General features: G+C 30.0%; 3 protein-coding genes across 9 annotated transcripts; all 3 read right to left on the bottom strand.

Annotated features, from left to right (window-relative positions):
* Positions 1 to 10027: 10027 nt before the first annotated feature.
* On the bottom strand, positions 10028 to 37784 carry Mdr50 (Multi drug resistance 50). 2 transcript variants are annotated; one of them, XM_015978323.2, is made up of 19 exons: positions 37711 to 37784; positions 31894 to 31979; positions 31778 to 31841; positions 31403 to 31702; positions 31250 to 31350; positions 31020 to 31191; positions 27445 to 27765; positions 27171 to 27395; positions 25036 to 25161; positions 24354 to 24986; positions 20403 to 20573; positions 20241 to 20345; positions 20023 to 20184; positions 19774 to 19977; positions 19481 to 19722; positions 19269 to 19428; positions 13552 to 13950; positions 13354 to 13500; positions 10028 to 10313 (listed from the first exon to the last, which is right to left on the bottom strand). In XM_015978323.2, the coding sequence occupies exons 2-19, from the start codon at positions 31956 to 31958 to the stop codon at positions 10119 to 10121; spliced, it is 3792 nt and encodes a 1263-aa protein (XP_015833809.1). In that variant the 5' UTR covers positions 31959 to 31979; positions 37711 to 37784; the 3' UTR covers positions 10028 to 10118. The 2 variants fall into 2 exon arrangements, with proteins under 2 accessions (XP_015833809.1, XP_008191266.1); XM_008193044.3 differs by lacking the exon at positions 37711 to 37784 and adding an exon at positions 32103 to 32236.
* Positions 37785 to 40225: 2441 nt separating this feature from the next.
* On the bottom strand, positions 40226 to 103792 carry Nhe2 (Na[+]/H[+] hydrogen exchanger 2). Of its 6 annotated transcripts, none has more exons than XM_064359896.1 (16): positions 103285 to 103792; positions 86081 to 86347; positions 81481 to 81934; positions 76086 to 76303; positions 72693 to 72985; positions 72504 to 72574; positions 62345 to 62581; positions 59276 to 59414; positions 59078 to 59221; positions 58959 to 59028; positions 58791 to 58886; positions 58355 to 58483; positions 53739 to 53798; positions 53225 to 53389; positions 46560 to 46827; positions 40226 to 41455 (listed from the first exon to the last, which is right to left on the bottom strand). In XM_064359896.1, exons 1-16 carry the CDS (start codon positions 103631 to 103633, stop codon positions 41221 to 41223), a joined length of 3195 nt encoding a protein of 1064 aa, XP_064215966.1. In that variant the 5' UTR covers positions 103634 to 103792; the 3' UTR covers positions 40226 to 41220. The 6 variants fall into 6 exon arrangements, with proteins under 6 accessions (XP_064215966.1, XP_064215970.1, XP_015833793.1 ...); XM_064359900.1 differs by having other exon boundaries at positions 59276 to 59402; XM_015978307.2 differs by having other exon boundaries at positions 62369 to 62581.
* Positions 103793 to 111541: 7749 nt separating this feature from the next.
* Positions 111542 to 125277, bottom strand: LOC659711 (excitatory amino acid transporter 3). Its single transcript, XM_008193043.3, has 6 exons — positions 124427 to 125277; positions 119338 to 119380; positions 119240 to 119285; positions 118766 to 119180; positions 114468 to 114797; positions 111542 to 111671 (listed from the first exon to the last, which is right to left on the bottom strand). The coding sequence occupies exons 1-6, from the start codon at positions 124939 to 124941 to the stop codon at positions 111578 to 111580; spliced, it is 1443 nt and encodes a 480-aa protein (XP_008191265.1). The 5' UTR covers positions 124942 to 125277; the 3' UTR covers positions 111542 to 111577.
* Between the last annotated feature and the right edge of the window lie 3385 nt (positions 125278 to 128662).

The raw sequence follows: 128662 nt of genomic DNA, 5'->3' as shown, positions 1-128662 counted from the left end.
CAGAAACACTTCGTGAGGAGAATAACACTGATTTTGTTCCACAATTTTGTCTTTTTGAAAGGAGATGACAATGACTTTAACTCTCAAAAAAGCAAAAATATTCCAATTTTCGGTGGGTTTTAGACAAAACATCCCGAAATACTTTTGCTCTTGTATGAAAAATGGGCCAATAAAAAGCAGGAACGATAAGTTAGAAAACGTGGTGAAACTTGTCAAAAGGGAAATTGAGTCCTTTTTTAGTTTGCTGGACAAATTCCTTTTTGAGCTGAAATAAAGCTCAAAGAAGGCAAAGTAATGTAGATTTCGACCCAGTTTTTAACTTTTTGGTCTGATTTAATATAATTTCGGTTTCTCTGAGGTCTAAAATAATACCACTTTTGATCCATTTCGGCAATTTTTTGGTCTGTTTTTGAGGAATTTTTGTAAAATAATTCCGTTTTTGGATAAAATTCTTACGAATAAAAGGCAAAATCTTGCATCTTGGCAAAATTAAAACACTCGACCTAATATTTTTAAAAGCTTTTATTTAACTTGCTTTGTTGTCTGTCTGTCTGTTTCATATTTTTGGAGCCAAATTTGAAAGGGTTCCCGTTGTCCCAATGAATTGAAATTTTTCATACTTACGAAATCTGCGTAATAATGCAATCTTATGTGATTAAATACCCCCTAAAGGAGTTTTAAGGAGTTTTGAAGTTTTAGGTTATGTTTACAAATGGGTTTTCGATGTGTAGATACATACCGTAACTTATACCAACATTAACGGTATGTTGGTCATTGGGAAATATATTAATACCTAATCATTGTCATTACGTTTCGTTACAAAGAAATGTCGCTATTTTTTTTAAATTCATTTATCTTGGACGATAGAGTGTAGACACAGAACAGAAGGTTAGGATGTGCTTTCAATGCTGTTTTTTATCACATACCACTAAACAAGTTTGCACAAATCAGCAAAATAATTGTGTGAGAATAATACGGCGAAACTAAATCGCAGAGAAAAAGACGTTTAGAATAAGTAAAGATTAAAAAGCAATAAATAGAGAAACTGAAAAAAATGTTTTTTTAGAAAAAAGCTTTTATTTAAAAGATGCACTAAAAAGTAAAAAATAATGTTTTTCTATCAGAGGATAATATTTTTGCTTACAAATTATGATTTTAAAAATTATAAAAACTTTGGGAACGGTCATAAGCTCATAAATCTTATATAACATACGGCATTACAGAATTACTTTTTAAAATTGAGCACCGTTTCGACAGCTTTTATAAATTTTAAAATCCTAATTTATGAGCAAAAATATTCTCTGATAGAAAATAGTATGTTATTATACGAATTTTATAAGATGTGCTATTGTGCCACGAATGGAATGAGTGCCACAATTAAGTCTTATAAAACGAGTGTAATATAGTATTTTTTCTACTTTTTATTTTTGTTGTTTGTTTTTGTTTAGTTTAATTTATGAAAATCTGTTCAAACTATTTTCTCTTAATTTTGTTAATTATTTGGGCTTTATCAATAAACAACTTGACGCTGTTGACAGATCGGAGATCACACACTAGATTACAGTGGTGACTGGTGACACCTAGCCCAGCACTGCCAATACAACTCCTAAAAATTTACAAGAAGGAGTTGCACAAAAGTTCTTTGTGAAACTACTTTCGGTTTGTGAAATTAAAGTAGAAAAACATTATTTTTACTTTTTAGTGCATCTTTTCAACCAAACGAAATTTCGGTAATAATAATTGTGCTACTCTCTGAACATTATGCTGAAACTTTGAAAAGTAAAAATAATGGAACTCGACCCCATTTAGACATTTTCTGGATCCGTTCTTAAAAAAATTAGTTTATTTGATTAAAAAAACATATGGGAAAACTATATTTTAATATTTTTTGGTGTTTGTTTCTTTAATGTTTTGAAATTTTCAAGTTTGGGTGTTGAAAAGTGGGTCAAATTATTGTTTACTATTTTTTTAAAAACCCAGTTTATTTTAATCTTGATGTAAATACAAAATTTACAAATGATGTTTCGTGTATTACTGTTGAAGCGTTTAAATAAGAAGCAAAAAAATGTTTATATAAACAAACGCAACTATCAGTCGCCCTACTTTTTTAAATAAATACTGATAGAACTCATGACAACTAGAAACAGTCTCTTGCAAAATTTCTAAATTTAGTTGTATTTACATAGATATGAAAGTAGAACCCACGAGTGCATTTTAAATATATTTTACAAAAATTATAGTTATGTAAATGGAATAATACAAATACTAGACAAGGTTAACACAAGCAATAAGATTATTATAATATCATTTATTTAATAGAATGTTCCAGAAATAGACGCAGACAAAGTAACAAAAATCTGTTATTTGTTAATTATAATAGTCATAAATTACGCTATCTCAACCCTATCCTTGGGTTTCTTGGAAAGAATTGATATTATGGATAATTATCGGCTTTATGTAACCGCGGTTATAGGCGAAATAATTTTTAAATAAAGAATATTGTAAACAATGATTTTTCCACTTTGTCTTCATAATTACATTAACGATTTTTTTAATTTGTTTTTTATGATTAAATTTCGTCAAAAAGTTCTAAGGCACATGAAGTAAAAAATTACTGAATTTAGATAATGGTTAGCACAAGCCATACCTACAAAAATTGATTTTTCATTTGTAAGAGACAAAGGTAATATAAACATTTTATTGAAAATATGAATATGTAAAAAACAAACTGTTAACAATTTGCCTATTTTCAAAACGGTGGGAATATTGCATGAATAAAAAAAAGTACCTATAAGGCAAAAGCCTCCGAGAGTATATTTCTGTTGTTAATTGTTTAGATTTAGAGAAACATCTAGAAACCATCGCTTCTGCGGCTTTGAACGTCTTTGAAGCTCTAAAGTATTAAAGATAGAAATTGGGTCCCCGGGACTTGTTTATAGAAAATTTAATCTTCTACAGATTTTTTCTTATTTTTCTTCCAAGATTGTCGTAAAAAATGTAATCAACAGTTTTTCTGAACTTATTAAGCATTTAATGCTGAACGTTTCTAACTCTTTTCTAAGTAATATATGAGTGAAATAGTTAAATTTGAACAAATTTAAAACCGTTTGGAACTAAAGCAGTATAATGTGCTTTCATTTTTGTCCTAAATTTTTAGATACAAACAATATTGAGTTAATTTGTTTCTCACTTTGCATTCTAATATTTGGTTCTTTATTATAACCAGATTTCATAAAGACCGCCCATTAATTTTTAGAATTTCGTCTAAATTTTAATTTTGACCTAACTTTGGTTGCAATTTTTTTTAGTATTTTAATGGAAAATAAATCAAATTTTAGAAGTACAAATACTAATTGAAAAATATTTGAAAAATTAATCATAACTTAATCAAAATATGTCTTGGTGTTTTTTACATTTTTTTAAAAGCTTTTTTATTATTTTTATTTTTTGAACTTGCTTTGTTGTCTGTTTGTCTGTTTCATATTTTTGGAGCCAAATTTGAAAGGGTTCCCGTTGTCCCAATGAGTTGAAATTTTGCATACTTACTTAATCTGCGTGAGAATGCAATCCTATGTAGTTAGATACCCCCTAAAGGGGTTAAATGGGGTTTTGGTTAAATGGGGTTTTGAAGTTTTAGGTTATGTTTTCAAATGGATTTTCGATGTGTACATACCGTAACTTATTGGGAAATATAATATTAATACATGATTATTTTCATTACGTTTTGTTACCAACAAATGTCGCTTTTTTTTCATTCATTTATCTTGGACCATAGAGTATAGACACAGAACTGAGGTTAGGATGTTGCTTTCAGTGCTAACAGCTGTTTTTTATCACATACCACTAAACAAGTTTGCACAAATCAGCAAAACAATGGGGTTACAATAATATGGCGAAACTAAATCTCAGAAAAAAAGATGTAAAATAAGTAAAGACTAAAATGCAATACATAAAAAATTAAAAAAAGTTTTTTAAGAAAAAACTTTTATTTAAAAGATGCCCTAAAAAGTAAAAAATAATATTTTTCTATCAGAGTAAAATATTTTTGCTTACAAATTAGGATTTTAAAATTTATAAAAGCTTTGGAAACGGTCATAAGTCATAACAATATGGCATTACAAAATTACTTTCTTAAATTAAGCACTGTTCCATTATTTTTATTTTATCCATTATTATTTATTTTTTACTTTTTAGTGCATCTTTTAAATAAAAAGTTTTTTCCAAAAAACACATTTTTAATTTTTTTTTATATGGTGAAACATGTTTTTTGCAAAAATTTGCAACAGATTGCTTTACCTGATAACATGAAACAAATATCACAATCAATAGCAAAAAATGAACCTTTATCATTTTTGCAACCACATGTTGTCTGGATATTATAGATATTAGTCATCTTTTTGGAATTTTGCTCAGTTTTCAGCTTTTTTATCTTAAGGTATTTTAACTTTGATCTAATAAGTCACATGAGTCAATTTTTTGCAATATAGTTCAAAGTCAAGGCTTGTTGCCTAGAGTAACAAAAATTCTAGAAGGTTTCATGTCTCACTTATTAGTTTTTTTTTTTCAATTATCACACATTTTATTAATTCTAGACTGCTTATGCGAGATTACTTGCAGAATATTATATTTATTTTCCCGACTTTGACAAAATTTTACCAAAAATAATAACAATTTGCTTGTCATAAAAACACAATACGACTTTAATTGGTTTAATTACACTTTGTTTGCAAAATAGCAGTAACAAGGGTAAGATATGTACTATAAACAATATTTTGACGAAGTATAATCAGCATTGTTTAAATAAACTTTAACACAATTAAAAATATAAGCTCGAGGAGCAAGGACCCTCAAACACCAAAAATTCTAACACGCAATTATCCTGTGATTTTTTCAAATTCAACTTAAGCAATCTGTGTTACTTTATTTATTTAGTGTTTGGTTTGGTTATTTTATACCTTACAATGTAGATGCGTTATAGTAAACATAACTTACAAATAAACAACTTCGTCACATTTGCATACCAGCCTCAGATATAACGCTGTAAACTTTGATAAAACCTGAAAGTAAAAATAATAACATACAACTAATTGATTTTTTGTAAAAAACTACAACTAGCTTCGAAAATAGTCTTAGAAAAAATCAGTGTTTACTACAATAAATTTGATAAAAGTAGCGGAAACAAAAACACTTTTAAATCAGTCGCAGAAAATTTGGAGTAATTCTTAAGAAACGTGGAAAATATTCGTCTGATACAATCAACAATAAATAGATGGGTCATTAAACTGTTAAAAATGTAAATAAAAATCGTTAGACACGTCCGTATTTTCGTTTGATGTTTGGCTGAATTGAGTCGAATTTTGGGCAATTTTGCAACATTTTATTTTTCTATTAAACTATTCGGTTACGTTTCAAAGGTCAGTTCTATCGAAAAATGTGAATCTCATTACATTTAAAATTGTTAGCCGATAATTACAACAATAATAAATCACATTTGGGGAGATAAGGATTATACAAATGTGTCTATAGCATACTTCCGTGAATAACAAAATTCAAGTCACACTCCCAGTCTTACTTCATCTGCAGGCGTGATCAAAAATACTTATCAGTTATTAGTAATAATTATTATTGGACTTGGAACTTGATTTTGTCCTATATAATTATGATTTGTTTTAAGCGTGGGCAGTTGAGCAAAATTAAACAAAGTGGTTCTACCTACGCCGGGAAGCGGTGGCTTCAGTGTTTGTGAATTACTTCCGACTGTTCTCAGACATGGCTTTCCTATTCAAGGTAGGACGGGCAATTAACCCGGATTGTGTCATTTTTTTCAATCACTTTTATAACTTTTGTGACCAATGAACTCCCGCATTCTTTTCACATTTATCTAATCGTGAAAAATTTTTTTGCCACATGCCTGTTTCTATGTAATTTTCTTCGCAAAATTAGAGGAATTTAGGCATAAACATTGCCAATCCGATGATCGTTGCGTGATTTCGATTAAAGATTTTTTTCAAATTAATTAATGAAAACTCGAATAATTTACTTGTTTGGTGCTAATTAAATATGTTATTCTTGAGCGATAAGGGCAATTTATGGTTTCAGTTTAATTTAAGCGATATACCGTGTTTACTGCTTGCAAAAACTTTTTTCTCGCTAGTGACCAACTATTTTTGGATGCGAAATTCACGAAAAAACTTTGCGCAAAAATTGTATTTTTAGAAGTGTTTTTTATCAGAGCATCCTGTAGCAAAAGAATACTGTGATTATCGTCTGGTTTATCTTTTTGAAAACATTGTCTATCTGTCTTTAAATATTACTTACAAATTTATGGAGCGTCCCAGAACTGTGACCTTTTGTTTTGTTAAAAGTTATCTTGTTGTGTTGTGGTGGGTGGAAAAGCATTAGTCGGAAGTCAAAACTGAACAATTATCTAAATTAAAAATATTGGTTTTCGTTTGCAAAATAGTAATACTTTAGAGGACATTTATATTGTGAACAGTTTAAGGATACTCACTGCTTAAGAGCGAGAAATTAATTAGTTTGAGGTCGAATAGCGTTTTTTAGCGAATATTTCTGTTTTATCTTTAACTTTTCCTTGTTGTTCTAAATATACAAAGTGAGTCAGCTAAAAGCATTTTTTGCTGTATCTCAAAAATTGATAATTGATTTTTTTTTCGTTATTTATCTAAATATTTTCAGAATTTTTCAACAGTTTGTTATGTTAAATATTAGTTAATTAAATGATATTAATATTAATAAAATGACAAATATGAAAACATTATTATTTGAATTTTTATGGTTTCTTTTGGTCATTCCAACACAAGCGATGCCTACATACATTGAGCAAAAAATTTTCAAAATAGCTCAAAAAAAATTTTTTGGACACAATTTTTTATAGTCACGTGGTATATTAATAAAATTAAAAATATTAAAATATTAATAAGAACAATTATTTAATTGCAGAAAAATTTAAGAAATATTTTTGGCACAAACTTCTATAGTCACCCGGTATTAACATTATCAATAAATTAAAAATATTAAAATATTAACAATCCAAACCTTATGATTTTCAAAACAAACTATATCTGAGTGATGTGTTGAGCAAAAAAATTTTGAGCAAAAAATTATCTATGTTTTTTTGAATTTTCAAATTTTTATATTTGTATTTATATTTTTAGGAGTAGCATCTTTTGGTATGACATAATAAAGTTTTTAGCAGCGACATAATGGGTAGTATGATTAAAATGTAGCAAAAACTTTTACTATAGTTTTATATCTTTCTCTCTTATAAAATACCGGGTGCTAAAAAACCGACGCACGAACGATCGTATTTATATTACGAACAAAATTGAAAGTCCCGTTTTAAAGTTCCATGTCATTGTAAGGAATTGGTTTATTTTTTAGACAAAAAGTATTCTATGACGCTTTTGTTACTTGTTACGTTCTAGGAAAGAATAAACATAAACAAACAAAAATAAGTAAATAAGTAGAATATTTCTCATATTATCATATTATGTATACCAATGTAATTAACTAATTATACAGGGTCGTGAAAAAGTATAGATGCAGTTAAATATTTTTAGAACGGTTTAACTGAGGACCTTGAAATTTGGGAAACAGTTAAGAATGTTTAAATTCTATCATCTGACAGCTTTTTTTAATTGTCTGTCTTCATTTATTTTAAAACTACATGGCTAATTTTTTTTTAATGGCACGGAAGGTCAAATTTTATCATTTTTAAAAGAGCATTTTTTTCTGAATTCAGTGATGTAACATAAAACCCAATTTTATTTTTATTAAAAGGTAAAAAAAATGAAAATTCAAAAATTTATTTCTGGATTTCCGGAAAAGTAAAACTAAGAAAATACTGTTATTTGCGATCTGTCACTTGTATATTAGCCAAAAATGAAACTTTGGTGCAATAATTAATGTAACAATAAGTAAAAATGAGCGAAAAAATTTTTTATATTGGGTGGCCATGGCGACAGAAAGCCAAGAAGTTAGTTGAAATCATTTTTAACATGTATTTCGTGTTTAATTTTTTTTTTAATTAAAACGTGTTTTTTCAATTTAAAGTGTTATTTTGACAATTATTTTTAACCTTTACTTATTTATTGGTCAATGTTTAAACAGTATAGAGCTAACGATAGACAATGACAACATTTCCAAGGCTAACAAAATTTTATATTTTTCAAAATTTTATTAGTTCGGTTGTTTTAAATTTTGCTTAAATTTAGATATGCTTGCTTTACATCATAGAACTCAACTACTCAAAAACAAAAATGTTTTTTTAAAAAGATTAAATTTAATTAAAATATTAAATCAGCTTTGTATCCTAAGAACAAATGGAGATAGAAATTTGATAAACATCTGAAACAATAGAATTTATATAATCTTAAGCATATACAAAATTTCAATAAGTTTTGATGAATAGTTTTTATAATATTTAACTGTATCCATACTTTTTAGCGACCCTGTATATCTTTCTTAATAAAATACATTAATACTTTATTTCTTGTATTTATTGCAAACTTTGAAACTTATTTAACTTGATAATTACTTTATAAGGCGACGTTCGGTTAGAACGAACGATCGGTTATAAGCTATAAGTTATAACGAACAAATTTTGTAGTTTTTTGGGTGTTCTTTATAATCGAGTTTCACTGTAATAATTTTAGATAGTCTGGTAAAAATATTTTTTAATAAAATAGTATAAACTATTGATTACATAGAAATAAAAAATGTTGTAAGGCCAAAAAAATTATTAAGTAAAAATAAAAAATTTTAATAAATTTGGTGCTAACAAAAATTTTTATAAAAATTTTTTGCTCCAAAATATCATTGTTTTAGTATAACTCTAAAAATCACTAAATTTTGGTGAAATAATGTTTTCACATTTTTTATTTTTTTGTTTTCGTGTATATTGGATTATTTATTTCACCTCGTGGATGATAAACCACGCGTTTTCACTCGTGGTTTGATTATCCACTCGTGAAATAAAACGGCCGTTTTACGCTAAAACTCATTAAATAACAATAGTTAATTAATAAATTGTAAGGAAAGGTAGAAATTTTCTGAAAAAAAAATACTTTCTAGAGAAAAACATCACATATTTAACAGCAAACGATGATGTTGGCGCGACTATTAGTACTTAGTTTTTGAAATATAGTGTAACATATTTTTCGCAGACTCACCCTGTAGTCGTAAATACAGTGGAAGTCGGTTATAACGAACCCGACTTCTAACAAATGCTCGGCTATTACAAATATACTTTTAGCAGATTCATCGAGTCGGAACTTGTCTTTAAAAAAAAGAAAACCTTGAAATATACGGACTTGATTTCTATATATTACACTGAATTTTTTTCCAGGCTTCCTGCTTACACACCACCATCTTTTTCATTTTATTGTCAGTGACTTTTGCCAGACCCGGAAATTTCGGAGAATTTGGAGGAGTTCCACATGAAGATAAATGTAAATTGGGTGATGTAAGTATATTTTACACAACGTAATGCAAAAGACAATTTTTGTTATTCTAGTCAACTGTGGTCGAAATCTGTCAAAGATGCGCCAAACAGACGAAATCACCCATTGTGTATCCCATGTGCTGTGTAAACGAAGACGACGCTTACAACTGGTGTGACCAGTACATTAACTATGGAAAAAAATCAAAATAAATATCGTGTAATATATTTTATTCTTGCTTTCAACGGGTACCAGTGTTGAGGTTAAAGACTCATTTAGTTTTTATATGCCGCATGTACGAGTATAAGTTCACCAAACTAAATTAATTATTCTTTTATATTAAAACATTATTACAGACTGATCAGTCTATTAGGTTTTTATCCTGTTTTGCGATTTGCAAAACAGTGATAAAAATTATTCATCCGACGAGCAAGATAAATATGGCTGTGTTATAACAATGTACTTGTATGTTATGTAGTCATGTTTTTTATATATTTGTGTAATATTTATTTATTCTTTTGTAAATACATTTTTTAATATATGGTGTCGTTTTTTTGCAAAACACATTTTTAAAAAAATAGCTTTATTACAATTGCCTACAACACATAAATAAATAAGTATATTTGTACATAATTGTCATCGTAATTAAAAATTGTACTATTTGTTCTGGAGCGAATGCAATTTGTAGTAGAGTCCCTTCTGGCTCAAAAGTTCGGAATGTGTTCCAATTTCTGCCACCACACCCTTGTCTATCACACAAATAACATCAGCATCTTGAATGGTTGTCAGTCTGTGGGCTATTGTGATACAAGTTCTTCCCTTCTTTGCATTATCTAAAGCTTCTTGCACAACCTGCAAAATAAATAAGAATCATACTTGGTCTAATATACTCAATCGCATAAAAATTGCAACACCAAGAAGGAATTAATTTTTATTGACAAAACTTGCCACAAATGGTCGACTATTAGCGAGTAATAAATGATTAAAATTTGAAGAATTTTAATCAAGTGGTAAGGGAGTTTTAACCATTTAAGTTTTTTTACCAGCAAGTGTTATTCTTCCAATTTTTTGCTTTTCTGACTATCTTTTTGTGTTTTTTTTTTAATTCGTTTAGGTTTAAGTGTTCTAAAAGCGCAGTTAGGCTTGGAGACGACAAAACCAAAATTAATAACATTTAACTAGTTTTGAAAGAGGCATGATTTTTGGACTACAAATAGGGGTTTTTCAATTAGAGATATTGCTAGTCTTTTTGGTAGAAATCGAAGTACCATTGAGTAATGTTTTCAGTCATAGACTGGAAAAGACCCAGGACAGCGCAAAGGAGAAAGCGTACCTAAAAAAAAACAAATGAAGTCCAGAATGGTCGTCTTCGGAGTATGGCTATAATTTAATTACAAGACAAATTTTTGTCCAATGGGTGGGTTTAAAGATCGTTTTTTATCACTTTGGACTGTTTATCATCGAAATTTGTCATTTGGACTAGTTCCTTTTGGTTTTTCTTGGTATGGGAGAAATGGACAAAAACGCATATCTAAGCCTGACCCATCAAACCTTTATTCCGAAACACATCGCGTTTTAACCATAATGTGGTCAATGTATACAGTGTATATTTTCACCTGAGGATGGCCACTTTGCGGCTGAAACACGTTGTCTATAAAAGTTTTGGTGTGTCAGGTTTAAGCTGTGTTTTTGCTTTTTGCTCATCTCTTCCATATCTAGGAAATTCAACAAAAAGCAGTACAAATGACCTAATTCGATGGTAAACAGTCAGAAGTGAAGTACAACGACCTTCAAACTCAACCATTGGTCAAAAATTTTTCTTGTACTTGAATTATTGCCATGACCATTTTGGACTTCATTTGTTTTTTTCAAGTCTGCTTTCTCTTCTGCTTTGTTTGAACCTTTTCTAATCAATGACTGATAACATCGCATAATGGTACTTGGATTACTCTTCAAATAAATAGCGATTTCTCTAAATAAAAAAACGCCTATTTGTTTTCCAAAAATTGTGCTTCTTTAAAGTTTGTTTAATTGTTTATAATTTTTTTTGTCATACTCTAGGCATATTTTCGTTTTCATAACACTTAAAACTAAACAAATTTAGAAAAAAATCACTTTAAAAATTGTCAGAAAAGCAAAAAATTGGAAAAAACAACACTTGCTGGTAAAAAAGAGTTTAAGTGTTAAAAACTCCTTTATCACTTGATTAAAAACGTTCAAACTTTAATCATTTAATACCTGCTAATAGTCTAACATTTGTGTCAACCCTAGTAGCACAGTTTTACTGAGTTATCTTACGGTTATATAACGTTTTATAACCGCAATACACAAATCTAACCATTGGTTATGTTAGACTCAGCTTATATACGGTTATCTAACCATGGTTATGTTTAGCGTCTCTAACCTGATTATATTACGATTAGATAACCGTTATGTTTCTTAAGCAATATGGCCCAAGCTAGATTTAGATTATAAATCAGTGTTCTAACTATGGTTATGTCTAGCGTATACAACAAAGATTATGTGACGGTTATATAACTGCTATGTATGTAATGCAATGTAGCGTATGCTAGATTCAGTTTATATATCGGTGATTTAAGCATGGTTATGTTACAGTTTATAATAATAATTACAAAACAAAATAAGTGATCTAAGAAATTTTTGGTTATATGGTGGAAAATTATCTAGTTTGTTGGTCGTAAAATGCATTCAACAGTGATTTTTGCTTTTTTTTACTTCTACGTGTTGCAAACACGTGAATCGTTATCTATATTTATTGTTAATCATGTAAGTAGAGTACAATTTGAATTTATACTTAATTGAAAGCTGAAAAAGCTTGCCTAAATGTATTTTAGTTTTGACCACAAAAAATGAATTTGTCAAAACCAAAGCAAATTAATCTAAGAATGAATGTTTTCTCACTTTTTACCTGCCGACCCTTTAATCCTTCAATGTTAAGCTGGGTTCGGAGAATTTGTCCAAAGTTGAGAAAACAGTGAAGAAAAGAGTGAACAATACGTTTTTAAAAATAGTAATACTTTAGTTCCTGATAACTGTAATTTGTTAACAGTTTGACAAACTCTTGTTCTTTGGAGGAAAAAGATAACACTGACTACGTTAGAAGTTTTGCCGTAAGATGACATTTCACCTTTCCTATTGCTCCTACAGCATCTTCGGTCTTAACATAAGTAGTTCTATGTTAGTTCTGGTCATCTTGCTGAAAAGGCCTAAGCCTAAGCAGCGCCAAGCCCTTGTTAACTAGCCTTAAGTTTTTGTAAAACATCCATCGAAATAAAGAGATTTGGAATTGAATTCTGGTCATCGAACATTTTCTTGCAAAAGTCATTCCTAAAAATTCTTTTGGAATTTTTCAACAAGGAATCAACAAAACACTGAACAATATTTATTGTGCACTAGTGATGTTATGCATTCCAAAGAGGCTGGATAGAAGCACCAATTTATTCTAAATATTTAAAATTTTAATTTGTATTAAAATCAACTATTAGTTTTTTTTAAATAAACTTTAGGCAAAAGTTATGTATGGGCAATAGAATGGTTAGATCACTAAGCATAACCAAAATATAAGCGAAATGTAAAGGATATTATATAACCGAAATATAACCACGCGTAGATAAAGGTTAGATAAAGACACATATCCGCAATATAACCGAGATATAAGAGGAGTTATATAACCGCGCGTAGACAACGGTTAGATAAAGAGGTTAACTAACAGTTAGCTTATAAAAGCATTACATTTGGGAATTGGCGGTTATATCGGAAGGTTTTATATCGGTTATAAAAGTGTGCTACTAGGGAAGTTTCATCAAAAACTTCCTATTCCTTCTTGGTGTTGCAATTTGTATGACACTAAGTATATTTCAAAATTAGTTACCTTTTCACTTTCGGAATCTAAAGCACTTGTCGCTTCGTCCAAAAGCAATAATTTCGGATTTCTAACCAAAGCTCTAGCGATAGCAACTCTCTGTTTCTGGCCACCTGACAATTGTGTTCCTTTTTCACCAAGACGAGTTTCATAACCCTAAAAACACAGTTTAGTTTTTTTAAATTACTTGATCTATTTTTTAATTACCAAAGGTAACGAAGCGATGAAATTGTGTATGTTTGCGTTTTTGGCAGCTTCTATTATTTCTTCTTGAGTCACTTCCCTGGAATTGTCACCATAAGCGATGTTGTCGCCGATGGTTCTATCGAAAAGATTTGGCTCTTGCGAGACTATTCCCAAGTGGGAACGATGCGATCCTAGTCGGATGTTTCTGATATCTTCGTTGTCTACTGTAAGAGTGCCTTCAAGAGGGTCGTAAAATCGTTCAATTAGTTGGATTATTGTCGATTTTCCACAGCCGCTAGGGCCGACTAGGGCTACAGTTTTTCCTTGCAATACGGACAAATTTAGGCCTTTGAGGACCATGATGTTTGGACGGGTTGGGTACGAGAAGTATATGGTGTCATATTGGATGGCACCGTTTTCCTTAAAAAAATAATTTTAACTAATTTTTTGTTTTACAAGAGAAGTACACATTTGCATTTTGGTAAAGGTGTTCATTTGTCCTATATCTAAGTATTTTTTGAATGCAGATTAAATTAAGATCATCAATGACAATGGAAAATTTGGGGAAAATTAGGGATACCTAAAGGTTATTTATTTTAAGAGGTACAGGGTGTATCAGAAATACGTGTCTTAATTTTAACAGGTAACAGAACTCATCAAATAAAACATCTTTTCTGTTTGTAATTTTTCAATAAAAAATTCGCAAATTTACTTAAAATTTGGAAAGAGATGACATACTGCACGTGTACCTGCCTATAAGTACAAAAATAAAAAGCCGAACTATTTTCGTTTGATAGATGCGGACAATTTAAACAATTTAAAACAACAATGAAAATTGTTGCTATGAATACAAACTAATTAATAAACACTCACCGGTTCGTTTGCACTAGAATTCTTTTATTGGGACCCCAATATAGGAACTCTAGTTTGCACAAACGAAAGGAGGAAAACAGTGAAAATTATAAATAAGAATTTTGCAAGAAAAGTTGTTGTATTTGATGTTTTATTACTTAGTAAAATTAACACACGTATTTTTGAAATATACAGACTGATCCAGAAATACTGAGTCTGTTGGCAACACATTTGAAAGTATTTGTGCTCGTAATTTGCAACACTGTAACCGAATTCGATTTCTCTTGACAATTATTTGACGTACAACCCCACAAGAATGTTAAATTGTTGTTAACTGGAAGAGTACTCCATTAGTGTCCTAAAAAAGTCCAGTGTTGCCAACAGACTCTGTTTCTGTTTCTGGATCAGTCTGTACATAAATAAAAGTTGTATCAAATGCGAGTTAGAGGAATGCAATACAGAATTTATTTCTTTTATTTTGTTAGGACTAAGACATAAACGTGAGTTTTTTTTCGAGTTAGAAGCTTTTTATTCTTTAACCCGTTAATGTTTTCTCCATCCAATGTTAATACTGCCTTTTTGCTTTTTTTTTCTAAAACCTTATTACTTCCACATAACTTATAATTCGGGAGCTCGTAATAAAAAATTGTAGGCGTTGTCTCCAAGTTCTACATTTAAAAATAGATTATTTTTAATGTAAATAAGTACATTCATTAAAGTCAGCATTCTAGCAGTGACTAAGAACACTAGAAGTAGCAATTTTTTTAATTTTTGTTTTTTTATACTTTCTCCATCAGAAAGAAAGTGATCATGAATTAATTAAATTTTTACAGTGGCCGTTAGTCTCTAAGAAACTTCCAAATACATGGTGAATTTCTAGTAATTTCTACAAAGTGTCGTATACTCTACAATAAATTGTTTACGGTATTTTTGTCTATGCAGACATATTTATTTGTGTATTTAGTACGAAGGACTATAACTTAGAAGACAAAACGATATACAAAATCGCAGGATTTTCTGAACTCAAACAAATAGTACGGCAGAGTAAAATGAGGGCGCTTCGAGCGTTATACCGTCTCGGTGTCAAATCGTTTTAAATTATAATTGAAATTTAACCAGTTCAGTCAGTTGAGGTCTGCATTTTCAACAGACTGAGAAAAACTGACTGAAATTTTCATGAGAAACATGAGAAAAAAATTATTTACAATTTAAAATTTGCTGTTTTTTCCTTATTTTTCAAAACGCTGCGAATACGGTTAAAGATACAAGGAAACTGTTCAGAAGAAAGTTGTAGAGAATTAAATTTCCTTTAAAAAAGTCAACGAGACCATATTTTGATCTTCAACGGTTTAGGCTTTGAAGATGTTTAAAGATGCTCAAGCGACGGAATTCTTTCATTTTGCCGGTGGTCAAGTATGAGAAAGTGAATTTATACCCAAACCGTTGAAGAAAGAAATATAGCGTCGCGAACTTTTTTGTAGTAAATTTAATTATCTACAACGTTGTTCCTTACACTTTTTTGTATCTTCAACCGTATTTGCAGCGTTTTACTAAATAGGCCACGGTGCCCAAAAAATTATCGCTTAGAATTATCAATTTGCGTTCCACCTTATATTTTTGCAAACGCAGCGAATACTGTTGAAGATACAGAAAAGTGAAAGGAACGAGGTTATAGAGAATTAAATTTTCTACAAAAAAGTCCGCGACATCATATTTCTAGCTTCAACGGTTTAGGTATAAATTCATTTTCCAATATTTGACCACCGGCAAAATGAAGGAAATCCATCGCTTGAGCGTCATTAAATGACTTTGGGGTCTAAATGGTTAAAGATAGGGAAATGGTATGGCGAACTTTTTTAAAGGAAATTTAATTTTCTACAACTTTTCTCTGAACATTTTTCTTGAATCTATAACTGTATTCGCAGCGTTTTGAAAAATATGGGGCAGAGTGCAAATTGGTAAAACTTTGAAATTTTTTTTAAATATAATTTAGGATATAATTTTTGCACTATTTTTATCTACTATTATTGAGAATTTGATGCTTCATCTGCCTGTATTTTTTTTATTCCCCTTGTGCTAACCGTTATTTAATTACAACAATTATTACGAGTATAAATTTATTGCTCTGAAAACTAATTATTTAGTTAACCGACTAATTATTAGCAAAATTTGAATTACATTCCGAATCGAATTAAGTTGCTATTTAAATTACATTTACAAACATCAATTTAATTGCTTATAAAACGTTTTGTAAATCTGCTCTTAAGGTCCGCTTTATAGAAGCGTCATTAATTTAATTCGCAATTAAATGCGTGAGTAACAGATCACATGACCAACCTGAATTCAACTCGGAATTAAATTTTAACAGAGCTTTCTACAAACCGGCCCTTAAGTTTTAATAAGGTGATTATTTCGTATTTTTCTTGGTTTTACAATATTCGTCGGTATTTAATGAGTCTTAATTAGTAATCCCGTGTTTATTGGATTGAACTGTAATTTGAACTTAGCTTTTCCTCATTAATATTGACTTTTGACTTAGTTGTTAAGTACTATGTAGTTAATTATATTTATTCATAGTTATTGAACTTTAATTATTGGACTTGATTTATTTACTCGTTTATAATGGACCTGATTTAGTTCGTATATTAAATTATTGTTTATTACGGCAGTTTTTTATTTTATTCGCATAAAATCAACTTTTTGCTTTATTGGCTCTACAACGAATCGCTGGATAAACCTCAAATAAATTTTATCCTCGTGACGAAACTTCTGACATCATAAAAAAGGTAAAATTTTACAAGAAAGTTTATTATTTTTCAGAAATTTCATAGAAATAAAATAATTAAATGCGGCAAATTCGAATTCCAGAACCACCTGAGATCCTACACTCTTTTATAACCAGTCTTTATAATTACCCACTACAAATCAGGAAAGTTTTACAAATGATTCGCCTAAAAACCAATCAATGCCAAATTGTTTTGAGAAAACAAAAAATGTATTACGGCTTTAAGAAATGATTGTCAGTTCACTATTTTTACAGTTGAAGGCTCTTTAGGTACGCTTTGTTTTCAACAACAATTGTGAAAATTTTCCAGATGATTGACTTAAAATGATTGCCTAAACGTGAACAAGTGCCAAAATATGCATTATGGAAAAAACAAACGCTGTATATAGGTATTTGCATGGCTAATTGGTCATGTAAGGTGTCTATAAACCGAACGTGTTTGGATTGTTGATATTGATATCACTTATTATAAATCTATATTCTGAGTTTTCGTATCCGAACGTGCTTTGCAAACTTTCTGTTCGGATTATTCAAACATTACTCTACTAAATTTACTAGGTTATTAATTATAATTATAATATAATAATATAATTTATTAAGTTATTGCCGATTCAATAAATTCAATAAAACCGACAAAGGTTTTTTTGATAAGTTTTATATTCAAAATAATTAAAAATGATTCGTCTAAAATATTTTTAGACCATACGGGTTGATTCTTTTAGGGCCTACATTAGAAACTGTTTAACATCTAATATACCTAGAGTTTTAAAGATTATGTGTACAATTTAAATCGACTATTCTGAGCTCAACTAAATTATTTTCAAAATGGCTGAACTTTTGGAACTACGGGAAATTACCGCCAACTTTGAAATCTTAAATAGTAACAAATATTTTTTATCGCATTTTTAAATTCGCTTTTTGAAACAAGTTGTTACTACTATCTATCATAGTTTTTGACATGTGTCAATTTTCTTGTTAAAATTTTCATTTGCAGAGTTTTATTCAAAACATCACAGCTCTTAAACACTTTACGATAAATAAATAATTCTCTTGGCATTTAATGGCCAAAGATTTAAAAGGTATTTTCAGGTTTTTAGGTTTGTCAACTGTCAAATTGCAAGGCTAGTATGATTTTTTGAAAATGATTAAAAATGATGATAAAACAGTTTTTTTTTCAAATGACCCTATTTTTTCAATGGCAATCAGAAGAACAGCAATTTTTATACAGACTTTTTTTTATCATTTTCTATATCTAACAGTTTTTGAAATAATCGCAAAACAGACTTTTAGCTCATTATTTTCATTTTTAATCAAGTAAACTTTTAAAAAGTACGATAAACTTCTGCTATTAATTATAAGAAATATTCACCATTTTCATTCAAGAAGTTCAACATTCGATGGCAGATTGACTGAGTTACTTTACATAATTAAGTAAGTTATAATAAACTATGATTAAATATTATTGTTTTATTGCTTATTCGACAATGAATCAAAATAATGAATGAATCTAAATAAATCTAAATAAATCTAAAAGATCGTTCCATTTGAAAAACTGAGTTATAGCAGTTTTTTGAAAACCATTTTGAAAAAATTATATTAGCCATGAATTTTGACAGTTGACAATTTCGAAAATACTAGAAAACTTTTTAAACCTTGGGTTATGGAATGCAAAAAAAATTTACTTATCGCAAAGGGTTCAAGGGCTGCGATATCTCAGATAAACCCTTGCAAATAAGAATTTTAATAAACAATTGAAATTATGTTAAAAACTATGGCAGATAAGTATCAACAACTTGGGTAAATTTTACTCAGCCATTTTGTGGTTACTATTTAATATTTCAGACTTGGCGCCAATGTTTTATAGTTCCGGAAGCTCAGCCATTTTGAAAATTAGAATGGTCGATTTGAAACGTATACATAATTTTAAAGCTGTAGTTATATCAGAAGTTAAAAAGTTTCTAATTTAGGTCCTAAAAGAATCACCCTGTATAATTTATTACAATCCCAAGAAGTGATTATTGAAGTCAACGGCCATTTTGATAAACGTTATCTTCAGCAGAAATCAGGAAACTTTTACGGAATAAACACTAAAATAACTTACCCATTCTTTATCTTTAGCACCGGGTTCATCCCTGATGAGTGGTTGTCGCCTGAGCAACCTTATGATTCTAGCAGCTGCTACTAGACCTTTTTGGAGATTTGGTGTAAACGCTAGAGCATTGGCGATTGATACCGTACCCATAATAAGTGACTGTGATACTCTGTAACACATTGATTACTATTTTTCGAATTACATAATAAACTCAAACTTACTTAAAAACATCCTGATATAGTAATCCTTCGTCTCGAATAAGATGACCACCGTAATACATACAAGCAGAATAAGCAAAGAACATTATACTCCGGGCTAGACCTAACACCACGGCACGAAAATGTGTATTTCTTAGTGTTCTTTTGTGGTGTTCCATCAGATACGAGATGTAAAGCTTGTGGAAAGTTTCTTCGAGCCCTAACGACACTACGGTACGCACATTACCTACCGCTTCAACTGCAAGCTACAAATTATTTCAATTATTACAACACAAGGGTTGCAAGAAGTTACTTACTTTGTTAGATTTTTGTAAGGACTTGTGATGAGCTTCATTTTCGACGTTCATTAATCTGTGTTGGAAGAAAACAGCAAGGAGGATAAAAGGCGTAAAAGCCAACGCCACAAGTCCCAATTTCCACTGGTAGTACATTGAGAGACCCACTGATAAACCAATTGTGGCAATCGATTGTAAAATTGTTCCAACTCTTTGACCAGTCGCCTAAAAAAACATGTTTTGTTTGTTTTGGATGAAAAAAAAACTTACTCCTTGGACATGTGCCGCTTCACCAGATAATCTAGCACAAAGGGCGCCAACTCCGTTATCTTTTCTATCATACCAGCCCATCTCTTGCTTTAACATTGCTATGAATGTCATGCTGCGAAGCCTCATTGTTAGTTTTTCACCAGCGACACTAAACATAAATATCTACAAATGATGTTTTTGAATTTTTTTGAATCAATTTTTGGTTTTGTTTATTTTACTTGTAAAAACGTTGCGATTCCAGAAACAACTCCAGCAATCACAAAGTAGATGCAGAAACGGTTGGTTTCAGAAATAACTTCGTCTTCGTTTTTCTCAGCTAAAACCTGAACATGTTTGTTGTTATAATAGAAGATTAAAAATTGGTTTCAGGAAGGACGTACCCCCATAATATCACCGAATATGACAGCAAACGCCGGCATGGAACAACCCATCACGATGGAAGCGATGCAGCCGATGGAAATTGAGACCCATTCTGGTTTGTTCATTCTTAATATTGACATGAGCGATACGGATCTTTCGGCTTCTTGGACTTCTTCCTCAGCATCGTCGTGCTAGAATTATGATTTCATATTAAAGGATTGTCAAGGAATTATTGGTTTAGAATCAAACGATTTCCAAATTTGAATTCTTCACCAACAAATCAATAGGCACCACATAATTTTGATTTTTTTCTGAATTATTGATAGACGACCATTTGGGGAACACATTGCCAAATAGTATGTTAAGGATTTTTAGGGATTATCCTCTAATTTTAAAATTACGATTTTCTTGTGAATCTCTTTCTCAACTTTTATAGACACAACTCGTCAAGTAAACTTTTTGTTGCATAATTTTTACAGTTAGTGGTACAAAACGTCAATTAAGCGACATTCATTTATCCTTAATTTCAAAATTATGATTTTCTCACTTTCTGACTACTAATTTTTTCTAAACTGTTATATCTAATTCATGGTTTTTCAACAAGCGTTCTGGTGCTCTTTTTTCGAAATTTTTACAACTGGTTAACCATCATTTGGGGTATAAATCCCAAAAGTGTATTCAGGAATATCTTTAGTATTAAAATTACGATTTTTTGTATTTCTGGCTATGTTTATCTCTTGCTCATCTAACATATAGAACTTATGATTTTGGTTCAATCGATCTAAAGCATTTTTCTTCACAATTTTTTACTGTTGGGAAACAAGTCTTCAAAAGTGAATTGAGAAATATTCTTTACATCAAAAATTATGTTTTTTTTTATTTCTGACTATTTTCTTTATTTCTTTCTCAACTAACATAGACAGTTCATGATTTTCTTACAACTACTGTAATGCTTTCTTTTTTTCAATTTTTTACTGTTGGTAGACGACCATTCGGAAAACACATCGCCAGAACGACATTAGAGAATATAATTTAGTTTTAAAGTTACGATTTTTTCAATTTCTGACTGTGCATTTCTTTCTCAACTATCATAGACACATCAGACATCACACACCCGTTCTAATGCACTTTATGGTGCGAAATTTTTATGGTTGGTAGACTACTATTTGTGGTACAAATTGTTCAAAAGGCATAAAAAATAGTAGTTTATTATACAATGTCTTCAAAAATGGTTGTTCATCAAGTCGACTGTGGAATTTAAATTCAATGTGCCACTTTGTTCTAATGATTATTGTAGTTTCAGTACTGTCATCTCTGTCAAATCATTGAATTAACTTCTTACTCAATTTTTGCATTTTTAGGCAAAGTTGTTTCAAATGTAGGGTTTGTTTTGATTTGTGTTTTACATTTCCGTGATTATTGTTGTTGTGCATACTCTTGTTTTTAAATTCGAAGCTCTTTTTACATTATTTTGACGGATCTGTCACTTTGACCGCATTTGCAATTTAAACTAAGCGGCATATTACGTAGGTGACTTGACGAACGACCATTTTTGAACACATTGTATAAGTAAAGAAAATTTGTTCATTATCTGCGAGTGATGGGTTTCTGAAATGAATACGGAGCACGAGTTTTATCAGAAAGGAATCACAAGCAGATAATGCCAACTTTTCCATACGTGTATAATACAACAAAGTTTTCTCTTTTAGGTACATCAAAGAAATTTTTGCTAAATGTTTTCACCGATAGAATAAAAAATCACCAATAGAAAAAAATTACCAAATAGAATAAAAAACACCAAATGGCTACTTTGTTCTATCGAATTTTTGTTGTAAGTATGGCTTTAATTAAAGAAATTTATATAACTAGGTGTATTGCTTACCCTAAATCCGGGTACGTAATGTACATCTAATTTCTTAATTTTTTCTTTCAAGGCGATACTACTTTTATACTCGATTTTGACACTGACAATTGTTTATAAAAAAAACAAAGTATAACTAAATGAAATAATGTACCATAGTAACTACTTGTAGAATAAAGGTGTACTACACCTACTCGTATCTATGGAATAAGCAACATTATTAATACCTATTAGCTGTTTCAAAACTACAAAAACAACTACTACTACTACAAATGTCGCATTTTACCAAATAATTTTTTTAAATAAGATTGATAAAATTGTAAAATAGTTATTAATGATCAGATTTCTCATTGAAACTATAAATTACATCGGCTATTATTTCCTTGAATTGCGTGAATAATTTATAACAACTAATTTTGAGAGAAAATGCGAGAAAATGCGTTTTTATAATTTTGAAACAGTTAATATAAGAGAAACATCTTTTATTATTGTATTACAAAAATACGACTTTCTCAAATTTTGACTGCAAACTTCTTTTTCGAGTGTATTTGTTGTTGTGGAATTTTTATAGTTGGTAGAACATCAAATGGTATTAAGAAATATTTTCTAGTTTCAAAGTTTTTTAAATTCCTGAAGTTACTAATTTCTTTCTCAACTATTTTAGACAATTCTTGAGTCACTTACATTTGTTGTAGCGTTCTTTTTGTTTCGAAACGTTTACAGTAGATAAATCATCAATCATCTTTTTAAGTTTTTTTCTTAACTATCATAGACAATTAATTTTTTTCAACCGTTCTAGTGCACTTGTTGCCAAAATTTTTACCGTTTGTAGTACAAGTCGCCATAAAGGCATTAAGAAATGTCCTCTAGTTTAAAAATTACAACTTTTTACATCTACCACAGACAGTTCATGACTTTGTTATAAGCGTTCTAATGCACTTTTTATTTGTTTTGTTTGTTTACAATTGTCAAATGATTATTTAGAGAACAATGGACAAATCACCCAAAGAGTACACAAGTATTTCTTAGTAAAAATCCAAATTTTAGGTATATATTCGAATTTCACAGCAATTACGATTTTTTCATTTATGACTCAATTATCATTGACCATTTTTGATCTTTTACAATTTTTTTCTAAAAATTTACAGTTGGTAAATTATTATTTGGGGAACAGATCACCAAAGGGTATTAAGAAATAAACGCTAGTTTCAAAATTACATTTTTTTAAATTCTGAATTGACAATTTGTTGTTTTTTGCACTTTTAGTTCGAAATGTTTATGATTATTTGGGGAATAAATTACCTAAAGGATACTATAAGGAGCACCTTCTAGTTTTAGAATTGTAATTTATGACTTATTTTTAATTTTAATTTTGTCAACATGCATAGCAATAAACTTTTTCTACTTTGGTTTTACAAATTGTTCGTTGAAAAACCGAAAGTAGTTTAAGAAAGAGAACTTTTGTGCAACTCCTTTTAGTAAATTTTTAGGAGTTGTATTGGCAGTGCTGAGCTGGGTGTCATCAGTTATCACTGTAATCTAGTGTGTGATCAGTCAATAGCGTCAAGTCGTTTATTGATAAATAATAAAATAATTAACAAAATTAAGAGGGAATAGTTTGAACAGATATTCATAAGTTAAACTGAACAAAAACAAACAACAAAAATAGACAGTAGAGAAAATTGTATATTAGACTATTTTTATAAAACTTATTTTTATAAGACTTAATTCTAGCACTCATTTTATTAGAGCACTCCTTTGTCGTGCTCCAAAACCATTCGTGCCAGAATAGAACTTCTTATAAAAGGCGTATAATAATATGCTATTTTATTTCAATATTCCTAAAATTGATAGAATATTATTCATAGTTTAAAAGACCAAAACACCATAAACAAATATAATAATTGTAAGTCTGTAACTTTTCGTAGTTTTTAAACAATTTGCACAGACGGGCCCCCGAGGCGATATCTGATAATACTTGAATAATTTATAAAAGTTACTCAAAATTCTGATTTTGAAAACCACAAAACAAAATAAAAAAAATCTAAATCTCTAGATAGTCATTTATAATATTTAAAAAAAAACCTTAGTGCCTAGTCCAAAAACCTACCTTTTCGTCATCCAGAAGCGAAACCTGCCTTTCCAGCTCCACTAACTTCCTACTTTCACCTTCCTGATCCCCATCAAACTTCTCCACAGCACTTACTTGCGTCATAACCAGATTATAATACTCGCTTTTAAGTTCCATCAACTCGTTATGAGTTCCCTGCTCCACAACTTTCCCCTTCGATATCACAACAATTTTATTGGCATTTCGAATCGTCGACAACCGATGAGCCACAATAACAGTCGTACAACCTTTACTAGCTTTATCCAAAGCGGCTTGAACTTTAGCCTCGCTGTTCGTATCCAGAGCCGAAGTTGCTTCGTCCAAGAGCAGAATCGCAGGATTTCTGACAAGAGCTCTAGCGATCGCAATTCTTTGTTTTTGCCCTCCGGACAATTGCGCTCCTCTTTCACCAACTAAAGTGTCGTAACCTGAGGGGAGTTTTTTGATAAATTCGTGAGCGTTGGCTTTGATTGCGGCGTTTTTGATTTCTTCGTCTGTGGCTTTGCTGTTGCCGTAACGAATGTTCTCGGCTATTGTGGTAGCGAAGAGAACTGGCTCCTGGCCCACGACACCAATGTTGTTCCTCAGCCAAGTCAAGTCAAAGTCTTTCAAGTTTTTTCCGTCCAGACTCACCTAAAATGAAAAATTGTAGATCCATTTTTGGTAACAATTTTTTAAATACCTCTCCTTCAAGAGGGTCATAAAAACGCTGGATCAGTTGGATACAAGTCGATTTTCCACAACCCGAACTGCCAACCAAAGCAACAGTTTGGCCAGCTTTGATGTCCAAATCCAGACCTAGCAAAATCTACAACACGTTTTGTACAATGTGTTTTTAAATCATTTTCATCTAGTCGTCTGTGAATTTCTCATGTAAAATCAGAAATGCCGCTTTATAAGCATTTAGACATCAAATATTTCCATTGTTCATTAATAAGTTTCCAATTCGGAAATAAGTTGCGATAATAATAGTATATTATGATACGAGTTTTATAAGACGTATTTTGTCGCAGGCACGAATTTAGGGCACGACGAGCGCAGCGAGGAGTGCCATAATAGAGTAAGTGCGACAGAATGCCTTATAAACTAGATATCATACAGTATTTCTTCTACTTCGCACTTTTTGCATCAAAAAAATTAATTTTGAAATTTAGGGAAAAGATACACATTTGAAACAAAGACATTATACAGGCACTTTTTCACTGAAAATGTAATAATGTTATCAGCGATTTTTTTTAATTATTCGTTTAACTATAATAACATAAAGTTGTATTTTTTTAAATGAGAATCATAGTTGGTTATGACATTTTCAAAAAGCTTATTTTTTCTGAACTCAAAACAATTTAAATATAGTTTGATATTTTTATATATTTTTTAATAAAAAATATATTCAAAATATTTGAAGGGTGTGAATATTCTAATTTTTAACAGTTATTAAATTAAAAAATGTGTAATTATAAAAATAGCTATGTTAAAGTTATTTTCAAATATATGAGCGTCGCAGATTTTAATTTGATAAAAAATGTGCAGAAAATTGCAAACGATGTGTCAATACCATTTGATGACACTTTTTTATGATTTAGTGAAGTGCAATGGGGTGGCGTTGATACTGTTATATGTATTTTTTTACCGCAGATGGAATTTCAGTTTGGTGTTTGGATTGACATTTTTTTGTAAAATAAAATTTTATTGATACGAAATCATACAATTAATATGATTTTTTTTCTTCCGATATTTCATATTTAAAATTGGAAAATAGAATGACAACATGAGCTTGCCATTTTAAATATAAAAACAAATAATTTTTATTAATTGCAAAAATTTGATCTAATAAAAATTTATTATGCTGTTTTTGAATTAATTAGGGTTTAAAAAATAATTAAATTATAAATACTTGTTGGTTAATACAATTTTCAAAGTTTTAATTATAAATCCAAAATTTTTTCTTGGCCTACTATAAAGAAAAATCGAAATGTTTTGTTTTTTCTTAAATATTTAAAATTTATCTAATACACAAATAAACATATCAAATTCGAAAAAATAAGCTTTTCGAAAATGTCATAGCCAACCATGATTCCTATTCAAAAAAATATAACTTTATGTTATTACAGTTAAACGAATGGTTAAAAAAATCCCTGATAACATTATTAGATTCTCTGAAAGAAAGTGCTTGTATAATGTCTTTGTTTCCAATGTGTATCTTTTGATTTTTTTAAGATTTTGCTAAAATGTCAACTTTTGTTTATAAGTCGAAAACAAAAGACGATAGCGAAATTTAGTTTTGACCAAAATTCTTTTCTCGAAAAACGGACCCGATAATTTGTCACTCGTTTTTCTCTAAACCTTTTCATTTCGGTAATCATGAATTCGGACATCCAAAATGCAGCACCCTGTAGGTGTTTGAAAAGGCCACATATCAGGACTAGTACAAAAGTCTCTAAAGGTTCGTATTTTATTAATTTGGTTAAATTATGCACTTGAAACAGGTGCCGATTGACACTGACAGTTCGCTTAGATAATTGTCAAAAAACTAAGTTGTCAACATTATCCAACTAAATTACCCTGGTTTTCGTTGGATACGAAACCGAAGTAGAAAGTGTTTTCTTGAACGGTGTAACAATTTAAATGCATTTTAACGAAATTTTTAAAATTAATTAATTGAATTTCTCAACTGACAGATTTGACATTTATTGACAGAGGATTTAATTGAGCAGACCGGCACATGATTTTTTACATGTAAAATAATTTCAAAGTTAACTAGATGAGAATCATTTAAAAACAGATTGTATTTTTAAGTTTATAATTTTTTTGACTTACTGGAACATCTTGTCTGGAGGGATACACAAACCGAACGTTCCTAAATTTAATGTCTCCCTTGAGATTATCAATTTTATCTCCATTGCCTTTCGATAGATTGATTTTGGGAATGTTGTCAATGATTTGGTAAACTTTGCTGGCTGCAGCTCTTGCAACACCAAACGCTTCAATATACGGTGAGGAAATTCCGAAATTCATACTACCAGTCATCACACTGAAAAACACCTAAGTTTTTTGATTATTTGTGTCCAAACTTTACGAAATAACAACTTACAGTGACCATGGTACCAGGATCGTAGACTTTGTCCTTGGCTGGTTTGTTTCTGTCTTCTAGAACCAACTTAACTCCATACCAAAACGCAAGAGCGTAACTGCCATAGATGAAAAACCACAATAGACCGAAACCAATCGCTGTCATGGACTGTCTTTTGATATTGTTCTTCTTTGCAAACTCCAACTCTTCGTCATAGCGTGTTATTTCTTTGTGTTGTCCTCCGAAAGCTATAACTGTTCGAATTGAAGTCAAGACTTCTTCGGCGATTGAACCGGCAGAACCGTACGCGTCTTGCTCTTTTTTTGCAAGTTTTGATGTCAACTGTGAAAAGTATAATAAAAATGATAATTTATTTTCTTTTGTTGTCGAATGTTGCTGTTTGATCGTGTGTTGTGGTCGTGTACCAAATTGTTTTAATGCAGGGACTGTATCCACCCTGTGTTGCATTTATGTAAATTAGACAATTAACATATAGATGCTTTGTGCAGTTAGAATATGCAGTTTTTTGAATAACTGTGTTCAGGAATGAGTTTGAGGAGATTTTCAATACAACGAGTTATCTTTTTTGTGACTTTAAGACCATCTTTGAGAACAGCTGATTCATAGATGCAAATTCCACAAATTATTAATGACTAGATTTTGGTATAGTAGAAAAATTTTAGCTGTTGATTTTTATTGAGGACTTTATTAAGTTGTCTAAATTGGTAGAAAATTTTACTTAGTTTCTTTATTGTATTGTGTCCGTGTATATACCACCATCCTATGGTAAAACCGAAGAAATTAATTCTAAAGCTTAGTGTCACCTTTTCATTATTATTTATAAGTGTTATTAATTACATGTTGGAGTTAAATCAGGTTCACATTTCTCTAAGTAAAGTTGACAAATTAAAATGGATTTATGTATCACTTTTCTGTAACTAGAGCAAAACGTTTGCGTACATAGCCATCATACGATTTTTAAGCTAACCGAAAAGATTGTTAACATAAAGCAAGAACAATGTAGGGCCTAAAATGGTTTCTTGCGGAACCCCGGTTTTGAGGGCTAAATGATTCGACTGTATTTTTAATTTAGTTTATCAAGCAATATGTCGAAGTCAACGAAATCGAAGGCGCGTGATAAATCACAGAAAACTCCAACGGGGTGTATTACTATACAGGATGGTTCAGAAGTGTCGCACATACTCAAAAGATGTTCGGTTAAGCATAAAAATGAAGTCAGATTTTTTCGGGCAACTTAATTTTTAATTATTAAAATAATATATTTTTTAATTTGTTTTCTTTAGCAACGATATTCTTTTATTATAGAATATTCAATGTATTTCTTGCCTAATCTAAGTTATCTAACTGGTGTTTACTACCTAACAAGAAGTTTACATTGTAGAATGCTATTTTAACACGTACAAAATTTGGTGAATGATGTCTAGCAGAATTTCGGGAGAAATTTCTCTAACAATTTTTTTAACAATTTGTTAACATAAAAACAGTATTTCTAGACACCCCCTTAGTTTTTTTCACAGTCTTTTGCAACACGATGTTTTGAAAAAAATGTGGCTAAAGTTACTCTTCACTTTCAAGGCTAGCTTGCTTTATTTAATTCAGTACATTTTCGATCTCATGTTTTGAAAAAAAAATGTGGCTAAAGTTATACTTCACTTTCAAGGCTTGCTTGCTTTAATTTAGTACATTTTCGATTTTATCGCATATAATAAGACATTAATTGGTATTTTTTTTAACTGGTATCTGTTTAATGTTGCTAGAGCTGTCGTTTCCGTTAAGTCAAACAAGTATGATTTAAAGCAGCTAAAATTTCATATCACATAAATTTAAAAATTTTATATTAAAATCGTATATCTCGTGAAAAAAAGGCTCAAACAATTTTTTGTTATAGGAACTTGTAATTCAGTTTGATGATCTTTATCACCACCCGAGAGATTGTTCGACACTTTTGCATCACCTGTATGACATTAAGCTAGTATACAGGTCCACCTAGCTCCCGTCGTCTCAGTTATTATTAAATTCGAACTTTTCATATTTTGTAGATGTTATTTATACTCTAGGACGCATTTCAGGAAAATATTTTTAATTATACAGAATGTCCCAAAAAAGTATGATTTTATAATCATTTTTTAATGGCATGCTATTATTTTTGTGAGTTCATTCATTAAGATACACTTTTAGCTTCTTACATATAAAAAATTAAAAAATACAAAGGATTTTGCTTTTTTGATGATTTTATTACTAGGTAGGTGTCTAACTAGGTGTAGGAGACTTATTATTATTGATTAAGCTTGAATGATCCGAATGATCACAGTTTATTCACAGTTTACTTCCAATTTTTTAATTTTTTTAAATGGGAACTCTTGTTTATTTTGGATACGATATTAGAAAACGAACATTTTTTTACTTATTTCTATATATAGCTGTAATCCTGTTTATTTTTACGTCATTCAATACGGAATTAAAACATTAACCATGTTTAACATTTAATCATTAAATTTGTCATTAAAATACAATGTGTTTAAAAATGGTTGTTCATCAAGTTACCTATGAAATTTGAACATACTGTACCGCTTAATCCAGATTGTGAATGCTGTCAAAATGACAGATTCGTTAAAATAATGCAAAATGCTTCTGAAAACGAAAGAATACACAACAACAAAAGTCAAATATGAAATACAAATCAAGACAAACCCTCCACTTGAAACTATTTTACCGAAAAATGCAAAAAAATAAACAAAAAGGTAATTCAGTGATTAACCAGACCAGACCTGCCGACTTGAACAACCATTCAAGTTGTAGAACACATTGTAGTTGATAACACAAGTTTTTTGTAAATGACTTCAAATGTATTAGAATTTACGTTAGAGTTGTAGTTTAGTTTTCTAATTTCGCAACGAAAGATGCAAAAATAAACACGAATTCCCATTTTCAATAATCAAAATGAAGGGCGCCAAAATTAAAAAACTTTAGAAAAAACTTTAGGTCATTTATATTTAATTAAAAATAATAAGTTTATGAGACCTTGTTCATCTGGCACCTAGTCATTATTTTATCAAAAGAGCACTGTTTGTATTTTTTATTAATTTTTAAAATCCATGATGTAAAACGAATTTTTTTGTTTTTAATTTTTTAACAGTAATCCCTGAACCGATTTATTTTTTTAATCATGTAAGCAGCTAAAAAGGTATCGTAATGAACACAAAGGTCACTAAAAAGTTACTATGATGTTATACCTTTTTTAAGACACTTTTTAAGACACAGTCACGGTCGAAAAGAATGACACCCCTATATCAACCGGACCGGATAGAAAAGGTTAGACTACCTAAAACCAGTTAGGTCATACACTCTAACAAATGGGTTATTTTACAAACTATCTAGTTAGTTTACAAAAAATCCAGCTAGTTTTGACTTTTATGAGTGTCATTCTTTTTGATTGTGACTGTACCTACATATATCCAAGTTACTTCTAAATCTATGTTGATTTTTATTTAATAGTTGATACTTCTTGTTTTTTTTTGAATACGTATGGAAATTATTTTTGCCATTGATGCAGCAAGGGGGAAAAACTAACTTACCACTGCGATGATTCCAATTGCAATCATGGACAAGGGTAGCGAGACGAGACAGATGAGGGCAAGTTGCCAACCTTTGACCAAAGCCATGATCAGAGAGGCCAGGAAAGTGGCTTGGAAATGGACAAACATTGGGACTTTTTCCCCAATTCCGTCCTCAAATTTCGAGAGATCGCTGTTTGGGACGATTTTATTTAATTCGTAAAAATTGTATTTAAAATAGTACTACTCACTCTGACATTCGGCTCGAAAAATCCCCAGTATTATTGACATCGTACCACGAAATGTCTTGATTGAATACTTTTTCTAGATATAATGTTCGTACTTTAAAAACCTAAAAACACCAAATTTGTAGCAAGTTGGAAAAAATCGTAAGCAATAATTACTTGTTTCAGGGCAGTGTAGTTGAAGAACTCTGTTGAAATATAACTCAAAACTAGCATTCCAACCCCTATTAAGGTGTTATAGACTGCAAAATCTGTGATTCCGTCGATAAAAACATCAGTCGCGTTTTGTTTTTGTTCCTCGCTGGTTTCATTTGAATTAATGGTGAAGACATAATCGACGATGGTTCCTGTCAAGTCTCCAAACAAAAGTGTGTTTAAAGGTTGCAAAATTCCAGTGCCAATGGATGCAAAAACCGCAATGATCATCAGAAATGTGTCCCATTTTGTGGCATAGCGAAACTAGAAATACAAAGATAACGATAATGTGGCAATCTTTTGTAAATTGATTAGTCATTTAATTAAATTGACACTTACTAGTTTAAAGAATCCAACAGGAGGTGCTTTTTCCAGTTTTTCGCTTGGTTCTTGTACAAATTCGCTGTTATAACAAGGGGTTAAAATGTGGTCAAAGGATCGGAATTTTTACTTACGGCGTTAGGGCGTCTTTTTTTCCATTTTTTTCGCTTGATTCCAAATCGTACGCTTTCTTCCCCATTATGTGTAATTGTGTTGTAAACTATGTAAAACGGTGAATTATTAGAAAGATATGCAAAATCAAAAAATTAAAATATAAATAGGTACGTGAACTTCACGTTTTGTGAAGTAAACAAACTCAAACTTTAATATATGGAAACATTACCTAATGATCAGGGTTGAAGAGAGAACTACCATAAGTATCACATATATTACAGACGTTGAACTTAGTTGACGTTATAAGAGAATAGACAATCGAAACAATACGCTTTTATCTTGATGGTGCCACATATAAACGATAATAATTATCAGATAACGTGGATTATATCATTTTGATTAATCGAAATTTTTGTCTAAAAATGTTGCGTTTCATTGCGCTACTGCTGTAAGCATTACTGGCCGATTTCAGCAGATTTTTTAAATTTCCTTAAATAGATTTGTAGATAGTTTAGTCGTACATTAATAAAGATACTAAGACCAATTCAGTATTTACAACTGTCTACAGGGTGTCTCAGCTAAGACTTTCGAGCCTGATATCTCAGATATTTGTCAATGGATTTTTATGAAATTTAAAGTGCAGGTATTTTAGAAGATAAAGATTAAAATCCAATTAATGCAACAACTTAAGTCTTAAAAACGTAATTTTTACATGTCTTTTTAAAATGTTAAGCCTTTTAAGACTTATATTAAAAAATTTATCGTCAGTGAAAATGCTGTTAGAAAAAACTCGTTCGTGGAAGACGTGTGTTTCGCGTGAAAAATGAGAAACACACTGTTAAACGTGGGTACAGATGCACAAGCGTAGATCTCTATGAAACAAATGAGCACTACCATTGAATTTTGGTCAGCCCTACTCGCAGAAACGTAACTGTCACGCAAGGGACATTTCACAATTATCTCTCACCCGTACAAAGCTAAAAAACAATATTTTTGACTTACTTTTGGTACTGAATGATTTAATTCTTTCAAAAAGGACTAAAAGACTAAACAACAACTGAAAAATTTTAAATTCTTGAACATTCAGGACTTTGGAAATGTTTCGTACACTGCTGATTGGATTTTCTTCAAAAGCTTGAATTACAGCCCCAACTATTGCTTCGTTTCCAGTGACGTGTCTTGTCCTCACTCGATTTAGTTCAGGTACGCTTCCTGTGTCTTCAAATTATTCACGATTCTTTGAACTTTAAATTTCATAAATAATATTTCACAAAAAGTCCAACGACACTTTCCATAGGCGAATGTTAATTCCTTTTTCAACAACACAGAAATTTCAGCCACTGTTGTTGGTTTTTAAAGTAATTTCACCAAATTAAAACAATTTTACTTTTCTGACACCGTGCACACTTTTGAGAGTTTTTTTCAGTGATACATAAAATGCCTCTTAGAAATGCTCCATCAATTGTTTCAAAAGGTGACTGCCCAAATAACTATCAAAATTTGGATTAAGTTTTTACCAACAAAATTTTTTTTTGGATCAGCCGAGCGATTTGGTTAATTTTTTGTGTGGTCATTTATTTTTCGGGGTTTAATGATCCAACGGTAATTTGGCTTAATTTTAAATAAAAGAAATATGTTTTAAAATTTCATTTTTTAACTTGAGGTCATTTTTTGCCCCTAATTGAAAGATCATCTCCTAAAATATGTGCATTTTAAATTTCATAACAATCGGTTGATAAATAACTGAGATATTAAGCTCGAAAGTCTTAGCTGAGACAGCCTGTATAAGTAAACAATTGTCAAATTGTGTTATAGTGAGTTGTGGTTTTATCTTAACAACAGTAATCTCATGATCTCGTGCATTCAACTGCTCTTATTTATCTATTTCAATTACATACCCACGTTTTTAAAAAATCAACCGAAAACGCGTAACATTTGAATGAAATTTAAAATTATGAAAATTTATTTATTTCCTCTTTCGATGACTAACATTTGATAAAAAGTTTACAAGTTGTTGCGATGAAGGTTTTACGTCAGCCACTCTGTATGACACCCTAAAGGTAAAAGTACGTCTTGTACTTTTTTAATATTAATATTTCTAGAATTCAGTATAATTTTAATACATTTCGATAAATATTTCATTAAATAATTGACGTTTTTTTTGCAAACAATTAAACTGTGTTCCATATTCAGCTGATTTTATCAAAAATATTAAAATGTTTACACAGGGAACTTGAAAAAGTACTTTTTTTTATTATTTGGAGTAGGTAGTATTACGAAGAAAACCAGTAAATTGTTGATTAGTATCAAAATTTATCTTTAAGTACGGATTGTCTGTTATTGTTATTACTTGTAAGGTTCGGTTGCTAAGGTATTACAAATGCATAGAAAAGATGGAAAAAATGTTATCTCTTGTCTATGTCTACACAATATTACACTTTCATTTCAAGTATTATCATGGATTCGACCAAATGTCATCTAATTGAATATTAGTCAGATGTGCTAAGATTAGATGAAAGCACAATTAATTACAATTATGCGAGTGTCTTTCAAAAGCTCGAATACCAAACCAACAATAAACCCTGACTAATAATTGATAAAAACTGTTTTACTAAACGTGTATTTTTGATTATTCTTGTTGTATTTGCCAAATCATTGTAGGAATCGTTTGATTTAGAAAAGCTAGTCTGATAAGAGTTTTTACTATTTTTAGTATTACTACCTAATATTAACCGTCATTTTCGATTAAATATGTGTTTTAGAAACTTTATTAAGGTGGAATTACAATTGTTGTGAGAAACTTAACAATTGTAACTATGGCATTTTTTTCAGGTCAGTCTTCTGGATATTAAAATTTAATTTTGAAATAACATTTTTGACCTTGAAAAATTTGACGTAAGAAATTGTTGTTGGAGTGTTCGTGCCATGCCACCTTCAAGCAAGACATATCAATATTGCAGCCTGATTATGATTTAATTATAATCGAAACGTCGCTAAAATATAAAGTTTATTTTATTTACATCCCTGCCTTAAACAATCAACAATCGAAGAGTAGAAGATATTTGTCTCTTTGTTGGTTATAGACAGCAACGATTACAAATATTTTAATAAATTAAGAGAAAACAATCTTTATGAGCTCATGAAATGTCTGGTTTCGTCAAGTGGCTGCGACATATACACACTGTTTTCTATCTTTATTTAAAGAAATTAATATGCAACTTATTAGTATATCTTAGCAATTTTTTTATGAATAAGAAAGTACGAATCTCTGAGAAATTTGTATAGGTATTTTATTTGTGTAAGCATAAAGCTCAAGACTGATTATTATTTTGGTTAATCGTCCGTTTGCATGAGATGTTTGTGGATTATCACAATAATAATCTGACTCATGATTCTATCGATGACGGTGGGAATGACTGAGTGATTTTATTTTTATTTTGTAGATAGTACTTAATTTACTATACCTACTATATTCCAAATTTAGGATAATAAAAATATTTATTTTAAGTGTCTCAAGTATACGAAAAATAGCTACACTTGTTATGTAGGTTATGTAGGTATTTTAAAGTTTTTAAAATCCATTAATTTATTTTTATTAAAATTCAAGAAGTGAAAATAATAGAATAGGCGTATACGCCTACGAGTCAAGTGAATAGTAGCTATTGGCCTATCATAAAAACCAAAATTTTGCTTATATTCAACATAAATCAATACGCTCGTCAATACGCATAGTTCACAAATTGATTTTTTGAACTGACTAATGTTTTTTAAGTTATAGAAACACATAATTGTCTCTAGATGCTAAATACAAAAGAATAACCAACTCAGAACCAGTTTCTTTTTTTTTCGCAATTTTCTACCGCAATTTAATAAATAATAATAAATAATAAAACAATAAAAGCGGGAAATAACATAGCATGAAAATGACAGATTTTTATATTTTTCCATAGAATGTGGCAGTTATCAAATTGACAATCAAAATCTGTTCCAATCTAAAGAAAATTCAATTTTACGTTTTTATTGTATTCAACTGTACACTTTTAATTTAGACTTTTAGGAAGACGTGGAAACTTTTACGTCAAACACATCAAAATAATCAGATTATGATATGATTAGACAATTATTTTGCTTCTGATTGTAATTTATTACAGATTTCAACCAAGAACTGCACTTTAAAGTGTTTATTTGTCTCCTTATTGAACTGCAATTTACAATTTTTGTAACGTTTCACGTATAACGTAATACGTTTTTCAAATAACGTTTACGTGAACGTTAAAATTTTCTGTTTCTTTAGTAACGAGCAAATAAAGTAAATTTATTAAAAACGTATTAGCTGTTTCAAAACTATAAAAACGCCAACGTCGCATTTTACCAAATTATTTTCTAAAAAATTTCAAATCTGTTGCCAACAGACTCAATTTTTCTTGATCAGTTTGTATTGCCGTTCTAAATAAAAATAATTTGCTTTTATCTTTGGATAATCTGGATAATATCTCTGGATAATCTAAAAACCTTGTAGAATCTGCCTCAAAGCGGCGATAAATTTTCTTTGAATTTATTTGGGTTTAAAATATTCAAAATAACAAATTTGTTTTTTATTTATTATTAATAAAAATGTAGAATACGGGGTGTATCAGAAATACGTGTGTTAATTTTACCACGTAATAAAGCTCATCAAGTGCAACAACTTTTCTAAGTATATAACATTTTCAAAAATTCGTAGTCATTATTTTCACTGTTTTCCTCCCTTCTTTTGATCATACGGGCAGGTTAGTGTTTAATAATTAGTTTGTATTCATAGTAACAATTTTCAAATGTTTTTTTAATTGTTTAAATTATTCGTTTCTATCACAACGAAAATATCGACACTTTTATTTTTGTACCCATAGGTGAGTTCACGTTTCGCCACGTTATCTTTTCCAAATTATAACTAAATTTGCAAATCTTTTATTGAAAAATTACACATAGAAAAAACATTTTATTCATTGAGCTCTGTTACCTGTTAAAATTAACACACGTATTTCTGATACACCCTGTATTAAATAAACAATAATTTATTTAGTAAGGTTACTACTTAAGTGTGATACAGATTCAGGAACAAAAATTTTCCACTCTCTTGGAGATTTCAGATGAATTATCGTTTGAAATGAAATGCCATAGATCTATACAGAGAACCATAGAATATTCTATACAGAGCAACATTATGCAACATTGAAAAATAACAAAGGTGTTGTGAAATCGATTTACATGAAAAGTCAGTGAATAATAATAAATCTGTGATAATGTGCATTTTCGGTTGCAAAGACAGCCAAACCGATAAAAACAGTAAAAACCCCAATAAAATCTAGAGAATTTTCCCAAAGCACTTGAAATTTACGTAAGTACAATTATTGGAATACTCAGTGTTCTAAACTACGCTCTCAGATTTATTATTAATGTAAGATAATTATCAATAACATTACGTACATCTTCAGTTTCTTTAACGTGCAAGTCTAAACGAAGAGGGTCTTTTTTGTTTAATTTTTTTGTAATATTTTGTAATGTTGTTTTTGTTTTACTTAGGTCAAAAAAAACTACTTTATAAAAATTGGGCAGGTATTTTTCAAAAGTTGAAATAACAACACGAAAATATCTTAAGAATATTTTAATATAAGTACTACACTGACAGAAACGACCACATTTTGGTTTGACTTTAAAATGAAAATACGTATATCACTTATATGACGTATTATTTGTACAATAAAAAATAATCTAAAATCATCTAAACTCGTACTAAATGAGATCAGATAAAGAGTGTTACATTTAATTTCATAAGAACTAATTAATGCAGTACATACGTATTTTGATGTCACTGATTTAATTAAACGAACTCACGTCACCCTGGATAGGGTGGTGATAGACGACAGGTGGTAGCATTCGTTTGTTAAGGAAGACTATTAACAATATTGAATATTACGGATCAATATAAACCGTGGGAGTCTGTTTTTAGAAACAACATTCTTTCACAATCATAACAAAATGTTTTTGCGAAGACATGTGGTCTAATATTTTGTAATTAAAAAAATATAACAATTCATTAAGATTTTTTACTTACGCAGAAGACTTTTGGTAAAAATAAAAATTTGCTCTTCATTTTTCTCGATTCAATTATTATTGCAGCACATTTGCACATAAAACATTTTATTTTCTAGAATTTCCAATTTTTTTATTTATTTGACTTTTATCAAATTCTTTAGTTTATCACAAACACAATTTATTTCTTTTTTTTTATAAAAATTGAGTACTAGACTATTATTTTCATCGTTAATGCCTAAATAGAGCGATTTAGATAAATTATTGTGCCTACAGTTAGAACATAAATTGTGATATGGTTATAACCATAATTATAATAATTTCACACATGTGGCACTTGAACAATTGTGCAGAAATTTTAACGGGCTTTTTCCGAATATCTATATTTTGTGACCAAGTTCTTTACACAAGTATATACAGGGTGCTGCAACATTCACCTTTTATGTGAAATAATTTTTCCATGGCCAACTACTTTCAAATATTTTGAATATATTTTTTATCAAACGTATATGAAAATATGAAACTGTATTTATATTGCTTTCAGTTCAGAACAAATTAATTTTTTTTAAAATATCACTGCCGCCTATGATTTCTATTTAAAAAAATGCAATTTTATGTTATTACAGCTACACGAAAGATTAAAAAAATCGCTGATAACATTATTAAATTCTTTTTTAAAAAGTGTGTTTGTTTCAAACGTGTATCTTTTATAACAAAAAGAAATATGATTTTTTAAGATTTCGCTAAAATGTATAGGGTGCAGCATTTTGGAAGTCCGAATAGGGGATCTTCGAAACTATGAGGTTTACAGAAAAACGAGTGACACATTCTCGGGTCCGTTTTTTGAGAAAATAATTTTGGTCAAAACCGCATTCCGCTATCGTCTTTTGTTTTCGACTTACAAACAAAAGTTGACATTTTAGCGAAATCTTAAACAATTCATATGTTCCTTATCGTAAAAGATACACATTTGAAACACAGACATTATAAAAGCACTTTTTTACGGAGAATTTAGTAATGTTATCAGCGATTTTTTCTAATCATTTGTTTAGCTGTAATAACATAAAGTTGTATTTTTCTAAATTGGAATCATAGTTGGCTACAACATTTTCGAAAAGTTTTTTTTTATTTCATATGTCTATTTGTTAATACATTATTTTTGAATTTTAAAAAAACAAAATATTTCGTTTTCTCATAGTAGGTCATAACAATATTTTGGATTTTTACTATGAAACTATGAAAAATGTATTACTCAACAAGTTTTTATAATTTAATGATTTTTTAAACACTAATTAATTTAAAAACAGCATAAAAAATTTTTATTAGATCAAATTTTTGCGATTAATAAAAAATATTTGTTTTTATATTTAAAACGGCAAGCTTACGTTGTCACTCTATTTTCCAATTTTAAACATGAAATATCGGATGAAGAAAAATCTTATTAATTGTATGATTGCGTATTAATAAAATTTTATTTTACAAAAAAAATGTCAATTCAAACATCAAAATCAAATTCCATCTGCGTTAAAAAAATACACAACATTATCAACGTCACCTCTATTGCACTTGACTAAATCATAAAAAAGTGTCACCAAATAGTTAGTGGCGCATCGTTTTCAATTTTCTGCACATTTTTTATGTAACTGAAATTGTATATTTGTTCAATTGAAAATAAATTTATCATAGCTTATTTTGATAATTTTACATTTTTTACTTTATTAACCGGTCAGAAAATTTCTAAATTATTCACACTTTTTATTAGAAATAATTTTTTCATGGACAAATACTTTCAATATATTTTTTTTCAAAAGTATATAAAAATATCGAACTGTATTTATATTGTTTTGCTTTCAGAAAAAACTTTTCGAAAATGTCATAGCCAACTATGATTCCTATTTAAAAAATAAAACTTTATGTAATTACACTTAAACGAACGGTTAAAAAAATCACTGATAACATTACTAAATTCTCCGTAAAAGAGTGCCTTTATAATGTCTTTGTTTCAAATGTGTATCTTTTACAATATGGAAGATATGAATTTTTGAAGATTTCGCTAAAATGTCAACTTTTGTTTATAAGTCGAAAATAAAAGACGATAGCGGGAAGCGGTTTTGACCAAAATTATATTCTCAAAAAACGGATCCGAGAATGTGTTTCTCGTTTTCCTCTAATCCTCTTAGTTTCGGAGATCCCCTATTTGGACATCCAAAATGCAGCACCCTGTACATAGTAGTTGAGAGTTTGTTTGTGGGATGGGTACAGGGAGATAAAAAAACGCCGTTTATCAATTGCAATTTATTAATTTCAACTTTAACAAGTTTGAATTTTACAATTACATAACTAAAATATTAAGTATTGTCAGCTGAAAAAATATTTTTCTACAAGAATATATACAAGCCTTTCAACTAACGCAGAATATTTTGCCAACAGTATTGTTAAAATCATTTTGCAATAATGTGGTCAATTAGTGCATGACAATGCTAATGATTATTAATATTATTCTAAGAGGTCAATATGAGGCACCATCAATAATTTATAACCCTACTTCACTTTTGTTAATACTCATATTACTTTAAGAAATAAAAACATTGCTTATTAATGAAATATTAATTTTCCTATCCACGGAAAAAATTCCCTAACTCTCAACTAAAAGTAAAAAAAAAGTTACAAGTTACCTATAGGTATTTTTATATCTAATATTGTTTTCGATTGACTACATTTGTTGATACTGCAGATAATGCATGACTTTAACGAAATTAGTTACACTTAACCGAAAAACATCAGTTTTGACCATTTTAAGCCATCCATTATTACACTATCACTAAAAATTTATGATTAATACTTCAATAAAGATTTGGACGAATGATGTTTGCACTAGTCACGATGACAATCATGAATCGTGTCAAATGGGGACTGATAAAGCGTAATAATGATAAGATTAGACAGACATGCAATAAATTTTACATCAAACAAATAAACTTGCCGGTAAATAAATATTCATTCGTTTTTGTATTAGTACTGAGGTAAGTTTTTTAACAAAATTCGTTGCTTTCCTACTAAAATCAAAAAGCTGGTTTTTCTCTAGTCACTACTCACAAAACAAGAAATTTTAGCCAAATTTGTCAATACCTCTTCATCATATTATATTTATTATATAAAATCACCGTAAATCACCAGTATAAACAAAATTTGTTTTTTTTTTCCTTAGTGGGTAAGTTTGTATTTTGCGAAAATAATTTCTTTAATTTTGTTAATTGTACACAAAAACCAGTATTTTAGATATCACTTTTAAGAAATCCTGCTTTCATCAGACATTCAATATCTTCGTCCACTGAGCTGTCATCGGATGTAGTTGGCGATGGAGATGATACATTTCCCATCAGTGCGCTTCCTATGGTTTGCTGTTTTGAAATGCTAGGACGAGAAGATTGCCGTGATTGGGTAAACCACGATTGCCTCCTATGAGAAGTTCCAAAAGTTTCTTCAGGTATTGTATCACGGGTAATTGACCTGCAGAAAGCGCTATTATAAAATAATTAACCAGTAATTATTGATTTTTGTTTTTCAGCAAAGTAGTACACCTAAAATTACAGTAAAGTTTTGTCATTCACATAAAATGGGTAAATATACGTTGTCACTAACTATATGACAACATTGAAAAGAAGTTGATTTCATGCAAAAAGATATGAAAAATGACCAAACCAAACAAAAAATAGTAAAGCTGTCACTGTTATGTTCTCTCACCTGTTAATGTTTCAGACAGCTTTATTTACTCTCAAATTATGATTATTGACAACGTATATCTGGTAACCTTGATACAAATACAATTGGCATTTATTTTATCGCTAAACATTTTAAATTATAAATTACTCATTTTTTAGTTTAGATTGTTTGTTAGTGACTGGCATAGACATAGGCGCAACTAATTAAGGATTAAGGGCCCGTTTATAGAAATATTTGTGTTAAATTTAATTTGTTCTTAAAAGTTAACAATGCAAATGGGCCAAACACATTTGTTTAATTTGTTCAATGACGCTTATATTTCAATTTAACAATATCTAGACTGTTGATTTTGGTTAAAAAAAGATTCTATTTAAATATTAATTACAGCCTTTCTGGATGATAACTTTGTGGGTTTGCTTATTTTTGACGGCAGTCTTAAAAATAATTACGTTTTCGGATACACAACATGGAAAAACGTTCTAAAAACAGAAAGTTCCTTAGGTAATTTATGACCACATTTAATAATTTCTGGTTCCATTTTACTGAAATATTAACTCGAAAAGGTGTTTAAAGGCATTGGCAACTTAAAAACAACAACTTTGTTTTAAATGATAAAAACAAAAAACTAAATACGCTTATTACAGTAGTGAAAACCGTTTCCCTCTATCTGCTGTCTAACTCAAGTTATTTCGATTTAAACTTGAAATTATGACGTCGTAACCGACGTTCAAACATTTGGTCGAATATTAAGATCAAATGGTTTTTGAATTTTGAGTGACACAGAAAGTTTATCAAAACTTGACAAAATTCCTCTGACGTTTTGGCAAAGTTCAAAATAACGTTAAGAACAGAAACTAGTCGAAAAAATAGTTAATATTTGATTTTGTGGCAGATGTGTGAAAAATGTTCAAATATCTGTCAAGTTTTTGGTGATTGAGAGGGTTCAGTTATAAGAGGATTCTATGATGAGAGGCGGTTGTGAAGTCACGATTTCTATCTTCCGAAGCGATTATTTCGCTTAATTCCCATCACAGGAAACTTTCAAAAAAACCTACTGATATAGAACGAACGATATTTTCAATTTCCGTAAAATAAAATACAGCGTTGGGCAAAAATATGGAACCAAGCGTTTTGTAACTAAAGTATTACCTTTGGAAAAAAATTAGTACATTATCAAGTACTTTAAAAATGTGATAATTTTTCAAAAATATTTTTTTTGATATTCCGTTTAGTTTGGCACCTACAACGGCGATTTTTTTGATAAAAGGCTATGCTCTAGAAATTATTTCTAAGCCAATAATATTGTTTTTAAACCAAGGTAGCATTTAAAAAAACTTTTAACAACTCAAAAACTAAAAGGAATTTCGAAATAATTTATCCTTGAAAAATTATCACATTTTTAAAGTAGTTAATGATGTACTAATTATTTTTTTCATAGGATACATAGTTTAGGCATAAAACGCTTGGTTCCATCCTTTTGCCCAACGCTGTATGCAAAATAAGTTGCCAATGCCTTTAAGCATTCGAAAGAACAAAAAGATCACTATTTTCAATGAAGCCTGGCAGTTTTTCAGCTTATTTTTGACGGATCTCGCGTAATTATTTCATTTTTGGGTAACAAAAATGGTAAATGTACATTTGACCTAATTTAGCGCTTTTTCAGTTGAAAAACAATGCGTTTTTAATTTGAAAATGCCGTGGTTAACATACTAATGTATGATCATGTGTGTTATTTTTGATGAAATTTGGAACCTTTAGTTCGAAAAAACAAAGATAACACTATTTTCGATCCAATGCGGAGCTTATTTATGTATTAAATTTCTTGATGAAATTTCTTGAAACAATCGAGTATCTAATTGTAAAACCTTATTCTAATACAGAGTAGGTAACTCCCGAGTAAGTGCAAATATTTTAACCAAAAATTAAGCATTAAAAATAAAAATTTATCTATATTTTTATTTTTTTTACACATTGAAAAAAACATAGCTATGTCTGTGGTGATTCGACTCTATCTTTTCATACATTTAATAAAAAATTTAGAATAGTCCGGGATCACAAAAGTCGCTTATTTAAAAAGTTGGTTCGGACTCGATTTCACACGATTGCTGAAAACTGATTCTTATGTAGAATTTCCTGTTGAATTCGAATCTGTAGGTCGCTTTTTAATTTGGAATTACTTTCATTATGAAAAAGTCGTTTTTCTAAAAAAAATTGAAAAACTAAAATTGCGCAAATTTTGTGTTTACATCGTCATATTTTCCTTCTGAATAAAGCTACAAAATTCATTTTTTTGCACTAGATTCCTCAATATATGTAGATTCTAACGTATATAAACAAGGTTTAGATTTTACAAAAGAAAAGTAAGAAAATTACAATTTTCTTGTAACGTGTCATATTTGTGTAGTGGAATTTTCGAGATGCGAGAATTTTTTTTATTTTAAAAGATAGAGCCTTACATAAGCGAGATGAAATGATGCCAATAGTTTACATAAGTTTTTGCTGCAAGAATCATTTCGATGTCTGTAATACTTACCAAGTTATTGCAATTTAAAGTTACTGCAATATGTGCGCTAGGTAGAGATCAAGGCATATCTCCCTTTGTAGTGACTACAGGACCACTGGACCAAGTTCGCTAGGTGAAATGTCGCGCGTTCGATTTTTCTTAGTTTTTAGTCAATTTTTTTCAATTACAAACATTTCAAAGGTCAAAAACGGTATATAATAAAATAATAAATGATTTTCACGTGAAAGAACAGTTTATTTAGTAACTAAATCCCTTGAAAATGGTTAAAAATACACATTTTAGTCATTTCTTTTTTGACCTTTTAAGTCCAGCAGATGACCAGTTTAAAAATATTGTGTCTATAAAACAAAGCCTTGCAATTACTTTCTTTTTCTGATTAATAATCAGTCATCGTATGATGGTAAATTGAAAATTTTTAATAATATTCTTTGTATCGTAATTCACGAATTCACAAAAGTGATCGAACTAAGAATCTTCATTACTAATCATTTAAAAAGCACTTATGTGATTTTAGGTATTTTTGAGTAATTTAGCTCATTCTTGAGTCATAAAGTCACAGAGTTAAAAAAACGACACAAAAAGTTGAGAAAGTGCTGAATTTGGAATAAAATGCGTGATTTTAACCAATTGCAAGGGATTTAGTTAGTAAATAAATATTCTGTCGTGAAAAATTATTCATGATTTTATTACTTACCGGCTTTTGGCCCTTGAAATAATTGTAATTGAAAAAAATAAAAAATAAAAACTAAGAGAAGTCAAACGACACTGTGTGACGCTTGACCTAGCGAGCTTGGTCCAGTGGTCCTGTAGTCACTACAAAGGAAGATATGCCGCGATCTCCACCACGCGCGTATATTGCAGTAACTTTGAATTGCAATAACTTGGTAAGTATTACAAATATCCAAATGATTCTTACAGTGAAAACTTATTTGAACTATTGGTATCATTTCATATTGCTTCTGTAGGCGTCTATTTTTTAAAATAAAAAAAAATTCTCGCATCTCGAAAATTTCACTACACAAATATGACACGTTACAACTGAACTTTTCTTACTTTTCTTATGTAAAATATCAAAGCCAAACTAGTTTGTCCTATTAAGTTATAAAACAATTTATGTCAATAGGACACTCGTTGCCTTCTCTAACTTACAATTTGCATTAAATAATTATTTACATAAACGACAACCTGACAAATTTTATAAAAATTTGATAAACAATTTAGTATAAAAAGTAACATCATTTTTCAGTTTTGAACCAGTTCAGTAATCTTCCGACCATAAATTCATAAACGTCATCAAATCTGCGTTTTCATTCACCTGCTATAATGCCCCAAAAATAAAAAAAAATGTGAACGAATTAATTTGTTGAATTTTCAGTTTACTTTTGTGGAAACTACAATTCAACTACAATTGCATGTGTAGCTGAAAACTGTGGTCAAAGGCACGAAAAATGCAAGGGTAACGTTGTTTACGACCTCCTACAAAATTTGACGATTTCTTCTTCCGTTTCATTAAAATGCTAGCCAGAAAAAAGTGTTCAATCATTCGAGAAAATAAAAATGAGAGTAACTCAAATCGGTATTTTTTGCGAAATTTTCAATTAATTTTTCAAAATACGTAATAACACGAATAATAAAATAATCGAGCATCTGACTGCAAAACTATACACTTTCTCTATGGAAACAAAAACAACAGCAGATAAAAACGTGTACTCGTATCACGCAAAAACTGCAAGATAACCTAGGAAATGGTCCTTTTACATAGACACAATTTATTCATATTTTTGATCCGGTCTAGCGAAGTTTCTCAATAAAAGAGTTTATAGCTCAAGCATGTGCTTGAAAAAGACAAACATGTCTGGAAATCTACCTCCGCAACTTGATTTAAAAAAATCAGTTAGTTCAACTTGAAGAAAAAGCACAGCCACATCTTGTCCAAAAACATCCTGACCTCCTGAACGTACTGTTTTGTATTTATTATTAATATTAATTATGTTTATAAAAATATAACTTTTAAAGGTCCATACTCCATACAATACAAAACGCACATTTAATTTTTTTAGCTTAGTTGCGCCTGTGACCATGTGCCTGAATTTATCATTTTTTGCCCTTACTTCCAGTGTTAGAAATATTAAATATTATGTGCATTATTATTTGTCTAAATTATTCTATCGTGTTACTACAGTTTGTTTATTAGAAATAATTTAATTCTTACTGCATTGGTGGGGTGCTGTGTGTGAGCATCGTGTGTTAGTTTTGTTATTGAAAATAGGAGAACATTTAAACATTCACAATATTTATGTGTTTCATTTCTTACATTGTCTTTTGTACAAGTGTCACATATGAGAAACCTCATCATTGTTAACACACCCGCTAAGTTCCAGCATGGAACCGCGACGGGCTTGTCTCCGTTGTCCTGGCGTTTGGGGTGGCTGAGGAAGGGGTGGAATAGTGCCGGTTTTGTGAAGGACGCCCAAAGGGTCGCTTTCGCCCTCTTCTATGAGCAGAACGGCGTTTCGTCCTAATGAGCCCCGGCGTTCTTTCTGAGGGGTTGATTCTGTACTACTTAAATGCTCCGATCCGAGGCTTTCCCTTCGGAAGAGCCCAATCACAGACGAACGAGGATTTTCTAGGCCTCCTACAGCAAACAACAACTTCATTAGTTTAAATTATATACTAGTTTTGTTTATTGTAGATGATAAACAAATTCGTATTTTTTTCGGTTGAAGAAAGCAAGAAAATTTTCCCCTTTGAAGAAATCAGTCATTACAGGAACCTGACACCGAAATTTCAAAATGATTTTAGAAATGTTAAGTTTGTTTCAAAATACACGATTCGGTTTATACAATGTGTTCAAAAATGGCTGTTAATCTAGTCATCTTTGAAATTGGAACGTAATAGGCCGCTTAGTTTAAATTGTAAATACCGTCAAAGTGGCAGATCCGTCAAAATAATGCAAAATGTCTTCGAATCTAAAAACGATAGAATACACAACAAAAAAGTCACGGAAATATGAAACACAAATCAAGACAAACCCTACACTTGAAACAACTTTGCCGAAAAATGCAAAAAAGTGAGTAAAAAGTTAATTCAAAGATTTGACAGAGATGACAGTACTTAGAAAATACAATTAGTCTTCATTGTATTTGGACGAAGCGGCACATTGAATTTGAATTCCATGGTCGACTTGATGAACAACCATTTTTGAACACATTGTGTTTAATATACAGAGTGAGTTTAAAGTAACGCATAAAATTTGTAATTCTTTCATTTTTCAAAAATACCAAAAATACAAAAACAGGAAACTGCATTTTAATCTAGCTCAAACTTGACGTAACTGGATCAGTCATGGCGGCCAAAATGGCGGCACCATGACGCCACAGAATTTATTAAATGGAGCGATATCATTTTTCTTCTATAATTAGAAGACATACTAATAGTCCTTTGCAAATATGCCGTTTATTTTGAATGTAGACGAACCAGAAACGTAAAAAATTTTTTTGAAATCATCATTTTAGAAGTAATGTTTAAAATTTATATTTCTTTTATTTTTCAAAAATTAAAAAAATACAAAACCAGGTAACTTCGTTTCAACTGATCTCAAATTTGGCCTAACTAGATCAGTCATGGCGGCCAATATGGCGGCGCCATGACGTCATCACAGATTTTTTTTAAATGGAGCGATATCATTTTTCTTTTATAATTGGAAGCCCTACTAATAGGCTTTTACAAATATGCCATTTATTTTGAATGTAGACGAACCAAACACGTAAAAAAATTTTTTAGAATCATCGTTTTATAAGTAACGTATAAAATTTATATTTCTTTTATTTTTCAAAAATTAAAAAAATCCAAAAACAGGTAACTTATCATTTCAATTGACCTCAAATTTGACGTAACTATATGAGTCATGGTTGCTAATGTGACGCCAACATGACATCATGACAGAATTTTTTAAATGGAACGATATGATTTTTTTTATAATAGAATATAATAGACTAGAATTTTGAATAAGGATGAGGCGAACAAAAAAAAATTGTCATTAGACTAAAGTAAGGTATAAAATTCATATGAATTGAGCTCCCTTAAAATACTAAGTTAACTGTTTGTGCATTTTTATTTTATTTTGAAAAAATAACAAAAATATGTATTTTATTACCAAAATTTCAAAAATTTTTTTTCGCGCTTAGTTCACCGAGATTCATAATAAATAGCACAGTTGTAAAGGTATAGACCTACTCGACTAATAGATTAGAGCTTTTAATTATAAAAAAAATGGTGCCATTCCATTTAAAAAATTCTCTAATTTGAGCTCAATTAAAATACTAAGTTACCTGTTTTTGCAGTTTTTTATTTTTAAAAAATAAAAAAATTACGAATTTTATGCGTTACTTTAAACTAACCCTGTATTTTGCGACGAAAGAGTTTTTGGAAAAGGATAATCATTTAAATTAAAGTAATTCATTGGATTCTAAAATTTACAGTCACCCAAAATGAAAATGACGCGTCCATACCTTGGAGTCAAAGTTTTATTTGATTTGTTTGACTCGATTCTGTTTGTTTTTGAGTGAAATTTTTTTAAAAATAAGCCGAAAAACTGTTAGGATTGGTCGAAAAATATGTTACTTTATATTTTTTAACATCTTTATATTGTCAGTTTTTTCTGAAAGAGAGTGAAAAATCTCTAAATATACTCGCATAAAACACTCTTTTGCTTTTTTTGTTTTAATATGGTTTAAAATCAATAAAATAGTTTCAGACTATTGGACAGAAAAACAATCCAAAATTTTCAAATTTTTAAACATGGAATGGCTGAAATACATACTACGTTATTGGAAGAATTTGAGTTATACAAGAATGTATAAAAAAAATTTAACATTAATGTTATGCTTGAAGGTAAGTTTTGTTCTGATTGACATAAATTATGTAACAAAAATTTTTCAAATTCAACACAACAACATAATTTGTTAGAGATAAGCATAACAAATTTGAAAATTATACTAAACATTTACACATTTCAATTTCATATTATTTGTTTATTGCCAGAGATCTGGAACGTAGTTGTGGGTATTTGTGGTGTGCCAATTTTAAAAACAGATCTTTGTAGGTGGGGTATTTTAATTATAAAATACGCACAGATATTATTAGATATCGTAAGGAAGATGGTTTACCTACTACATAAACTCGTATTTTATTAACACTCAATTTTTTACGTTCCACAATTTGGAAATTATGGTTGGTATGAGACAAAAATGATGCGACTGAATAAAAATAGAGTCGCTTCGAGCGATAAGCCGTTGCGGCTCCACATTGTTTTAATTAATTTAAATTCAACTCATTTATTTATTGCTCAAAAAATGGTAAAAATGGTAAAAAATAGTTAACTAAAATTTTTACGAGAAACATGAAATAAATTCCAGGAGAAGTAATCAGTCAAAAGCACTTACTAATTGACATAAAAAATTGAGGATATACATCAGATTCAAAAGGAATCCATGTTAGTACCTATCGTTCGGTGTCAAAACTTTACACGAAAAACTAGGAAACCAACTAGCAATATAAATATCCCCAAACTTCCATAGCAATACAACAATGGACACCCAAAAATATAAAAAAATATTACAATTATCCAAGGAATTCCAATTTAAGCAAAAATATTACGAACCCAAGAGACTATCCCAATGGAATTTCTCATATTACCATTACTATCCGAAATGTTGAACGTCGACCAATTGAACATAAAATAAAATAACGATGACAACGAATGAAAAAAGAAGATAAGGCACAGAAACAGAACTGAGGAATTTTCCCTAAGAACTGAATAACATAAATAAGAATATACAATTTACCATTGAATTAGAGAACGACCAACAACTAAATTTGCTAGACTTAGAAATAACAAAGAAAAATGATAAATTAGAATTGGGAATAGGTAAACAAGTACATACGGAAACAGTTTAAACAGGCTGTTCCGTTTAAACCCCAGATTAGAAGTATCGAAGGTTCCAGTAAAGATATTCATCTGAAAGTTGGTACTCAGCTATAATCCGTTAAGTTCTGCTCAATGAAAATATTTTTAACATGGTGGTACTTTCGGTTATACTGGAAGTTGCTACCAACTTTCTTATGTTAAATGGAAGGTTATGTTTTTCATTTCGTTTTTGGATTATTTGAGTTATTTTAAAGGAGATTTTATCAGCTTTTCGTATACCTAAGTTTAACCGTTTTTGAGATATTTAGGATTTTTAAAAAATTTTTGAATTTGCACCTGTCACTTAAAAAATCGGTAATTTGTAGACAACATAAAAAAGAAATGAACAGAAAACATGAAAATAATAAACAAGAAGAAAATCAAAAGAGTTAAATCTTAATTAAGCTTACATATGTAGGACCCACAATGGAAACCACACATAGCAAAAAAAAACACAAATAACACACAACAAATAATGGGCAAAAATCAAAATACCATTTAAAAATGATGGAGTAGAGGAATTGAAATGCAAAAATTGTGATGCAGATTCTATAGGCGAAAGAAGAAAAGTACACATGAAAGAAATTGAATAATAAATAAATAAAAAAAAAATGAAATTATTACACCACCAAGAGAAAGAAAAACAATTGGAAATTTTAAAAGCTTTGGAAATATACACAGAAGCCAAATCAGAAATAGTCGAACAAAATTTGTTTTTTAATAAAATCAACATAACTCCAAATAAAGAGTAAATGAAAAAAAAATTAATTTGTTATAGCAGATGTTAAACTACGTTCTTATTACCTCTTTTGAGTAGATAAAATAGTCTTTTAACCGCAAGGGATAAGAAGTTTCAAATGTATTCTGTCCGAGTGTAGAAAAAATGTTGCATTATACACGCCGATAAAAATTGTTTGAAATAAATCTACTCGTAACTTCGTCACTTTTGTCGAATTTAACTTTTTTATTCGTCTATATTATCTTCATCTTCAAAACTTTGTTTTATTGTTTCTTGTAGTTGAGTGTAGTTGACAACTTGATGCTTTTTCTGCCTATAATTAACTTTTTTTTTCGAAATGAATGACAGCATACAATAAAAAGAATTTAATTTCAAAGACAGACGTAAAGCAGAAATAATTTTTCTTATTATCTCCAGTTAACACTAAGTTTATCTCTAGTTTCTAAAAATAATAAATTATTGTATTCCACTACCTACTTAATTTTAAGGCGTCTGTATGTATTCTCTCGTTATTAATTAATGACAACTTTGGATTGTTTGGTAGAAGCGCAAAAACTTTAAACATCAAAAGCCTTTTATGCGCTTTATTTCCCCGGATTTTAAGGTCATTCTTAATTAATTTGATGACAACTAACGATGGTCCCAAACTCATGAAATCTAGAGCATGGAAATAAAAACATTGGAAATACGCCAACTTCCACCCACCAAAAACCTTTCACTACGATAAAAACTAAAGCTCAAAATTAATTCGAAAACACGTCCGTTTAATGAAATGACATTTCTTAAAAGAAAACAACAATGTACAGAGTGTCTCAGCTAAGAGTTTCGAGCCTGATATCTCAGATATTTGTCAACGGATTTTTATGAAATTTAAAATGCAGATATTTTAGAAGATAAAGATTAAAATCCTATTAATTCAACAACTCAAGTCTTAAAAACGTAATTTTTACATGCCTTTTTAAAATGTTAAGCCTTTTAAGACTTATATTTAAAAAATTATCGTCAGTGAAAAATGCTGTAAGAAAAAACTCGTTCGTGGGAGACGTCTGTTTCGCGAGAAAAATGAGAAACAAACTGTTAACTGTGGGTACAGATGCAAAAGCGTAGATCTCTTATGAGACAAATGAGCACTACCATTGAATTTTGGTCAGCCCTACTCGCAGAAACGTAACTGTCACGCAAGGGACATTTCACAATTATCTCTCACCCATACAAAGTTAAAAACAATATTTTTGACTTATTTTGGTATTGGATGCTTTAATTCTTTCAAAAAGGACTAAAAGACTGAACAACAACTGAAAAATTCTAGACACTTGAAACTTCAGGACTTTGGAAATGTTTCGTACACTGCTGATTGGATTCTCTTCAAAAGCTTGAATTACAGCCCCAATTATTGCTTCGTTTCCAGTGACGTTATGATGTTCTCACTCGATTTAGTTCAGGTACGCTTCCTGTATCTTCAAATTACTGACGATTCTTTGAATTTTAAATTTCATAAATAACATTTCACAAAAAGTCCAACGACACTTTCCATAGGCAAATATTGATTCCTTTTTCAACAACACAGAAATTTTAGCCACTGTTGTTGATTTTTAAAGTAATTTCACCAAATTAAAACAATTTTACTTTTCTGACAGCGCGCAACTTTTGACAGTTTAGCATAGAAATGCTTCATCAATTGTTTCAAAAACTGACTGTCCAAATTACTATCAAAATTTGGATCACGTTTCAAACAACAAAATTTAATTTTTTTCATGGATCAGCCGAGCGATTTGGTTAATTTTTTGTGTGTCCATTTATTTTTCGGGGTTTAATGATCCAACGGTAATTTGACTTAATTTTAAATAAAAGAAATGTGTTTTAAAATTTAATTTTTTAACTTGAGGTCATTTTTGCGCCTAAAAGACCACTTCCTAAAATATGTGCATTCTAAATTTCATAACAATCCGTTAACAAATAACTAAGACATTAAGCTCGAAAGTCTTAGCTGAACCAACCCTGTATATTGAACTCTTCTTCCACGCAATGAATTGCTAGACGTCTTAACTTTTATAAAACTTGACTTTTGAGCTATAAATAAAGTTTCATTACATTTAAAAGTAATTTACAGTGTTAAACATCATTTACGCTTTCCTAATTATAAATAGTACGTTTGTGGGTTTAATATCGGGGGAAATGACTGTCGTTTCCATTTTATGTTTAACACTGATCAAGAAAATGAATAATTAAGTGAAAAAGTCTCAGTGGCACGGTTTTATCCCTCGAGAATTCACGATGTGTAAATACTTATTGACACAAGTGACTTTTCTAAAAATAATTGTTTACCTAAAAATGTTGCAGACGGCGAGTTGTAGGCTAAATATTCTTTATTGGACGCCCACGCCGGAAACTCCGATTGCTGTAAAGGTACAGATCCTTCTTCCTCTTCACGTTTCCAAGGCAGCATTGTTTCCGTCGCCGTGGGCGTCGTGACGCGCATTAAATCTCCCCCTAAAGAACAAAACACGTGATCTAACAGATGCAAAATCTTTGCCTAATTAGTGTAAAAAACAAACTTTTAAAACTAGAAAGTTAATTTTTAATTTGGTAAACAAGTAGTTCATAAATAAAACAAAAAGCAAATATTTGCCATAAAAAGACACGTAAAACAGCGCTCCTTAATAGTTTGAATAAATTTTCAACGTTAATAAGGTGCTTGTTGTGCTCTCTTTATGGTTGATTATAATAACTTGAAATTTTGTTATGTGCAAAATGAGACAAGCGAAACGTTGTGTTTGTTATAGCAAACCATAAGACGTGCCTGCAAACGAATCTGTTAAAAAAAGACATGTCTACATACCATCTATGGAACCTCTTGACATGCGTTTTCCTGTATCTGAGAAAATACTCTCATCTGTAACTAAACATACAATACAGTGCTCGAATTGTGACGAGTTAATGCCAGAAGAGTGTTTCATCGTGTGAGAAAGACGTAACACTCTTTCTTCAAATACAGAAAATGGAGAAGTGATGCAAATCATGCAAAAATGCCAACAGCAAGTGATCAGAAAGCTTGCAATTGAGCAAAGCACCATAGATAACAATACATACGATCTTGAGTGCTGCAGCTTTTATTACTATTTGAAACTTTTATGCGTTGATATATTGCTAAAACTTCATAGCAGTCGCGAATTTATTTCACAAATGCTTCGATTGTGTGGGATGAATTCACAAAAACGTACAAAACATATGTATGAAAATTTACTGAACTTTAAATTAAAATGTTTTTTTTTATTTTTTGGTTTTTGACTAGAAATAACAATTGTTTGTTTGGTTGGAACTCTTTTTATAATACAGTGAGCAGCAAAAATATTGTAAAACTAAAAATATTTTGTTGTGACAAAAATGCTCGAACAAGTCAGTTTTCTTTTTATAAAATACACCATCCCCAATAAAATTTCTCAACATATAAGTTTTGACTAAGCATCTAGATTTTTTTAATGGAACCTCTAATTTTCTTAAACATTTCTATTGACAGCTCCTTAAATTGACGAAATGGTAATACCAAAAAATTAAATGTTACATAACAATCTTTTCGAAAAAAGGTGCACCAAAAATTTTGAAAAAGAAATTTTAATATCCATCATAAACAAACAAAATTCAAATATTTAACAAAAGAAAGAGTTAATTCTCATTTGATTAAAATTTTTGAACGTCAACATCTTGACATCTGTACAGCGCAGTTCGTAATGTAATAGCCGTTTTAAAACTATAAAAACGCCAACGTCGCATTTTACCAAATAGTTTTTTTTAAATAAATTAATTGATAAAATTGTAAAATAATTATTAATGATTAGATCTCTTATTGAAAATTTAAATTACATTAGTTCTTATTTTTTGAAGTGCATGAATAATTTATAACAGCTAATTTTGAGGGAAAATGCGACGTTGGCGTTTTTTAAATTTTGAAACAGCTAATACGTTATGAACAACTATCTGACTAATTTTCAATTTTCTAAATTTGATGAGAAAAACGAAACTACGACCTGTTTTTTTTTAACTGAACAAGTGTAGTATATACAATTGTTTTGCTACAAAATAATACCCTTAGCAAAAAAAATTTAATAAAATTTTGTTTGAAACTTACTCCCATAATCTTTTGGCAAAATACCAAAATTTTCTTTTGTTAGTAGGCTCGAAATTTACGTTGTTTCTTAAAGATCAATCGAAGTATGCAAAAATATTAATAGTTTCCATTATAAAAAATGTCGAACACGTCATAATCAAAATCCGAAAGGTAATTTTTTTTAATTCTGTTGTGAAAGTTAATTTGTTGGAGCAATTTTGCCAAAGCAAAATATTTTCAGTGTTAATAAGATTATTCCATTAATCCGCCGCTGATTGTATACATCAGGGTGACCTAGGAGTATGTAATCGGTCCATAAATTTTTTGCAGTTTGAAATACAATGTGTTCAAGAATGGTTGTTCCTCAAGTCACTTATGAAATTTGAAAATAGTGTGCCGCTTAATTTAAACTATGAATCCCGTCAAAGTCAGATTCGTCAAAATAATGCAAAAGGCTTTGAACCTAAAAACGAAAGAATACACAACAAAAATCACGAAAATATAAAATATAAATCAAGACTAACCCTTCACTTGAAACAAATTTGCCAAAAAATGCAAAAAAAAATGAATAAAAAGTTAATTCAATTATTTGACAGACATGACAGTACTTACTACAAAAATCATTTGGATGAAGCGTTACAATGAATTTGAATTCCATTGCCGACTTGATGAACAACCATTTTTAAACACATTGTATATCTATTTACTTGCAGTCCAAGGGTATTGTATACAGGGAGGTAAACCAAAGTTATATTTTTTTAGTGTAACACCCTACTTTCGGTTCACTTTCATAAAAACCATGGTGATGGAATTGACTAACCTGTTACCATGACAACTCGTTTAAGTCAGGAGTACCCAATTTCCACCACAGTGGTTTTTATGAAAGTGAACCAAATGTATCTACTTTGAAAATTAGTGTCAATATAAAAAATAACGAAATTTTGTATAAACTATTGATCTATCTTTTTCCATTTTTGAATTATTCAACTTTTTCTTAAAAAAAGACCAACTTTTGAAAAATCACAGTCGCAAATGAATATTTTTGGACAGATCTGTGACAAAAAAATTGAATATCTTGTAATTTCAGCAAATTGTTGACTCTTGGTTAATCACGCAGTTAATGTAGGCACTCGCATAGGGAACGCAAAATGTTTAATAACTCATGATTTTAATAGAACACCAATTATTTGGTTTCACGGATCGATAACATTTTTGATAAGATTTTTAATGATATGCGGTTTGTTTTTCAAAACACAACTGGACTCCAGCTAGCTTATCTTGGCGGATTGACAGAAATAGTACTTCAAAAAATTTATTTTTTATGTCTTTGGGCATCGCTGATTTAACGCTACAATTTTTTCCTTTACATTTCCTCACAACAAAAAGTCCATCAGTGTTAAATCTGGCGAACGAGGTGGCCAAGCACTTAAGTCTTCTATTCCTGTGCACCTATTAAAAAGTGATTCGTCCAAATACTGTCGAACAATTCTGTTAACTAATAGAATATTTCAATCAGCTTCACAAAAACAGTAATCGCTGTTAATTAATTATTGAAAGGAAAAATTCATTTTTGTGTCACGTAACAATTTAATCACTTAGTATAGTACATGACACACACGTAAAAACAATGAATATTGAACTTTTTGCATTTTGGCACTCCCTACACAGGTGTTCGTTTTTTGAGCTCCACCACAGGGATCTCAGTTATTATAAGAGATACGAGGTCGGTTAAATTGGGGCAAAGTTGCGCATTTTTACGCTGAACAATTACCTGAAATGAATTTAATGTATCATTTTTAGTTTTTGAATTATTGGAAAAAACAGAAATTTGTAATTTTTGTTTTTATTTTTTCAAGTGAAAATCAAAAGAACTCGACGTCTTAAAAGAACTGGGACCTTCTTCAGCCATTTTTATACAAGGAATCTGAATCTGTCATCACATTTTCCAAAGCGTTCTTAATGTAAGAGTTACATCATTCAACTTTGATTTTTCTTATGGAAACCATATTTGCTTCTAGTATTTTTGAAAATTGTTTTTATTCCTGATTACAACGATGTATCACATGATATGATTGAATCTTACATGCTGATCAAAATGAAGAAAAAAGCATTTTTGCGAAGAGTGCTTTGGAAAAAACGTCAACACTTTTGTTTTTAAACAAACAAGATTTTGGAGGTTTAATTTAATTTAATTTTAATTAAATTTTTGGCGTTTTTTTCCAAAGCACTCTTTGCAAAAACTTCTTTTCCTTAATTTTAATCAGCATGTGAGATCCGATCATATCATGTGATACAGCGTAGTAATCAGGAATAAAAAGACTTTTCAAGAATACAAGTATCAAATATGGCATAAGGACAACCAAAGACCAAGAGTGTTGTAATTCTGACATCAAGAACGCTTTGGAAAAGGCGATGACAGATTTAGATTTGTTGTAAAAAAGTGCCTAAAGAATTCCTACTTAAAAACGTCTAGTTTGTTTGGTTTTCGCCTAAAAAAATAAAAACGATAATTATTTTTTTTAATTTTTTTCAGTAGTTCAAAAACTAAAAATGGCACATCAAACCTTTTTTTCAATTGTTTAGCATAAAAATGCGAACTTTGACCTCATTTAACTAATTCGTATCTTCAATAATAACTGAGATCCCCATGGTGGAGCTCGAAAAACACTCGAGCTCAAAGACACCCTGTATATAATCTGCGGGTTTTAACTAAAAATGAGACTATATTATGCCAAGTTTTTCTGTTGCAAATTTGTTGAAAAATATTCCTAGACGATTTCATATTGATTTCTTAAAAGTTGCTTCTATTATAATAATTAGTTGAATAGTTCCGAAACAGAAAGAGAGTTAAGCAATTTTCCATAATTTTTTACGAAGAAACTAAATATGTAAAAATATATAGAATTATCCACTAAAAAACGTAACTTTGGTTTGCCACCCTGTATACAACACATGTATATCATAAAAATATTTTTAGTTTGTGGACTTCAAGTAAATCTATCGGATATTAAAAACTTTTTGCCAATATCTGAAACAGCAAAAAAGGAGGACTGATTGATTACACACTCCGTGGCCATTCTGCATCACAAAATAAAACTCTTTATGACGCTAATTGTTGTCGTCACATCCTCCAGTGTATCGTTTCTAATGATAATGGATAATGAATTTGGAAAATTGTGTTTTTGCAATAAAGTTAAGCATAAATCTACTCTCTACTCTAGTCCAAATACTTGGTATTAGTTATTTCACTTTTAGGGAAAAATAAGTCAAAATTATGGAACCAAAATACCAAATATTTTCGGCGTTCTGTGTTAAATCTGCACTAAGCAAGCGGTACTACAGTCTCGTACCATTAACATTAGAAAGCTCCCTTCGCCAAGGGAGACAATCCTCAGCTGCAGTCGGTTTTTTACTTTTGGTTCCCATCAGTGGAACTAATTGACTAGCAAACGTTCCGCTCACATCCGTTTCCGTGCTTGCTAAAATAATGAAGCTCGTTAAAATTTCGAAATTGGCACAAGCCTCGAACGGACAAGACTTTTAGCTGTATGTCTTCATTATCTTAGGTGCATTAGTATTATAAACGCACTTGAGTTAGTAAATGCAGCTAAGATACAAGTCGCCAAAGCAATCATTACTGAAGAATAAGCAATCAAAAGTAAGAAAACACAACATGCTTTTTCTTCAGTTCAGCCGGAAAGCAAGGTTAGAACAGACAGCCACCCGAGCATCTTCTCCACTGAAATCTGCGTTTGTAAACCTAACAGAAAACACCTAAATACTCACGAGACGACTTCGCGGTAAAGGTTATAGGACTGTCCCAGTCCTCCTTGGTTGACTTGGGCTCAGTGTCGTCCTCGTGCAAAACCTCACTTATGTAATCTAATGGATGGAAGAAAAATTGAAACTAGGCCTAGATGGGGTCTACCACTAACGATTTTTTTGCTAACTCACCGTGTGAGAATTGCTTGGCAGTTCCGTTTTGCTGGAATTCCGGGAAGCTGACGTGGTTTTGCTTACCATCCTAGAGAAAATTCTTACTTTTAGGCTCAAGACCAAAAATTTTCACTTACCTTATTCATCTTCTTACTGTGACGTTTATGGTGGTGTTTCTTGTCGGCCACCAAGCGTCTCATGTTGAAATGCATCCGATAATTGACTTGAGTTGAGAGATCTCGATCGTTGACGGCATGTCTGCTGTAGCTGAGGCGACGGTGCTAAGAAATAATTTTTTTTGTAACATTTTGAATTTACAAATTTTGAATAATTACCCTTCTGGCAGGTTTGACTAATTCTTCGGCTAACAAGTGGTGAATTTTGGCATCTGTTAAGTCTTTCTTGGAGGGGTTGTACTCCAATTCTTGCATGTCTATGTTCCACGTACTTGAATCTAGATGACTAAAACTGGTACTATAACAAAAATGTACAATCAAGCGTGTTGTACAAAATGTCTCAGAATCCGCGTCTCGGCCAAAGTTTCGAAGCAAGAAAAATTTCATTGCGAACGTGTAACCAACAGGTGAATTCTGAGACCATTAATCTAAGGTAACTGCAAAAATTATTAAAAGGTTTATATGATTTTTTATTCTGCCGCTTACTATAAAAATAACGTGTCATTCTAATCTATTCTAGCGATAATTTAAAAATTTAAATTATTATTTTGGTAAAATGTGATTCACCAAAAATGCATTCGCAGTTTTTAGTGTTTGAGTAGAAAATTTAAAATAGACTCGAAAATAAAGCTCAAGAGTTCAGTATCAGTTGCATCTTTGTCGAATTCGTTTTTTGTTTTCATTTTCTTGCATAGTTTTAATTCATTTTTATTAGTCTTGTTTTTAATTAAACTCATTTGATTTTTCTTCAGTTTCCTCTTTGGTTTCCCTTGCAGCATTTTCTTTAACTTTCATTTCAGAGTTTTCTTTCAGTTTTTTCAGTTTCTACTTTAACATTTTCTTTAAATTGAATTTTTTAGCATTAATTAGAGTTTTGTTCTCAGATTTCTTTTCAGTTTTGTCCCTCCTTTTTTTTTGGGTTTCTTCATTAGTTTTCTTTTCAGTTTTTTCTCTAGCTTTCATTTCTTCTTTATTAGTTTTTCTCGGCTTGCTCTTTAACATTTCCGCTTTCTTTTTGACTTCCTCTTGTAGCTTGTTGCATCTTTTTTAGATTTCTTTTATACTTCTTTAATTATCTTTCTCAATTTCTACGTTACTAAAGCATTTTTCCCAACTTCTTTTGCTTTCATTTTTATTTTGTCTTTAGTTTTTTCTTATTTTGTTCATCACTTTATTGTTGTTTTCTCATTATTGTTAATTTCGGTATTTATCTTTTGATTTCCTTTCGGCTCGTACTTCAGCCTTCTTTTCAATTCAACTCTTTTTTCTTCACCCTCATCTTTAATACTTTTTTTGTTGATAACATTTTAAGCCTTTTTTTTAATATTCGAATCCTAGATTATAAACACTATTTTAAAACACGCTTCCGCAACGTGTTTTAAATTTAATTTGAAACACGTTTAAATTTAAAATTTTAAATAAATTTGAAAGAATCTTAATTTAAAAAATTACACGTTTTGTTCCAACAAAAAAAAATTGAATAACACTCATGCGAAAACGCTTAAAGTTCTAGAGTGTCTATGCACTCGCAGACGCTCGTTGCAAACCGACATCCCTCGAACTTTAAGCTTTTGTTTTTTACTTGTGTTTTCGCACTCGTATTATTTATATTTTTACATTTCCTTCTTGCTTTCTCTTCAGTTTCTTCTTTCGTTTTTTTTCTTAGTTTTTACTTCAATATTTTTCTTAACATTTTTTTTAGCTTTTATTGCAATTTTGACCTTAATATACTTCTCATTTTTTCTATCTCATTATTGAACAGTTTTCTCATTAGCCTTAATTTAATATTTATTTACAAAGCTTTCATCTCTTTTCTTCTTTCTTGGTTTTTCTTTCGGCTTGGACTTTAGCCCACTTATTAACACAACTCTCATTCTTTTCAACTTCTTCTAAACTTTGATTTCAGGTTTGTCCTTAGTTTTCTTATCAAATTTTCCATCACTTTATTGCTGGTTTCCTCATTAGCGTTAATTTTAGTTTTTATTTACAAAGCTTTCACTCCTTTTCTTCTTAGTTACTTTTTCTTTTGGCTTGCACTTATGGCCTTCTTTTCATCACAACTCTCTTTTTTTCACTTCATTTTCAATGCTCTTTTACTTTTCTTTTAGCTTTTTTTTTGTTTCTTTTTTACTTTTTTCTTAGTTTATGTATTTTACATTTTTCTGAACTTCTTTTTAGCTTTTTTCTAAGTTTTCTTTTTTCTTTCTTCTCTCGGTCGCTAGTAGTTTTCTTTTCTCTTTTCTTCTTTTTTTTTCAGCTTTTGTTAGCTTTATCTCAGCTAAGTTTTTGGCGTTATTTGAAGTTTCTCAATTTTTTTGAGTAATTTTTAAATAACTTTACAAAACCTCTAGTTCTAGATGTTATTTTTGACTCATACAAACTGTAATATTACTGTTAAATTAAAATTAAATATACAGTGTGTTCAAAAATGGTTGATCATCAAGTCACCTATGAAATTGGAACGTAACGTGCCGCTTAATTTAAATTGTGAATGCTGTCAAAGTGACAGATCCGTCAAAATAATGCAAACGGGCTTGGAATTTAAAAACGAAAGATTACACAACAAAAATTACGGAAATATAAAACAGAAATCAAGAGAAATTTTACACTTGACACAACTTTGCTAATTCAAAGATTTGACTGAAATGACAGCACCCAGAAACTACAATAGTCATTTGGATGAAACGGAACATTGAATTTGATTTCCATAGTCGACTTGATGAACAACCATTTATGAACACATTGTAGAAACAAACATTATTCAATATTGCTAGCCTAATTAAAGTACTAGCACTTGAATTAGAAATTTAACTGAATATGTAATATGAAGTTTATCACTTTATAATTTTTAATTGTGTTATCCTTTGCATAACAGAAAAAACACTCCTAGTTAAATCAAAACAGTAACAAATACAAATCTTGATATCGTGAAGTATCTAGTTGATTCTAGAAGGATAGCAGATAATTTGAATCACTCTGTGAATAGCTGATTGACGTGATTTAATATTATTGTTCAATCTTTTAAAATTTTAACTCCGGAATAATTTCTTTTAAAGCTTTAAATTTTTTTAACAATATTTTTTATTGCAGACAGTTAGAGAACGGCACACAACTAAACATACAACCATACAACAATGGCAAAAAAGCACTAACTACAACTACATCTAGTCAATTATAAGTTTTATTAAAATTTATATTACGGCAAAATGGTCAGTGCTGTTAATTTACCAAGTTTGTAATGTGGTAGCGCACCTGCCATTGAGGTTGCCCGCCGTATAATTCTTGAAAATAGCGGACATGCTTTCTGTACCGGAAATGTTACCTATGGTGGAAGCGTTCCTACGCATATATTCCATGGCGTCCCTCATTGCTAATTTTGAATAAGTTTCTAGAATTTTTGGTTCGGCACCTTGATGGTTTCGCAATAAATATGGTCGGATAAATTTATTATCGAAGCGTTTGAATCTGAAAAGAAAAACATTTTATTAGTAAATAACTGGAATTTTTGTCTAGTAGAACTATTTGGTATATTCTGAACGTAATATTGATTAACGTTCTGTAATATTATTTCACAAAGATAATGATGGAATCTTGTAAGCATATTTTGCTAGTCAGGTGTCAAAGGGGGAGTTTAAATTCCATTATTATAAACACAATGGCCTCTTGAAGCTCCAATATAATTCGAAACTCATATATCGTAGAACACGAGTAGCAGCAGATATTTTTTGAGTAAATAGATTACAAGAAAAGTGAATAACGAACGAAATTTTAGGCTTTTAACTACTTTTCCTACAGGTTATTTATTTTAGGTAACTAAACTACTATTAAATTCTAGATCTAAAATACATGGTGTAACGAAAAAATGGGGATAAACCAGAGATTCTCCAAGTCAAAATAAAACGATTTAACTCAACTTACCTCTATCCCAACTTGCACCGTTTAAAAGTTAAAAGGCACCAAATTCCAAAAATTTTTTTTGTTTTTTATTAGTAACTTCTAAATTAAATAACCGATTTTGAAAAAATTTGGTACAAGTAATCAAAATCACATGTTTTGGTGCTAATTTATTGTTTTTCTGTTATTGTAAAGTACTACAACTATACTAAAGTACTATCAACAATTGAATACATTTTAGTACATATTTTTGTTATACGTTATCTGAACGGTGTAATTCTCAATTTTTTATTCAAAAGACTCTTTATCAATGAATTAATTTTTGTATTTTCTATAATTTTTGTATCGACCTTGGTTTTGGAATAAAAAAATATTTAAGTAGAAGTGTCAATATTTTGGATGTTCGTCAATTAGATATTATTATTGCTTTTTAAATTGCTTTTAATTATTTCATTTTATTTTTTAATTATTACTCCACTTATTGTAATTGTAATTAATACGTTTTCCATAACGACAGTGTAAATGTGAATTACTTGTGTACCAAAAATTGATCAAGAATGAGTCTTTCGAATAAAAAAATAATTGCATCACTCAGATAACGTATAATAAAAATATGTATGAAAAAGTGGTAAATTGTTAATAGGTGAGTACTTTACAATAACAAAACACAAATGCAACAGTACCAAAATATGTGGTTTGGATGGCACATTACTTTTACCAAATGCTATTAAAATTAAAATGAAATGTTTCATTCAAAAGTTATTAAAAGAAATCGAAAATAAATTTTGAAGTTTGGCGCCTTCTAACTATTAAAAGGTGCAACTTAGTATAGAGATAAGATGGGCTAAATCGCTCTATGTTGTGCCAGGGAATCTCTAGTTCCCTGTCGTCCCCATCTTTTCGTAACACCCTGTATATTAAAGTAAATACAGAGTGGTCCACAACTCAGTCTCCACCGGAAAGGTGCATATAGTTAAGGCAATTCTGAATCTACAAAAAATTTCTAACACTTTGTGTTAGCGAAATTAGAACGTTTTCAAAGTAGCCATTCTCTAAAGGCCTTGCTTCGGAGGACTACGGAAATAAAAACGTTGCTAGGAAACCAGAAATGGGTAGAACAGATAACAAAAGTGTGCACTTGAATTATTTCTCCTTCCTAACGCATCTACTGTATGCACTACACCTAGGAGAAAGCTTTTGGGATTGATTACTTTGAAACGTATGTAACTCGCAAACGTAGACCTTTTTTGCCATCTCCATCGGTGTAGAATTTTTTTTATTTACATTATAAGTAGATATGCATTCTCTAATTCTAGAAGTCTTCAAACTGAGTTTATATTCTTACCTGAAGATGTACACATTGTGGTTGAAACGCGTCGTGTTTAAAATAAAAGTTTGGTATGTCAGGTGTTAAACTATGTTTTGTTCAAGGGATGCCAACAGGAACCAGTAGACTTTAGTAATCGCCACTTATAAAGTGGAATTTTCCAAAATTTATTTTTCCAAAGGTTAATTCAGTTTTTATTCAAAAACTTTCTTTAACTCGAAAATGCTCTTGAATTTTTATGGTTTTCTTCAATCGACTCAACCCTTTTTTTTTAAACTTTAACTATCTTACAGATTATGCGATGGGGGGTTTATTATTGTGATCGTAAACACATTAAATCGAATTTATACTTCAAACACATTTTTCGCAAAAAGTACATAGTATAAAATGTGACAAGCCTAAAAAAAACTCGAGAATTTGTGCTAGATAGGAAATGGATAACAGCTTAATGTTTATAATTTTGGAACGACATCTCTTACTCTGCTTAAATTTTAAGTCAGAATCTACTACAGTTTGGGAGAAAAATACAGAAATAGGTAGAAACGCGCATTTTACAAGTTATAGCCATCGATAAGTTGAAAATTACTTTGAATTTCCGGAATTTCTCGACATCAATTGATTTGCTGGGATGTTATACAAACGGTATGACTTGTTTTGTTCAAAATTCAAAACCGGTCTTTAATTTAACAGAAGTTAATACAAAATCAAAAAAATTCCTATGAAAACATTAAAACTAAATTTTTGAATTTTACAAGCAAAATAAAAATAGAAGTAAAATCTGCGTTAGATTGTCAGTGAAAACTGGAACTCATTCTCATTTAGCTTCGGCTACAAGGGCCTTTAATATTTTTCCAATTTTTTAAATACAGGGTGCTCAAAAACTGGCGCACCAACTCAGTGGTACGTTATTGAGAAGCAAGTGCAAATTGCGGGAAAAATGTTGAAAAAATTCCTAAAGTTATATTTTAAAAAATCTGGAGCTACAAACTTATTGTATTAACTTCTTTAGTGTTCATTATTTTTTTATATTCTTAATTTTCATACCAGGTAATCGTTCCGTAACAAAACGATGAATAATTATTTTAAAATTTACTATCAGATTTTATCAGTTTTTTTTATTTAAAATATTAAAATTCATCCAAAGAATCACAATGTGTAAATGTGCCAACACTGGGAATTATTTCCTAGGAAACCGTTTTAAAAATAATTTATTTTTATTGTTGCTCAAATTCTATTGCGATCATGACTGTTAGACAACGTTGCCACATATCATTTGTTTAAAATTAGTTATTTATCAATAACTTTAAACCACAGAATTTTTTTACTATTTTTACCTTTACATGTAACCACTTCCCTATCACACACCATTAAGTTGGTGCGCCAGTTGTTGAGCACGCTGTATAAAACTATACTTGTACTAGCTAAATAATAAAATTAATAAGGTAAGTGAATACAATATCGCCAAGCTAGCAATTACGCCAAGGGCCAAAATCTAGGAACTGCATTTCAAAAACCATTGAATTCTAACCACAGATTTAAGTTTGGCGGAGCATTTACCGCCTAAAGTGTTGTGTGAAGGGCGCCATAGTAAAATATTCAAGTAAAAATTTGTCGAATACCGATGAATTTGTGAAGGAAAGTACTTTTTGTAAAAAACAGTTGCTTTTAGTAAAGAATGTGTTATCCCCTAGTGGTGGAAATTTTAAAATTTGGTGTTTTTTTTCAAAGTAAACAAACAAAAGATTTTAAAGTACGAATGTCTGTAATACCGCCAAAACAATTGCTAAGCAATATCGCCAATGAATAAAAGTTCATGGATTTTTTTACATAATCGTCATGAATAAAGTCAACTGAGGTCAGAGGAACATGGTTTGAAGAAAATATGCAGCATGCTCTAGTAGCTGCTAGAAACGGTATGCCCGTTAATACAGCAAGTTCTTTCTTACTTTTGTTTATTTTTAGTTGTTTGTTTATTTACAATTTTATTTATGTTTCCTTTTTTTCAATAAAAATTACTTTCGAAAAGTTGAAAATTTTTGGATAAAAATAATGTTTTGTAGGAACAGTATTATGTGGCGTTTTTACTTACACCCTTGAGACAATATCGCCAATGTACAATGTTTTAAAAAAATATTTACAGAATGTACAAATATGCCTGGAACATTTTTTAATTGTTTGAACTTTTTAGTAGGTTGTATCAGTAATATTATACCCCAAAAAACTTTTTTTTAATTTCACTAGCTTAGCGTGGCAATATTGTATTCACTTAGCTTAAGTAAAATTTCGCGGTCCATTTAACATATTTCTTCGATTTCGGGATAATTCCGAGCACAAAAAAAGCTAATGTATTTTTATATTTTTGTGTTTTTATATTGCAACTGAATACATTTTACACTGTAAGGTAAAAGACAAACGATAAAGTATGAATGGTAGAATTTTACAAATGTCATAATAGAACAAAACAAATTAACAATAGGTAAGTACAAACGACAGTACCTGTATAATAATTTTGAATAAAAAAAATACATGAAACTTAGAAATCGTATTTATTTTCTGTTACAACGAAAATAAAATAAAATGCCAGGAATAATAACGAAGGATACTTAATAATTAAAAAGAATAAAAATCATTTGACTGGAAAACAAATACAGGATGCTCAAAAACTGGCGCACCAACTCAGTGGTACGTTGTTGAGAAGTATGTGTAGATTACGGGAAAAATCTTAAAAAAATTCCTAAAGCCTTATTTTAAAAAATCTGTAGCTATAAACTTATTTTGTTAACTTCTTCAGTTTTTAGTATTCTTTAATATTTTTATGTTTCACACCAAGTAATCGTTCCCTAACAAAACGATGAATAATTATTTTTAAATTTACAATCAGACTTTAGCAGTTTTTTAATTTAAAAAAAAATAAAATTTATCAAAAAAATCACAATTTGTAGATGTGCCAACACTGGGCATTATTTCCTAGGAAACCATTTCAAAAATTATTTATTTCTATTGTTGATCAAATTCTATTGAGATCACGACTGTTAGACAACGTTACCACAATTCATTTATTGAAAATTCTTTATTTATCAATAATTTTAATACAAAGAATTTTTTTACTATTTTTACCTTTATTTGTAAGCAATTCTCTACCACACACCATTGAGTTGGTGCGCCGGTTTTTGAACACCCGGTACATAAATTGGTACGCACACTGTGTCTAATTCTTGTTTTATTATTTTTGTTTGGTGAAATTAGTGAAATTTTGACTATTCTGCATTATTCTATTTTGTCATGTATCTATCGTTCTGAACCCTTTTATTTGTCGTTGGTTTATTTTTGTCATGAAAACGCTTGTGTGAATAAGATTTTAAACATGCGATTTCCTATTGTCGTCCAAAAAACCTATTTCCCTTAAAAAAATTATGTACTGATAATTTTTCTAATACATTTAGCTTTAGTGTTTTATTACTGGTGAAAGTGTTGCCAGTGATGTAGCTCGAGTCGCCCTGTACATCATTACGGTAGCAATTCAACAATTTGTAGATATTAAATCCAAATATAACTCTAGTTTATGCGATGCGCAAGTTGGTATAACCGTTAAGCTTAATGGGACATAAAAATAATTTGATACCATTTACGTTTTCTTCCGATAAAAAATAAACTGTTCATAAAAAACACAAGTAATTTTGTATTGTCATTTATTTTGTGTTTTACGTCGAATTCCGTCTTGTAATAGAAATTTCTGCTACAGTTTGGTAGTGATAACGGTTTATTACAGTCGAAATCCGGAGCTGGATTAGAGCATTGAAAGATTGATAAGAGACGTCGCGTCGGGAACTCCGGACTCTAAGGTCACCGAACCAGTTTAAAGCTCAACAAAAGCAAAAATCCTCACATTAGCAAACGTGAAAAAAAAAGATGTGCACTTTGCTTTTAACAATTTTTACTTATTAATCAAAGTGTATTCAAAAGTCTAAAAATAAAACAGATTAGACGGATTTAATGTTAATACCACATGCAAAACATGTTTTTCCTAACATTTCACCAAACACACAATTTTCGAATATTTCCGCAACGCATTTATTTTTAGATATAAATATTCATTTATGAGGAATTTGAGGTCGAATACTTTCTCGCCCCTTGACACTCAGACTAATATTTACCAAGATTACAAATATGTGTGAGGAATTCTAATAATTGTTATCAAATATTAATCAAAATAACTTATTGGTCATAAAGCGTGCGGAAAATGAAATTCGAGTAAATATGTGCAAAAATTGATATCATATCGTGCTATGCTAAATTAAAAACAGGAGGCTCAGCGATTTGAAAAAATACTACATATTTTAATTATTTATTTGTTATTTATTAATTATTTATTTAATTATTTTTAGCCATTTGAAACTTTGTTTTTAGAAAGAAAATTTATAATTTTTGAGAAGCAAAAACAAAAGTTAGGGTGTTTTATTAAACTTTATCAAGTTATTCAACTTTTAACAATCTTCTTATTTTTTTTTAATTCCTAATTACTATGCGCTGAACAATTGGTATATAGAACATAGATTTGAACTTTGCTCTTTAAAGTGGTAAAAGTACTACTTTTATAGGCTTCTAAGTTTTTGTGTAATAAATATTTAAAAAAACGTGTTTTACGTTGAAAAAATATAATTATTTCAAAAACTATATAGGAAAACCGACTAATACAAGTTTAGATCAAAATCATCAGTATTAAATGATGTGTCCAAAAATGCAATCAAATTTAGAGTGTTTTAAATAAAAAAACATAAGTTTGTAATTTGTATTGTAGGTACGAGTTTATTTCTGAAACACTGTATATTTGAAAACAATTTTAGATGATGCAAATTAGTATCACTACGGATTTAGTAAAGAAAAAGATTGATTTTTTAACATTTTTAAAGGTCAACAATACAGGGTGATTCTTTTAGTGCCTACCTTTAAAATTTTGTACACAATCCAAGTCGATCATTTTGAGTTCAACTAAATTATTTTCAAAATGGCTGAGCTTCCGGAACTACAAAAAATTGGCCCCAAATTTAAAATTTTAAATAGTAACCACATATTTTTATTGCATATTTAAATTCACCTTCTCAAGCTGAGTAAAATTAACCCGCACTGTTGGTACTTATCTGTCATAGTTTTTGATATATGTCAATTTTTTTGTTAAAATTTTCATTTAGAAGGGTTTATCTAAGATAACACAGCCTTTGAACCTTTTACGATAAGTAAATAATTTTTTTTTGCATTCCATAACCGAAGCTTTAGAGAATTTTCTAGGATTTTCGGAATTGTCAACTGTCGAAATTCATGGCTAGTATGATTTTTTTCAAAACGGTTTTCAAAAAACTGCTACAACTCAGTTTTTTCGAATAGAACGACTTTATTTTCTTAACGGCAATCGAAAGAATATCGATATTTATGGTGACTTTTATCAATACGTCTTATATCTATCTGTTACACTTTTTGAAAAAAATCACAAAAAACGGGTTTTCAAAGTCAAAAAAGTCAATAAAAATTGATGCTCCGTTGATTGCTATTGAAAAAACGAAGTCATTTTATTTGAAAAAACTGTTTTATAAATATTTTTCAATCATCTTTTTCAAAAAATCATAGAAGCCTTGCAATTTGACTGTTGACAATCCTAAAGACTTGAAAAGACTCTCTAAACCTTTAACTATCAAATGCAAAAAGAATTATTCACTTATTGTAAAGGATTCACGAGTTGTAATATTTTAAATGAACACCTACAAATAAGAATTTGAACAATAAGATTACTAATAAGTACTAACAACTGGGGTAAATTTTAGTCAGTTTTAAAAGCCGAATTCAAAAATGCAATAAAACCAGGTGGTTACTATTTAAAATTTCAAAGTTGGCGCCAATTTCTTATCGTTCCAAAAGTTCAGCTATTTTAAGAATAATTTAGTTGTACTCAGAATGGTCGATTTGAATCATGTACAAAATTTTAAATCTCTAGCTAAACTAGAAGTTAAAAAATTTCTACTAATGGCCCTAAACGAATCAGCTTATACAGGCTGTCCCAGCGAGTAGGTAAAGTCCATTATTCACTTCTAAATATTGGAAAAGTAATCATTTTATTTTCCTAACGCCCGGTATTTCAGTTGAGGGTTGAACTAACAATATTCTGGTTACCAATTAATTTCTTGATTTGGCATATTTCAGTGCTTGGTTGTGATTTACTTAAAGTTAAAATCTTTACCGAAGGAATAAGCCGTAGATACTAACCCTCTTCTTTAATTATTTTTAAATATACAGAGTGTTTCTGAAGTGAGCTATAATACAAACTTATGTTTTTTTAAATGAATACACCCTATATTTTTGTAATTTTTTGATATAGCTTTTAAAACTAATGATCTTGACCTCTATTGGTCAATTTTGCTTGGTTTTTGAAGTTTTTTAATTTACTTAACGAAAACACGCTTATTATAAAAATTTGTGTATTGTAGTGGTTTCACCACTTTAAAGTAGAATGATCAAAGTTTAAGAATGTGTTTTTTCTTAGTTCACTTCGATCAAGAAAATAAAAAAAATAAGAGTTTTGTTAAAGTTAAATAACTTAAAATTTTTAAATGGAACACCCTTTTTTATGTTTGCATCTAAAAGACCTTTAAATTGTCTATCTAAAAACAATAACAGTTACTTGTCCCTTGCTGATTACTTAAAAGATATTTAACATTGAACATTACAAAAATTATTAAAAATTATTGTATTGTTTCAGTAGTCGAAAATTGAATTTTTTAGCTAATAATAACTTTAGTGTTACTCTTAGGACATTATTCGTTATTTTTACAGTAAAATAATTAAAATGTTAATATTTATGGCGAATTTTTAAATCCTCGTATAAACTTCACCAAATGATTCACGGCGGAGTTGCTATGGTTATGGTATGGTTTACTATGGTAACGACAATGCTCATGAATAATCTGTATTGTTGCTGAAATTAAATTTTAAACACCTTTTTAATTATTACCTTTAAGCATTTGAAACTTTATGTTTTTAGATAGACTATCTAATAATCTTTGAGAAGCAAAAACAAAACATAGGGCGTTTCATTTAACTTTTTCAAGTTATTCAACTTTTCGAAGACTTCTTAAATGATTTACGTTCTTCACTGCAAGGCGCCAATCAATTAATACAATATTTAAGTTTGAAAGCTCCCTTTTAAAGTGGTGAAAGTCCAACTTTTCTAGGAGTCTTAGTTTCTTAGTTACACATTTTTAAAAAAAACTTTAAAAAAAATGCAAGCTGTATCAGAATTACGTGTTTTAATTTTAACAGGTAACAGAACTCAATAAATATAATATCTTTTCTATTTGTAATTTTTTTATAAAAAATTCCAAAATTCACTTAAAATTTGGAAAAAGATAGCATACTGAAACATGTACCCGCTTATGGGTTCAAAAATAAAAGAGCCGAACAATTTTCGTTGTGATAGAAACGGACAAGTTAAACAATTTAAAACAACAATGAAAATTGTTGCTATGGTTACAGACTAATTATTAAACACTGACCGCCTCGTTTACACAAAATAAAGGAGGAAAACAGTGAAAATTATAAATAAGAATTTTGCAAAACGTTATATATAAAAAAGTTGTTTTATTTGATGAGTTTTAATACGTGGTAAAATTAACATACGTATTTCTGGTACACCCTGTATTTTAGAAACTATGCAAAATCAATCAATGAAAGATTAGGTCAAAATCATTAGTTTTAAAAGCTACATCTAAAATGCAAAAAAATGTAATGTGTTCCATTAAAAAAAAACGTAAGTTTGTATTGTAGCTGATTTCCGAAACAACTGTATGTTTGAAAATAATTTTAGTTGAGACAGGGGATTACTATCTATGGCTTAAGAAGAAAAAGTTATTACTTTTCTAACATTTGTAGGTGACTAATAAACTTTTCCAACTCGCTGGGACATTCTGTATAATGTTCCATTTCGGAAAACAGAAGTTTGTATTGTATCTAATTCCAAGAACACTCTGTATACTTAAAATAAATTAATTTTAGGTGAATCAGCGAGTTAGTATTTTCGTCCTTTGTAAAAAAAAGATTAATTTTTCAACATTTAAAGGTCCATAATGTACTTTTTCAAATCGCTGAGACATTCTGAATGTCCTTGCACTCCTTTCTTACCTGTCTCGAATGTGGTAATTCCCGTGTTGACCCATTATATCTTCCAACGCAGCCATAACGTGATCCATCAACTGTGAATACAATGTTTAAATTAACAAAATTTCGTGTTAGGAATAAATGATAAATAAATAACTCGACATCGATGTCTGGTTCGTGCATATTTAATTAAAAAACGTTGTAGTGAATTACCCTCTCGTGAATTCGTTCATTCATCGTCGGTTTCCTTTTTTCGGATGTCTTGACATTAAGAATTTTTACCAAAGGTTTTATCGTAATACCCTGGAAGAACACAGTAAAGTAGACAACAGCAATCGTCGTCGTCATAAACATTGGCTGAAGTGGCACTATATCGGGGCTGATTAAAAGCACCAACGCGAAGGCTACAGCCCCTCGTAAGCCACCGTACGACATCACGAATTTCTCCACTTGGCTTAGCTGATGTAATCGAAAACGATTTGCTATTGCTGTGAATATTATTACACCTGAAAGAAATTGCACACTGTTAGCCTGACTGGGTACAAAAATTGCAAAAATCAAAATGTAGATAAATCTCTGTTCACAGTTTTTACTCCCACAAATAGTAATTGATAATTAAAGCTCCATAAATCTATAATGTACACTTTGATGTGATATTGAATTGCGCTGAAAACGGAACATAAATCAAATTTATAGTCATTTATCGAATTAACGTCTATTTTCAGTTTTGTTGAATGCAGATTAAAGAGAAGTTTTCAATTTACAACCTTTTTTTTTAATTTTTCATTTATAAAATAAAAATGAATTTTATTTTTTTAATACAGGGTGTCCATCTAAACCCCACATTACAAGTATTGGTAGTTCTAATAATGATAGTCATCTGAAAATTTATGTACGACCATAATCTTTTAGGTCCTGCTCAATAAAAATATTTTCAAGATGGCAGCACTTCCGGTTATACCGGAAGTTGCTATCAACTTCTTTATTTTAAGTGGACAGATATATTTTTAATGCAATTTTGGATTACTAGAGTTATTTTAAGATATTTTTCATAAGCTCTTCCTATACCTAATTTTAGCCGTTTACGACATATTTAGGGTTTTTTTTTTTTTTTTGGAAGTGCATCTTCCAGTTCAAAAATCGATAACTCTGCCATTTTTTAAAATCTGAAAATATTTTTCAGCTAATTTGAAAGATGAAGCCTAGATCTTTCTCTTGGTGCTTTCAGATTTCTAAAAAAGATAACAAACCCCAAATTTTTAAAGTTAAGTTTTCAGAACTTTGAGCACCCATAATTTTTTTAAATAAAATGCTACAAGTTTTATTTTACTAAATGGTAGAGAATTTAATTCTGTATCGATCTCATTTCACTATACTTATGTTTAATAGTTTTCAAGTTACAATAACTTTATGCTGGAACTGAGAAATTCATTAGCCATAGGTCTTTCTCATACGTTGCCATGGAAACGACAAAAAAATGTGAGAAATCAAAGTTTTTTAAACCACATTTAGATGAATTTATTTTGTTTTTACAGGATAGACAACACAATTTTGAACAGAATTTGTTGTTTGTTTAATCAAAAATGTTTCTTTGTCAAACTATGTAATAATAGCTGTGTTTATTAAGGAAGGTTTTTATGGCAAACTATGAAAAGATAGCTGTGGTTAATAAGAAATTTTCTACAATGTCCAAAAAACCAACATAACTTGAAAATTATCACAGATAGGTATAGGGAATGCTAATATAGATAGATGCATAAAAAAATTCTCCTCCATCTAGTAAAATAAAAATGGGACATCTGATTTGAAAAAATTAAGTTATGGGTATTTGAAATTGTCCAAACTTAACTTTAAAATTTTTGGATTTATTAACTTTTTTTACAATTTTGAGAACACTAGAGAACAGAACAATTCTTATTTAATTTGCCAAATATGGATTCGAAATCTTTAAAACTAAGAGTGTTACCAATTTTTTAAGTGACAGGTGCAAATCCAAAAATTTTAAAAAATTCTAAATATCTCAAAAACGGTTAAACTTAGGTATAAAGAAATCTGATAAAAACTCTCTTAAAATAACTCAACTAGTCCAAAAACGCTGTGAAAAACATAGCTTTCCCTTTAAGATAAGAAAGTTGATAGCGACTTCCGGTATAACCGAAAGTGCTGCCATCTTGAAAATATTTTCATTGAGCAGAACTCAGTGGATTATATCCGAGTACCAACTTTTAAATAAATAGCTTTATTCGAACCTTCAATACTTCCGATATAGTGTTTAGACGGAACAGCCTGTAGAGAGTGACCCAGGGTTGTGTAATTGATCTATAACTTTTTTGGTCATTGAAATATTGCTATGTTGTTTTTATTATCCGATAGATCGACTTAAAATCCAGAAACTAAAAATATTTTTATTCTACACAGGGTATTGTATACAGGTGAATTAAAGTTATATTTTTTAAATGGAACAGCCTATATATTTTTGCATAATTGGAATCTACGCAAAAAATAATGAAATTTATATAAACTATTATGAGTCTCTCTTTTTTCGTTTTGGATTTATTCAACTTTTCGTAAAAAAAAACATTTTTTGAAAAATCACTACAAAGTCGCCTATGAATATTTTCCAGCAAATTTGCAACACAAAAATTCAAAATACCTCGTAGTTTTAGCAAACAGACGACTTTTGCTTAAAGCACGCACATAATACACAGAGTGTGCCAAAACGAAAAAAGTTGAATAACTCATTTATTTCAAATGGAACAGCCTGTATTTTTTCATGTATCGATAGCATCATTAATAAGTTTTCTAACGGTGTGGAGTTTGCCTAAGAAATTTAAAATGTTGTTCGAGATTTAAAAAAAAAAGATTTTATTACAAGAAAATTTGTTATCCTAGAATGGTAATTTATTTTTTGATATGTGACAAATTACATTAGTAATTTAATTATTACTTGATACGTAAATAAATTTTGCTCATCAAGAATTAATAATAAAATAAATAAAAAAAGAAAAATTTTTATTACACACTAAGAACTATTTCAAATTTGCGATAGACACACCATATCATTAGAAAGCTTATGAAAAATGCTATCGATACGTGTAAATAAATACATGGTGTTCCAGAAAAAAATTAATTGTTCAACTTTTTGAATTTTTTTTTGCTAAAACTACAGGGTATTCTGAGTTCTGTAGCAAATTTGACGGAAAATATTCATAGGCGACTTCGCAGTAATTTTTCAAAAAATGTTTTTTTTATTACGAAAGGTTGAATAATTCCAAAACGAAAAGAGATAGACCCATAATAGTTTATATAAAGTAACATTATTTTTTTCGTAAAATCTAATTATGCACAAATATGTAGGGTGTTTTATTTGAAAAAAATGTAACTTTTGTTCACCACTCTGTATAGAACAGCCTGTGTACAATAAAAATATTTGTGGTTTATGGACTTTCAAATAATAAAAAAAGTTATAGACCGATTACGCACCTTTGGTTCACTCCGAAAATAGTCGGAGTTGTGAATATTCAACAATCAAATTAGTACTAAGTGTAAAAATTCTTAATCATAATCTTAATAAAAATAATAACTGATAATTGCTTCGTTACTTACCTAATACCCTATAAACTGAGCAAAATAGAATTGTGAGTACAACAAACCATGTGTTCCAGACATGGTACGAACTGACAGTCGCCACACCCAAAAACATGAAAATGATAGTTTCTGACGAACTGCTAAGCATTTTCATGGTGTATTTTATTGTCGTGTGGGACTTGTGTGATATGTTTGCCTCTACGTAGTTCTTCATTGTTATACCACAAAATGTAATTCTGGAAGAGAACACAAACATTAGTGCAAAAATTTTATATTTGTCCTAATTTAAAAATGAGAAGCAAAAAAAACAATGTTCAAAGGTTTGAAAGACTTTTCGTCTCTTATTTTATTTTAGTAACGTCCTATTTCAACAGTAAAAATTCAAAATTTAAAAATGAAATTCAGATTGTGCTAAAGATAAATTGGTCAATGGATAATTAATCTTGTACAGAACGTAATTTTGTTTAGGTTTGAATAATCTTATTTACTTGTCAAAGGGTTTATAAATGAAATGGTAATCCTGCTACACTGGATTTAACGTAGCATTCAGTAGAACAATTAAGCAATTTGTTATTAGCCCATCAAATTCAATTATCCATGGCTTGAAGAGTCTAGAAACACACAGCCCTTACAATAAATGTTATTCTTGTGACAATGGTTTTGTTGTTTGACAATGCTTACGCACGACTGATTTACCTTTAGAAGCAAAAAAAAAACATTTTTAAAAACAAATTTGTGAGCAAGGTATAATTAACGAAGAAATATTATTCTAGATTACTAAAAAAATCACAATAAGCGAATAAAATTCTAGTTCGTGGAGGAATTCAAAGTCATTAAAACTAGAAGTACCGTCATTACGAAGCAAATCACTCATTTTTTAATTTATTGAATCGATAATTTTTAGGAGCAGTAAAACACATTTCAGGAAACGGTGATAAACCCAATGAAGAATTTTTCATGGCTTTTTCAGGCTGGAATATTGCCAAGCTTTCCAATCTTATTGCTGTATATAACAATAATACAGAGGAAACCAAACCTTTAACATAAGAAGGAAACGTTTATCATAAGGCTAAAAAATACAGGGTGCGTCCTGTTGGTGTATTTCAAGAATTTTCTTAAAAGCAACTAAACTACTAATTACACTGACCATTTGATATTGGGCTTGGTGTAATAAATTGAGTCAAAATTACTATTACTAGAAACTTGTCTTAGCTTATGTCAAGGCAAAGTTGACAATACTCAAGAAATGCGATTGCAAAATCGGAACTTTGTATTTATAGTTGTATTTTTTTTAGTCGAAATTTTATTAGTACAGAATGGAAAAGCACTAGGTAAAGTGAACAAAAGTTATATTATTTCTTTTTACTTTCAAGCGTTTTATGGTATGTGGTGTTCAGTCAGAAATCAGTAACGCAATCATTTCGCCAAATTTAATCAAAAATACGGCAAAAAAAAGCAGAATTATGTCGAAAATGGTGTTCTTTTGCTTTTTTTCTTCTTTCACCGCTTAGGCGAGGTTTTGTTAAAACAAAACGAAATGTTTCTACGAGTTAAATATTTCAATATTTTTTCCTTTTTCAATCGTTGGATAACCATAAACAGGACTATTTTGAGAAAGTTTGTTCAAAATAAGCTTAGAAGACATGTAATAAATTTTTATGCAACGAAATAGGAAATTTTTTTACTTTAGACATGAGATTTTTTGTTGGGACAAAGCTAAGTTAAAAAACACGTTATGGATAGGAAAAATTAGCTTTTCTTAAGAGTTGAACACAAGATTTTTCAAAGTTCGGTGAAAATAAATTTCAAATTTTCAATATTAATAATTATTATTAAGTTTATTGTGGAAAATTGCAACTTTTCCAAATTCACTTAGAAAAATAAGCCTTTTCCAGACTCAAATAAATATTTAAAAGTTTCAGAAATACCCACCAAATTTTATAAAATCTCAAGCGTTTTACCTCGTTTTGTGGAAACTTAATTATTTTGCAATTTTTTTTAAATCTACCAAAAAAATCATTAAATTGTATCATTAAAGTGTAAATTATTTTGATTTTTGATGTTTAACTCATTTTCATTCACAAACGCAGATGTTTAGTGAATTTTCACAAACAATTAAACGAATTTTTTTAAAACCATTCCAAAATATTTCGTCAAAACGATCGAAAATGTAGTATTGGAAATCATTTTAGTATTTATTTATTATATTAGCACGTTTTACATTGAAGAACGCAATTATTTACAATTAAGCAAAATTTCGTCAAAAATTACTCAAAAAATTATAGAATTGAATCGAAAAACGTGTTATTTTTGGTTTTTTAAGCTTAAAGTTTTGACGAAAGTGTGAAAAATTACAGAACAAAGTGTATATTTTGAAAGTTTTTTATCCGAAAACGCAACTTTTGCAAAATTTCCGTAAAATTAGGCCGAAAAATCGCCTAATTAGCTAGAAAATATTGTAACTTTGACGTTCAAGAGCGATAATGCAATTTAATCAGATAATCGACTATTCTATAAAATTTTCTTAAAAAATATCAAAAATTTTGTTCAAATAAATTGAAAATGTATGCCTTTTTCAAACACTTAAACACACATTCGAAGTAACAACTCACTATTTTTGATAAACAACGAATAGTAAATTATGTCAAAAATGGACTTTTTCCTAACTTTTTAGTACGTCGTCGAGTCAAAAAACTAATAATCAATAAGAATTTTGAAGAAAATTTGTATGCCACCCCCCTTGACTTACCGCCCGGCCTGGAAGAAAGACCTCAATAGTGGCCTAGCAAAAAAACATTTATTCGTCCTTAAATATCTTTATCTGAATATAAAATTTCAATATGAATTTATCTCAATATGAGATAAAAATATGAATCGATTTTTTTCACCATAACAATAATTATTATTCAGGTCAAGGAAAAAAAGCGTAGATACCAGGTATAAACTTTTACTTTGAAAAATTAATTCATGAATGAACACGAGTAGCTCTAATTACTAAACACATTTTACGGCACATTAGTTGACTTTTCTTTAAAATACTATAAGCTATTTAACCGAATTATTTTTTAAAATAAGATTGATAAAATTGTGAAATACCTTAATAGCTATTATTTTATTGAAGTATATGAGTAATTTATTTCAGCTAATTTTGAGACAAAATGCGACGTTGGCGTTTGTATAGTTTTAAAACAACTAATACGTTTGTGCTAGCCGGTACTAAACTTGTTTTCATTTGAACTGATTTACTCTTAAAATGCGATTTCTAAAATATAAATTTTGGTTTTCGGAAAAAAGATTATATACTTATAGAAAGGGTTCAAGAGCTGGATATTTTGAATGAACTATTAGCTGTTTCAAAACAATAAAAACAGCAGCGTCGCATTTTCTTTCAAAATTAGTACGTTGGTACATTTAACCCAGTTTGAAAAATTGAATTCAAAAATTCAATAAAAATAGGTTGCTATTTAAAATTTCAAAGTTGGCGCCAATTTCTCATCGCCCCGAGAGTTCATTTTGAATGTAATGTAGTTGAACTCCGAATGGAGCGTATACATAGTTTTAAAGCTCTAGGGCTCAAGTTATATTAGAAGTTAATAAGTTTCTAATGTAGGCCCTAAGAGAAAGTTATGGTTAAGGTGAGATCAATAAACCCTTCTCTTATTGCACATTAGTAGGTGTTTCACTCATCATTAAAGTACTACGTATTTATCTAATAAACTTGTTGTTTTTTGAATTATCTACTCTTAAAATGTGATTTCTGACATTTAAATTTTGGTTTTCCCAAATTTCATATTTGGACTTAAGCCAAGGAGTCAATAAATTAAAAATAAATAACACTGAAATAGAACACAAACATTTTCTTATTAGTTTTTAATTCTTTTTTAAGGGAGTGAGTATTTTTAGGTAATCTAAATAATTTTGAAAAGCTATGGTAAATGTAATGTTATTTTTTCAACTTATTATCTTCTTGTAGACCCTAAGGCTCTAATTTCAAGTTTGGTCGCAAAGTTGCGCGGGTCGTAGTTGCATAGCAGCAACGAATGACATTGCTAGATTTGCGCCGTTGCTATGTCAATCATGATTTGCACCGGTCGTAAGTCAACTTGAAATTAGGCTCTAATACTACAATGTCTTTTTAAAGCTTTCTCATCTAGTCGTCTGTGAATTTCCCATGTAAAATCAGAAATGCCGCTTTATAGACCAAATGGCAGGCGATTAGACACCAAATATTACTATTCTTCATTTAGTAAGTTTTCAATTTAGAAATAAGCTTTGGAAATAAAAGTGTTTTCTTGCACAGTGTAACAATTTACTTTCGGTTCACTTTCATAAAAACCATTGTGGTGGAATTGACTAACCGGTTACCATGACAACTCATATATAACTTAATGTCAAGAGTACCCAATTTCCACCACAATGGTTTTTATGAAAGTGATTCGAATGTAGTTGAATTTTAACAAAATTTTTAAAATTAATTAATTGACAATTTGTGAATTTCACAACTGACAGTTTTGACATTTATTGACAACGAATTCAAGTGAGCAAAGTGGCATTTTTTTTTACATGTAAACCAATTTCAAAGCTAAGTAGATGAGAATTATTTAAAAACACATGAACCTGAATTTTTAGTCAATACGGTGTAAATAATAAAAGGAAAAAAGTTATTCTCACCCGCAAACCATCGTGATTGTGCATTGTACATACGTGTATTAAAAAGTAGCCTTGAATTCATGGAAAAATAGGGATAAGTTGTATCTACCAGTATGAGAAATACTACATTTTATGTTTGTGAATAACCCTGTATAATATTATTAATATTATTTCGACTTTACATTTGAGTAATTTTTAGATGTTCTGCTATTCTGCTTTTCTGTATTTATTCGAAAATTTATTTTAAAAATTTTCTCTTCTCGCACGGACTGGTGTTTGTATAAGCTGTATAAACATAAACACTGACTACCGTGTGGATGACCTAGTACGCAATAACGATTTATAACACTATAACAATAGACATTTTTATAATGTATATTTTGACGGTGATTTTAAAATAACAGACAGAATTCAGTTTACATTAATACAACCATTGCGAAGACATGTTTTGATTTATTATTCAGTTATTAATGTGAACAAAATCATTTTTTTTTGAAATTATGTTTTTTACTGGTTGTAATCATAATTACAAAATAAACAGGTTTTCCGCAGAGAATCCTGGAGTTAAATTTGTGTAAGGATTATCCATTTCCGATGTGTGAAAAAGATTAAATTTCTTTTGTTTTAGACAACCTGCGTAAGCATTTTATGAGATCCTGTGTCTCATGACGAATAAATTATATTTTATTTGGATTGCAGTGTAAAGTGTTCCTAAATTTAGCCAACTTACATTTAATAAGCAAATTTTGGAATGTGTACTTACGCTAAAATTCCAGACATATGAAATATTTCGGCATTTAAATACGCCAAGTAGGCCATAACAAATATAAAAATAGGTTCTATGACACGCACTTCATTGGTAAATCTTGTAACGTATCCCGTCCCAAGTCCCCATATCACACCTATCACAGTACCACCGAGAGCCACAACGAAGAAGCTGGCAAGGCCGGCCACAATGTCCTGGTAGACGATGTTTTCTAGGCCCATTTCGGTGTAAGACTCAAAAAGGTGGTATAACACTACAGTGACGGCATCATTTAAAAGCGATTCACCGAACACCACTATGTATAAGATTTCGTTAACTTGAATCTCTTCGAAAACTGCCAACACTGCTACTGGATCCACCGCAGATATCAGTGAACTAAAGAGGAACATGTCCAGCAGCGGGGTATCACAGGAGTACAGGCCTGTCAGTCCTACTGCCCACAAGGAAGCACCTGAAACAAAGTTAGGTGGTTTTAACCTTTGGAGTTTCTTCTAAGCACAACTTTGGATTTGTAGTTAAAAAGCCAGAACTTCATAAAGTATAGTTTAGAGAGAGCCAAATCGGTAAATTATAATTATATATTTGCATAATTGGATTCTACACAAAAAACTAATGTAAGATTTGTTTAAGTTTTTATTTAAGTTTTCGTTATAAAAAAAACAATTTTTGAAATTAATTTCAAAAATAGATCAATTATGTAAAAATATATAAGATGTCCTATTTAAAAAAATATATAACTTTGGTTCACCACCCTGTATACAACGCCCTGTGTATAATAAAAATATATTTAGTTTGTGGACTAGTCGATCTATCGGATAATGAAAGCGACATGGCAATATTTTTAATAACAAAAAAGTTATAGACCAATTACGCATCCTTGGGTCACCCTGTATGTTCAAAATAATTTCTTCAAAGAAAGCAATTTTTTAAATTTTGTTATCGTGCAACTAAGAGGGTCGCGTAAAATTTGACGAATCTTGTTACATGAATAAAAACATCCTTGGGAATAACCATTTAAGCCATGTTCGAAAAATCTTTAAACTTTAACAAATCATTAAAATAAACACTGGTTTACAAACAGTATTATCAAATTAGAAGCCATTTTTAAAGCATAATGTTTTACTAGAAAAATTGCCGTATTAGGGTCCTATTAAAAAAAATTATTAATTCAAAAACTAAAAGGAATTTCGAAAAAAAAATTCTTGAAAAATGGTCAAAACTTAATCCAAACAAAAAGTATAAGAAAATAAAATAATTATGATATTTATGCTTAAAAAATAAAAAATGAATGCGATAAAACTGATAAACAAAATTAAAACAAGAAAAGAAAATGAAAATACAGGGTTGCCAAAAACTGGCGCACCAACTCAGTGGTACGTTATTAAGAAGCATGTGCAGATTAGGGAAAAATTTCTAAAGTCGTATTTTAAAAAATCTGTAGCTACAAACTCATTTTTGTTAACTTCTCCAGTTTTTATTATTTTTTAATGTTTTTATGTTTCACACCAAGTAATCGTTCCCTAACACAACGATGAATAATTATTTTTAAATTTACTATCAGACATTATCAATTTTTTAAATTAAAAAAATTAAATTCATCAAAAAAATCACAATTTGTAGATGTGCCAACACTGGGAATTATTTCCTAGGAAACCACTTCAAAAATAATTTATTTCTATTGTTGATCAATTTCTACTGAGATCACGACTGTTAGACAACGTTGCCACATTTCATTTATTACAATTTCTTTATTTGTCAATAATTGTAATACAAAGAACTTTTTTACTATTATTACCTTTATGTGTAAGCAATTCTCTACCACGCACCATTGAGTTGGTGCGCCGGTTTTTGAACACCCGGTATAAAAGAAAAGTAAATTCTAATAGTAAAAGAAAAATAATTGATTTTTATTTATATTCTATATACGCTGTTTGTCTGCTTACTTAAAAAGATAATGTTTTTAACTTCTTTGCGAAAACTGTTTATTGAAAGCGATTATTTTCTGGAGTCTGTACTGCGTGACTTTGTCGAGACAGGGATAGTATATAAAATACTTCATAGTGTACTAATATGTTTTTTTTGTAAAATAGGAACACAGTTTAAGCACAAAACCCAGTAGATACATGAAATCAACGAAATTTTCAAAAGTCATTCTAAGCAAAATCACTAGAAAAAAACACACTCTGTTTAAATTTTCATGTTTCCGGAACTATTTCTGCTACATTGCAAAAAATTATTTAAAAACAAATGAATAATAAATGTTTAATATATTCGTAAACAGTTAAATATCGGTAGTAGTAAATTAGGTATTTCATAATATTATCAAAATAACTCAAACCTTAGCAACCTTTCGTTAAAACAAATGAAGTTCTAAGTAACATTTACAAATTATTGTTATTTTCCGATCTGCTTAGTGACAATACATAATTCAAAGATTTTCAGATTTTTAACTCATTCATCACCAAGCAAATTTTTATGATCAATTCAATCCATTTTTTACCACCTAAAACTATTTCCGAGATTATTTCATGAAAAGATAATATCATAATGTAATTTATGTTATAATGTTGAGACGGAAATTATGAAAAATTTTCTAATAGATGCAAGAAAATTATTTTTTTCCTCCTGTCTTCTTGTTCCGCTTTTCTTTTTTCTAAATGTACTGAAGAAGTGGTTACATATCTAATAGTTATTAGTGATTTTAATATGTCGGATAAATGGTGATAAAAACGTTCCGTTAAACATGAAAATAATGAAGTCAATTATTTTTTCAAGCAAATTAATTTTTAAGATTTTTTAAATGTGCTTTTGCTCTTTTGTTTTCAATTTTCAATGATATCAAATTTAATTTACTGTCGTATTTGCGAGTTTGTTAAATATTTTGTAATCGGTTTGGTACTTCATAAATCATAAGACATCAACTGGTGATTTTTTTCAACAAGCATCTGTTTACTGGGTTTCAAGATCTGTCGTTTTCGCTAACTAAAACTTAACATAAAAATTTAATTTTTGAAGACCCTATATTACATGACAGAAAGCTCATACCATTACTTGTCATAGCTATTTTAACTTAATTTGATGTCTTTTGTCATTAACTCATTACCCACAAGTTTGTGCCACACTTTTGAATAAACCTTTAACATATTTGGGTTTAAATTCTGAAGTCTCCGGAACTATTTCTGAAGTTCTAAGTAACATTTGCTAATATTCTTATTTTCCGATCTGTTTAGTGACAATTCACACTTGTTCATAGATTTTCAAATTTTTAACTGATTTTTCACCAAGCAAATTTTTGAGAAGAATTCAATTCATTTTTTACCATCTAAAACTATTTCCGAGATTATTTCATAAAAAGATAATGAGATCATAATATCATAATATAAATTTATGTTGTAATACTGAGACGGAAATTATGAAAAATTTTCTAGTAGATGCAAATAAAATATTTTTTTCCTCCAATCTTCTTGTTCCGCATTTCTTTTTTTCTAAATGTACTGAGGAAGTAGTTACACATCTAAGGTAGTTATTTAATATACTATTTTAAATATATAAAGTGATTTAAATATGTCGGACAAATAGTGATAAAAACCGTTCCGTTAAGCATGAAAATAATGAAGTCAATTATTTTTTCAAGTAAATTAATTTTTAAGATTTTTTAAATGTGTTTTTAGCAACAGTATTAATTGTTGCTCTTTTGTTTTCAGTGATATCAAATTTAATTTATTGTCGTATTTGCGAATTTGTTAAATGTTTTGTACTCGGTTTGGTACTTCATAAGATATCAACTGGGGATTTTTTTCAACAAGTATCTGTTTACTGGATTTCAAGATCTGTCGTTTCCGCTAACTAAAACATAACATAAAAATTCAATATTTGAAGAGCTATATTTCATGACAGAAGGCTCATACCATTTTTTATCACAGGTATTTTAACTTAATTTGATGTCTTTTGTCATTACCTGCAAGACTGTAGCACACTTTTGAATAAGACTGTATAAAATATTTGTGTGTATTCACCGTTTCAATGTATTTTTTATTCTGCCAAATATTGAAACTAAAATAATATGAAAAAAAAACTATAGTCGATATATTCTTCCAGAAATGTGACACTGTTAACAACATTAAGGCACAGAAAAAAATCACTTTTCATAAGAAGCTTAAAAATATTAAAAGCCAATAACTTTCTAATTCGAATCACAATTCTCAGATCTGTTAGGCTTTATTAGGCAAAAAAAATATTTACAAAGCAACATAAACTTTCTAAAATCAGTAAATCAGTTTTCCTTTCCTTCGATTATTTGATCATTAACTCAACTTGAAGTAACTCGTTCAAGTGGTGTTTTTTATGTGTTGTTGATTTATATAAGATTTATAAATGTTATAAAATATAATATTAAAGTGTGTTTGAGGCTGTTTTATTACATTTTTATTTTAATTTATATTTATATGTCTTTTTATCACGTAATTACAAAGCAAATAACATTAAATCATTTTTGTCCCAAAATATTATATTTTAGGAAAATTTATTTGTTTCTGTATTTGCATTTTTCGTTGTTATATAAATAATAAAACCTCTAGTTTTTACACTTTTTACTTACCTATGGTTAATGTATTAAAAATCGTCCCAATGACAGCAAACAATAAAATGGTGCCCAAATGATCAAAAAATAATCTATTAGGCATAAAATAACCAGCGTCCAAAATAATTGGAGGAAGCATGTAAAAAAAGAATGTGTCTGGTGTAAGCGGCGACATGTGGACGCTGTCAGTAACGTGGACCAAAACCACTCCAATCACCACTCCCACGAATATCAGTAGACATGACTCGGGGAATATTTCACTTAATTTTGGAGCCATATGAAAACCTGAAACAAAAAAACAGAGTCATAAACATTTCATATTTGATTGTTGTATTGTTGCAAATTTGGTGGATGCGCCGGGTAACAGAAATTTGTTCACTGTATCACGAATAATCATTTCAATTAACAGTTTAAACCACAAAGTATAAAAACCAAGAGGATTTTACTCCATTGTACTCCATTTCTAAAGCTGGCACGAAGATGTAGCTCCTTATTGTGAAACTACCGAATCAATAAAACTACTAAATGAATTAGATTCAAGTTTTACAACAAAACTACAGAATATTGCACAGTTGTTCTCGTTCTTATGTACGCTGAGTTAACAGGTTGTGTCTAAATAACAGTGTGTTTGTGCTGATAAATTGCGAACACTTATTAAGTTTTCAAATAATTTGTCGTTGTTGCCAGGGGAAATATTTTAAATTTATTTAGCAAAATGCAGCAAATTCTTTTAGAGATCAATATGTAGGTAAACTTTGACCTTTTCGTATAGCTACTGTTGTGTGACTATTGGTTAAAACTGCTGTTACTGGTCGAAATTTGGTGAACAATAATTAAATTAGAAGGCGTTTTATAATTGCTTATTTCAGTTGTTTTGCAATAATTATCGCAGAAAGTTAATACTTATGTCTTGAAATAAACTTTTTTTACAAACCTGAACTAACAAAGTATTTTTCATAGTTTTTGTGTTTTTCTGGGGATACGATTAAACAGTTTGTATATGAAAGTATAATTTATGAAGCTCCACAAGCAGATTAGACGCCTACATAAACGCTTCGTCTGAATTTCCACACATATACACATTTTGTTTTCTCAGAAACAGTGCTGCTTGAGCACATCGCATGCATGAATAATAATTAATTTAATAACTTTTACAGCTTTTTGCTTCTTTGGTTTTAAATATCAGTAAGAACTCCACCACATTTTAAAATTAATTCCTGTGCACGACTCTTTCCTACTTTAAATTGGATTAATGCCATAATCCTTTTCTGTTTACGAAAAATCTTTAATAATTTATTAGAAACTTGCCAAGATGTCATATCAAAGTCGTGAAAATGTTTGTTTGCAATTATTTCCGTAAATATCTCACTTTGTGGGAGAAAATTTAAAGACGCTGCTTTAGTTAAAATAAACTGAGACATTATTGAGCTGTAACCAAAAATTTACTATAAATTACACTAGTTTACAAAAATATTTTTTTACTACGAAATAATTTATACTGATTTTGTTCACTGATAACTAAAATATACAGGGTGTCCGTTTTTCGACCTCCAGCATGGGGAACTCAGTTATTATAAGAGATACGAGGTCGATTAAGTTAGGGCAAAGTTGCGCATTTTTATGTTGAACAATTATTTGGAAGAAAATTTCATGTGTTATTTTAATTTTTTAAATTTTTGAGAAACACAAAAATTTGTAATTTTTGTTTTTATTTTTTTAATCGAAAACCAAAAGAACTAACTAGACGTTCTTAACTTAAACTTTCTTTAGGCACTTTTTACAAAAAATCTAAATCTGTTATCGCCTTTTCCAAGGCGTTCTTGATGTCAGAGTTACAACACTGAACTTCGGTTTTTCTTGTGGACGCCATATATGATACTTGTAGTTTGGAAAAGTCCTTTTGTTCCTAATTACAACGATGTATCACATGATATAATCGAATCGTATATGCTGATTAAAATTAAGAAAAAAACTTTTTGCAAAAAGTGCTTCGGAAAAAAACTCCAAAAATTTTGTTTAACATACTAAATTTTAACAGTTCTATTGAATATGCAAGTAGACTTTTGCCTTGTTTTGTTTTACTAAACTTCTAGCTTATGATGCCATTTAGTTTTTAAATAAGTTAGCTTGGTGAAAAATTGCATTTTCTAGACCCAAATTATTCAATTATATCTCCAAAAACTAGTTTATTTAAAAACAAAATTATTGGCGTTTTTTCCAAAGCACTCCCCGCAAAAATGCATTTTTCTCAATTTTTATCGGCATGCAAGATTCAATCATAACATGTGATACATCGTTGTAATCAGGAATAAAAACACTTTTAAAAAATACAAAAAGCGAATATGGCTTCCATAAAAGCAACCAGATGTAAATATTGTAACTTTGACATCAAGAATCCCTTGGAAAATGCAATGACAGATTTAGATTCCTTGTAAAAACAAACTCTTACTTAAAAACGTCTAGTTCACTTGATTTTAGTTTGAAAAAATAAAAGCGAAAATTACAAATTTTCGGGTTTTTCTAATAATTCAAAAGTTAAGAATGACTCATCAAATTTTCTTTCAAATAAATTTTCAGCACAAAAACTTTGCCCCAATTTAACCAACCTCGTAACTCTTATAATAAGTAAGACCCCCATGATGGAGCTAGAAAAATGGACACCCTGTATATTCGCTAAAAAGTTTTTAGGATAAAATAATGTTAGTCGATTACTGCTGATTACAGTAAGAGAAAGTCACATTAATTAGTACAAAAAAAGTTTGTCATTTTTAATTTTTCAAAATTTTGAGTCAGCCTACTTTTTGATGTCATTGGCATTCATTATTGACGTGATTAACAAATTGTTAAATATTTTATTTGCTTTGAAATATCATCAGGTGAAAGTAAATTAAGCACAAACAACTTTTTCTATATTTGTGTTTAAATTATCGTAACAAAACTTGGAAAGCTTAAGCGATGAACATGGTGAACGTTTCCATCAAGATTTAAAGTATTATGAAGAAAGTTATTAGGTTTTTGAGATAAAAATATGTTATTCGTTTACTACTACTCTGAATTAAGATAAACTAACCCTGATAGTACAAAAGAAGCAGCAGTCTGTAACATTTTTGATGTTGCAAAAATTGTCAAATACTGATACTTTATCATGGATTTAAAAAATGTGACGTAATAGTTTTTTTCGACTTCTGTATCAAACTTAGGGTTAATGATTTTATCTATACACATTGGTTTCATCTCTTGGTAAAAAAACGTTGTAAACTAGTGTTATTAAAGCAGACAATTACAAATAAAATTAAATTCTTCTTGAACATTTGTAATTGCATTTTACATCTTAGTTTGTCGTTGCTTGAAAAATAAAAGTTAAATTTTTGATTACGTTGGATTATTTTAGTTTTTAAAAGTGTTAAAAATGATATTACCGTCCAGAGCTACTTACTATTCAAGATCGGAAAAGCTGTCAAAACTGCTTTTAGTTAACTGTTTGCATATACAAGGTGTATCAAAATACGTGTCTTAATTTTAACAGATAACAGAACTTAACAAATAAAACATCTTTTCTATATGTAGCTTTTCAATAAAAACTCGCAAATTTACTTAATATTTGCAAAAAGATAACATGCTGAAACGTGTACCCGCCTATGAGTACAAAAATAAGAAAGTCGAACTATTTTCGTTGTGATATAAACGGACAACTTAAACAATTTAAAACAACAATGAAAATTGTTGCTATGATTACAGACTAATTATTAAACACTGACCGGCTCATTTGCACAAAAGAAAGGAAGAAAACAGTGAAAATTGTAAAGAAGAATTTTGCAAAACTTTATATAGAAAAGTTGTTGTGTTTGATGAATTTTATTACGTGTTAAAATTAACACAAGTATTTCTGATACTTTCTGTATTTACATAGAAATTCTGGCAGTTCATCATTAACGAAACTGTGTAGAATCTGTCCATAACTGTTTTGATTAAACAATTGAAAACAAATGTTAAACTAAAAGATTTGTTTAAAAATTTTGTAGTAAACAAAATGTGAAATTTTAGAAAATGGTAGATAGCTGTTTTGTGTTATTGAGTCCCGTCGAAAACAGATTAACAATTCAAAATGAGAAATTCGAAATACGTCTCACAACACTGCTATTATCCAGATTATACTTATTGTTAAGCTGTAGTACATCCTTATATCATGTCATATAACACTGCTGCTTATAGTCACTGAAAAGCTTTCTCGGTTATTAAAAATCTCTTACACATAAAGATTTTTACCTTAAAATCTTCTGGCTCCGAACTGTCCGTTCTAAATTTAATCATTTTAAAATTAGACTGAAAACGCATATTATGATGAATGAAGTCGAGTAGTAAATAGAGTGAACTATCTTTTAAGATTCACTCGAATACTATACGTTAAGAAATTGCTGCGTTTAATATTCTTGTAATAATAATCACACGTGTTTGAAAAGTTTGGTTATATAACCACCTTTGATATAAATTATGTATAGGGTATTATTACATACTGCGGTTTACAATATGACGTAATATACTGTAAACCCTCCACACATTCTAAAAGAGAAAAAAATTAATAGATTTTCAAACAGCTACTCCCACACTAGAAACCTTGCTCAAATGTTTCCCGCTAAATTAAGTTCGTTTCATCTGAAATTTCTCCCTGAAAGCACAAAATCCATGACGTTACCAAATTCATAATCGATTCAGTATATACAAGATTTTTATAACACAAATTAGGGATTTTGGATACAATCTTGCCCTAAACCGAAATTAGGTGGCTTATGTTGTAAGTATTTATTAAAAAGTTTTCACTTTCAACGCACAATCTTAGTTTTATAAGTGAAGAACTGTTTGTCTTTCCATTGCTTTAAAAATTATATTGAAAAAGGAAAAATGGAAACATTGTTTACTGATAAAGAATTGAAAAGTTAATTTATGCAAGTGTTAACTTCAAACAAATCAAATAAGTATTTTTAATTTCTTTTTTTAATTAAGTTGGGTTCCAACAAAATAAAGAAAATACATATCTTTTATTAAAAAGTGTAGGTAACAATAATTGCCCCTAAATTATAATAACATAAACAAGAAAAAACAATTAAATATTTTCTAAATTGAAATTTATGTTTACCTTAGTTATTAAATATACAGGGTAACAAAAAATTATGAATAGGACTGAATATTTGGAAATTTCGTATCTATTATTTCTAGATAGTAAACATCATATTGAAAATCTTTTACAGAATAACGTAATATACAGAGTGTGTCCGTCTAAACCCCACATTAGAAGTACTGATAGTTCTAAAAATACAGTCTTCTGAAAATTTGTGTTTAACCATAAGCTCTTAGGTCCTGCTCAATGAAAATATTTTCAAGATAATGACACTTTCGGTTATATTGGACGTCGCTATCAACTTCTTTATTTTAAATAAAAAGCTATATTTTTTATTACGTTTTTGGATTACAAGAGTTATTTTAATGCAACTTTTATAAGCTTTCTCTTTAGCCGTTTACAAAATATTTAGTTTTTTTTTGTATTTGCACCTTCCAGTTCAAAAATCGATAACTCTGCCATTTTTAAAACTTTATACATATTTTTTAGCTCATTTGAAGGATAAAGCCTAGATCTTTCCTTTACTGTTCTCAAATTTCTAAAAAAGAATAACAAACCTCAAATGTTTAAAGTTAAGTTTTCAGAACTTTAAGCAGCCACAACTCAATTTTTTCAAATGAAACTCTACAAATTTTTTTTCATTAACACCCGGTTCCTTGAACAAGTTATCGTTAGATAAATTCTGTCGGTTCCATAATTTCTATAGAAACACCAATCAGATTATCTTTACCTTAGCAACTATCCAACCGTTCAAGATCCTTCAAGAAACTACGAGGATAAATTGAAAAGTCTCCGGCCTAGCTAGGGCGTTTTTCTTGGATTTTTTGTTTTAGCTGGTCCAGCAGGGAAGCATAATATGGGCCGTTGATTGTTTTTCCTTTTTCCAAATAATCTATGAAAAGAATACCCTTAGCATCCCAATACTGACTTTTCCGGCCGACCGAAGTGTTTTCGCTTTCTTCGGAACGGGTTCCCCCTTTGCAGTCCATTGTTTAGACTGCTGTTTGGTTTCGGGTGAATAATGGTGAATCCACGTCTCATCTACAGTTATAAATCTTCGTAAAAAATCCACCGGATTGTGTTGTAAGCGGGCCAAACACTCCTCAGAAATCATTTTTCTAATCAATTTTTGCTCTGGTGTGAGCAGTCGCGGCACCCATCGCGCAGATAACTTTCTCATATCCAACACTTCAGTTAGGATGTAATGTACCCGCTCCGTTGAAATGCCCACAGCTTCTGCTATCTCTACCAATTTTGACCGGCGATCATTCAAGACAATTTTATGGACTTTTTCTACAATTTCTTTGCACGTAGCGGTTTTTGGTCGTCCTGAACGTGGTGCATCTTCCGTGCTTTTACGACCACGTTTAAAGTCCGCGACCCAAGTTTTAATTGTCGTGTAAGAAGGAGAAGAGTCGCCCAATGTATTGTCCAGTTCAGATTTTATATCCTTTGAGGATAGCCCTTTAATAAAAAAATATTTGATCACTGCACGAATCTCAGTTTGCTCCATTGCGCACAAACACCAAACTACATCGAATTCAAACAACTGGCAAATAATTATTATTTGACCGATGTTTTTGATATTCCAAGGCACGACTAATAAAATATGAAAGAATATAATGCCATAATAAAATCTGCCAAATTTGCATCCTATCTAGGCTAGGCCGGAGACTTTTCAATTTATCCTCGTATTAGCATTCCCTATTCTTATGTCTAATAGTTTTCAAGTTACAATAACTTTTTGTTGAGATTGAGAAATTCATTAGCCATAGGTTTTTTCTCATAGGTTGCCATGGAAACAAGAGAAAAATTTGAGAAATTAAAGTTTTTTGAACCAACATTCAATAATACAGATCGGTACAGAAAAAAAATCTTCTTCATCTGGTAAAATAAAAATTGGGACATCCCATTTGAATAAATTAAGTTATGGGTACTTGAATTTGTCCAACCTTTATCTTAAAATTTTTGGGTTTATAAACTTCGTTTCCAATTTTGTACAAACTAAAAAACAGATGTAGGCTTTCTTCCAAATTCTCCAAATATGATTTCGAAATTTCTAAAAGTAAGAGAGTTACCGATTTTTTAAGTTTTAAGGTGCAAATCCAAAAATTTTCAAAAATTCCTAATTATCGTAAAAACGGTTACGTAGGTATAAAAAAAGTCCATAAAACGACCTTAAAATAACTTTAAAAACGCAGTAAAAAACAAGGCTTTCCATTTAAAATAAAAAATAAAATTAAAATTAAAATTAAAATAAAAGTCTTCTAATGTGCGTTTTAAACGAAACAGGTTGTGGGGCAAAATGTTTTTGCTCCAAAACAAAAATTAAATTTGACTTCTCGTTCGATTTAAAAACAATTGAATTATTCGACTTGTTTCTATGATCCTACAAGTTGTCCCAACCAAAAAAGCTCCATAATTTGTTTATTATTAAAAATATTAACTTTTTCTTGTTTTTTTTTAATTATAGCTACGTTTTTGCTGCATATTTTAAAAATATTGCAGTTATTTACAGGGTGTTCCTTTTAAAAAAAAACATTAAAGTTGTATTTTTTCAAATGGAATACCTTAAATTTTTTAATTTTTTTTATGTATCTTTTCACAGTAATGTAAAAGAAGATAAAAATATGAAGTTTCTTGCAAGTTGAATAACTTAAAAAATTTGAATTTAACATTATTATTTTTGCATCTCAAATACTTTAAATTTTGTTTTTAAAAACATTAACAGTCTCTTCTGCTGATTACTCCAAAGAAACTTAATTTTAAATATTAAAATAAATTTTATTAACTTTTGTTTCAGTACTCAAAAAGTTAAATTTTTTGCTAATAATAACTTTAGGACCGGTTTATAGAAGCGTCATTAATTCGCAATTAAATGTGTGATTAACGTATCACGTGACGAAATTGAGCCAATTTGATTGGTCTATTGGTCGCGTTGTTAACTTTTAACAACGCATTAAAATTTGATAAAGCTTTCTATAAACTGGACCTCAGTGTTACTTTCAAGTAATTATTACTCCTCTTTGAAATGGTCTGTGGTGAAGTTGCTAGGGATCTGGTATGGCTTACTATGGTAACGACAATGCTTATGAATAAGCATTGTTATTGTGCATTGTTGCTGAAATTAATTTTTAAACTTAGATATCTTTTTAGTTATTAAATTTCGGTCTTTAAAACGGTTGATTTTTTAATGTTACTAATTACAAAAACTTATCAAAATGTACCAAATTTAGATTAAAATCATCAGTATTAAGAGCCACGTCCAAAATTGCAATAAAATTTCGGGTGTTCCATTTGAAAAACAAACATAACTTTAGCGTTTTTTAATATTGGGACACCTGTATATACAGGGTGTCTCAGCTAAGACTTTCGAGCTTAATATCTCAGTTATTTGTCAACGGATTGTTATGAAATTTAGAATGCACATATTTTAGGAGGTGGTCTTTCAATTAGGGGCAAAAAAATGACGTCAAGTTAAAAAAATAAATTTTATAACACATTTCTTTTATTTAAAATTAAACCAAATTACCGTTGGATCATTAAACCCCGAAAAATAAATGGCCACACAAAAAATTAACCAAATCGCTCGGCTGATCCAAGAAAAAAATTAAATTTTGTTGTTAAAAACTTAATCTTAATCTTTATTTAAAAAAAGGCAGTCACCTTTTGAAACAATTGATGAAGCATTTCTATGCGCCATTTTGTGTACCACTGAAAAAAACTGTCAAAAGTGTGCGCGCTGTCAGAAAAGTAAAATTGTTTTCATTTGGTGTAATTACTTTAAATACCAACAACAGCGGCTGAAATTTCTGTGTTGTTGAAAAAGGAATTAATATTCGCCTACGGAAAGTGTCGTTGGACTTTTTGTGAAATGTTATTTATGAAATTTAAAGTTCAAAGAATCGTCATTAATTTGAAGACACAGGAAGCGAACCTGAACTAAATCGAGTGAGGACAAAACACGTCACTGGAAACGAAGCAATAGTTGGGGCTGTAATTCAAGCTTTTGAAGAGAATCCAATCAGCAGTGTACAAAACAGTTCCAAAGTCCTGAATGTTCAAGTGTCTAGAATTTTTTAGTTGTTGTTCAGTCTTTTAATCTTTTTTGACAGAATCAAAGCATCCACTACCAAAAGTAAGTCAAAAATATTGTTTTTTAACTTTGTATGGATGAGAGATAATTGTAAAATGTCACTTGCGTGAAAGTTAGGTTTTTGCGAGTAGGATTGACCAAAATTCAATGATAGTCCTTATTTGTCTCATAGAGATCTACGCTTTTGCATCTGTACCCACGTTTAACAGTTTGTTTCTCATTTTTCTCGCGAAACAAACGTCTTCCACGAACGAGTTTTTTCTGACAGCATTTTTCACTGACGATAATTTTTTTAATACAAGTCTTAAAAGGCTTAATTAACGTTTTTAAGATTTGAGTTGTTGCATTAATTGGATTTTTATCTTTATCTTCTAAAATATCTGCATTTTAAATTTCATAAAAATCCGTTGACAAATATCTGAGGTATCAGGCTCGGAAGTCTTAGCTGAGACACCCTGTATAACGCAATATTTTTAAAATATGCAGCAGAAACGCAGCTATAATCTAAAAAAAAGAATAGTAAACACGTTATGGAGCTTCTTCGGATCATTGGCCTGTATGTACTGCATATGGATATGCAGTATGGATAGAGATAAATAAATATTTCAAAACAAAAAGTTTTAAATTTATAGAACACTTTGTATACGCAGTTGTTCCTCTTCTATAATTTTCAGCTTCTGTTTTCTGAAATAGATGTTTTTTTTCCAGAGGAAAAGCTAGTTAGAATGGTCCGTTGTCCACTTAATTAAAAGATTAATTCTTAAAGCGCAATCTGATATAACAAAGCAGCACATGATTGTTAAAAATGTATGTTATAAATCTGTGGTTGGGGACAAATTGGTGGTTACAAGGGCACTGCGTCTAGACAATCGATATTCTTTGACCTTAAACTCTGCAGTACAACGAAAATTCTGTCAAATGTGGAAAATGTGGAAAAACCACACAGTTTTAAACAATTGAACATTTTGCAGCAATGATCAGAGCTCGAAGCAGTGGTGTTTGTATCGTGTTTTATTTCCTATCAGTTGCATCATATCAAACCACTTGGTAAAATGTTATAAATTTGTAACAAACTTGTTCATTGGTGTATATGGTGTTTATTGTCTGACAAGTAAATAGAAAACATTTTTTTGTAATAAATCACACTTGAAGCTTCCTAAAAAATAAGGAATTTCCCTGTTAAAGTTTTTCATTTAACCCCTAAAAGTCAGCAAACGCGTTGAATAAGAGTGTTGTTATTGACATGTAATTTAATTTCGCAGTGACGTAGCTGTTACGTTTGCTCAAAACTTATGAAACATTTTCCACCCAATTAACCAGTTACAATTATGATTGTTTGCGAAAAACATTCAAACTGTCAAAATCCATTTACGTAACGTATAAATTGGTTAGCACTTGAATCGGGTGATAAGTGTGTTATGTATTTATCAGACTGGTAGCTGCTTACGAGTATGGAAAGCTGCTTGTTTATTCAACCCTTCAAGAGATTATTATGCTGAAAAATTACAGTTGTGACGTAACATTTTTCACGCTTATGAAGACTTTCAGAAAGCTTTTAGCATTGAAAACTCGCAATTTATTTTAAAGAAATATCTAATAAAAATTTGAAAATCTGTTTTTTTCGAACACGATATTGTACTTTGTGCAAGCTGCTCTACATGCCATTTCTCTCAATAATAAATAATAAGTTAATGGTTCTAGTTAATATTGATGGATATTTCATGCTGAGAAACGTGGATTCGTTGATGTAACTACCATAAAATCGTTATAATCCTCAAATCACGATTCAATGGATTCATTCCTAATCAACAGAAAACAAGATTTTAACAAAAAAAATATTTGAGGAGCAAGTAATTGATACACTTATTTTATTACAACAAACTCTTCTCTGACAGTCATATTATTTTCATCAGAAAAATGATACAATTGCAGTAAGGGATTGTTTACCGAAAATTTAATTGCAATTGCAATTAAATTTTCACGTCGTGATTCATTTGTCATTTGGTAATGTAAAGTAAATGGAACTTGATCCTGACTGAAATCGCTATTAAGTCTTTTATTTTGTTTTTCTAAACGAAAGAAATTTGGTATCTCAGATCCCTAACTTCAAGATACGAATTTTCAGACAGACGCAAAATTTTTAAAATTTTGATTACATCAGTATTATTGTTTTCTTTGTTTTATATTATTACGAGCCGTATCTATTTAAGTATTACAAAGATGCATAAGTAATGTAATGTGAAAAATCAATATTATGTCTTGTTTCTCGTAGTTGAAGTCATTTAATAATTTATTATTACTACAGAATATCAGTCATTCATCATTATCCACGCAATCATTACATTTAGGTAATGATCAGAATTCAAATATATTGTTAATTATTAATTAACTCATTCGCTAATCGGCCATTAATAATTTTGATAAATGATTGCTATCAACATTAAAAATAACAGCAGTTTTTTAGTTGGTTTTCGTAATTAAATTCCGGTTTTTTAAAAAGTTTTTGCATACAATAAATGGTGTTAAGTTCTTGTACTTAACAATGTTACTCAGTACCTACTCAGTTGTTGATAGTATAATAAGTTAACTACGTTGTATGTTTAATTGATTTAAATCGCGTAAATACAACTTTGTCAACAAATAATAATTATAATCTATTAGGAGTTCGAAAATTGACTGAAATTTGGTGACAAAATTGGCTAAAATGACTTTATCAAAATTACAGTTACAGGGAAGCAAAGTAACAAATTTCTCTTAGTTGCTAAAGACGATAAAAAATTCAAATTGCACTGTTTCCCTTAAATTTTTGGATAGGATTAATTTTTATCTTTACTAGCTGACATGTTTCAATTTAATATTCGCAACTTTTTTGTACAGAAATTTGACAGGGCCTTCATATGGATTCCTTAACTTTTTTTAAGTAAACATAAACAAATTAATGAGAAATCATAATGAAACCAGAATGAAATTCAATATTATGGATAAGACAAAACTCTACCCACTTCTATAAAGTTTCAAAAAAATTGCAATTTTTTGATTATTTTGTCATTTTTTTCTAATATTAGGAAAATGAAAAAGATAATTGCAATCAAATTTAATTTTATAGCAGCTCAAATCGTGATGAATCGTGATGAAACTATGTTAAAATTTAGAATATTCAAACTTTACGAAAGTGAGCTTTGTTTACCTGTTCATTCAAAATGCTCCTTGTTTTTTCCTGTGAAAAATTAATACTATACCAACACTAAACACTAAACAATTACTACGAAAAACTGTTCGTTAGTAGCTTATAATTGGAAATATAAAAAATCTTTGTCATGAAGAATTCACTCTTTTGTTCGTAGTATTTTTGTGTCTACATTCTGTGAATAAAAAAATTATATCGAATCTGAGATTGAGACCACGAAATTAGAAAAAGAAATCAATCACTCGCTTAAAAAAGTCATTTTTACTGTATTATATATATTGTAGTATTTGTAGTCCAAAATATTAGTAATGTGATTTTAAAAATTCTTCATACTTCCAAGGGAACTATTGTAATTAAGTCGTTTGTTAATTGTAGATTATTAATATAATATATACAGGGTGTTTCACACAACTTTACGAGTCCTGCGTCTAAAATACACACCCAAAAATACAAAAATCCCAAAAAACCAGATAAATAAATATGTACAGTAGTGGACAAATTAATAGCGTACACTATGAAAAATCAAGTAACACATCTTTTTTAACTTATTAATGTGTAGTTATGTCTTTTTTGAAATTTAAAGGGGTGTTTGAAGGTATTTTTAGAAAAGAGGTTATGGGTTGCAATCAGAAATTGTCACTCTAATTTAACAGAAAGGTAAAAATGATACTTTATTTACAAAAATTAATACAATAGCGATTGTAAAATTAATACTTTTTCATAGCTCCATTTGCAGCTGATATTTAGTTTGATCTGTTACGAAAAATGCATTAAGGTCTCGACAATAATTTTTGTTAATTTCCTTCAACCGTTTTGAATAATAACCCAAAGTTAATTTTCGTTCTCAGGTCTAAAAGTTCTTAATTATTATTTAATTAAGTATTGCACTTTATTCAGGATTTAATAGTCATGGTCGTTCCGAACCAACTTTTGTATTGGTTCGCAACTGCTCTTATGCTATCAGTCACCCTCCTTCAATTGTATAAAAACTTTGTCGTGTTCAGTAAGTTTTGGCAATTTTACTATTTGACTACCTACTCAATTCAGCAAAAATACGGTGTACGCGATTATACAGTGTGTCTCAAAAAAGACGCCTGTGCTTTGAGGATTTGCTTCAGAAGACTAAAACAAATAGAAAATTGAGAGTGGAAAATTGTCTGATTATCCTTCGTTATCGAGTTATTAATAAGAATCTAAAATTTAAAATTTAAAATTTAAACATTAAATTTTATTAAAAGCGATTTTACCAAATTTGTTTGCCACAAAGTATGCTATAATGCGATTTGAAAACTTTTCCGCACATGCCCTACTCTCACGAGTGACATTGCCGTCATACAGACATCTAACTTATAACCGAGCTTTTAACATATCGACAAAATCTCAGATACACTAATGCAGTGGTATCGTATCATTTTAAACATACAAAACCGACGGAAATCAATAATACTCCTCACTAGACAGAAAGATTTAAAAAAATTTAACATCGCTAACATCAACTGATGAATTATGTTGCACAAATAATTGGAAACACAGCTAAAGCTTATTATTTACATTTTTATCAATAACTCGAAAACCAAAGACAATTGCAAAATTTTTTACTTTTAACTGTCGATTTGTATTAACACCCTAAATCAAACTGCCAAAGCACGGGCGTCTATTTTGAGACCAACTGTATTGTCGACTACTGTACACATTTAATTATTTAATTTTTGGAAACCCAAGACAGTAATTGTCAAACTAGCCACGGATTCATTAATAGCCATATATTGCTGTTTTTCATAAACAATTTTTATGTGTTTTATCACAAGGTGGAATGAATATAATTCTAATGTATCTAACTTAATCGCTCACTAACAAATACGTTGTAATATTTTGATGGGGTAAACAAACAAGAGAAGACTATTTAATTTTTCAAAATTTGTAATCGATTTCATATCAAAATATATATTGTTGATTGCATTTTACATACGCGGGCCTCTTAAAATTACGTGAAACACCCTGTACATAGTCTATAATAACTTACGCAATTTAATTAGCCCAGGTTTCTGTTAATAATAAAAAATGATCTTAAAATATACAGATTGTTTTTCTATTGATTTAAGTTACAAATATTAGTAATTACAAATAAGCAATAATAATAATCATAATAATTTTTTGTTGACAATTTTTAAATACAAAACACGAGACCTTAAAGTTGGGCCTTTTTCTGTTTTTTTTTTCGTGTTTCTCCTCATAGAAGTAATTCATGGATTATTGTACAAGATAAGTAAAAGGATATTTTACCTGCACGTACCTCAAAAACTAATAATAATCATGCAGTGATGAGATGTTTTCTACAACTCCTTTTTGATTCAAATTAATTAATGAATATTAAGTCGTTGAAAAGTTTGTTTTTATTTCTAATGACATGCTGAAACAACGATACCTGTAAAAAAAAGAACAAAGGGAAGCGGCACATTCCATAATAGGGGAATTGTATGAAGCCACCATTTGGGAAAATACATTGCGGCCAAAAGGTATGTACAGAAAAAACAGTACAGTGTCTTGTTATGAAAACAGCGCTTGCTAAACTGCTGTAGATAAAAGCTGTTGATTTAAGAAAGATCTAAAGTCTAGCCAAAGACAAGGAGAAAAAACGGAAAATTAGAAAATAAGTGAATATAAAATGATTATGTTTCAAATAATCAAAGACTCAGAAACATTGCTCTTGAAGAACGAATAACAGAAAAACACGGAGAAGTGTTTCTCACAGAACACGGGTGTTTCATGGCATATTTCAAAAATTTGAAGAAATAGAAACGAGGAATGCTAGTACCTCCCGTGACAACCCAGATATTAGCTAGAGTGTCCAAGATGACAAGAACAATTCTTAGAAAAGACAACCGAAAATCAAATGAACACATGTGGCGGGAACAGTTGGAGAGAAATCAATACACAAATTAGGGAAATACTGAAAACAAAAGAAAAGGAAGCATGAGAAAGAAAAACTAAGACCGTTTACAAAGAGTAATGGAAGTAACGGTAAAGACGAAAAAAATTCAAATTTCAGTTTTTTCCTTAAATATTTGATAGGATCAATTTTTATTTTTAATAGCTGGCATCATAATAATTTCTTGTTGACAATTTTTAAATACAAAACTCGAGATCTTAAAGTTGGGCCTTTTTCTATTTTTTTTTCCTGTTTCTCCTCACAGATGTAATTTATTGATGATTATACCAGATGAATAAAAGGATATTTTTACCTGTAGGTACCTCAAAAACTAATAATAATAATCATGCAGTGATAGGATTTTATTCTACAATTCATTTTAATTTAAATTAATTAATAAATATTAAGTCGCTGAAAAGTTCGTTTTTGTTTCTAATGAGATTCTGAAACAAACGATACTTATAAAAAAAAGAACAAAAGGAAGCGACACATTCCATAATATACCATAAACACGTTGCGGCCAGAAGGTAGGTACAGAGAAAACAGTACAGTGTCTTGTTATGAAAACAGCGCTTGCTAAACTGTTGTAGATAAAAGCTGTTGGTTTAAGAAAGATCTAAAATCTAGCCAAAGACAAGGAGAAAAAACTGAAAACTAGAAAATAAGTGGATATACAATGACAAGGAAAATGATTATGTTTCAAATAATCAAAAACTCAGAAACATTGCTCCTGAAGAACGGATAACAGGAAAACACGGAGAAGTGTTTTTCACAGAACACGGGTATCTCATGGCATATCTCAAAAATTTGAAGAAATAGAAACGAGCAATGCTAGTACCTACCGTGACAACCCAGATATTAGCTAGAGTGTCCAAGATGACAAGAATAATTCTTAGAAAAGACAACCGAAAATCAAATAAACACATGTAGCGAGAACACTTGGAGAGAAATCAATACACATATTATGGAAATACTGAAAACAAAAGAAAAGGAAGCATGAGAAAGAAAAACTAAGAACGTTTACAAAGAGGCGGTGAAATGTATATTAGTTCCAGAAGGAACTACAAAAAATGAGCCGACAGAGAGTTTAGTGGGTTCAGAGTGCACCCTCCGCACAGATATTTGATAATCTAGTTTTCTGATTTGGGTTAAATTGTCTTTTACAAGCAACCGTTTTCACGTCCCCTTTTCCTACCGGATAAATACGAGTGGTAATGATCCGCTAATTATTGTGACAGAAGTTATACATCATTTTACGAAAAAATTACAAATTGTCCAAGTGTATGTAGTAATTGTACACTATGTATTTTTACGTTAATTTATCTTGTATATAACTGCACTGACGTCACTAGCTGAAGCAATAAATTATAAACTCGACGGTGGAGTTTTTGGCATGACTTACAATCAAAATAAATATTTAACAACATACACCAATTTTGTAATAATTGGATATTATTTGTTTTAACCGAGGCAAATCCTTATCGCTACGAACACACGAGAACGTCTAGGTAAACCTTCCAAAATGTGATTAGAACGATGAGTGAAGCGTAGAGATTGCAGATATGGAGATAAATCCAACTCGTGACAACAAATTTTGACCGTTGGTATTTTTATCACAAAAAAACAACTAATTGTTGGTTTATTATTAAAAATAAGTAATACAAACAATTAAGTTTTTCAATGCCAATGATTTTGCATTGTTTTGGCCGCTGAACCGAATGCTTTTCCAACACGTGTCCGCTCATGTGTGGTAAAAATGAAACGAAAAGCAAATATTTGTCGTAAGGGTTGAGGCCCGATATGCGGCATGCTATTCCTCCCCTTAACGATTTTCAATTATGTTCACTTTCCGTATAAGCAGCTCGTCGTGAATCATCCTCGCAACAAGACTCACCAATTTTGGCCAAACTGGCACAGAAAATCCAGAGTCCGATGATGAAGGGCGTCTCGACTCTGTAGAACGAAACGGAAATGACGGGGTACCTCTCCACCTCCTTCTTGGGGGGCGGCGGGCTCGAGGGGCCCGCCGTGGGGCTGGGGCCGGCCTCGGGGGCGGCGCTGGTCGTGGGCACGTAGAGGCTGTCCATGTCGCGCGTGTTGGCGGCGCGGTTGACCGGGGGCTGCACGGCGGTGTCGGACGCGTGGTCCGGGGGCTTGGGCAGCGCCGCCGCCGCCGCCGCCAGCAGCAGCAGGGCCGCCGCCGCCCGCCGCGAGAGGTTCACACCGTGTTGGAGCGAGTGCATCGCATATGGCTTAGGGTCGCGGGAGGACTGCCATGGAGGCAGCCGGCTGCAGGCACCGTGCACCTGCCGAGACTGGGCGTCGAATCCAGCTGATGACGGCGTCGCGGCGCCTGGAGTTGCGCACTGGCGCTGGAGCGAAGCGCTCGATTGCGCGGTGGACCGACGATGACACTTATTGGGATTTTCGACGACGGCGGCGGCGGCGGCGGCGACGTAGAAAGCGCGATAAACAAACGAAATTCGATGGAATTTGCTTGATGAAGAGGAAAACAACGAAGGATGGGTGCGTGAAAAATGGCGTTTAACGATTTTGGGATTAATGTAAAGCTGCAATGAATGTTAAAGGACTTTGAGGGGATTTTCTAGCTGAGTTGAGGCTAATTTTACTTCCAAAGCTAACCAAAAAAACAAATAAAACAGCAACGGCCTAAAGCCTATTTTTTTTTTGGTTTATTAACATTTTGTTGCTAGTGAATTGCATGTTGAGCCTGGGAATTTGTAAAAAGAGGACGATAAAAGGAGTGCACGAAAAGCGAAAACTGATAATGGACGTGTTTATGAACCATTTTTAATAAAAAAAACAAAATGTCTAGAAATGAGGGTTTTGCTTTGTGGTAGAGAATTGCTTAAAATGGTAAAAATGTATTAAAATGTATGTATTAAAATTATTGATAACGATAAATAACAAATTTTCAATAAATGATATCTGACAACGTTTGTTAACAATCGTGATCGGAGTAGAATTTGATCAACAATACAGTGTGGAATTTTTAACTGGAACAAAATTCATAACTTGAACATAGGCAATTTTTGTAAAAATTTCAGAAACTGGTCGCTTTTTGTTTTTTCTTGCCCACCAGTTGATGCATATGGTTTTTGTTTATCTGCTGTCAAAACTGCACGGCCAGCTCCAACTTTTCTTTTTCAAATGTAACGGTATGTCGTGTAACACCTCATGTGAAAGAGCACTTCGAAAGCAGTATAACGCACTATTTGTTTTCTAAATATTGCCCAAGTGATAAAAAAATTTAAACAGTGTGGAAGTATTGACTAGAATAAAATTTGTAACTTAGATATAAGCGGTTTTTGTAAAAAAGTTCTGAAACAGGTCGATATTTGATTTTCTTTGCACATCATTTGGTGTATGCGCTTTTTGTTTATCTGTTTTCTAAAATGTACAGCCACCTCTAATTTTTTTTCAAATGTAACGGAATGTTAACTGTCACCTCATGTGAAAGAGCACTTTGCAAGGAATACAACGCACTATTTGTTTTTTTAATATTTTCAAAGCCTTCCCCACAAAAAAAAACAGTTTTTATAAATTGAAATTAGGCAAATCACACTAGAAATGTTGCAAAATGTTAGAAATTCATGCTACTATCGTTATGTTATTTTCCAAGACAGGTCCGCATTTTTAATAATTGTTGCATTAAATAATGTAGGCTTTGAAAAAATTTATAGAACAAATAGTGCGTTGTATTGCTGAAAAGTGTTTTCATACGAAGTCTTACTTGACATACCATTACATTTGAAAAAAATAAGTTAGTGGTGGCTATGCATTTCTGACAACAGATAAACAAAAACCATATGCACCAAATAGTAGGCAAAGAAAAAGAAAAATTGACCTGCTTCGGGAATTTTCACCAAAATTGTCTTAATCAAAGTTATGAATTTTATTCCAGTTAAAAATTTCACGCTGTATAAATGAATTATTTTTGAAACGTTTTCCTAGGACATCTAGAACCCAGTGTTGGCACATCTACAAATTTTAATTTATTATTGAATTTTAATTTTTAAATTGTGTTAGGAAATGATTGTTTAGTACTTTTCCCGTAATCTACACATGCTTCTTAACAACGTACCACTGACTTGGTGAGCCGATGTTTGGGCACTCTGTATATTGTTTCTAAGACCCTCAGGAAGTTACGATTTTTTTTCTTGCAATTTGAACGTAACGTTTGTTTTAGAAAAATGAATCGACGAAATTTTTAACCCGTTTAGAAACTATATTCAGTTGTAAAGAAACCATTTTGTTTATTACTTTTCTTAAAAATTCAATCTCAATTTTTAAAATATTCAGAAAACAAAAACCTACATAATACTTTGTTTTCTTCTCGAAGTGACCATACGACCAGTCACTTCATGTAACGTATACCGTCAATTGCATTTAAAAAAACAAGTATGAGTGGCTTTGCATTTTATAGAGCAGATAAACAAAAACTATATCAAATAATGGACAAGAAAAAACAAAAATTGACCTATTCTACGATTTTTTACGAAAATCAACAGTAAACAAAATATTACTTTGACTACTTTTATTGGCACCATACTGTAGGTATAAATACAATGTGTCCGTTTTTCCAGCTGCACCATGGGGACCTCAGTTATTATAAAAGATAAACGTCGGTTTATTTAAATTAGGGCACAAGTTGCACATTTTTATGCTGACAAATTATCTGAAAGAAATTTTTTTGAATTTTTTCAATTTTGGAATTATTAATTACACCAGCAAAATTAGACTTTTTTAACTTGAAGGTACTTTAGGCACTTTTTTACAAGGAATCTAAATCTGTCATTGTATTTGCAAGGCGTTGTTGATGTCAACTTTGGTTTTTCTTATGGACGTCATGTCATATTCGCTTTTTGTAGTTTTGTTTTTATTTCTGATTACAACGATGTCTTACATAATTTGATCGAATCTTACATGCTGGTCAAAATAAAGAAAAAATGCATTTTTGCGAAGAGTGAAAACGCCAACAATTTTGTTTTTAAACAAACTAGATTTTGGAAATTTAACTGAACTTGGATCGGGAAGGTTTACATTTCCGTCAAGCTTACTGAACAACTTGATAAGCTAGAAGTTTATATTTTTGCAAAACAAAACAAAGTTTGAAAAATTCTGCTCACATATTTAATACAACTGTAAAATTTAGTTTGTTAAACAAAATTTTTGGCGTTTTTTCCAAAACACACTTTGTAAAAACGCTTTTTTCTTAATTTTAATTAGCATGTAAGATTAGCATAATGCACCGTTGTAATCACGAACAAAAAGACTTTTCAAAAATACAAGTATCGAATATGATGTCCATAAGAAAATCTAAAGTTGAGTGTTATAACTCTGACACCAAGCACGCCTTGAAAAAGAAGATACTTCATTTCATCTAGCTTATGTAGGAGTCTATCTCTTAAAACAAAAAAATTTCTCGCATCTCGAAAATTTCGCTACACAAATATGACACATTACTGTAATTTTCTTACTTTTTTTGTAAAATCTAAACCTTGTTTATATACGTTGGACTCTACATTTATTGGGAAATCTAGTGTAAAAAATCAAGTTTTATTCAGAAGGAAAATATAACGATGTAAACACAAAATTTGCGTAATTTTAGTTTTTCAAAAATTTTCAGAAAAATGTTTTTTTATAATAAAGGCAATTCCAAAACTAATTAATAAAATAGAACCAATATTGATAACGTTAGGTGACGACAGTTCTTCATCCAAAGAATATTCTAAAATATAATTAAGTATATTGACACTAGCATGTTATGTTATGAATCTTTATTTATTATAAAACGAATATTTGATAAACATTTTTTAGTAAATAATAAATAATAAATAAATTTACGATCCGAAATTTTGCTTCTTATCCTTTTCTTTTATTTTCACTTTAACAGTTATTGTTGATAGGAAATAATTTTCAAAGAGTACTAGAAGAAAATATGCTCTTAGGTATTTGAAATAATGAAACTAGTGATTTTTAGTAAAATGAACAGCGGTGTAATCAACTTCATTATACAATTACCTGTACAGGGTGTTAGGGAATGGTCTCCCAAGAATTTCAGTGTGCGTCTATGAGGCAAAATGGGAACGAAAGAAAACATTTATACCATTTTTTTCCTACATGAATGGTTTTCTCAAAAATAAATAATTTTAAATCGGCCCCACTGTTTGAGAGCTTCTGTATAATTTGGTTGTATAATTCTGTATAATTCTGTATAATTCCGCTGTATAATTTATGAAAAGATTTGCATTTTTTACCGAAATAGTCAATAGTTTGTCGCTATGTTAATCAACGCAAGGAAGCAAATGTCTCAGCGAAGAACTGAACTGCAGCTTTTATAAAATTGACGTACCCATTGACCAAATATTGATCAATACAGATTATTTCCAACTAAAGACTATTTGAATATCACGCTTTTTAATTATTTATATCAAACTGTGTATTGAAACAATAAGTTTTAATAAATTCATGAACTACAAAATAAAACCAAAGTAAATAAACACCAAAAGATAGAACATAACAGAAGTCTTTGTAAATGGTACGGATAGAGAAGAGGTTCTTTCAAAGTTCTTCATACCATCCAACTTTCCTAGCTACCGAGTACTTGGTAAAGGATCTTCATCAACTCAATGCAACATTTTCACTTCCAACCGTTCCCACGTGTCGTCTTCTACCTACGTTTTGATTCTTTGGTGTCACTAGAAGCCGGTTGTACGCAAAAGTTGTGCTATATCAAAAATAGTTTTCCTGTCTGGAACTCTCCTTTGAAGAAAAAGTTAGGTATTCATACTTACCTTCGGACGGCACTGCCATTAGACTCTCCAAATACAGTGCATATCTGCATATTCTTCGTTTGAATATTCGACCATATTGCAAAACTTTAAATTGTTTTTCAATAATAAAATCACTTTAACGTTTTGGCTTTAACAGTAGTAAATCTCTTGTAAATGTAGAATAGTTACCAAGCAACAATAATTCTTAAAGCAAAACTTATGTGATTTTTTTGTATCCAAAGCATTATTTTAGCAGTCCCCAAACAGTAGAGACCATTTTTATTTTGAGAAAACTATTTGTTTTATCAAAAAATTGTATAAAGGTTTTCGACCACATTTTGCTTCATAAATGCACCCCAAAATTCTTGGGAGACCATTTCCTAACACATTATCATAATTTAGAGTTTAATAATAATAATAATAATAATAATAATAATAATAATAATAATAATAATAATAATAATAATAATAATAATAATAATAATAATAATAATAATATTTTTATTTATATAATTTAAATGAACGTAAATCATTCATTCAAAACATACCTATCGACTTTTTAGTAAATATTATTTGTAGTTGTTGTTTTTCTAAAAAAAATCATTAGAAAGTACTAAACCTCAAGTTAATTGACCGACAAAGCATTAAAATTTGGTTAAGAATATCTTATCATTATCAAATGTAAAGAAGATAAAACGCTATAAAGTAGACACGTGTTTACTGTTTACTGTGTTTACTGACAATTGGCATCATTGAGAAGTAGCAAAAATGGTGGAATGATTTACACTATGCATACAAAATTTTCCAACAATCGACGCTCAAAATAAACTACAACTTTGAAGGTTTTAACAATAGTGTTAGGGAGTAATGATTTTACAAAACACGTCCTCCTACCGTGTACATGTTCTTGCTACTACAAGACCTGCATCTCGTTACAAGATAAATACTTATATCGATTTATTGCCTACATTAGCTTGATCATACACATCCCCACAAACTAGTCTATTTCTTCGTCCAGAAATGCGCAAAGGAGACGTTAGGGCGTCACAGAATGACCGCGTCGTGGTTTTATTATGTTGTTAGGACCATGTCGTATTTGAACCTACTTAAAATATTTGTTAGCAAGTCTAAATAACTTAAACTAAAATGAAGTAACTAAGAACATCTTAATTATAATATTATTAAGTAAATGTCATTTAAAATTTATTACAAAATAAAAAATGTAAAAAACACTTATTTAACCTTATTTAACTTAGCATAAACTAAATAACAAATATTCAACTTGGTTTAACAAACTGAACACTAAATAAGCAACATTTTTATTTCCAATTATATGATGGCCAATGAGCAATATCAAGTGTTGGTGCCTACAAAAGAAACAATGTTTTTTCCATCGTCATGGATAAAATCGCGTTATATCCACTCTTTACTTCATAGTAAAATGAATTTTTATCGTATAGAAAAATAAAGTATACAACTATTGTTGTTCTATATTTTTGACGTTTATAATTGTCTATCAAAATAACTCATTAATTCAATCGGAATTATGAAGGATGGAATAAAATGTTTTGGCCGTTCTCAATGATAAAAGCAAATTTTATCGTCTTGTATAATAACTATTAAGTACCTAATTGCTTTAAAAATAATGTTTTAATGTTTATTGTAGACTTTAAGAGAATCTCTAAGAAAACATGACTATTATAAAAATACATACGAGTAATATGAGAAATTTTATTTTTTCCTTCCTCTTTGCTGACGTACTGATAACGTGTATGTATTAACTAAATACATACTATTTCTTCTTGTCACGGTTAACTAAATAATTTTCCTACTTTTAAAAACAATGTTAATACAACCAACCAATCTTTCCATAGGCTGACCAATATATCAAAATAATTAAATTTAACACCCGAAGAGTTCATACAATTTTTTGAAAAATTCATTAATATTCATGTGTTCAGGATCTACTTATTATAAACTACAAAGACGGTAACAATAAGTGCACGCATATTTATACAGAGTACAGAGTGATTCAAAAATACCGGACAATCTCTCGGGTGCTGTTAAAAGACACCAGACTGAATTAAATGTTTAAATGCTAGTCTAAGATTCAAACTAAGGTCGTCTTGAACCCATCTGCTTACCTGATTAAACTTACTTTTTATTATCTAAAGGAATATATCGGAAAAGGTTGCCTAAAAAATGTTCAAAACTACCATTAAACTATTAAGAAGGCTAAAAAAAGTTGTTGATGGAAAATAATTTTCAAAGCTTGCTAGATTTTTTTCAGTTTTCAAAATTATTTTCTGAATTAAATAAGCAGTGACCATATTTTTTAAAATTTTCTCTCCTACAGCCCGAGTAGATAAATGTATCCTGTAAATCAGTTTCAAAAATGTTACTACAAACGACTGTAAATCACTACAGAAAATGACTAAAATGTAACACAGTAACACTTTTTAAGTGTTACACAAAAGGAAACAACTTACAAAAAAATTAGAAGAAACAACCACATTATTTTTAAATGTACGTAGGAATTAGAACGAATAGAAAATCTTAACGTATTTATAATAAAATTAGCTTTAGAATTTTTTACTACTCTTATTTATTAATATAAATTTAAATACTACATCACATTATTAGGAGTATAAGTATACCTTTATGTATTTAAGCTGATAAGTAATATAATAATTATACTTATAATTATATGGAAATAATCCATAATGTTTTTTTTCTGGTTTCAGTTTGTTCAAAGATATTGGATATTGGCATTCTTTCATGCAGTCTTGTTCCAAATAGTTGCGATGGTGAAGGTACAAAAGAGGTAAGGATTGTCGCCTTATTATGATTTTTTTAAGTTTAACAAAGCTTTCGTTATTTTTAGGGTTCAATGACTTGCTTATTATTTGTTCAGACTTTTTGTTTCTGGGTATTAGTACATAATTTTCAAATATTGTGTGGTTTCGTAATGAGCAAGGTCTATCTCAAAATTTTATTAAAGTTTTTTTTGGATTTATACTGGTTCTGTCCGAGGGGTACACCGCAGAGGGAATCGGTGTGCAAAATTGAGGAAACCATTTTAAAAAAATTGGGAAAATCTTAAGGAAATCAAACAAAAGTAAAGGAAATTAATGGAAATCATGATTAAATAGTAAAAGAAAATCTTGAGGAGGTCTAATCAATAATCATTATTTTAAATTTTTCTCTACATTTATTTAAAAAATAATTCGGTAAAATCAACGTAGACAGTTCTATAGTTTTGAAACAGCCAATAAATGTTTCACCATTTGATCAAATTTCAAAAGTTGATTCATTGATTGGTGGTACAACAGAAGGTGAAAATAACACAAAAAATGTACGTAAATATTTATTAGGCCTAAATGTGTCAATTTATAAATTTTGGAGTTCTTTGTGACTTCTGTGGTGGACAACACCAGCACCATATGCATCTCCCATTACATTAATGGCCGTTCGAAAACGATCTCTGTAACAAAATATCTAATTAGAAATTGTGTCGACAAATATAACACATAAAATAAAAAATCAAAAATAAAAAGATTGCAAGGCAGAAGTTTAAAACCAACATTAATAACATTTTAGGTTTCAACCCCTAACAGCTATCCACCCTTATTTTAAAATTTCCAAATTGTAAAGAAGGCAATCTAACCGTGGAAGTTAGCTTTAAGTTAGGGTTGTTTTTTTTAATTTTCAATACTAATAGCCTTTCATTTCTAGATTTTTCTAAAAATAAATACAAATAATAAGGAATAGAAAAAGTTGACAAAAATTGCACATCTTTGGATGATATTTTACCTTGAAAGTTATTAGTTCTAGTATTCAAGGGAATTAATTTCAGGTGTTGTAAACTTGTGAATATAATGTTAAAATCCGAAGTTTATTACTTAAACTTAATTACAAGTCCTGTACTTTTCTGAGAACATTTTACTGTAAAAACGATTATAAGTAAATATTTTCGATCCTCCACTGGTGTCTTACTCGTACTTCACACCCATCCATCTAACGTGTCCTAAATTTTTCGTGTAGCCTCGAGTTGAACAATGTAGCCAACCGTAATGAATACACTACAGAACGATTTCAGAAGTACAGTAACAATAAAAAAGAATGCCACCTTCATCAACTGCAAGAGATAACAAAAGTCTGACGAAAATTTTTAGGTGCTAAATTTTCAAAGATAAGTTATTTTATAAAATATCCATAGTTTACCTACAAACTAACCAAATTTACACATTAACCGTAACATATTAAAAAGATTTGTGGCTGCAGTTTGAAGAGTGTCATTCCACTTGAAAGTGACTGTACGTCACTTGTGTGGTCGGTTATCCTACTCTATTTTGCATAAAAGCTTGCTCACATTATTACATGTACACAAATTCAAACAGGATACATGGAAAAATTCACTTAATTGATCTGTTTTCTGTTTAACTTAAATTGCAATAAACTCAAAGGCTAGGGGAACCCAAAATTTTAAAACTAACATCACCCCCAACTTAAACACGAATCAACAAATTTTTTTCTAGTTGGTAGATAAGAATTTTTTTCACAATTCCAAAAAAGGGTGGCTAACGATTAGGAGATGTGCTTAAAAATAAGATGACTCAACAGTACAGGCTGATTCTTTTAAAGCCTACATTACAAACTTTTTAACTTCTAATATAGATAAATCTTTAAAATTTTATATAGGATCTAAATAGATCATTCTGAGTTCAACTAAATTATTTTTAAGAGGGCTAAACTTCCGAAACTACGAAAAATTGGTGCCAACTTTGAAATTTTAAATGGACACCACCTATTTTTATTGCATTATTGAATTTGCCTTTTGAAACTGAGTAAAGTGTACCCTAATTGTTAATACTTATCTGTCTTAGTTTTAGAGGTATGTCAATTTGTTTGTTAAAATTTTCATCTACAGAGGTTCATTTAAAATATCACAGCCCTTGAACTCTTCACAATAAGTGAACAATTCTTTTTGCATTTGATAACCAAAGGATCTTCCGAAATCTTCACGATTGTCAACTGTCAAATTGCAAGACTACTATGATATTTTGAATATGATAATTAAAAAATTATTATAACACAGTTTTTTCAAATAGAAGGGCCCTGCTTTTTCGATGGCAATCAAAAAAACATCAATTTTTTGCAGACTTTTATTACCATCTTCTATATCTATCTCTTACAAATTTTTGAAATAATCGCAAAAAAGAGAATTCTAGCTCATAATTTTCATTTTTATTCGAGTAAACTTTCGAAAAATATGACAAAATTTTGACATACATTAAAAGAAATGCTAGAGTTGTCCACCATTTTCAATCAAGAAGTTCAAAATTTGATGGCAATTGAGTTACTTTACATAATTCACTAAGTTAGCAAAAACCATAATTAAATACTACTGTTTTGCTGCTTATTCGATAATGACCCAGCTAAGAACTAAATAAAATGTTGAAATTTGACAATTGTTGACCATTTTGCATGGTTTACTTGATTAAATTTAAAAAGTACGAAGTAAAATCCGTTTTTTTTGTCATTTTTTTCAAAAACTGTAAGTATAGTGACTGTAAGTAATATTATTGTTCTTTCAATTGCCGTTAGGAAAACAAGAGTCGATCCATTTGAAAAAACTAGGTTATAGCCGATTTTTAATAACCATTTTGAAAAAATCATACTAGCCTTGAATTTTGACAGTTGACAATTTTGAAAATTTTGGAAGGCTCTTCAAAACTTCTAATATAGAATGCAAAAAAATTATTCTCTTATCGCAAACGGTTTAAGGGCAAACCCTTGGAAATAAAACTTTTAACAAAAAAATAGACATATGTCAAAAACTATGACTGATAAGTACCAACATCTTGGGTAAATTTACTTAGTGAAATAGTAAATGCGAAAATAGAATAAAAACTTTAGGTTACTATTTACAATTTCAAAGTTGGCGTCAATTTCTCGTAATTCCGGACCGGAGCTCAGCCATTTTAAAAATAATGTAAATGAAGTTTTTAATGTAGGCCCTAAAAGAATCACCCTGTATATTGAAAGTTATTGAAACTGGCCAGTTTTAAAATGAAAGCACTGTTATAATATAAAATAATGTATTAACGACATGAAACCAACACTCTTTTTCTTAATTAAGCGGAAGTTTATGACATACACGTTTTACTTTTAAAACATTGTTCAAACCGTAGCAACAAACCAATCTTTACTAATTATAATTACTAATGATTGATTAGAAACCCGCAAATAGGTAATTAAGTCTTCACTCTTTACTTACAAAAGCCAGTCAACAGCCAATATCAAGGACACATCTTCCGCAGGAAGTCCCACGGTGTCTAAGACCATAACAAGGGTAACAAGACCCGCTTGTGGAATTCCAGCAGCCCCTATACTGGCAGCAGTTGCAGTTATACTTATAGCTATGTAACTACCAACTGATAAGTCTACTCCTCGCACTTGTGCAATAAAAATTGCAGCGATGGCTTCATACAGTGCCGTACCATCCATATTTATGGCTGCACCAATTGGTAATGCAAACCGTGCAACTCTTGGATCAATTCCATTCTTTTCTTCCAGACATTGGATTGTAATCGGAAGGGTGGCCGAACTGAAAATATTTTGTGTTGCAAAATTGTTCAAGGTAAAAAATCTTCAAAAATGCGATCTTTATGTCTGATGTTATGATAAGTAACTCTCTAATTTGCATAATTAATGCGTAATCGTGTAGATGTTACCCAACATTTTAGGTCAAAAAAATATTGAAAATTAAATAAAAATCAATCATGCGAGATATTTTGGGATTATAATACATAGATTTTTGACTTTTCAAATCATTCGTTTAATTCCACAATGCTAGAGATTACACAGTGTTTGTTTTGCAATCAGTTTAGTAATAATCTTTGCAAGTTTTTTTTACAAGGTGTTCTGAACAAATTTTTACCGATTTAGAAACGCGAATATATTAATAATTATTATTATTTCTGTGACGATTACGTAAGTCAAACAAATAAATCTACCTGCCTATAAAAGACAATGTAACTTTTCTCGAACGTAAACAGATTAATAAAACCGGCTCCATCTTTTCTTAGAAACCTGCATAAATGCATTTGGTAACCCATTAGGTATAGAATATGGGAACAGAACGGACAAAACAATGTTGTCAAGTCTGATGAAATTATACGAGAACTGGGGATTGTAAATCGCATTTCATAATTTGATAACAACTTTTTGAAACATTTTTAGTAGTGCGTATATACTGGGTGATTCAAAAGTGTCGGACAATCAGTTGTATGGTGATAAAAGACGTTCAGTTAAGCACAAAAATAATTTTCAAACGACTTTTTTATATTTTTTCTATTTTGTTTTCCCAAGCGACGGTATCGATTGTTATTCTTTTGTTTCCTAAGATGTTGAATTTAATTTATTGTCGAATTTATAAGTTTTGTAATTGTTTTACACGTCATTAGCCATTAATTGTTGATTTTTTCAACAGAAATTAGTTCAACGTTGCAAGAGCTGTCATTTGCGCTTATTAAAGTTAAAAAATATTATCTGAAGCATTAAAAAATTAACTTAAAAATTAAACTTTGAAGAACTATATCTTGTAAAAAAAGGCTCAAACAATTTTTGTCTTAGGAACTTTTAATTCAGTTTATCAGCACCCGAAAGATTGTACGGTTCCTTTGAATCACCTTGTAGAGTATAATGTTTCAAGTTTTATAATATGTATTTTTATTATTTTATATTTTTTTTTATTTTATAATATTTATACAACTAGGTGGAATACGAAGGCTAGACGTGAATTTTCTTATATGAGCGCAGCGAAAAAAGCGAAATATTGCAACGAGTTGTATACAAGGCTTTTTACAATTTAGCCAAAATTTAAGTAAAATATTAATTAATTTTTACCGCGAATAAATTTAATTTAAAAGATGGCTAAAAATATTTGGTTGGTTACTGTCATTTTTGTAATAAACAACGAAAATGATATGAAAATTGTCGCATTTTTAAAAATTTGCGATTATTTAACTGTTTTAGAAAAAAAAATAATTCAGAAGAAGACAACGTGTTAGGCCGCTTCAAATTTAATCTCTCAGAAATCCCGCGTCACTTACGAAACAACAAAAAAATCAATGCAAAATGAAAGTTCATATTAGCACTAGTGCGCAAAAGTAACTCATTTTAGCACTCAAAATGATGATAAAAAGTCATGATATTGATTCTAAATTGTAAAAATGGTATTTTAGAAATAGTGGTAAGACAATATAAAAAAACTTTGTAACTGCCGTTACAGTAGAAACCTAATCTCTTAAAATATTGTCGAAAATTTGCTAAATTCGGTCAGAAATGGTGTTTAAACACACTAAAATTGTTCAAAAAGTATGATGTGAAAACTTATAACGTTAGATTAATGCTACTTAAGCCTGTCTCAATAAATTACGGAAATAAGGTGATAAAATGACATTTTTTGCACTGATTTTTAAATACGAACTCAAAATTTCGCAAAATTTCTTTAAAAGTAATATAAAAACCAACAAATTAGTTAAAAAATAGTGTTGCCTGTTTTTTGTGAAGTTCCACTACAAATCACAAGCAAAAATTATATTATTTTTAAGTCTAAACTTCCCAGCACCGGTATCCAGTACAATCCCGGCAGCGTCATGAACATTCAAAGTGACGTCACCAACAAACAAGATTTGTTTTCAATTTCGGCTTTCTGCATATCAGACGCGACAAACAACAATATAAAAAGGTGCAAAAACTATTTTTTTTATGTAAAAAAATTGTGCTATGAAATCGTGTCTTTGCTAAAATAGGTACTGTAACTAGTGTTATTTCATTTTCAAATTTTTTATACTTAATTTAGGCGTAAATAAATCTTGACCTAAATTTATAGGTGAGGCCGAGAATATTGTTTGGCCTGTTAGATGATGTCGGATGTATTCAAAATTAGAGGTAGCTAAACAATAATCTCGTCCTGACCTTGGATCACAATCCAAAATTTAATTACGCCCCAAATTCAGAATAAAAAATTGAAAATTAATCAATTCTAGCCACAGTACCTACTTTAGCAAACGCCCGATTTTACATTACAATTTTCAGTGAAAATAAATTGTTTACTTAAAAAAATAACTGAAGTCAACTCCCGGCCGTTGGTGACGTCACTTTCAAATGTTCATCACGCTGCCGGGATTGGTATGGATACCGGTGCCGGGAGTTTAAACGTCTAACAGCTAATAACGCAACTATTTTCCAATAATTGACCAGCCTAAATGTTACTAAATTATGCCAAAAGTGATAAATTTCTTTTCTTCAAGTGTTTAATACATTTTTTAAAGTTTTTTTGAAAAGTTTAAAAAACGCTGAAAAATCACAAATTAGGTCAAGGTTGTTTTGCCCCATTTAGTTTGCTTTTGAGCTAGAAGCTCATTTATTTTGCAAGATATTACGAAAATACGAGTCAAATCAAACTCCCAAAATTAAACCGAAAGTTTCATTCTATTTACCTAGTTTCTTTTTGAACTAAATTTCTACAAAAATTGGTCAAGACAAATTGTTTGAAGTAAAATATTAAGGTTTTTGTGAGATGTCATAGGTAATAAGGTAAGTAGTTACATTAATTCAGCTCTTTTTGAGCGTTTTTAAGGCAAAACTAAAGTTTTCTCGAGGCAAAAAATTACTCAATTGTTAGAACACAAATTATAATACGATATTATACTCAACTCAACTTAGGCACTGATATAAAAAACAACATAAATACATTGTTTTTCAAATGATTTAAATCAAATCTGATAGTCTGAAGTTTTTCAACTCGCCGTAACTAGTGAATTTAATTTTTTTGAGTAACAATTCTGATACCCAAAAATAATCACAACAAGGGACCTAATAGGCTTTTTCTTACATTTGGGACACTTTTATTTCTGTCATCATTTAGGTATGTATTTCTGAAGCGCTTATAGAGGGTCTAAAAGGTATTAAAATGTTATTACAATTTTCTTAAAAACAAACCGATTTGATAAGATTATTTCGCTAAATGTTATTTAAACATAAAATAATATCCAATTGTTAACAGTGTATCATCGTTTACGTCGATACTAACTATGTATTTTATTTTATTACATTCTTTTGCAACTATGATTGTTTTATTCTGCTCTAATCCTTTAATTCTACAAAGATTAGGTTTTAGGATTTTAAAGATATCGCCAAATGCGAAAATCAAATAAAAGTAATTTATCAATAATAATCAAAATTCAATATGAACAGAGTACAAAAAATACGTAACAAAATAACTACGTACCATTTTTATATTTCCATTAAATTATACAAAAAGTCCCGTAAACATCGAATCAGTTATCAAAATTTTATATTATGTTTGTTTAAGAATTAAGAATTTTAAGCCAACAGTTCTAATGTATTTATCGCAATTATGAAGTGTTATTTATTGTCCAAATAAGGTTGACCACTTTATAACTTAAAGTGTCAAGGTAGCCAAGGTCTTCTTGCAAATTGAAAATAAGCAAACATTTTGTTTAATTTTACTTTTGAATAAAAATAAAAGAATAGAAATATACCTACCTAGAAGCGGTCCCAAACGCTGTGGCGACAGCCTGGCTCATATTAACCAAGTATGTGATCGGAGACTTCCTGGTCAGAACGAAATATATCAAAGGTAAAACAACAAATCCTTGAATGAGAAGGCCTGCCATTACTGTTGCAAAATACAATCCTAGCTGACTCAACACCATTGCCATATCCTCCATCTCCATTATTTTAGCTGTGACCAAAAACAAGATACCGACAGGTGATAGTCTTATGATCCACGTTGTGATTCTCATAGAGAGGGCCATTAAATTGTGGAAAAAATTGGCTAAAGTTTTGGTTTCTTCTCCCAGTTGGGCAAGAGCTATGCCGACGACGATGGCAACTACTACCAAGCCCAAAATGTTTGTTCCGTTTACAAGTTCTTCTTGGATGTCCCATTTGTATAAATCTAAATTTTGGATTTGTTAATTAGTGATTTAGTTTGCAGGGTTTGAAAGTATTAAATACCTGTTTCGTTGGGGGTTTTGCTGGGAGGTACCAAATTGGTGCGGTACTAAAAATGATTTTTCAATTAATCAATGCAAGTTTAAAGTATGTTAATTTACCTGTTGTGTACATGCTTGAATGACGTTGGGCGGGAACATATTTCTAAAAAGGGAGTCATATTAAATATTTAAATGATGATAAACAAATTTTGAATTTTTCATTTCAATTTCTTAAGTGTAGCTAATAAATGCGTATTGATCTCATCTAATTAGGAAACCAATTGTAAACATTAGACATCTATTTAATATTATCCTGTAATAATTTAAAAATAAAACAAAGTTTAAAAAACCTACACATCAAACCTTTATTTGAAAACACTGTGTTTCAAATAAAGGTTTGGTGTGTAGGTTTTTTAAACTTTGTTTTATTTATTTTCCACGCCAAGAAAGTCCAACAAGAAGTTGTAATAATTTGTTTACGTTTTCATTTTTAGTTTTTAAACCCACCAGACGAACAAAAAGATACTACCCTAGATCACCCTAGATTATTAAATAACCTGGATTTGTTTTTTGTAAATCATTATAAAAGCGAATAACTACGAATTTTTTTAATTTTTTGAATTGAAGAGTAAACAATGAACATAACATAACATTATTGACCGCTCAATCTTAAAAAAAAATGAATAGGTACAAAAATTTTAAAAACTTCAGCATGTTTTTGAAGTTTGACTGTTTGAACAATATTTCATTACTTGGAAGTGTGAAATTAGTACCATAGTTCTTATATTAATCAAAGTGTTTTATCTAAATTCCACATTAAAAGTTTTGTGGTCCTGCTCCATGAAAGTATTTTCAACATGACATCCCTTCCGGTTATACCTACGTAACTTTCAAAATTTGAGGTTTCTTAACTTATTTTAAAATCAAAAACGCCAAAGGAAGATCTAACCTTTCTTTCTCAAAGATCCAATACATTTTCAAAATGTTTAAATATGATTAAGCTATTGACTTTTTAATGAAAACATGCAAATTAAAATAAAGAATTAAGTATATATATCACGAAAACAGCTAAACTTATATTGATGTAGAATTAATGAAAGTTTCCTTATTAGAACAACTCGGGTAATCTAAAATCACAAGATGTTATCGACTCCCGGTATAATAAATGCCGAAAATATTTTTTCTACTTCGGTTTCGCATTGAGGTCCAACGGAGTGCTATAATAATTACACTAAAAAGCAGGGTATTTAGTCGAATACTGTTGACAACCTAGTTTTTTGACAATTATCTGAGAGAACTGTCAGTGTCAATCGGCACCTGTTTCAAGTGCATAATTTAATCAAATTATTCAAATACTAACCTTTAGAGGCTTTTGTAGCAACCCTGATATGTGGCCCTTTCGAACACCTTTCGAGTAATGTACAAACATAACTTCAAAAGCCAGTGCAAGTAAGTAATTTGAGATTCCATTATCCTTTGGCCAATTTTCAAATTCCACGTATTTACCACAAAAGCCCGTATTTCTTGAGGGATACATTGAAAAACGTCTTGGACACTTTCAGAATACACTTGTACGAATATACTAATGACGGTCCAAATTATTAATTTCATTTCACTGTCTGCGCGCAAGTGTTGATAACTGCCACAAAATTCCCTAAATTTCCAAATTAATTTTTTTGGTACAAAAAGTGCGAAGTAGAAAAAATACTGTATGATATCTCGTTTAGAAGGCATTTTGTCGCACTTTGTTAAACGGTGGTCATGTTTAGCAAAATCACACGGTTTGTAGCTAGAAACGCAATTATTTTGTAAAATCCAGAAATGAGCCAAACTAACTAAATATACAAGTAGGTAGTAAACAATTTTTGACTTTTGAAAGTTTATTACAAAATTTTATTAAACAGGTCCAAAGAATCACTAGATTGAGTCGAAAATTATGATATTTTGTCAGGAGCTAACAAAAATAAACCAAAAAATTAACGACTTTATTAGATAAACCTCGGACGTATTTCTGGCAAAAACACGATTATTACGCGAAATTTCTCAAATTCCTAAATGAATATTTAGTTTTTCAGCTAGGAACAAAATTATTTCCCAAAAATAAGTCGAAAATTAACTAAATTATATCGAAATAAATTTATCTCAAGATTTTATTAAACGAAACCGAAAAAATATTAAAGCATGTTGAAAATTACATTACGAATATTTTGCCTTTTTTGACCGTTTCACCACATTTTAAGCAAATGTTCGAGATAAAACCGGACAATTTTTACATCATTTGTAAAACTGGAAGCTGAAAAATCACTAAATTAGGTCTAAATTTCGTAAAAAAATATGCCTAAAGAGTAGTGTTTATAAAAACTTAGAATCGAGATTAAATCGAAATTAAATTAAAAACCACTTATTCATCTAAAGCAATTTCTCTTTTTACAAACTGAAAAGTGGTTCTTACCATTGTAAGTTGGTATTTTCAAAATCAATTGCATAATTTTTATTTAATATCACCTACTTAAAATTAGAAGTTATTGTCAATAGAAAGTTAACCATGCAATATGTTTAAAAAAAACTCTTGGTTGTGACACAAACGGTGCTTTGTCAAATAACTACTAGAAATTTAAATTTTTCTTATTTAAGAAGTGCAAAAAAATGAAGAATTCAACAAAATGCTACAGAGAAGCGTTATTGATGTTATTGTTTAGCAAATAGTTTGCGTCCCTTGTTCATCAATAATAATTCCTTTAGCAGCTAATATTACCTATACTCTAATATTGGTTTGTCACTGAAGCAATTTTCAATTTTGAGACACCTGTATAGTAACATATCTATTACTGGAAATAATGGAATAGTACCATGCGATTATTTGAACTTATAATGAAAGTAAAAGTTTTTATTTCTTTGCAATTGATAAATTGATAAACTAGTGCAAAAAGAGTGAAGAAATATTATATTCTAATTATAATATATATATACAGGCTGTTTCACATAACTTTACGAGTCCTGCGCCTAATGTACGCACCCAAATATACAAAAATCACAAAACATAAAATACACATTTAATTATTTAATTTTTTAAAACCCTTGACAGTAGTTGACAAAGTAATTATTGTTTCGTTAATGGTCATAAATTGCTATTTTTTATCTATCTAATTCAATCGTTAACTAAAAACGTTTCAATTTCTTGAAAAACCACTGGTTTAAAATTAATTTTATTAAAGTAGAAGTTATTTCTATAGCATCATCTTTTACCAAAAAAATCGCCGTAGTAGGGTGCTATTTGAAAAAACCATTTTTTTTTAATAACTTGAAAACCAAAATGGTTTGGGAAAAAAATTTTTTTTTTAATTTTGAAGTCGTTCATGATGTACTAATTAGTTTTTTCATAAGGTGCATAGTTTAGGCACAAAACGCTTGGTTCCATACTTTTGCCCAAAGCTGAATACCGGGTGAGTCATTGATATGGGCCTCCTCGATTGCACCTACACTGTCAAAGATATCGAAATAAAGCAAATGGCACTGTAAATGGAGAGTCAAAATGCACGTTCCAAAATTGTTTCGTCCTATACAGGGTCTTCCATTTTTACATAGCTTTTTTAAATGACACTCCCTGAATATTTGTACATATTTAAATTTGCACTTTTTTAGCCTTATTTCTCCATTGTAAATTTCTATCATTTTTATTTAATAACTTTTTGTCATAATTTTATTAAAATGTATGTCTCTAATTTCTATGAGATTTGTATACATGCATTTTAGGCGAAAAATTTATTTTTACGAGAAAATCAAAACGTGACGTACTATAAATGCCATTTTGACATTAGCATGTCACAATGTATTATTTTTCATAGCACGCTATATTAGTATACAAGAGATTTTGTGTGCATTTTTCAGAAAAACCGAATTATCTCCTTAACTATCAACCTTTAGAAAAAAACTTAAGAGGTGAAAAAGATGTAAAATGAGACGCTGAATAAAACTTAGTGATAAAATACAGGGGTGCTATTTAAAAACATAAGTTATGGTGCTTCATAGTTTACCAAAATGAATGTATCACAGCAAGGTGAGGCTACGATGTAAATGTATAGTCTTGTCACCGAAGATACCCCAGACATTTGTTTACCCATGGGTAAAGTCCCAACTTGATACTCCAAAAACCAAACGCTCTGAGATTTTTTAATAATGTGCCTGCAAACGCACAAAATTGTAGAAAAAATAACTTCTGAACGTTTAAAATAAATTGCAAAAACTAAACTGATTTATAAAGCCTAAAAAAGTGCAAATTTAAATATGTACAAATATACAGGGGATGCCATTTCAAAAACTATGTTAAAGTTTGCACTATAAAAATGAAACACCCTGTATAGGGCAAAATAATTTTAGAACGTGCACTTTGACGTCCCATCTGTAGTGCCATTTAATTCATGTGGATATTTTTTAAAGTGTAGGTGCAGTCAAGCACGCCCATATCAATGACTCACCCTGTATAACTACAATAAAGTTTTTTAAGAGATAGTAATTTCAGTTCCTATGTTTCTAATTTTTATTTGATAAAATAGACACAATGAAAATTACAAAAAAAAACTATCTGCGCCACAAATATTTTGAAACAATAGTTACCAAAAAACATTATCTCAGATTGAAACTAAACTTTTTAAAATCCGTGATAAGTAGTCTAAAAATGTGTGAAACTATGTGGTTTCTCCTTCTTTCATCTTTGCTGAACATGATTAAAAAAATGATTTAAATACTTAATCTAAAGATTTTCTAATAAAATAAATTTCTATTTAAATTAAGTACATCATCTGGTTTGAAAAACAATTTAGAAAAACTTCCATAATAAATTAATTAAATTTTATTGCAGTCTCTTACACTCGCCGTAAAATGCTATAAAACGCTCTGTACAATTAATTGTTTACCTGGTTCTAAATTATTTTTATCTCATAAAATTTTATAGATGTTTGCCGCTTTTTAAAATAATAATTTCCACAAATTGGATAATTTTGATGAGTTTAAAACCCGAGTCAATATCTCGACTACAATAGCATTAAAGCAAATACGCCAAACGTAAAAAATATTTTTCCAAATGAATAGTATGGAAAATTTAAAAAGTAGATACAAAAGAATATTTCCCAGCGTAAATCCCACGTAAAGTCACGTACAAATAGTACGAAACCAAACAAAAACAATTGATAATAAAAAAAAATTGACTCACTTAACCAAATCCAGGAGAGTGTCAACCGTGGTCACATTTCTCTGAACAGCACTCGTGTTGATATCACTACTGCTGTCACCCCCATGGCTTGACCCCGGCTGGATGGACGCTACCAACACAATTCCCAAAACCACAGCCATGAAAGTCGTCGTCAAATAATAAGCTATAGCTCTTGCAGCTATTCGTCCAGAAAGGGACAAATCCAGACTGGCAATAGCGGACACCAGCGAAGAAACAATCAGTGGAATAATCAGGGATTTGAGCATTCGCAAAAAAACATCACCGACATAGCTCACATACATCACTTCCCTTTTCGTGAACGAACCCACGCTTTCTTTCAGAATAATCCCCACAATTATACCACAAACAACCCCGCCAACGGTGGCCAAAGTCAGAAAGTTTGTCTTTAAGCACGCGAGCCATTTGTTGGGCTTTTGTGGTTTTTCGCCGTCGATTTGGACGTCTTCTAGGTCTATGGCGCCGTTTTCGGGTTTGGTTTCGGTGATTTGGGACATTGTTGCACGGCTTGGAGCTGAAAGTTAACTAGAGCACGGCCGAGAATGTCGTCCAAAAGTTGGCGGGATTAGCGAGATTAAACACAATATCACTTATCTTGCAGTGTAATTTAACGTCGGAGGTATTCATATGAATTACCTTTAATGACAATTTGCGAAACACTAATCGCGCGAGAGAAAAGTGACGAAGTTATACTGTTGCTATTATTGCATCTGTGGGGATTTTTTCACTTCACTTACCGAATCTCGAACACTTTTACCGCATCAAAAACCTCACTGATTGTCTTGCAATCAGGAAAATGGTTAGTTTGAGGTAATTGTTCGTTTCACTGGACGTGAAAAGCAAACAAGGTGTTTTACAATTATTGGGCTTAAGAGGGGGCCATTGACTACCAGTTCATACTTGATCAGTTTGGTTTCCGAATGGCTCGAAAGGAATTTCTTTTTTAAACTAAGTCGTTCTCATTAATTACTACATTGGTAAATTACTACAAATAAATGACCTTCAATTTCTAGGTATTGTTACTTACCTGTGAAATGGGTGCCAAGTATGAATATGTATAAATGTTTAATGAACACCCAGCACGTGTAAAAATAAAGTTTACAACAAATTCACTTATTGTCCTCTTTTCCCGGATTGTGAAAGAAAGCCGCTTTTAATAATTCAAAACTAAAACGAGTACAGAAAAAGTGTAATAATTAATCAAGAAAATTAACATTTCGTTCACATTCCACATGGTGTTGCTTTGGAATTTGATTACTTCCCAAATGTCGCATCCAATTTTTTTAGATCCAAATTTTTTTTACGCCCAACTGACTTTTACAAAGTATTAAGTGTACGAAATTTTACGTCTTTCGTTTATCCAAAAACACTTTCACTTTCATGTTTAGAAGTTTTAAAAATTCGTTTTTTAGTGAAGAGAAAGCTATGGAATAAGTAAATGTCTACAAAATTAGAGCAAAAGCCAAATGTTAAGTTTTTATGTACAGCGTGGGACGGAAAAAATTGCTTATAAATGCCAGTGCTAGGTTGAAGAATGTTAAAAAATTGCTGCGTTATGTGTTAAAATTATAACAGTTAGTTATTTATAATACAATATTTGAGATAAATGCTTGTTAAGATAATGGTAAATTTTATTGTCGTGTACAGGGTGCGGCATTTTGGATGTCCGAATAGGCGATCTCCAAAACTAAGATGTTTAGAGAAAAACGAGTGACACATTCTCAGATCCATTTTTTGAGAGAATAATTTTGGTCAAAACCGCATCTTGCTATCGTCTTTTGTTTTCGACTTATAAACAAAAGTTGACATTTTAGTGAAATATTAAAAAATTCATATCTTCCTTATTACAAAAGATACACATTTAAAACAAAGACATTATACAGGCACTATTTTACAGAGAATTTAATAATATTATCAGAGATTTTTTTTAATTATTTGTTTAGCTGTAATAACATAATATTGTATTTTTTTAAATGAGAATCATAGTTGGCTATGACATTTTCGAAAAGCTTATTCTTTTCTGAACTGAAAACAATATAAATATAATTTGATAATTTTATATATTTTTGATAAAAATATGTTTAAAATATTTGAAAGTAGTTGGCCATGGAAAAATTATTTCAAATAAAAGGTGTGAATAATCCAATTTTGTGAACAATTATTAAAGTAAAAAATGTGAAATTATAAAAATAGCTATTTTAAAGTTATTTTTAAATATACGAGCGTTGCAGATTTTAATTACATAAAAAATGTGCAGAAAATTGCAAACGATGTGTCACTTGATGACACTTTTTTATGATTTAGTGATGTTGATAATGTTGTGTATTTTTTTACGGCAGATGAAATTTTATTTTGGGGTTTGGATTGTCATTTTTTTGTAAAATAAAATTTTATTGATACGCAATCATACATTTAATAAGATTTTGCTTCTTCCGATATTTAATGTTTAAAATTGGAAAATAGAATGACAACGTAAGCTTGCCATTTTAAATATAAAAACAAATAATTTTTATTAATTGCAAAAATTTGATCTGATAAAAATTTATTTAAGGGTTTAAAAAATCATTAAATTATAAATACTTGTTGGGTAATACAATTTTCATAATTTTAATTAAAAATCCAAAATTTTTTCATGGCCTACTATAAAGAAAAAGCGAAATGTTTTCTTTTTTCTTAAATATTTAAAATTAATGTATTACACAAATAGACATATCAAATCAGAAAAAAATAAACTTTTCGAAAATGTCATAGCCAACTATGATTACCTATACCTGAATAATGTCTTTGTTTCAAATGTGTATCTTTTATAATAAGAAAGATATGATTTTTTAAGACTACGCTAAAATGTCAACTTCTGTTTATAAATCGAAAACAAAAGACGATAGCGAGATGCGGTTTTGACCAAAATTATTTTCTCAAAAAACGGACCCGAGAATGTGAAAATGCAGCACCCTGTACAAAACAAAATTTTATTCCATCGTTCATTATTCGAATAAATTGCTGAGTTATTTTGATTGGCAATTATAAACGTAAAAAATTCAACAATGAAAAAAACGTTAAAAACAGAAAAACAACAATGGTCGTGAACCAATGAACCATATTTTTCTAGACGATAAAATTTCACTTTACCATTAAGTAAACAGTGGATAAAACACGGTTTTATAGTTTACGATGGAAAAATCGTATTTTAAAAAACTATTCAGTGCGTATAAAAATTCCTGAGGCTCTTTTGTCTCATGTAAACTATAGTTCTCGTCATAAAAACGCAACACCTGTTTCATCAAAATTGTAATAGGTATAAGATGACCAAAAAATAAGCGGGTGAGTTGACAAAATTAAGGGCGTTTTCTTCTTCAACTACATGTAATACCAAAGGCCGATATAGCTTGTGGATATACTTAGTTTTTAACAAATATAAATTTTAATTAACAAATTTAATTGCGTCTTGAGTTACACGTACGTCTTGATTAAATTTTAAATTTACGGTGCTAGGCAACAAACTCTGCAGTACTGTAAATAAAATCATAGAAAGTATCAGGCGTTCATTAAAAAAAAAACTCGCAGCATGCGTTGAATTTTTTACGTATTTCTTAGCTAGTGCCTATGGTACAAATTTGGCATTGTATTGTTGGTTGCCTATTAAACCAGAACCTGACATTTTTTCGTTCCCGCCAGTTTCTACCAAAACGAGCTTGGTTTTTGTGTGATTTTCTGTGGTTGTTGCTTCTGTTTTCCGAACATAAAAAAACAGTATTTTTCAATACTAAATTTCGTGTTTTCTTGATTTGTAATCATGGTGTATACCAGTGAACAAAAAGCCTTTTTGTTGGAAAGTTATTTCCGAAATGGAGAGAAAGTGAACGGTGTTTGGAAATATTCAATTCAACCGTGCCTGGAGGAATTTCGAGAAGCTTTTCCTGAGGTTATCGTCTATGAAGAATTTAAAAACCCTTTTCACTGAAATGTGAGCTTGTCTCGTGGAACTGCGTCCACCTCGCGTACAACAGAACATTTTCATGAAGCTGTGGAAGAACCTCTTCATCCAGAAAAATAGGTGTTTGGGCGGCTATCAGCAAAAGAAGAATTGTCGGTCCAATTTTGTTTCAAGGTTGAGTGTTTTTTCGTAATGTTAGAGTTAAAACTACAGTTTGATGTAGTTTTCAGGAATTACGAGATGGTTTGTTTCAACAAGATGGTGCAACAGCGCAGTGCACAGCA

This window comes from Tribolium castaneum, chromosome 1 (genome assembly GCF_031307605.1).
Source record: "Tribolium castaneum strain GA2 chromosome 1, icTriCast1.1, whole genome shotgun sequence".
Classification (NCBI taxonomy): domain Eukaryota; kingdom Metazoa; phylum Arthropoda; class Insecta; order Coleoptera; family Tenebrionidae; genus Tribolium; species Tribolium castaneum.
Note: the sequence above shows the minus strand (reverse complement) of the source record. Positions and strands in the feature narration are given on the sequence as shown.

Coding starts and splice junctions, on each gene's coding strand:
- Mdr50 (XM_015978323.2), bottom strand. CDS start 31,958: ATGGGGAAGAAAGCGTACGATTTGGAATCAAGCGAAAAAAATGGAAAA. Junction 31,351..31,402: donor ACTACACTGCCCTGAAACAA/GTAATTATTGCT, acceptor TGGTGTTTTTAG/GTTTTTAAAGTACGAACATT. Junction 25,162..27,170: donor CCTCCAGACAAGATGTTCCA/GTAAGTCAAAAA, acceptor AACGTGTTGTAG/ATTTTGCTAGGTCTGGATTT.
- Nhe2 (XM_064359896.1), bottom strand. CDS start 103,633: ATGCACTCGCTCCAACACGGTGTGAACCTCTCGCGGCGGGCGGCGGCG. Junction 81,935..86,080: donor TTTTAATACATTAACCATAG/GTAAGTAAAAAG, acceptor ACTTTGTTTCAG/GTGCTTCCTTGTGGGCAGTA. Junction 41,456..46,559: donor TCCATGCTGGAACTTAGCGG/GTGTGTTAACAA, acceptor CGCTTTCTGCAG/GTCAATTACCCGTGATACAA.
- LOC659711 (XM_008193043.3), bottom strand. CDS start 124,941: ATGTCCCAAATCACCGAAACCAAACCCGAAAACGGCGCCATAGACCTA. Junction 119,381..124,426: donor ACTCTCCTGGATTTGGTTAA/GTGAGTCAATTT, acceptor CTCCCTTTTTAG/AAATATGTTCCCGCCCAACG. Junction 119,181..119,239: donor CAAAACCCCCAACGAAACAG/GTATTTAATACT, acceptor TCCAAAATTTAG/ATTTATACAAATGGGACATC.